The sequence below is a fragment of the Marmota monax genome, unplaced genomic scaffold (genome assembly GCF_021218885.2).
Source record: "Marmota monax isolate L192 unplaced genomic scaffold, Marmota_monax_Labrador192_F-V1.1 WCK01_AAM20220418_F8-fsc00009, whole genome shotgun sequence".
Taxonomy (NCBI): domain Eukaryota; kingdom Metazoa; phylum Chordata; class Mammalia; order Rodentia; family Sciuridae; genus Marmota; species Marmota monax.
This window is the reverse complement of record NW_026694710.1, coordinates 10,246,909-10,361,264: the sequence shown is the minus strand read 5'-3', so window position 1 is coordinate 10,361,264 and position 114,356 is coordinate 10,246,909. Positions and strand designations below refer to the sequence as shown.

Genomic DNA, 114,356 nt, shown 5'->3' with positions numbered 1-114,356 from the left:
AGTGCATTTTGACATATCATACATACATGGAGTACAGCTTCCCATTCTTGTGGTTGTACATGATGTGGGGTTTCACTGGTCGTGTATTCACATATGAACGGAGGAGAGTTATGTCCGATTCATTCTACTGTCTTTCCTATTCCCATCCCCTCCCTTTCCCTCCATTCCCCTTCATCTAATTCAGTGAACTTCTGTTCTTCCCTACCGACCCCTTATTGTGTGTTAGCATCTACATAGCAGAGAGAACATTCGGCCTTGGATTTTTTGAGACTGGCTTTTTTCACTTAGCATGATAGTCTCCAGTTCCATCCATTTACCAGCAAATGCCACAATATCATTTTTCTTTATGGCTGAGTAATATTCCATTGTGTATATGTACCACATTTTCTTTATCCATTCATTTGTTGAAGAGCACCTAGGATGGTTCCATAGCTTGGCTCTTGTGAATTGATACAGCTGCTTCGCTGTAGTGTGCTGATTTTAAGTACTTTGAGTATAAACTGAGGAGTGGGTCAAATGGTGGTTCCATTCCAAGTTTTCTGAGGGATCTCCATAATGCTTTCCAGAGTGGTGGCATCAATTTGCAGCCCACCAGCAATGAGTGAGTGTATCTTTCCCCCCACATCCTCACCAACATTTATTGTTATTTGTATTCTTTTTTTAATATTTATTTTTTAGTTATAGACGGACACAATATCTTTATTTTACATTTATGTGGTGCTGAGGATCGAACCCAGTGCCTCGTGCATGCTAGGGTGAGCGCTCTACCACTAAGCTATAACCCCAGCCCCTGTTATTTGTATTATTGATAATCACCAAGAATGGTTGCTTCTTCAAATCCACCATTTACTCTTATTTTTTTGCAGTGGTGGTCGTTGAACCCAGGACCTTGTACATGCTAAGCAAGTGTTCTACCACTGAGATATGTCTCTAGATCTTTTTGTTTTATTTGAGGCAGAATCTCCCTAGATTGCCCGGGCTGGTCTCTGACTGCAATCCTCCTGCCTCAGTCCTCCAGGTTGCTGGGACTACAGGCCTGCTCCACTGCACCGATTTTAATGAGCCTGTTGCAGTCTCTCTGACTCAACTCTACTGTCCCACCCTGTCCCTATATTGGATTACCTCTGTGATTCCCAATCTTGGTGGGCTCAGGGCTCCTCTTCATAAAAACAATTATTATTGACAATCGTGAAATTCATAGTTAAAATTCACAGTTAATATAGTGTATTTATATACTCAATTTCAAATAAAATAAATATATTTAAAATAGAACAGTTACTTATAGTAAGATACCTATTTTATACGCAAACACTTAGGCATGACCTCGTGGGTAGATTGCACTGCGGTTGTCAGAGGCATGGACTTGCTATAATGAGAACATTTGGATATAACTTAAATAAGGCAAAGCGGAATTTTTTCTTTATAGATGACAGTTTGAAATCAGGGCTAGCTAAATTAGATCATTTCCGAAGAAGCACTGAGGTAGATTAGATATTTGTTCAAAACTATTCACTTTCGGCCTGGGAATGTGACGTAGCTCAGTGGTGGAGCAATTGCCTAGTGTGTGTGAGGCCTCGCGGTCCATCCCCAGCACATCAAAGAAAAAAAATCACTTTCTTCCATCTCCACCTCCTGCATGGGCCACGTGGGTAATGGCAAACAAGACTGAAGTGGGACTTGACATCCGCCGCGCAGTGGGACTTGCTCTCTTGTGCATTGGCCAAAAATCACAAGGAGAGCCTCTTCCAGGATTCTGCTGCCCCTTCAGCCTGGCCCCACAGGGACACACGGAGCAGCATGGGTGCAATCCAAGCAGAAGCCCTGCCTGGCTGACCAGGCCTGGAGCTGCCAAGCCTGGCCAACTGCAGTCACAGGAGAGACCGCTCCTGCTTTAATTTGGAATGACTTGCTCCATGATGGACACGGTGATCCCGAGGGGAGGAGCTACAGGTGCAGGTGGCACAGGAGGGTGGTCCTGGGCATTCAGATACCACCAGCCATGTTGCTGGTTTTGGTCATGTGGTTTTTTTCCACAATGGTGAAGGGGAAAAAAAAAAAACAAGCAACTTTTTCTGGCGCAGTGTATGTCCCCCAGATGTACATAATGGTTGTACCATGGAATATTCAGAGGCATTAAAACTGTACAAAAATACCTTGTGTAAATTAAAGTTAGATTTGAGTCTCAAGTGATTATAAACAGATTATTCATCTAAATAAATGTCTGTCTAGACTCTAGAAATGTGTGAGACTTTGTGTGGCACTGTTCTAGTCTTATCTGTCCTTTAGCACCCAGTGCCCCTCCAAATGCGGGAAGCGTCCCTCCATCATTGTGATAGCTTGAAACTCCGGCATGTGTTTCCAAAATGCCCCCTAGGAGGTGGCAGGGCCCAGTGTAGATTCATTAGAGGAGACAGCTCAGTGGTACCTTTCAGCTCATATGTTCTTGGATTTAAAAAATCTGATCAGCAAGGGGGTGATTCTGTGTACAGGGGTAACAGCACTGTGGGTGCAGTCAGGTGTCACAGCAGCACTGAGGAGGAGGGGGAGGAGGAGGGAGAGGAGGAAGGACAGGGAGGGGAAGGGAGGGGAGGAGGAGGAGGAGGACAAAGAGGGGGAGGGCGGAGGAGAAAGAGGGGGAGAAGGAGAAGGAGGAGGGGGGAAGGGAAGGAGGGGGAGGGGCAGCATGGGCTCCATCTGGGCAATGAGCAGGTATTAGCCAAGCGAACGGGTAAGGGGTGTGGGATGGAGGAGGAGCAGGCAGCCCGTCTGTCCCATAAAGAAAGGACAGTCCACTGAGACTGCAGGGGGAGGACTGTGGCAGGGACAGACCTCGGTTCAGATCCTAGCTCAGCTCTGATCCTGAGCCATCATGACAAGGGACAAGGACCATATGCACTGCTGGTCCAGGTACCTGAGGAGTGCCCACAGGGATTCCCCCTTCAAGGCTTCCTAACAGGACCTCAGAAGGGCAGGGACGATGGTCATCATCACGGTATGGAACAAGGAACTGAGAGGCCCAGAGTGTCAGGTCGGAGCCTGAACTAGGACGCATGGAGCTGGGATTCGAGCAAGGCAGCCTGACTCTGGGCTGACCTCCTCCTGCTCTGGAGCCTCTGATCCTGCTTCCTCGCCTGGAGGGTGAGGGCAACGAGGTCCCTGTGAACTGATACGTGCCTACATACGTGCATTCACTTAAAGCATCAGACACATTGGTAGGATTTTTTTAAACAAAATAATAGTTATTTTCCATTTTTTTTTTTTACATTTTTATAAGAGGAGCATCATAATCTGAAGAGTTTTTAGTTACAAACCACACATTTTTGGTCATAACTCCTCAGCCTACGTTGAAATCAGTTTGGCTCCATAGGACACAAGTGACTGGCTGTCGTGTGTCTGCCTTCCTCATGAGAAAGATACACCTGGGCTGCTCGGTGGTCTGCTGGTCCCACGAGGAAGACGAGGCACACGGAGCTGAGTTCACCGGCCAAGGTGAAGCTGGATCCGTCAGCCACTAGTGCCTCTGTTAGTCAGGGTTGGTTGCTGCGACCCTAATACCAGACAGGGACAACCCGGAGGAGGGGAAGTTTATGCTGGCTCACTGTTCCAGGGTTGAGCTGAACTTTCTAGGGTAGACTGACCTTTCTAGGGCACACCCCAGGGACCCACCTCCTCTAGCCACAACCCACCTGCCTACAGTTTCCAACCAGTTAGTCCATTCAAAGGACTGAAGAGGCTACAGCTCCTGCAATCCAGTCCTTTCACCTCTGAACACTCCTGCAACAGCACAGGATGCTCAGGGGACACCCTGTGTCCCAACCGTAACAATCATGGTGTAGTCTGGGCGGCGGACACTGCAGAGCCGCACCCCTCAGATGCGTCATGGATGTCCCTGAACTGATAGACCCTCGAGACATCACAGGTCTCTCTCTCTCTCTCTCTCTCAAAGCCATTTTAGCCCTGGCCCAGACCCAAGCAGTCCCGGTTGTTCTTGGTACCTCTCACACTACATGGGCTAGAATTGGGGTGGGCTGGCTTCCCAAAGGACAACTGTGGTCCTGGGGGTCCTGGTACGAGAAGACAGAGAAGATTGTCAGGCACCAACTAAAAATGCTCCTCTGGCTTCAACCGTTTTATCGGAGGAAGATTTGGGAGTTGGCAGTTTTCAAAACACACGACTCTATTCTCTTAATAAAGTCAAGGGGTGAGACTTCCTGACCTCCACTGGAAGTTCACCAGATGGTCCCCAGCCTCTGCTGGAGGAGCTGCTGGATCCCACACTGTGTGATGGGAGGGGTGGTTGGTGTACACGTGTGCTCAGACCTCAAGGGCCTATTTTCAGCTGTGCCTCTAGTTTCCTTCTGGAACCCTGCTGAGTCTCTGGTGTGTCTCTGCTCCCTGATTTTCCCCATATGAACTAAAACCACTATTTGGCAGCAAAAGGAAACATTTACAACTAATTGCTCATCTCTATGACCTCCTTAGCCAGTAGCCAACCTTGACTATTGACCACAGATAGTCAGCCACCCCCAAAGGACCTCTCCATCATCCATGGGCCACATACATGACAATGGTTCCCCAAATCTATATCCCTAGTGATGGCATGACTTTCCCAGTTTGTGGAAGTACCCTCTATGATGTTTGCACAACAAAATCACTGAAGGATGTGTTTCTTAGAACGTATCACTGTTTTTAAGCAATATGATGATGTATCTAAATATGATGTGAGGTTTTTTTTTTTTCTCTTCAAAGTTTTCCCTCAAAAAAGAGATAATTGCCTTATTTTTGTAAACTTTACTATCTCTGACTACTCTGTCATTTACTTGTATGGATTAACTTTGTGTGTGTGTGTGTGTGTCTGTGTCACACCGGGAATGGAAACCCAGGCCTTGCCCATACCAGGCAAGTGCTCCACCACTGAGCACCAGCCTCAGACCTGTTGGGATTTTTGCTTGGTAAGTTTACCACACTTGTTTCAACTGCTTACAGAGGCCACCTCACAGAATCAGCGTGATTTAAATAAGCAAATGAAATTTAGAAATTCAGAAACTAATTTTGTTGGTAGGATTTCATGAGTTCAATGGAAAATTTTGTAAACAAGTCTTTTGCATATCACAAAATGTATACATAAGACATTTAAAATAAATAATAATGTGACTGTGAATTTTATCTCTGAGATAAAATTCCCCCAAGTGGCATCATGCTTGGGACCAGAAAGTTCCTTATCTCTCAGATGTAGAAGTACAAATAACGATGTCTGGAAACTTGTGCTGATACCTCAGAAAAACGTTACATCACAGACACAGATGTTACTGGCGTATGTGCAGAGTGAGAATGACAAAGAGCAATAGTTTTAAAATAATATGTTATAGTAATGAGTCATGTTAAATTTGTATGTGTATCAATTCTTTAAATAATATAGGAGACATTTGACTATTTCATTTATAGTCACACATGTGCACACATGTGGTGTGTCTTCATTACAGCAGCTGTAAGCCTTGAAATTAGGTAGATTGATTCCTCCTGCTTTATTCTTTTGCAAAATTATTGTAGCTATTCTCTCGTCTTTCCATATAAATTTCAGCATAAAATTGTTTTTATTTGGCTGGAATTTTGAGAGAAATTGCACCAAACCTGCATGCCCTAAACCTAGGAAGAATAACATATTTATAATGTTGAGTCTTCCAAATAAAGAGCACAGTGTCTATCCCTCTACATTTATTTCTGTCATCCCTGATTTCTTCATCAGCATTTTGTAGTTTTCTGCTCATGACTTCTGTATATACTATGTTAGAGTCATACACATTTCCTTTATTTGAGCAATTGTAAATGATATTCTTAGTATATAGAACTACAATTGATGTTTATATGTTTGTCTCATATCCTGAAACCTTGCAAAACTCACTTTTAACTGGAAGTTGTAAAAACTGTACATTCTTTGGCATTTTCTAGGTAGACAATTTTATGTATCATTGGCACATGGGGACAGTTTCTTTCTTTCTGATGTGCCAATGTCAGTGTGCATGCAGTTATAATGGACATCTATAAATATCGTCTGAGACTGAGGAGACCACACAGTCACTTGGTAAAAACAGAAGTCTCCATCAAGTGCAGCTGCTGCAGCTGTTTCAGCTTTTGGTTAGCTGCTCTTGGTGGGGACGCTGCCTTTTGGGCCTACAATCTAAGCCAATCTTTGTTCCAAAGATTCATCTCACCTCCTGGCTATGTTCTTATGGAAGAAGGTGCTTAAGACAAGGCAGATAGAGGGGAGCTCTTGTCACAGGTCCAACAAGGAGCAGGCGGCTGGGGACCCCTTAGGGACAGCCCAGGGAGGGCGGGGACGGAGTGTCGGGGCGTGGCCTCCGCGCGGCGGCCCCCCAGCTCCTCCCAGACGCGCGGGGGCGCTGTGCGTAGCTGCGAGTCAGGGCGGCGCTCCTTCTCAGCCTCCTTGGTGCAGACTGAGGCTTTCGGGACGGCGGTGGGAAGATGGCGGCCCCCAGGAAGCGGTCCGTCGCCGTGGAGGCTGAGGCGGACGCCAGGCGGCAGGGGGACTCCGGAGTGGAGTTGGCGCTCCCTTCCGACACTGCCGCGGCTGCCCCGCTCTGCCCTCACGGTGGGTCGGCGTCCGGGCTCGGCCCCGCGGCCCGGCGCTGGGGTCGCGGGGCGGCTTGGACGTGCTGTGGGCTTTTAGCACTATTCTTTGGAAGAGATTTTGTCCTCTGCCATGTGTGATGCCGAGAAACGCCCTTTTTTCAGGACCTCGTGTTTGTCCACTTATTTGGGAAGCCCTCCCAAGTCCCCGCTGCAGTGGTTTTGGCTTCAGGGCTCCTAGGTCTTTGTAGGCAGTGAAGAGGGCCCAGGGTGGGCGGAGGGCTGCGTAGTATTGGGTGACTCCCGGGGACAAGTACTTGGTGGCATCTTTGTGGATTGCTGTCTTAAGAAGAAAGTTAGGGAGAAGGGCAGAATGAACCTGGAAACCAGTTTTCCTCTCACTCGTACAGAGAGGGTGTGTCCAACCTTAAAAGCTCAGTAAAGCTCTGGAGGTGGCAGGTTCTCGATCCTTGGGATTTTATTCTCAAGACCCGAAAGTTTGTAACGTTGACAACATAGGCAGCAGCTGTACAGGCCATGGCATGTTCTGTCTCGGAGAGACCACTTTTTAAAAATGATTTCTACTGAGTAGTCCGTGCCTGGAAAAAGAAAGTTTATTAAAGAGAGCAGACTACAACTAAAAAAATAAATATTAAAAAAAGAGCAGAGGACTTAGTTATGATAAATTGTGCATACAGCCTAAACAAGTTTTTATTTAAGGCAATGAAAACTAAGAACTTTGTAGATGACTGTCCTTTGACTTGTTTTTCCCTATTCTGGAATTAGGACCCACTCTTCTGTTTGTCAAGGTGAACCGAGGGAAGGAAGAAACCCGAAGGTTTTATGCCTGCTCAGCCTGTAGAGATAGAAAAGACTGTAATTTTTTTCAATGGGAAGATGAAAAGGTATGACAATTTTCTGAGTATAAACTTTTTAGTTTTAGTGAATGTCAGTTTTACTGAGAATGTCTAAACCAATGGAAATACAGTTTGAACATTTAGTGAGTTGAATCCCTCTCAACCCCCAGTACTAGGGGACTGAACCAGGGCCTCATGTGTGCTAGGCAAGCATCCTACCACTAAGATGTAGCCACCAGTCATTTTTATATATTTTATTTTGAGTAATGGTCTCTCTAAATTGCCCAGGCTGACCTCCAACTTGTGATCCCTCTGCCTCAGCCTGCCTAGAAGTGGGGATTATAGACATGCATCACCACACCTCAAGATTTGCTGAGGTGTTAGTATTGGGTGACTGATTCTCTGTGTCTTAGCTTGGGCTTCTGTAACAAGAATGCTATAGATGGTGTGTTTAAACAACAAATACTTCCTTCTCAGAGCTCTGGAGGCCAGGAAGTCCAAGATGAAGGCCTGGTAGATCCAGTGTCTGGTGAGGGCCCACTTCCTGGTGTGCAGATGACTGTCTTCTCATAGCAGAAAGGGTGGGAGATGGATGAATATGAATATGAGATCATGTGCATGCTAGAGTGAGCAAGCTGTCTTTCAAAGGGTACTACTCCAATCCATAAAGGCTCAGCTCTCATGACCTAATTACTTCCCCAAACCCCTGCTCTAGATATGTATTGAATATCCAAATTAGGGATGCTCAACCAGTACCTCATTGAGGGCTAGGCTTCAAAATGTGAATTTTGGGGGGCGCACAAATATTCAATTCCAAGCATTCCATTTGCAAATACTGTGTAGATTTCTCCCAGAAGACTCTAGGTTATCATTCCTAGAATTAGGAAAACATTTAAAAAAAAATTTTTTTTAATTTTTGCATTAAATATCCTTTATATCTACTAGGTGACTGAGGAAGGCACTTGGAGAAATAGTTATAAGCTTGGTATCCTCTTGGACTCAGTTCCCATTAAAGTTTCTGAAAGCTCTGACTAGAGAATTTTCAGCCTTTTTAGTTTTATGGCAAGATGCTCTCTTTACCACTCTTCTGGAGACCTGTTAAGATCACTTTGTAAGAACGAATTTCTCAGTGCTTTAATATATCGGGTGTTGCTTCAGACTGTCATAGAATCTTCCTAGTTTTATGTGATTTGTTTTCCCTCAAATGAATGCTGTTTATAACATTCTGCTGCTAAAATTTCTTGCTCCTGGATTGCAGAATGTGATACCAGTTTTTCTAGAGTGGTAACATGTTTGATAATTTGTTCAGTGGGTCTTATATTTGTCTTTCAGTTGTCAGGAGCTAGACTTGCTGCGCGAGAAGCTCATAACCAAAGATGTCAGCCTCCTCTATCCCGAACACAGTGTGTGGAAAGGTACTGCTATGGCATCATCTTTCTTTATTATTTTGGCTGTTTATGTATATCTTTTTTATTTTTTTCTCTTCTTTTAAATTACTTTCCTTTTTTTTACTGTGGAGATACACACACACATCATGGTAATATATATATATATATATATATATATATATATATATATAATCTCATAAATCTTATCATTTCAATGATGTTTAAGTGTACAGTTCAATGACATTAATTATATTCACAATGTTGTGCAACCATTACCACTATATATTTCCCAAACTTTTCCATCACTTCAAACAGAAACTTTTTCACATTAATCAGTAAGCAGTCTGCTTTTTGTTGCCATGACTGTGACGGTTCTAGGTGTCTCATGTAAGTGAATCATACAATGTTTTCTTTTGGCTTATTTCACGCAGCATAATGTGTTCAAGGCACATCCATGTTGTAGTGTATGATAGAACATCATTTCTTTTTATGGTTGAATAATATTTCATTATATGTATATACCACTTTTTTTTTTATCCATTCATCTGTTAACAAACACTGGGTTTGTTTCCACCTTTTGACAGTTGTGACATGCCGCAGTCTGGCTGGGCACAAATGCCGCAGTCTGGCTGGGCACACAGTCACGAGCCACCACACAGCTTGTAGATTCAAACAGCAACTCTTTATTCCCGAACTCACACCAGCCGTCTACAATCACGTTCTGGGGAAATCCACGTTCTCTGCCCAAATCCACGTTCTCTGCCCAAATCCACCTCCACTGGGCTTCTATCTCCAAAATATACTGTCTGAATCCCGTGAGAACTCAAGGGGAACTCAGGCAGCAGGATACGCCCTATTCCCAGCAGGAATAATCTTAAACCTTAAACCTGGAACCTAAACTGGGAACGCCCTAAACAAGATTATCTTAAAACCGGGAACACCCTAATCTGCCTTGGTCCTTGAGCAAGGTTAAGTACATTCAATGTCACTGCAACATGGGGTACGCTGGCAAGGAAATTGTCATACTTACTTGGCTAATGGCTCCCAGCATCTCCCCCCTTCTGATTAATTAAACAACAAGCAATGTGGCTTAAGGACCGTGCCTGGTAGGTTGTCCAATTCAACATATGGTTCTTACCCGTCATGGGAAAAACTGACCTTTAGGCGTCAGCCTCCTGTCTTAGGTTGATACCACTGCAATTGAATCATACCCGTCACTGACTACCGGTCCAGCATACAGCCATACTTGTGGATAGGTCTATGCACCAGTGGGGGGGTGAGGTTCTTTGCCTCACCTCTGTTGGCCCCCAAATTTGGCCTTGGTGCCAGTGGGGGAGTGAGGTTAATGTGGCTTATGGACCGTGCCTGGTAGGTTGTCCAATTCAACATATGGTTCTTACCCGTCATCGGAAAACTGACCTTTAGGCGTCAGCCTCCTGTCTTAGGTTGATACCACTGCAATTGGATCATACCCGTCACTGACTACCGGTCCAGCATAAGCCATTGGCCCCCAAATTTTAGACCATCACTAGCAGGAGGGAGGATACAGAAATGCCACGACACCAAGCCAATTGACGGCTCCTTGGGAAAAATTGCATCACTGGTGACACCATCAGCAAAGATATGCTAGCATTACCACAATTCGCTGCACCAAACGATAGTTACATAGTCCAGGCAAGTTCTGCAAGCAGTTCAAAGCAGAGGAATCTATCAATATGTCCATTTCCTCCCAAAATCCGTTTTCTCCCAAAGTAAGTTGACTCTTTGAGCATTACTTGTTGAGTTCTTCACCGGCACTAGGATGGAGATAGGAATTCTGGCAATGATGCTAAAGAGACATTATCCTGAAAAGAATTATTAAATATAATGAAAAGGAAAGGTGAAAGTAAACAAACAGATCTGTTAACCTACTTTAAAAACAATCCTTAACAGCCTTTTACCTAATTTAAACTAGTAAACAAACAGATCTGTTAACCACCTTTAAAAACAATCCTTAACAGCTGTTTACATAATTTAAATTAAACCATTTAAATCACGTGAATAAAAAAATAATAATAATTCGGATCCATTTTTTCATGAGCGCTCCTCATACAAGAAATATGGACATGCGCACATACAGACATACAACACAAAACACAAGAGTGTACACAAACGTACAACACATAAGAAAATAGTAAAGGCCTTGTAGCTTTACCTAGGTGAAATCTCCATTGCAATGTTTAAAAACTCCACAGTCAAAAAATAAAACTGATCAGAAAAACATTAACCTAGGTTTGTATGAGCTCAAAAAATAAAAATAGAACCTTATGATGTGGAAAAATGCAATAATAAAATAGCTATTGAAAAAAGCATCCTGGTTAATCACTGTCGCAGATGTAAGAATGGCCAAGCTGGAGTTCTGGATATCAGCTGTTATGGATTTGAGTCAAATCATCTTCTTTTCGATCTGTAGAAACTGTTTTAGTTAATCTCTCTGGAATCCAAATGGGCTGCTGCTCTCCCTGTGGAAAAACACAAACAGACCCCCGACTCCAGACAATCACTGGGTCAGGACCTTTCCATTGTCCTGTTAGAATATCTTTCCAAAGTACTTTAGGCTTATGTACATTTTTTGGATACATATGCCTTTCCGCAGCACTAAGTCCTGATGAATCCAAATTTAAAAAGTTTAGAGTAAAAAGCGTTATTTTAAGTTTATCTTTGGGGGATATATACCCCCTTCCAATTCCCTCTTTTTGCTTTAATAAGTATATGTCTGTATCTAATAGTTGTCTTAGCTTTTTGCATTTTCTATCTGTGTAATACCTTACTTGACATTTTCAACCATTTTCTATCTTATTTCTATCTTCTAGTTTTTTTTTCCTGAGGTTTGTATTTTTACCCTTAGTTGCTTATTTTCCTCCTAGTTTTTTTTCCCTATTTTGTGGGTATAAAATTCTTGTCTTCCTACATTTTTTTTATCTTTCTACATCTTCTTTATCTTTATTCTTTTTAACTTTCTATACTTCTGTCTTTAAAGTTTTTCACTTTAAATTTTTAATCTTCTTTATCTAAATATCTTTTATCCTATTATCTTCCCATTTTTTTAAAGTAATGCCTTTAAGATTAAGCTTCTTTCCTCCATCATGAAGGCATTTTAACCATCTTCAATTTAACCTTTTAAAGCCTTTTAATTATCATCTATACTGTACTTTTAAATGTACTTTTTCACCACCTACAGCTTCACTCTTTGAAACGAGGCTTAGATTTTGTTTAAATCGCTTCAATGTTAGTTTACATGGCTGCCCTTCAACCAAAGGCTTTTTTTTTTAACTCCATTGAGAAGCTTTGTCTCAATCTGCCATGTACAAATACTTTTTTTTTTCTTTCTTCCTTTCAAGCTTTTAAAGTAAGTCTAGTTTCCTCAAAATATTTTTAAACGGCATTTTACAACTTTTTACTTTACCACACAGAGATTATCTCATCTAGATAACATTTCTTTTTCCTTTAACCTTTTATATTAAAATATATTTCCACATCTTGAATCTTTTTCTCTCTTTTTTAACCGTTAACCCTTTTTATAAATTCACATTTTGAAACAACTCTTATAAAATTTCTGATTTAGACAAATTACTCCACTTTAATAAGATGAAAGACTTTCATGTTTTTTATGATACTATAATACTATAATTGAAACCCAACTGAAAATTTTTCTACTCTTTGTATATAAATTACACATGATAGAATCTTAACACTTAGTAACCTTGTTTTAGCAAAGACACAGACACAAAGCAATATTAAACATTTTTCCATTTACCAATTTATGAAAACACACATAATGTTTAAATATATTACCTTATGGACTTAATAAGTAAAGAGTACTTGATTTCACATTTAGTGGTTGATATTTTAACACTTCAGCTTTGTAAATTCATTAGATGTCTGTAAAAACCAAGATCTTAGACAAATGTAGTAAACAGAACTAGTCATCTCTTTCTTGAAGAAAAATCCTTCTACAGGATACCATGATGGTCCCATTGATATACTTAATAACTTGTCTTTAAAAAGCCATTGGCTACATTTTTGTATTGTATCAACATATGCCCTAATTGTTCTTGGTCTCACTGGGGTGCCTCCTTCCTCTAACAATTTCTCTTGCTCGGAGGCGAACAAATTCAAACCTTGAGTCACCCATTTTCCCCAGTTTGCCTGAGAAAGTTCTAGGAACAGGCAACTTGAAATAAAAACAAAATAAATCAAAACAATAACACATTGTTTTTTGAAATGTTCACCCATTCTTTCTCTCTTCCTCAGGGGTGAGAAATTTCACTTACCTCTAAGCTTCAGAAGTTCCCCGTACGGGCCACCAAATGCCGCAGTCTGGCTGGGCACACAATCACGAGCCACCACACAGCTTGTAGATTCAAACAGCAACTCTTTATTCCCGAACTCACACCAGCCGTCTACAATCACGTTCTGGGGAAATCCACGTTCTCTGCCCAAATCCACGTTCTCTGCCCAAATCCACCTCCACTGGGCTTCTATCTCCAAAATATACTGTCTGAATCCCGTGAGAACTCAAGGGGAACTCAGGCAGCAGGATACGCCCTATTCCCAGCAGGAATAATCTTAAACCTTAAACCTGGAACCTAAACTGGGAACGCCCTAAACAAGATTATCTTAAAACCGGGAACACCCTAATCTGCCTTGGTCCTTGAGCAAGGTTAAGTACATTCAATGTCACTGCAACATGGGGTACGCTGGCAAGGAAATTGTCATACTTACTTGGCTAATGGCTCCCAGCAGTGACAGTTGGCATACAAATGTCTATTTGAATCTGTTTTTTAATTCTCTTGATAGATAGATAGATACCTTAGGGCATTGCCTGGTTATGTGATAATTCTGTTTAGATTTTTGAGGACCTGACAAACATTTCCATAGTGGCTGCACCTTTTTAATATTCCTATAGCAATGTATGGGTATTTCTCCACATCCCTGCCAATGCTGGAAGTTTTTTTTTTTTGATGATAGCCATCCTATCATCCTAGTAGTTGTGAATTGGTATGTTATGATTTTGATTTTTTTCACTTTCTTTCTTTTTTTTTCCTTGTGGTATTGGGATTTGAACCTGGGGGCACTATACAACTGAGCTATATCCCTAACCCCTTTTGATTTCTATTTTGAGACAAAGCATTGCTTGGTTGCCTAGATTGGCCTCAAAATTATGATCTTTTTGCTTCAATCTCCCAAAAGCTGGGATTACAGAAGTTTTTTGATTTTAAAAATATTTCCCTAATTACTAATGTTCCTGATCATTTCATGTGTGCATTGTTCACTTTTATATCTTTTTTGGAAAAATGTATGTTCAAGTCCTTTGTCCATTTTTAACTGGATTGTGGTAACTTTTTTTAATTGAGTCACAGAAATTCTTCATATGTTTTGGATGTTATATCCTTATCAGACATGGGATTTGCAAATATTTTTGCCCATTTTGGAGGTTTCTTTTGATGCGTAAGAGATGTTAATTTTGATGAAGTTCAGTTTATTAATTTTTTTCTTTTGTTGCTTACACTTTTGATATCAGAGTTGTGAATCTATTGGCAAGGACTGGGGATACAGCTCAGTGGTACAGTACTTGCTCAACAGGTGCCAGGTCTGGCTTCAATCTCCAGTGCTGCAAAACAAACAAAAAACAAAGAGACCTGCCCTTTGCAAAGTCATTGCCAAATCCAGTATCATGAAGATTTACTGTAATGTTTCTTTCTTGAAATACTAAACCAAAATAATTTTTTAAAGTTATATATATCTGTTTTTAAGAATCTGCTTTGTTCAGATGTTTCACTGGGTGAATTAGAGTTGAGTCGTAGATTTAATTTCTTAGCAAATCTGTGAGTACAGTTCATTACTCTCCTGTGTCAAAGGCATGGTGTTCTATATGCTGAAAGAAGCTCCTTAAGAAGCCTGTGGTCTGAGCCAGGTTTGGTGGCATACACCTGTAATACCAGTGACTCGGGAGGCTGAGACTGGAGGATCCCAAGTTTGAGGCCAGCCTGGGCAACTTAGTGAGACCCTGTCTCAAAATAAAATAAGAAAGACTTGTGGTGTACTCAAAGGTGGAGCACTCCTGGGTTCAGTCCTCAGTACTGCAAATGATGATGATGATGATGATGATGATAAAAATAGATCTGGGTTGCTAATGACAAAAGATTTTGCAGTTTCATGACAGTTCCTCTTGCTACCCAGGCTGCTTATATTCAGGGTTGTGGGGTCTCATTCTGGCTAAGTGCAAAGGAGTACTGAGATCTGCTTGAAATAATTTTCCTGAGCTTCTTTTTCTTTTTTGTTGTTTCTTTTTTGCTGTATTTGTTTTTGATACTGGGGATTGAACCCAGAGGTATTTTACCTCTCAGCTACATCTCCATTCCATTTTCTAAAATTTTGAGACAATTTAAGTTGCTTAGGGCCTTGCTCAGTTGCTGAGGCTGTACTTGAATTTATGATCCTTCTGCCTCAGCCTCCCAAGTCCCTAGGATTACATGCATGTGCTACCATGCTAGCCTTGAGCTTCTTAGCTTTTAAAGCCCTCTTAAGGACAAAGCTTTTCTTAAGATAATGTGGTCGCCTCTTAACTGCTATACTTAATCAGAGATGTCTTCTTACTGCATGGGAATTCAGTCAACAACAAAAACTGTTGAGAAGGAAATTAATGTAAAGTGAGCATTCTTGTGAGGTTGGCCCTGTGCTTGATGTTTCATATAAGATGATATTTAATCCTGCCAAGGCAGTTTACTTAGATGAGAAAATTGAGACTTGCAGAAGTTAAATAACTTGAAGTTCACGCTGCAAGAATGACTGAGTTGTGACTCTGTGACTCTAAAGCATCATTTTAAAACATAAAAGCAGATAGTGATTAGTAAATGTTGTATAATGATTTCATGTTAGGAGATACAGAGAGATAAAAGATAAGGAGTGGTATAGTATTATACCATGATGAGATTATCATGAGAGAAAATAGAATATTGAAGATGTAGGAAAGAGGAAAAACACTGTGTACACCCCTGAACCTATTGCTTTGTTCATTTTGTAGAAATTCCGGCTGGCGAGTTTTGCTGTGCCAAGTTTTCTTTGTTTTACAAGGTTGTAGTCATAATGTAAACAGAGTCTTGTACTTTGCCCTTATCCCCTACTTTTATCTGATAAGCATGTTTTTCATGTTATTACAAAAGGATATTAGTGATTCAATTAAATTCAAAAAAATTTAGGTGTTCTTATTTCCCTATATGATAAAATTTTAGTCCAGAGCTAAACCACTGTTCTTATCTTTATCCTGTCAGAATGTGTTTTTTTGATAATAAAGATTTTTTTTTTTTTCCAGAGCTGGGGATCAAACCCAGCATGCTAGGCAAGTCTTCTATCAGTGAGCCATGTTCCCAGCTGTGATAATAAAGAATTTTTGAAATACATATATTAATTAAAACATAAATCACTTGCTAAATTATGAAGTTTTAGAGGATTTCCAAAAAATTATTTATTGGGGACCATAATTTAATGTATCTTGTGCTGATCCTTGAAAGCTTGTCTTAATAAAATTGTTTTCAACATCTTAAACCATTTTTTCTTTCATGGTGCTGGGGATTGAACCCAGGGTCTTGTACCTAGGGCCTTGTGCATGCAAAGCAGGGTACCTAGTGAGCTATATCCCCAGCCATGAAACCATTTGTGACCTTGGCTTTTGTTTCTAGAAGCTTCCATCCATCCATCCAATCATCTGTTCATCAGGTATTGTTGAAGTCTCAATAAAGAACTTAAAATGCTAGTAATGGGTTGAGACATATATACATATTATATGTACATATACATATATATATACACATATTTATATATATACACATATTCATATATATATATATATATATGTATAAAGATTATACAGAATGAGGAAGGTTATGTTAAACATCAACAGTATTCATAGAAAAGACTACATGCTCTGGAAATTGAGGAACTTGTAAATTAGTTGATCGATACAGCTTAAGGACACAGTACTCAAACAGGTGCTGGAAGATGAGTAGAAGTTGAAGGTTTTTGAAATGTGCTGTCATTGATTTCACTGCGACACTTTCTAAGTGATTCTTCTGGGCTTTCTTACATGCTTTATGTGGGGTACAAGTTTGAAATCAGTCATTCTGAAATTTTGTGGTGCTTTAAGATAAATCCTACTGAAAATTGGCTTTTTAAAGTCAAATCCTTAATTAATTACCTATTAAAAGTGTCTTCAGTTTGAGACTAGCAGTTTATTCTTGTATGTAAAAGGACCCAAGTATGATGTATTCCTACTTGAGATTATTTTCTAATGTGTATAATTTAATTTCATACAACTCATTTATAAATTTAGCTTATTCAAGAGCTACTATATTTGAAAGTTCTAAACTGCATTTAAACTTTGTACCTATTAATGTAACACAAACTTCATCTCTTTTTGGGCACTAACGAGCTTTTTATTGACTATTTTTGAAATTTTTAGAAAGGCACGATGGTAACTGACAAGATAAGTTGACTTTTGTTACTTTTTTTTTAAAATCATGGAATTTGCAGTGCTGCACAGGTTTCTAGTTTGCAGAATAGGATTTGATATTTATTTTTCTAATCTCAACTCCTTGAATCATGCTTTTTTTTTTTTTTTTTGCCAGTGGGCGGGGGTGGAACCCACAGCTTGGTCTATGCTAGGTAATCACTCTACCATTGAGCTATATCTCCAGCCCTCTTTTAACATTTTGAGACAGGGTCTTGCTAAGTTGCTGAGGCTAGCCTAAAACTTGGAATCCTCCTGCCTCTGCTTCTGGAATCACTGGGATTATAGACATGTGCCACCAGGCCCAGCTTCATGCTTTATGTTTTATAGGAGTTCAATTGACAGATGTAAATCTTCTGTCTGAGATTTGCTTTTCCTTTTTTTTTTTTTTTAAGCTTTTAAGCTGCCCGTTACGCTCTGAAATGTGTTAATATTCTATTATGTAGTATGTTTGCACCCTTATTGTGACCTATGAAGTCTTAGGAAAGACAAATTCGAATGCTAAAATCAGTGTTAATTTATGTGCATCCAGATAATTTTGTTTAGTTGATATTTCATTTGGTTATTTTTTTTCCAGAGCTCATTTAACTTAGATTTTCAAGGTTTGCTATTAGAGAAATGCCATAAACATAATTTGTGTACTCCAGGAAAGGCAAATGGAACATCAAATGGAGATCAATAAAAATGACATTTCAAAATGCTAGCCTGCAATTTGTGATCATGCTGAGCCATTCGCAGAATGAATTTCCTCTCCCCCCAGGGCATGTGCTGTAAATACGAATAAGATGGGGGTGAGCACTGAGTAATCCTTAGTGCTTAACAGTCTCATGTTTTTCTACCAAACTTCAAAAGCCTTGTGTCTGAATATTAAATTTAAAGTAGTATAGTTGAGTGATGATGCTGTGAATTTTGAAGGGAGATATATGCCCAAGATCCCAGTTTATTTTTTGTCAAGAAAAGTTTAATAAATTAGCAGTAAAGCTTTCCTAAGGGCAATTTGGAAGTAACTGAAGGAGGTATCAACAAGGTCCAAAGATGCATCATGTAAGTGGAGGTTCACTTAGCAGTGTTGCACTCTTCCTTCTTTTGAAAATAAACTTAGGTTCCTATGGTGGGTGAATCTTTCTACCTCGGGACTTTCTTTCCTCTTCTCCTAGTGTTTTTGCAGCTTCTGCCTTCATCTGGTGTTACAGTGTGTGCTGACTAGTCCTTTTGCCCATGTTCGAGTATCAGAATCTGATGTAACTTCATCTGTGTCACCTGTGGGTGGGATCTTCCTACTTTTCTCAGGTCCTGCAAAGCCTGGTAGCTCCAGCTCCAGGATGAGCACATACTTCTCCAGCCAGATGCAGGACCTGCTGCTCTGTCTGGATACTCAGAGCATGCGCAGTCATGTGTTTGGTACTGACAAGGTGGCCATGGCAGGCTTTGCAGGACCTGTGATTCTGGGGTTGCCCAGAGCTACCTGGAAACAGCGCAGTGTCAGGAGCCAGGACTAAGTTTGCATGTGGGCATACAGTCGAACTGCACCATCCCCTCTGCCTAGCTGATGGCAATTATCAACCATACCCAATATCATGCACATGAAAAAGTGAAAAAATACACATCTTAGAAGTGATGAAATTGGGTGGTTAAATCTTGCTTTGTGACCCAGTCTGACAGGCTTTAGTGGATGTGTAATCTTAGTTTTGCTACAATGCTTATGTTCTCTATTTGTTTCTTTTTGCTCAAGTTAACTATGTGATCTGTGTTTTCTTTTTTCATGAGGTTTCTTCTGTGTTTTCTAGTTTTGCCTTCCTAACTTTCTATACTATGTTTAATCCTTTTCTTTTTTGTCTCCGTTCCTCTAAAAACTGAGAAATGATGGATGTAGTACATCTCTGCTTCCTGTCTTCCCTTCTCCATAACTACTGCTGATTTTAATTATTTATTTTCAGAGTTAACTTTTATGTCTTCAAAATTGCTTTTAACTTTTTTTTTTTTTTTTAGAAAGAGAGACAGAGAGAGAGAGAATTTTTTTTTTAATATTTATTTTTTAGTTTTCGGCGGACACAACATCTTTGTTTGTATGTGGTGCTGAGGATCGAACCCAGGCCGCACGCATGCCATGCGAGCGCGCTACCGCTTGAGCCACATCCCTAGCCCTTAACTGTTTTTAACTTGATTTTCAGCTTTCAATTTTATGTTTTGGCCCATGACCCATTTTACAACATGAGAAAATCACTGTGCTTACACTGGCTCCTGCCTTCTCTTCTCCTTTCATCTGGATTTGTCTTATCCACATTTTGTATTGCAGCTGTAGCTCCCTCATTTGCCCAGTCTGAATCTGGCTAAGTGGATTCAGGGCCCACTGATGCCTTTTGGCTGTAGTGTCTTCATTCATCTTCTGTTTGGCTAAGATTCAAAGCAGTTTTTACTTTTTTTTTTTTAAATACATGTTCTTTTTTTTTTTTTTTTAGAGAGAGAGAGAATTTTTAATATTTATTTATTTATTTTAGTTCTCGGCCGACACAACATCTTTGTTTGTATGTGGTGCTGAGGATTGAACCCGGGCCGCACGCATGACAGGCGAGCGTGCTACTGCTTGAGCCACATCCCCAGCCCCGCAGTTTTTACTTTTTAAATAAAAAGTCTTTTTTTAATCCGAAAGTTCTAGATAAAAATCTATATGTGGCTACTGTGTAACTCAATTTATGTGAAACATCCAGAGTGAAAATGTGTAGAGACAGAAAGTGAATTAGTGCTGCTAAGGGCTGGGGTGGGGCAGTGGGAACAGCTACTGATGGGAGGAGGTTTCTTTTTGTGGTAATGAAGATGTTCTGGAATTAGACTGTGGTGACCCAGCACAACGTTTTGAGTGTGCTAAACACCACTGAGTTGTATAGTGTGTAAATTATGTCTCAATAAAAATCAGTCTGTTGCAGTTCTGCTGTGAGGCTGGATAAAGAGTAACCAAGATCTCTTGTCTCCACGCCTGCCTTTTCCCACCAGAGGCAGCTGTGGTCAGCTCTCTGGCTTAGGCTTTTAGAATTCACCATCTAATCTTTACTTCTTTTTATATAACATGAAAATCTCTAATTGTTCACATTTGTGACCTTTTTTCCCTTTTATTTATTTATTTTGATACGGGGGGACTGAACCTAAGGGCAACTTATCACTATGCTACATCCCCAGTTCTTTTAAAAAACTTTTATTTTGAGATATGGTCTTGCTAAGTTACTTAGAGCCTCACTAAGTTGCTGAGGATGCCTTCGAACTTGTGATCCTACTGCCTTAGCCTCCCGAGTTGCTGGGATTACAGATGGGCCACCACACTGGGCTGTTCTTTGTGTTACTGGGATTGATTGATCATGTGTTCAGATATCAGCCAACCTACACCAGCCATTATACAGTTCATCATCAGCCTTTCTCCTAGTGATTTTTGAGGTAATTGATGATCAGTGCCTAGAGACTTATGCATTATGAGCTGTAATTCTTTTTGTGGTGGGGTACCAGGGATTGAACTCAGAGCCACTCAACCACTGAGCTACATCCCCAGCCCTTTTTGGTATTTTATTTAGAAACAGGGTCTCACTGAGTTGCTTAACCCTTTACCTTTGAACTCTTGATCCTCCTGCCTCAGTCTCCTGAGCCACTAGGATTACAGGCATGTGCCATCATGCCTGGCTATAATTCTTTTATAAAGAAACCTTATCTCATGAATTCTTAGCTTTCCATGTTACAGGTTATGTGGGAAAATACAAAATAAATGTCTAATTTCTGTTCTTTTTGTTGTTATTTTGCAGTGCTGGGGATTAATCTCAGGGTCTTGTGCATGCCAAGCATATACTTGACCACTGAGCTATATCCCCAGTCCTTTTCTTGTTCTTTTTAACCAGTTCTCAGAATAATGATTTGGTATTTCATCCACTTCCCATCAGGGCTGTTGTTCTGAGAGAACATGTATTTAAAAAATTTGGTACATTTTAAGTTCATTGAAACATTCTTTTTGATATAGCACTTTTCAAATTTGACTGAACTTTCACAAGATGATGGGGGTCCTATGCAGGATGACTGTATAATTTTAATCCAAATCTGGACTCTTTGAAAGTGAAAGGGGCACTAACCAGATAGAACTCCAGGATGGCAGATGTAAGCTGGAAATGACCTGGAAAAGCAGGGATTTCTGGTCACTAGTGATTTGTGGGTTGTTAGGGCTTTTTTCTACAAAAAGCCTTGTTGGGGTTGCGATTGAGACATCTTAATAATATTGAGTTTTCTGCATGGTTTATCTGTCTGATTACTATCTCATTTTTAATTTTCCTCCATAAATAACTTTTTATTTTTATCTCTTCAGCTTTTCTGGGGTATAATAATTTGTGTAAAATAAATTTCATATATTTAAATGTACAATTTGATGAATTTTGACATATGCATTTACTTGTGACACCATCACCATGGCCAGGATAGTGAACATAACCATTATATCCCCAATTTCTTCCTGCTCTATTGTCCCTTATCCCTTCACCTTCAGGGTTTCCATCAACTACTGATTTACATGTTGTCATTACAGAATAGTTTGCATTTTCTTGAAATTTATATAAGTGAGATTGTAACAGTTTGTACCATTTTTTTTTAATGGGGGTTGTGTTCCTTAACTTAGAATCATTTTTTTCTTTTTAAGTTTCTCTATGTTGATGTATTTGTCAATTGTTTATTCCTTTTATTCCCCAGTAAGATTTTATTGTATAGACATGTCTGTTTACCTGTTGAAGACATTTAATTTTCTTCCAGTGATTGATTTCTACATATAAAGCTCTGGTGAACTTTCATTTATAAATCTTTGTATGGACTCACACTTTTCTTTCTCTTGAGTAAATAGCTGGGAGTTGCATAGCTGGATCATATGATGTTCAGCTTTTTACAAATGGCCAGACTTCCCATGTGGTTGCCATTTTACATTCCCAATAGCTGTGTATGAGGATTCCAGTTTTGGACGTCTACAACATGTATTATTACCTATTTTTAAAGTTGTAGCCATTGTGAAGTGATATAATTTTGTGGTTTTACTTTGTATTTATGATGTTGAGCATCTTTTCGTTGTATTTATTAACTGTTATTTTCTTTGGAGAAGTGTCTATTTAGTTCCTTGCTGTTTTTAATTGGACTAATTGTCTTTTTATTACTGAGTTTTGTTCTTTATATGTTGTAATGTCATTCTTTTACTCAATATATAATCTGCAAATATCTCTCCCATTTTTGAATTGCCTTTTCACTTTCTTTATGCTGTTCTTAGATGCACAAAAGTTTTAAATTTCAATTTATTTTTCCTTTGCTGCTTATGAGGTATGTGTATGTGTGTGTGTGTTTGTTTATTGTGCTTGGAATTGAACCCAGGGCTTCATGCATGCTAAGCATACACTATACCCAAAGCCCCATATATTATCTGTTGAAGAAGTTTAGGTCATTGATTCTTTTATACTTTGTGCCCAAGTCCTATTTAAGAAGTCTTTTCATGTTCACCTATGTAATCCCAGCAACTCAGGAAGCTAAGGGAGGAAGATTGCAAATTTAAGGCCGGCCTTGGCAAATTAGTGAGAGCATGTCTCAAAAAATAAGAAGGACTGGGGATTAGCTTAGTGGTAGAGCACCCAGGTTTAATTCTCAGTACCATAAAAACAAAAACAAAAACAAACCAAACAACAAAAAACCCTGCCAAATCTAAGTCATTGTTATTTTCTCCTAGAAAGTTTGTGGTTTTAGGTTTTAGTCTTGGGTCTGTGACTTAATCATATATACAAAGTCCCTTTTGTCATATAAGATATTTGTAAGTTCTCTGTGAGGATGTAGACATCTTTAATGGGCGGTGAGGGATGAGCATGATTGAGCTGGTTACAGTATCTTTGTAAAACACCAGTTGACTATATGTGTGTGGCTTTTTCTGGACGCTATTCTGTTCTTTTGACAAAAGTCAAAGATCGTATTTGATTGGGTGCTGGCAAGGTGAATTTTATCTTGTTGCACATTGGATATTTTTTTCTTTTTATGTGAAAAGTGTAAGTGTATGTTTTCACATAAATACCATATTGTTTTGATTACTGTGACTTCATCATAACCTTCTTGGATTCAGGTAGTTTAAATCTTCCTAACTGTCGTATGTTTACAGAGTAGTTTGGGCTATTCTAGTTCCTTTTCATTTTTATATTAATTTTAGAATGAATTTTTTGGTTTCTACAAAAAGCCTTGTTGGGATTGCGATTGAGACATCTTAAAATACTGAGTTTTCTCCATGGTTTATCTTTCTGTTTACTATCTCATCTTTAATTTTCCTCCATAATGTTTTTAAATTTTCATTGTGCTGGAGTTGTACATCTTTTGTCCGTTTTGTCCTTAATAAAAGGGCTACAATCATAGGCCTTTTTATTTTAATTTGAGACGGAGTCTCTTTGAGTAGCCCAGGCTGGCCTCAAATTTGCTATCCCTCTGCCTCCTATGTAGTAGAATTTTAGGTGTGTGCTACCACCCCTAGCCTTCATATATTTTAATGCTGTTTTAGATAGTATTCTTTTCAAATGTCAGTTTCTGATTGTCTGTTGCTGATCTGTAACAGTACAGTTGATTTTGTGTATCTTTTGTTCTGCAACCTTGCATATTAGTTTTAGCAGGTGTCTTGAAGATTTCCTTAGGACTTTCTACATGTCTGTGAATAAAGATGTTTTAATATTTCCTTTCCAATCTATGCTTTTTATTTTTTTATCTTGTTTCACTAGATGGTGAGAAACTCTACTGAGTGGGAGGTGAGAGCAGACCTTCATCAGTATGATGCTAGTTGTGAATTTTTCTTGGATGATCTTTATTAGACTGTAGAAGTTCTCTTTGATTCCTTTTTTTTTTTTTTAAGAATTCTTACAACTTTTATTGGGTAAAGGGGAGGGAAGGGAGGGGAGGGTGCACGGGGACAGGAAAGATGGTGGAATGTGTGACTACACATGGTGTGATGCTACATCGTGTACAACCACAGAAATGTAAAGTTGGCCTGCAGTTGTATACAGTAACAGCATTCTGCTGTCATATATACCTAATTAAAATAAATAAAAAATTCTCACTGTCATAGGATACTTGATTTTTCAAGGGCTATTTTCTGTATCTGGTGTATTGGTTTTTCTTTTTTTTAGACTGTTAATATGGTGACTCCATTGATTGAATTTATTCATTAAAGCAACCTTGCATTCCAACCTTAAATTCCTACCTTATGTTCTGAGATTAACTATATTTAGTCATGATTTATTACTTACTAGTACATTGCTGGTTTTGATCTGTAATATTTGTTAATTGTTGGGAGTTTGTGTTCATGAGGTATATTGGTCTATAGTTTCTTTTCTTTCTGGTTCTGGTGTTGGAATAATGGTGGCCTCATGGAATGCATTGGGAAGAGGCTCCTTCTCTTTAGGTTTCTGGGAGACTGTGTGTAGACTTGGTGTTTCTCCACTTCCCTTTGTTTGCATTGTTTTCAGTGGGGAACCTGATGTCATTCTTTGTTCCTCTGTACGTGAGGTATCTTCAAGATTTTTTGTTTATTGTTGAGTTTGAATAATTTTTTAATGTATATTGTAGTAGTTTCCTTTGTGTTTCTGTTGTGGTTGTCTGAGTTTGTTGGATCTTTTGAGAAGTTTTGAAAATTTTCATCCATAATATTTTCCAGAACTTCTGTTCTGCCCCATTTGGGGACTCCATTTATTCTTTTTTTTTTTTAATATTTTTTTGTAATTGTCAGTGCCTCACGCATGCTAGGCAAGCACTCTACCACTGAGCCACGACCCCAGCCCTCCATTTATTCTTATTGAGGCCCGTTGATGTTCTGTTTTGGATAGTTTTTGACAGCATTCCTTCACTACAGAGCTTTTCTTCTGTAGGCCCTAAATTTCTGTTTATTTTTATTTTATCTAGAGCTTATTTTTTTTTCCATTTCAGACAGTTAAAAAAATTTATAGGTTTGATATGGTCCTTTGCTATATTTCCGTGCATGTATTATTTTATTTACTTGTAATTTTTTTGGTGCTGTGGATGGCACCTGGGGCCTGGTGGGTGCTGAGCACTTGCTCTGCCACTGAGCTGCAGCCCCGCCTGTCACGGTCAGGCCCTTGCTTTCCTCTGCTTTCTTGAACACATGGAATGTAGTTACGGTAAGGGCCTCTGTTTCTGATTATATCGCCTGTCATTTATAGTTTGATTTGGATTGATTTATTTTTTCCCCATAGTCATAGTCATGTTTTCCTGTTTGCCTACCTGATAATATTTATTTATTTATTTGGCATAGAGGTTTATTTAGGAAGATAGATAACATTCAAGGGAGAATGCAGGCTCTCTTGAGAGTGAGAAGCAGCTTTACCTGGTCGTATTTGATTGGGTGCTGGCAAGGTGAATTTTACCTTGTTGCACATTGGATATTTTTTTCTTTATTTCTTTATTTCTTCCCTTTGTTTGCATTGTGGTGCTGGGGATTGAACTCAAGGCCTCAACCGTGCTAGGCAACTGCTTTATCACTGAGTCACACCCCCAGCTCTCCTTTACATATTTTTGACCTTTGTTTTGGAACACTGTTAAAATACTTTTTGGTAGTTCGATATTCTTGAATAGGATCTCCCGAACTTTGTACAGGGTCCAGAATAGTTTGTCCACTGTCAAGCCAAGGCTGTAGGCCAGCCCCAGCCAGGTCTATTCATTTGCATTTACTTTGTGGTTGCTTTGTGCTAAAACAACAAAATTTCTCTGTTTTGACAGAGAAAATATATGGCTTGTCAAGCTCAAAATATTTACTGTCATCCTTTACAGACAAAGTATGCTTTTATTTAATTAAACAAATATTTTAATTTTGGACACAATACTTTTATTTATTTTATTTTTATGTGGTGCTGAGGATTGAACCCAGTGCCTCACATGTGCAAGGCAAGTGCTCTACCATGGAGCTAGAACTGCCACTGGCCTGCTTTTGAAAATTTGTTTTTAAGCTTTTTAGGCAGGACAGAGCAGTTCCGGGACTGTTTTTTTTTTTTTTTTTTCCTTTTCTGTGCAGTACTGGATATTAAACCTAGTAGTGCTCTACCACTGAGCTCTATCCCCAGCCCTTTTAATTATTAATTTTGAGACTGGGTCTCACTAAATTGCCTGGGCTGGCCTTGAACTTGTGACCTGACTACCTCAGCTTCTCAGGTTACTGGGATCACAGGGGTGCACCAGGGTACCTGCGGGGATGTTTTTCCACATCACTGAGGCAGGACCTGTCTGAGCACTTGACCCACTGCTTGTGCATTTTGAGGGTTTTGCACTCTGGCTTTTTGGTGGACAAACTATTTTGGGCCCGGTGTGAGTGTTCTGGCAGTTTTTTCACTTGCTCCTTTCCAGTGGTTCTCTCCTTAGCCTTGGGTATTTCTCCACTTGCATGTGTGGAGGGCATCATCAGCAAACCTGGGAGTGTGCTCCCTTTTCCTGCACCCCATCCTGTTCCTCTCTGGTGTGCAGCTTTCTGCTCTCACATACTCTGTGAGGAGTGCTCTGCACTTGAGTTCTGGCTGTCTTAGGCTGCCCAAATTCTCTACTCTGTCACATCAGTTCATTGAGCATTACTTTGGGCTATCAGTTGTCCAATATTTTAAAACGGTTGTTTCATATATTTTGTCTGCTTAAAAATTTTTTGAAAATGAAAAAAAAAATTTTTTTTGAGGGCTAGGATGGTAAATCTAGCCTTAGCTACTCTGTCAAGGCTGAATGTGGAAATCTTCAATAGGTACCATTTAGTGTTGAAGGGGAGTACCAGTAAATGAAGTGTGTTTGTTGTTGAGGAGGGGCTTCTGATGCTTTCCATTTGCATTTCATGTCTTGGGGGCCCTTTCCTACTGACATTCTTACTTTGAATTACTAAGAAGTTTCTTTTAATATCCATCTCTTTTTCTTTCTAGTCATGGATAAATCTGTCAAAAGAACACTTATCATAGAAATCGAAACATTTAAATTGCTGGCACGGTAGCTGATTTCTCGCTGTAGCCATTCAGAATATCTATTTATCACTGCCGTGGGTGCTTTGAAATGAAATTGCTTGGGTGGAAAAAGTTTTAATACTCACTCAATTCCTTATTAAGTTTACAGGTTCTACATTATAGTCCCCAAATTTAGTTCCATTCAAACTGTTGTACTCTTGTGAAACTGTAGAATCCTTTAGTGCACTATTTAAAAACATGCCTAAATTTAGATATTTCTCATCCTCTGTAGTCACCAATAATCTTATTTATATTCCTTTTGTGTTTTTATTCTGTTTTCACAGCTGGTATCAGATATGCAAAATCAGCATTTTTTAAAATATATTTTTTTTTAGTTGTAGATGGACATAATATCTTTATTTATTTATTTTTTATGTAGTGCTGAGGATCAAACCCAGTGCCTCATACATGTGAGACAGGCAGTCTACCACTGAGCTACAGTCCCAGCCCCCCAAATCAGCAGTTTTTAAAACATTCTGACTTTGATTATCATTTTCTCTCTTAGGTGGTCTCTAATAAAATGAAGGGAAAAATAAAAAAAGAAATGGTAACTTTGAAATCAAGTATCAGAGTGACTTTTGAGAAAACACGTGGGACATCAGTCAGGTTCTTTTTAAGGCTTTACATATTGTCTTGCTGTTAGGGTTTGTGCTTGCTTCAGCCTCCATCAGTACTGCTGAGAGCAGAAGAGAACATCTTTTCTTTTAGGAGGTAATTTTTCTTGCTAAGTATGCTGTAAGAACTTGAAGAATGATCTTAATTTCTCATTTTAAAATGACTGTCAACTTGAGCCAGACTGTTTAACACTTCAAAGTTAGAACACATGGATTTGTCAATAAATTTAAACATGATAGTAGTTGCCATTACTACTAAGTTGTTTGAGTAATATATTATATTCACATTTTAAATGGATATTGATCTTCATTCAGTGACTAAATTGGAGCATCTCAATTCTTATGAAATTGCTGATTCGTTTCCACTTTGTAGCTATATAGCTAGACATAAATTCTAGCCATCATTCTACAGATTTTTCTTACCTTTGCTTCTTTATGCAGTATTCTTTAGGATAAAAATAAGAATACTTTTATTGTCTTTATAGCAACAAACCTAAAATATACTACTCTGTGTTTCATTGTGTCTTGAAGGTATTTGAGGTTTATTGAGTTGCCCTTGAGTCAGAGAAAGTTCTGTCGGAGCTGTCAGCAGTTGCTATTACCAGATGACTGGGGGGATCATTGTGAGCATCAGATGGTGGGTGATGTCTCTGTCACCCAGTTAAGAAGGCCCAGTCAACTCCTTTATCCGTTGGAAAACAAGAAGACGAATGCCCAGTACCTGTTTGCTGATCGGACTTGTCAATTCCTAGTAGACCTCCTTTCTGCCCTGGGATTCAGAAGAGTACTGTGTGTTGGAACACCAAGGTATGTTCTGTGATTGTTAAAAACTTTTTTCTATCACTATTATTTAAACTGTAGGGAGATGCATGGAGTTGTTATTTGCCTGTGTAGGGTAGGGCATGAAGCTTTTGAGTATTCAAGGAGGTGGAAAACAGGGTCCCTCTCTTTGAGTTTGCCACCTGTATTCCATTTGAGAGAAATCTTTGTAAATTTCTTTTTGATATACTTGATAGGAGACACTTCCTTATAAATAACACATACTCCTATAGGAGACGCTTTCTGATTTGAGATTAAAATTGTTTAAAACATGAAATTATGAAACATCTCTGTTTCAAAAGAGTTCAGCCCTTTTAAAAGTATTTGCAAAACTAAAACCTTGGTTATGCCTGCCAGATTCTCCTTGGAGTTTCATTGAAATATCAGAGAGATGAGAGAAAGTTGATGGATTTTGTTGTTTGTTTGCTTATTAACTATGACATTTGTAATTTCTTACTGAATTTGCTTTTGCTAATTGCTTTAGGTTGCATGAGCTGATCAGGTTGACAGAACCAGGTGATAAGAAACCTCATATTAAAAGCCTTTTATTGGACATTGATTTTCGGTAGGTTTACAAAATGTAATATTTATTCTCCTTTATTGTCTCCTGTTTCTTTTTATGTTTTTCTCCTCTTAATTGTTATAATCTGACACAAGTCTTTTTTTTTTTTTTTTTTTTTTTTTCTGTTTTATTTTCAGCACTGGGATTGAACCCAGGGTACCCTACCACTGAGCTACATCCCTGGTCCTTTTTAATTTTTACTTTTGAAACAAGGATCTTGCTATGTTGCTGAAACTGGTCTCAAACTTGCAATCCTTCTGCTGGGATTACAGGTGTATGCCACCACACTTGGCCTGACACAACTTTTAATTAACAATTAAAAGTAGTAGTTGGTTATGAAGAACGTTTTTAATCATGTAAGCTCAACATGTGATCTTCCATATTTCAGTAGGGAAGCAGTTGATTTCTCTCTTTGCTAGTGTACTTCCTAGATATTTTTCTATGAATGTGTTTAGTTGTGACATAGAGGTGAATTTCCTTTTTTTTTTTTTTTTTTTTTAAATATTTATCTTGTAGTTTTAGGTGGACACAACATCTTTTTATTTATGTGGTGCTGAGGATCGAACCCAGTGCCTCATGCATGCTAGGTGAAGGCTCTGCCACTGAGCCACAACTCCAGCCCCTAGAGGTGAATTTCTGTTGAAGGAAGTTTCTTCTCATGTACTTAAGGTCAAAGATAAACTGAACTTCCTCATTTAATCACATTTCTAGGATTTTGCTGAGTATGGTGGTGTACACCTGTAATCCCAGTGATTTGGAAGGCTGAGGCAGGAGGATTATAAATTCCAGGCCAGCCTCAGTAATTTACAGAGACCTTATATAATTTAGTGAGACCCTGTCTCAAAATTAAGATAAACAGTGGCTGGAGTTGTGGTTCAGTGGTAAGGGTGCTGACTTGGCATGTGTGAGGCCCTGGGTTCGATCCTCATCACCACATATAAATAAATGAAAAAAGATTCATTGACAACTAAAAAATAATTTAAAAAAAATTAAGGTGAACAGGACAAATAACCAATAAATAAAGATTTCTAGTACTTTGTTTCATCAGCAGATCTTTGAAGTGGGGTCAGACATTTTAAAATATATTTTACCAGATAATGTCATACTGGCTCACTGGCTACTCCTGATGTGAAGGGAATGGACAGGTCCCAAGGCAGAGGACTGGCTAGCATCTGAATCCTGTGGAAGAATGTGAGAATTAAGTCGCCTCTGATGTGTTGGGTCATACACGATGAGGCAGAGCGAGAAACATGCCAAGGTGCCCTGCTGGTGGGTGTTTCCAGGAAGCCGATCTTTGGTTGCTAACACACGGTACCTGTGTCCACCTCCTGTTCCTGTGTTCTGCAGAACTGAACATACTCCTCCTGGTTTCTATAATTGTTTGAATCCCAGGAGTTCATGGTGGCTATATATACACACTGTGCTCTTAGCGTCTTATAATCTTTCACAAGATTCGAGAACAAGAACATGTTCTTAATGCATTATCACACATGGTATATCTTTTTATTTAGATCCAATTGGAGCATATTTGGCCAATATTCTAGTATTTGTTGGCGAGAATCTATGAAATCAGATATCCTTTCTCTCCCTAAAAACAGGGCAGGCAGATTTTTAAAGTGTAAAATGTTACATTAAACAGTATAACTTTTGTAATTTATTTTTCTTTAGCTTTCTAAGTCATTGTTTTCTGCTTCTTTCTTCCCTCCCCCCCTTCCTTCCTTCCTTCCTTCCTTCCATCTTTCCTTTTTTTTTGGGGTGGGGGAGTCCATACATGCTAGGAAAGTACTCTACCATTGAACTACATCCCCAGTCCCTAAATCAATTTTATGTTGCTTGAAATAAGCAACTGCATTTTTTAGACCTTACCTATACTTTCTCATTCCTTATTAACAGAGTTTACCTGTTATCTATTGATTTCTTGTTAACAGGACTAGCACAGTTAGCTAAAGTCTGCTCAACACAAGTGATCCTTGGCAAAATGATAATACAGATTTCTTTGTAAAGACAACTTAGTTTTTTTAAGTTGAAATAGGATTCATATCATGTTCTCCATTTTTAAGTGGGTTTTGTGTGTATTCACTGTATGTGGAATCATTATCACTCTCTACTTCCAGAATATTTCCGTCACACTGGAAATAAACCCTGTCTTCACTTACCTTGGTAACCACTTTTGTCTCCATGGCTTGTCCGTTATGGACATTTGGTATGGAATCACTCATTAGTGACCTTTGTGTCTGACTTCTTTCAATACTCATATGTATCTTAGTGCATAACAACCTCATTACTTTTATAGCTGTAAAATATTCCACCCTATGGGTATATCAATTTTTCTAAAAATTCTATATTTGTTTCCTAAGGTTACTATAAATGCATTGTTTTAAAGGTAGAAGTTTGACTACTGGGTTCTTATCATGTCGGTATTAATGATAGCTGGTATTTTCTAAATTGCGTGTCCCACGCGTCAGGCCTATTCTAACTCATTCCTCATAATGTATAAGATGGAGGCTGTTATCATCTTTGCTTTCCAGATGAGTAAACCGAGGTACAAAGAAGTAAAATAAACAAAGTCACAGTTTGTAAATGGCTAAGCCAGGATTCAAACCCAGGTAGTCTGGCTCTAAAAATTAGGTTATCCTCTGGGGATAACTTTACTTTTGAACTTGTATATAAGCCTCTCTTATGTAGTCCATCATCTCTGTCTCGTGATCCCTCTCTCTTTTTCTCCCTTTGCCCTCCCCTCTTGTGCCACAAAGGTTTTCAGATAAATTGAAAACTGTTTCCAGGTTATTTATATATTTAGAATAAGGTATTCATACAAGTTGGAAATCTTTGGTTGGTTCCAGAAATCTAATCATGTGCAGGAACTATTGGTTTTCATTCCTGGGGTCTAGGCCCAGCAGGCCTCAGTCCAGGTGAGAGCCCGAGCCTCACATTGTGTCGTTAGTGCTCTTTCTCTCCTGTTCTTTTTCTGTGTAGACAGTTTTCCTTTGTATGCTGGCACTTTGTTGACAACACTGTTAAACGTGTATAGTCTCAGCTTGCCAGTGTGATGGTGGAAAGAAGCCGTTTTTCCCAGGGTCTGCAGCAGCAGAACTCAGGGAGTGCAGTCAGCTTGCCTGGGTCACAGCCATCACTGTGACCGGGTCAGCCCTGGACCAGCCACATAGAGTAGGTTTTCCATAGGTAAGAGGTGCTTGACTGATAGAGGAGAGATTCAATTGCTAGAGAGAAGAAAAAAATAAATAAAACAAACCAGATGTCCATAATCAAATAATTCAGGACAAAATATACAGTTTTCAAGAACACTCTCCTACCTTTGGCACCTTCAGTGAAAAGCATACAGTGTTCTTTCTAATAGTATATAGTTCTTTGAGTTACATTAAAAGTCATGTAATGATTTTGATTTCTGTAAAGGCAAGATTTCTTCAAGAGAGTTGTGATGGATTTGGGCATTATGCTACAGGCCTGTAATCACAGTACTCTGGAGGCCAAGGCAGGAGAATTGAAAGTTCAAGCCCAGCCAGGGCAACTCAGAAAGACAAAGTTTAAAAAATAAGGAAAAAAAAAAAAAAAAAAAAGGCTGGAGAGCACCCCAAGGTGCAATTTCTAGTATCCCCCACCTACCACAAAATAGTTGTAGTGGAATGATTTATGCAGAAAGAAACTAAGAAAAATGCCTGACATGTGTCAAACCCTGGGTTCAATCCCCCATACCATACCTGTCCCCCCCCCCAAATGTATATATGTGTGTGTTTGTTTATATTTACATATGTAAGTATATAACATATATATGTAAATTTATTCTCTACACACACACAGACAGAGTCAAGGAAATTGTTCAAATTGCAGGACTGTCTGGTTTATATTATCTTAGTTTTTAAAGGAGAACGATCTTTAATTCACCCAAAACATTCTGGATTTGGGTTTTTACATTTTTTTAAGCATATAAACATTTTAAAAAGTAGATTCATATAGTATTTTTTTCCACTTGCTATATTTTAGGCATATTTCTTCTTTTTTTTTAATATATTTATTTTCTAGTTTTCGGCGGACATAACGTCTTTGTTTGTATGTGGTGCTGAGGATCGAACCCGGGCTGCATGCATGCCAGGCGAGCGTGCTACCGCTTGAGCCACATCCCCAGCCTGGGCATATTTCTTTATTTTTTAAAAATGCAGATGTATTTCAACACTGACAAAACAGTAGTTTTCAGTATCTCGACAAGGTTGTAGAACCATCATCACTAATTCCAGAATATTTTTATCACCTTTGAAAGAAATGCTCTCCCAGTGATCAGTCTCTTCCCATCCCTCAACCCCTAGCCTTGGGTAGCTGTGGTCTAATTTCTGTCTTTACAGATTTGCCTCTTCTGAGTATTTCATATGAGTAGAATCATACAGTAGATGATTTTTTGAGTTTGGCTTCTTTCACTTAGCATAATATTTTCAAGGTTCATCCATGTATCAGTACTACATTTTTCTTTTATGGGTAAATAATATTCCACTGTATGGATATAGGGAATTTTGTTTACCCGTTGCTGTGGTTAGGGTGTTAAACATATCCAGAGGTCCATATGTTAAAGGCTTAGGCTCCAGGGTGGTGCTAGGGGAAGTTGGAGGAGTGGCCTTGTGGGAGTCCTTGGTCAGGGTTTGCCCTTGGAAGGCAGGTTTTGTGAGACTCCTTGGCAGTTCTCACAGAGGATTGTTATAAAAGCCTGAATTTGCCTTCCCACCCCCGCTTCTGTTTTGATATAGTCAAATTGCTACATTGCTCTGCACATGCAACCACCGTTTCCATCTCTTTTAGGACATGATGTAACTAAGAGATGGCCACCAAATTACTTTCATCCTGCAAAACTATGAGTTAAATAAACCTTTTCTCAGTGTAAAGTTAGCTACCTAGGTATTTCATTGTAGTGACACAAAGCTGACTAATCATCCATTCATTAGTTGATGGATATTTTGGTTGCTTCTACTTTTTGACATAGTAATACTACTATGAACATTTGTATGAGTTTTATATTTGTATAAAATAGACATGTTGTCTGATCTCTTGTGTATTGTATTAGTTTGTAAGAGCTGCCAAAACAAAATACCACAGTCTGTGGCTTCAGCAACAGACATTTGTTCTCTCGAAGTTCTGGATGCTGGGAGTCCATGAGGAAGGTGTCAGCACATTTGGTTTCTCTCAATCCCCTCTCCTTGGCTTGCCTTACCACCATCTCCTCACGTGGTCTTTAGTGCACACTCATCTCTGGTGTCTTTGTGTCCAAATTTTTTCTAAAGGCCTCATTTAACCTTAATCATCTTTCAAAGGTTCTGTCACCCATAGTCAGATTTCAAAGTATTGGTGATTAGAACTTAACATAAGAATTTTGAGAAGACACAAACCAGCCCATTACAGGCATACGTAGAGGTAAAATTGCCTGGGGTCATATGGTAACTTAACTCTATTGAACCTTTTTTTTTTTTTTTTTTTTTGTGATACTCGAGGTTGAACCCATAGATGAAATTTGAAATTTAACTACTGAGCTATACCCATAGCCCTTTTAATTTTATTTTGAGACAGGGTCTTGCTAAGTTGCCCAGGCTGGCCTCAAACTTGGAATCCTCATGTCTCTGGGATTGTAAGTGGGTGCCAATGTGCCAGGCTAGGTTTAACTTCTGCCAAACTGTTTCCCAAGGTGGCCATGCTACATTCTGTTCCCACCAGGATGTATGAGGGTTCTAATTTCTCATGTCCTTGTCAATGCTTACTATTCATCTTTTTGAATTACAGCTCTTTATGGTTTTGATTAGCAATCACTGATGACTGGTGATGTTGAGCGTATCTCCTCATTGCCATTTGTTTACCTGTTGGAGAAATATTTATTCAATTCTACCCATTTTTAAGTGTTTACCTTTTTATTGTTGAATTCAGAGAGTTCGTAATATATTCTGGATATTAGACCTTTATCAGATTTACGATTTGCAGGTATGTTCTTCCTTTTTTGTGGGTTGTCTTTTCACTTTGGTGAAGTCCAGATTTCCTCCTTGTGTTTTAGGTGTCATGTGTAAGACATGATTCCTAAATCCAGCCATAATATTTATATCTATGTTTAATCCTAAGGGTTTTACAATTTTTGCTCTTATGTTTAGGTCTTAGATCTGTTTTTAGCCAGTTTTTATTCGTGTTTTGAGGTAGGAGTTCATCTTCTTTCTTTTGCATGTGACTCCTCATTGTTCTTTTCCCATTGAATTGTTGTGACACCCTACTAAAAACTAAGTGACCAGGCTGAGGAGTGTAGCTCAGTGGTAGAACACTTGCCTGGTATGTGCAAGACTGTGGGTTCAATCCCCAGCACCACAAACAAACAGAAAATAACTGAATGAATGAATGAATAAAATGACCTACATATCTTAAGCAAAACTAATGATCATAAGTATATGGATTTATTTTTGGACTCTATTCCACTAATCTGTTTCTATTTTTATGCCAGTCTGACATAGTTTTTATTTATATATTTTGCTTTTAGTAGATTTTGAAATTGGAAAATGTGAGTCTTTCAACTTTGTTTTTTTCAAGGTAGTTTTAATTATTCTGGGTTTTTTGCATTTCCATGTGGATTTTAGGATCAGCCTGTCAATATCTATAATTTTTTTTTTTTTTTTTTTTTTTGTGGTACTAGGGATTGAACCCAGGGGTGCTCAACCATTGAGCTATGGCCCCAACCCTTTTTATATTTTATTTTGAAGAGGGGGCTGGAGATACAGCTCAGTTGGTAGAGTGCTTGACTTGCATGCACAAGGCCCTGGGTTTGATCCCCAGCACCACACACACACACACAAAATGAATAAAACCAGGGTCTTGCTAAGCTTTGCAGAGGCTGGCCTCAAACTTGTGATCCTTCTATCTTAGCCTCCCAAGTTAACTGGAATTACAAGCAAGTGCTACTGTGGCCACCCTACTGAGATTTTTTTGCATGTGGTTTAAGATTAATTTGGAGATTATTGCCATTTTAATATTGTCTTCCAGCTAGGTGTGGTGGCACATGCCTTTAATTCCAGTGACGTAGGAGTCTGAGGCAGGAGAATTGCAAGTTAGTGGCCAGCCTGGGCAACTTTGTGTTTCAAAATAAAAAAAAAAAGGCTTGGTGGAAGGGAGGGGATGTGGTTCTGTGGTAGAGTATTATCAGGTTCAATTCCCTGTACTGCACCCCTCAAAAAAAAAAAAAAAAAAGAAAGAAAGAAAGAAAAAGGTCTTTTAGTCCTTGAACATGAGATATTCCCACTTACTAGGTCTTTTATAATATCTGGGGGCATGGAGTGTACCCCGTGTGTGGTCTGTGTTTACAGTATGATGGAGCTGTGGTTGGTTCAGATTTCTCTCAAAGACCACACACAGTTAAATCAGGAAAAGAATCTGGTGAGTATGAGTGGCAATGAATAATCACTTTGGATACTTTGGTTCTGGTTTCTCCTTGCCTGATGTAAAGACGGTCTGTCCCAGGCTGCAGGACTGCCTCAATTCCAGCCTTCTCCATGTGGACTATAAATAGCCTTTTCAGGGGTTGTTAGATAAGAAGTTAACATTTGCTAAGATGGATTTCTATGTGCTCTAATTTTAGCATGAAAGATGTGAAACTCTATTTGGCAAACTATTATCCAAATAAAGTTATATCAAAAAATGAATTTCTTAGGTTCATTTTATGAACTAATTTTAGTCAGCTCTTGATTACATTTCCTGTGGGTAGAGCATGTTTCACACTTGGTAACTGACTCTCATTTAAAGAGAATGAATGGCCAAATTAAATGAATGTCCTTTTGAGCTGTTTCAAGTGCATGCTTTTCTGATTGGTTTTGTTTGCTTTATTCAGTGGAGAGAGTAATTCTTTGTGACCAATTTCATTGTAAGAGGGCAATGTTGAGTGATTTTTTTTTTTATAATTTAAAATATGAATAATTATGCTCCCTCATTTGTGCTTGATGGAAACTGAGAACTGAAGTCTCTTGGCTTTTTTTTTTTCCTCTTTCTGGCTCTGCACACTGCTGCCCAGAATGTTTTGGACAGGTGTGCTGTACTGAATTTTAGGCAAATCAAATTTTCTCTTTTAATTTTCAAAAACAACTCTTGTATCTCTGTCAAGAAATGAAAAAAATGAGATTAAATTAGAAGGGGATTGTATTTTCCTTTGCTCTTACTCCCAAGGCAGTGTAAGAAACAAGAACATCCTTGAATAATAGTTGACCCAAAGCTGTGCTAGTATTGAAGTACTTTTTAAAAAAATCGGTATTTAAAATTTAGTTAAATAGGAAGATATATTTGTTTACTGGTGATTATTAACATTGCTTTACATATTCTGGAATGTTTATTAGGTTACACTATGTGGTTTAAATATTTTTCAGTTATCCAAGCCTTTTGTTTATTCAGTGCAAATTAATGTTTTATGAAATTAGCAGATGTGCTTACAGTATCATAAATGACATTACAGTATATTTTACAGAGAATAGTGAACAGCTGTTACTCTATCTCTGCAAATTAGGAAGAAAAAAAAGTTTAGGTTATATTTTGTTGAACATAAACGTAATTCTCTAACACAAGATACATTAAGACATAAATCTTCATGGCTGATATTTACTAAAAAAATACTATTTAGCATTTTAGTATATGCTATGTAGCCAGTATGAAACACTTTACATACATTATCTCATTTATTCTGTGAAGTCCTCTGAGGTAAAAACTTATTTTCCCCATGTTTCAGATGAAGAAGCTTGAGCTCACAGAGGTTCACTAACTTCTTGTGGTTGCCCAATGTGTAAGGGAACTGCTCAGAGATTGAAACCAGGGGTCTGACTGTAGAACCTGTGCTCTTGACCTCAGTGGAACAGGAAGGGGATAAGCCTGGGCTGTCTGTCCTAAGTGTTCATGGTGGACACTCAGTTGGTAATGGGCGGGGCAGGTGACTGAGAGTAACCGTACAAGCAGAGAAATGCCACTCTCATGGTTTGGAAGGAAGTCAAATGAAAAAGAATGTGGCTCTGATTTTTTCATTCTTTCCAATGGTTTATGAATTCCCAAGGAAGATGGTGTGATTCATCTATGAATTACTTAAAACAGACAACATTCAAAATTCTTTTATGATAACAAAGTTTTCTATATTGTATGAAAAACTTGGAAATCAGCACAAAAGACCATAAGACCTGTCTGCATAAATGGGGAAAACAGTACAGATATAACTAAGAGATATAGAAAACTCAGCTTTGTAAGTAATCAGATAAGTGCAAATTTAAACCATAATTGGTAAGAGTTTAAGCCCGGTAAATTAGCAAAAATTTATAAAATGTTAATCCCCAAAGCTGTTATTCTCATTCATTGATGATGGCATTTTAAAGTAGTACATTAGAAAAATAAAATAGTTCATTCAGTAAATAAATGTCCCTCTTTTCTGGTACTAATTCAATAAACATGAATGCCCATACTTCTTTTTCTCTGATATTGAGAAGCATATTTTATTAAACTAATCTGCATTAACAAGAAAAACTGCATTATTTCTTTTTTTTTTTATTAACCACAGAAGAAAATAATTAACAGCTGGAACACAGAAATGTTGATTTAGTGTTTTCCTTAAAATTATTAACCATGAGAGATATATTTTAATTGCCAACCAACTGAAAGTTTAAATTGTATTATAATCTGTCAGTAATCCAGTTGCTTATATATAGTCTCCAGGTCCACAGGAACATGTGTGTTTCATGTATGAGGAGTCTATACTTTTGTCACTGGTTTATTAAACTTGGGAAAATAATTTCTGTTCATTATTCATTGTTAAGAGTCCCTGAAACTTTTAGAAAGTGTTATTTATTTCAACAAACTAAAAATCATGAAGTTCATTTTATGAAAGTGATTTGTAGTTTAAAAGTGTAGTTTAGGTGGAATTGCAAGTTGGTGCAACCAATATGGAAAACAGTATGGAGATTCCTTGGAAAACTTGGAATGGAACCACCATTTGACCCAGCTATCCCATTCCTCAGTTTATACCCAAAGGACTTAAAAACGTCATACTATAGGGATGCAGCCACAGCAATGTTTATAGCAGCTCAGTTCACAGTAGCTAAACTGTGGAACCAATCTAGATGCCCTTCAGTAGATGAATGGATAAAGAAGCTGTGGTATTATACACAATGGAATATTACTTGGCATTAAAAGAGAATAAAATCATGGCATTTGCAGGTAAATGGATGGAAACGGAGTATATTATGCTAAATAAGCCAATCCCAAAAAACCAAAGGCTGAATGTTTTCTCTGATATGTGGATGCTGATCTATAGTGGGGATGGCAGGGAGCATGGGGGGAATGGAGAAAATTTAGATAGGGCAAAGGGGAGTGAGGGGAAGGGAGGGGGAATGTGGGTAGGAAAGGTGGTGGAATGAGATGGACATCATTACCTTCCAAGTACATGTATGAAAACACGATATGTTGTGACTCTACTTTGTATACAACCATGAAAAATTGTGCTCTGTATGTGTACTATGAATTGAAATTCATTCTGCTGTCATATATAACAAATTAGGATAAATAAATTAATTAAATAAAAAATGTAGTTTAGTTAATATTTACTTACTGTGTGGCTGTGGCTGGACAAGTAATTCCAATAATAAATTATTTTACAGGTATTCACAGTTTTATATGGAAGATAGCTTTTGCTATTATAACATGTTTAACCATCATTTCTTTGATGGAAAGGTAAGGATTATTACCCTTGTTTCTTGCTTTTCTTATTTCAGAAAAACAAATTCAGGAGTATCTCCTTTATTATCTTTCTATCAAGGCCCTAGGTTCAATGAAAACAAAAACTATATTATTGGTTGGGATTGAAAAATGAGTCTCCTGATTTAATAAATACAGCACTCTTTTCATTTGAAACAATTTAGCTTTGGGACACATTATTTTTCAGCCACGATAGCCATTAAAATAAAGTATTGAAATAAATAACATTTAGAATTAGATGTGTTTCATTGTTTCCCAGAGTTTATGTGGTTGGTGATAACTGGGATTTGAGAACTGATCAGATGAGTGTGAAGGAGGGTGGGGAGTTTAAAATTGCTTGACCTTGTACCACAAGGGACTCCTCAGCAAGGGCTGTGGCAGTGGGAAAGGGGGGACAAGGAGGGCACTGTGCAGGCATTGCCCCAGTGGAAACAGGACTTGCTTCAAGGACCGAGAGGGAGGAGCTAAAGCTGCCTTATGCACGGCCTGCAGTTATTTCTATCCCATCCTCCAAAACAGAGCAGGGAGGCTTGGAAGGGATGTCTGGAAACGTGGCTGTTGTGGAGCTGGTGGGATATTGCTGTGGGGGAGTCCAGATGGCCATTTTCAAACTGCAGCCAGGAGGACAGGTCATGACAGTGATGGGAAAGTAGGCAGAGTGGTTTAGGGTGTTTCGTTATTTGTTTTTGATACCAAACTATGATTTTCCTTTTTATTTTGAATAATAAATACAAATAAGGGTAAAATTACATTTAAAAAACTGTTGGCTAGAAATTTCACATATTTTCAAAAAGTATCATGTTAGCCTTTTTCTAGGAAACTCTGCAACTTACTATTGAAAATTTATAGAATTACCTTGTAATAAATTTTTGAAATAATGAGTTGGATAAACTGCTATGGCTGAGCCCCACTTTATCTTTGCTCAAAGAATATAGTGGCCCACCTCATCTTTCCTTACTCTGTATTTTAGCAGCAGCCTCTAGCTAGCCCTGCGACTGTAGAGATTGATCTACAGAAGACTGTTCATCAGTCTTTTCCTGCCTATGCAGGAAAAGTTTCTCCATGGAGATTTGCCATCCCTTGGCAAAATAACTGCCTGTCCACCAGCATCTCTGTGGCTCACAGGGGACTCAGGCTCTGTACCTCAGCACTTTTTGGTCCAGTTGCTTAAAAAGCAGGAGTTCCCCTCACAGGGATTTATCATAGCAACCCAGTGTAAAAGATGTTATATGCCTTAATGTAAGGGGGCTTCAAGGCTGCCAAACTAATTAAGATGCCAGGCATGCCCTGTAGTAACTGAGGTGAAGGGAAGAGCCCAGTTGCTGTGGACCTTAGCTTAAGCAACTTCTGTCTCCTAGAGGTAGCCAACACTAGAACTCTCAGAACTCATGAAGGCCATGATTCTTGATTCTTACCTACAAAAAAAATATTTTTTTATGTTTTCTAATAAGCTAGGAGTTTAGGCATTGCTAGCTTGTGTGTTAGTTAACTGTTTTGTCAGCCTAAGAACTGACAAGAACAATTAGAGGTGGAAGTTTATTTAGAGCTCACAGTTTCAGAGGGCTCCGTCCATAGACTGTCAGCTCCGTTGCTCTGGATCTAACATGACGCAGAACATCATGGCAGAAAGGTATGGAGGAGGAGGCAGCTCAGGACCTTGTCACCCGGAAGTGGAGACTCTCACTCAGCATGGACAATGTATAAACCCAAGGGCATGCGCCCAGGTACCCACCTCCTCCAGCCACACCCCACCTACTTTCAGTCCCCACTCAGTTAATCCCTTCAGGATTGATGTGCTGGTTTGGTTAGGGTTCTTGTAACCCAGTCATTTCCCCTTTAAACCTTGCATCGTCTCACACATGAGCTTTTGTGGGGGTACCTCACATCCAAAATAAAACAGCTTGTTTTATTTTCTTTCCTTCTATTTTTAACTCTAAGGAATTTAGAGGGTTTCAATTTCATCTGTGTCTTATGTCCTTGCTCATGTTAGTGAGGAAGTAAGTGCTGGGCAGTGGCTGAAAATGGCTATCCTTTGACGTGCGTCCTCTGCTTTAGGAGTTCTACCAGGAGGTCATCCTTGTCCCTTGAATCAGTTGGATCTTCTTTTGATTTAGTAGTAGAACAATATATATTTTATTAGAACGTACATGTAGTCATTGAAGTTTAAAATGCCATTATACTTTAAAGTCCTGTGCCAATTTACTTCTGTAAACGAGTACTTGAAAAGGGCTTCCAAGTGGACTGGAGATGATATGATAGGTGTAGCTCTTATTAACTGCACCCAGAGCAAAAGATGATAAAAATCCTAGCTAATGTTGGCTTTGCATTTACGGAACACTTACATCATCCTGTTGGGAAGGTGCATTTCCAGCCTGACTTTGTGTTGAGAACTTGTTTGTTTACTTACTGTGCATGTTCAAATAAGCCTGTCATTTACCTGATTCTCAAAAACATTTTTGACTGGTAATTTGTGGCTGTTATTGAACTGAACTCATGGTGGTGGACAAGTCAGATAGGAGAAAAACTTGTCTTATTCTTCTTTGTGTCCCCAGGGTTTAGCACTGTCCCTGCTCCTGTTTGTTGAATTGAATTGAACATTTTAGATAGTTTTCATGGGTAATGAGTTTCTCTCTTTTAGGTTACTAAATTTAGTTTTTTAATTTAACCATTTGAAATGTGTAGTTGTCTGATAGTGATGGTATTTGAATTTGCAATTTAAAAACCTGCTTATCAAGGAACCCAAAGATAAAATCTGAAAGGTGGGGGGGGGGGCAGGCTAAGACAGGCTTTGGCAGGGTGACTTGCTTAAGTTTCCAGGACTAAGAGTGAGACTGAGTCTAATGCATTCTCCTCCAAATAGGATAAAGTGCCTCTCTCCAGTCCTAATTTAGAAATGAATTTTTATTTTATTTGTTGCAGGCTGCCCTTGAAGTATGCAGAGCATTTTTACAGGAAGATAAAGGTGAAGGAGTCATTCTGGTGACAGACCCTCCTTTTGGTGGCTTGGTTGAACCTCTGGCTAATACATTCAAGAAGTTAATTGCTATGTGGAAAGAAGGTCAAAGCCAAGGTGTGTAATTTTTTACTGACTACAAAATAAACAAGTATCTACTTTCTGTCAAATTTTAGCCAAGCTCAGTGAATCAGAGCACTGATAGAAAATGCATGTCTCGGGCTATTCTCTTTTTAAAAACACACTTGCTTGATGATGGGGCAGACTTCATTATCGTAGTACACTTTGTATTATCCTAATCATATGTTTTTAAAATGGCTTTTAGGTAAAATACCTTTGGAAGAACATCAGTGGCTTGTCATTTGTTCAATAAATATTTACTGAGTGGCTGTTGTGTGCCAGATACTGTTTAGGTATTAGAAATACATAAGTGAATAAAGTAGACATATGTCTGCCCTACAGGCCTTACATTCCCTGTTCCTAAAGTCTTGCCCAGAGCTCTTGAGAGGCCACCCAATCTCAGGCCCAGATCTCTGAACTTTGTCAAGAGATGTGTGGAAATAGGACATTCAGTAGGCTAGTAGTAGTGGTTATTGAGGACACATAGATTCTTGCCCTAGAGATGGGTTAATGAATGGGGACAATTATTCAGTTTAGAGTGGATTAGGACTTCAAAATGCTTTGAAGTATTATCTAATTAGGTAGTACATTCATATTTTTAAGATACAGCTTCTAGCTTGTGAAATGATAAATGTGAGAAAGTCAGGAGTTGTGTGATCAATCTTCTACATTAATTGTGCTACACAACTATTGTGTTTTGGGGACACAGTACAAGCAAAATCTGAAACACTGTCAGACAACTACACATTTCAATATTTGCTGTTCCTAAGACCATTAATCAGAGTGGATAAAGTCAGTGTTTTGTTTTAGATATAAAAGAATATTTCCATTAACCTTTGGGAAAGGTTAAGTTATAAATGGCATAGTAGTAAACATTCTCTTTTATGTATGAGAGAGAAATGTGTTGCATGATTGAAATTTCTACCAATACCAAAAGTTTTTCAATTAAAGTTGTTGGTTTTGTTTTTTCTTTAATATTGCTATCTTCTTTTCTTTTTCTTTTTTGTGATCCATTAGATGAGAGTCACAAAGAGCTGCCCATTTTCTGGATTTTCCCTTACTTTTTTGAGTCCCGAATTTGTCAGTTTTTTCCCAGCTTTTGCATGCTGGATTACCAGGTATAGTAAATATTTTGTCTTCTGGAACGGTTGGGGAATGGATATTCTGCTTAAATAAATATCCTGACAAAGACTGTCCATGATTTTAGTAATTTAAAATATTTTGAGCTGTGTCATACATTAAAATTATTGCCATGTATAACTTGTCCTGTGGTTCCTAATGTCTATAATCCCTAGGTGCTTGTTAAAAATACAGATTTTAATAATTTTAGATTATTTCATTAACAGGCTGTGTTATCATTCCATTTTTTTGGACTACAGGTTGCTTCTCTACCTTTAAGGTGCTATAAATAACACTGCTGTAAATAATTTTAATGCATATAATTTTTTCTAGTTTTTATATAACTTCCTTGAAATAGATTTCTAAAACCGAGATTACTTTCTCAAATTTAATAGGCATTTTTTATAGCTATTGAGCCATTCATATTAACAGGTTTCTTTCCAAAAATGCATAGCATAAGCCATTTTAACCTTGACTTTTTGAGTTCTGCTTCAGGCAAAAACCACATCATAATTCCTCTCAAAGCTGCTTACTCTCCTTTTTAGGGCATCCAGTTTTCTGTTTCTTGTCTTATTTTCTGTTTCTAGAGTTGACATTTGTGATACAAAGATAGCTGATGTATCCTGGAGATGTTAACTAAGTAACTCCTTCCAGCTTCCAGTAGCACCTGCTGCCTCTGGCAGTAAGTCACCATCTAGTGCAATGCTTGGCACTTGGTAGGTGCCCCATGTATGTCAGATGGATAATTAAATGGAAAAAAGCATGAACTGTGGATTTGAAGAGATCTGGGTTTTAATCCTGGACCGACTACTTGACTTCTCTCAAGCTCATCATACCTGTTAAATGAGTACACTGATAACAAATATCTGCTTCAGAGAGGATGCATGAAAAGCCTGAACCCCGTCCTCAACACTTGCAAGTGTAGAGTAGAGGCTGTTGCTGTCAGCAGTGTTGTCATTTAGTTAGTCCCATGATGAGGCAAATCTCTTCTTCTGGCCCTGTTTTTACATGACATCTGAGACGTAAATTTAGCTGAGCTGGGTGCGGTGGCACACGCCTATAATCCCAGTGGCTTGGGAGGCTGAGGCAGGAGGATTGAGAGTTCAAACCCAGCTTCAGCAAAAGCAAGGTGCTAAGCAACTGAGTGAGACCCTGTCTCTAAATAACATACAAAAAAAAAAAAAATAGGGCTGGGAATATGGCTGTCGTTGAGTGCCCTGAGTTCCATTCCCCAGTACCATCACCCCCCCCCCAAAAAAAAAAATTGGCTAAGACAAGGTCCCTCAGATAATGGTTGCATTTATACTTAGATAAGTGTTTTCATGATAGACAAGAGTTTGAAATGGTAACAGGGGCAAGAAAAGGAGCTCTTTAAAGCAGTGGCTGAGAGAGTTTCATATGGCATAACCTCCTGTGCTGCTTGCTCGGGCAACCTGTGTTACCAAGAACTTGAGGAAATATCCAGGGATAGTTTGATGAATAGTTGCAAGGCCCAAGTTTATTAGAAATAACTGTAGGGGCTGGGGATGTGGCTCAAGCGGTAGTGTGCTTGCCTGGCATGCGTGCGGCCCGGGTTCGATCCTCAGCACCACATACAAACAAAGATGTTGTGTCTGCCGAAAACTAAAAAGTAAGTATTAAAAAATTCTCTCTCTCTCTCTCTCTCTCTCTCTCTCTCTCTCTCTTTAAAAAAAAAAAAAAAAGAAAGAAAGAAATAACTATAAACAATTCAGTGTATTGAAGAAAAATGGTTCTGGTCAGCCGGGCACAGTGGCACATGCATATAATCCCAGTGGCTTGGGAGGCTGAGGCAGGAGGATCAAAAGTTCTAGGCTCCTCTGGGCAACTTAGAAAGACCTTCCCTCAAAAAGAAAAAAGTGTGATGTAGCTCAGTGATAGAGTGCCCCTGGGTTCAAACCTAGTGAGTGTGCACATGTGTGCGCACACATATACACACACAGGTTCTTGTTAGATCATATGTGTCTGACAGGGTGAAAAGTCTTTTTTTTTTTTTTTTTTTTTGTAAAGAGCCAACTTTTGGAAAGACGAGTGAGAATAAAATCTATAAAACCTAAGTTTTTTCATGAATCCTACTAAGAGTAAGAATAGTTCTGCTCATTATGTGTTCATGTTGGAGAAACTGATTTCACTACTGTTTCTTGTTTACTGTTTCTCCCTTTGTGATTTTTGCATTTCTTTTTTATTTTTGAAAATGTCTCTGGACCTATTGTTGTTATTTCATTTCTGAGCCTTTTGCTTTCTTCTTTTGTTACTTTAACTTCATTTTCTGGTACTTTTTTTCTTTAATATTAGCCTTTATCAAATGAAAAATTTGAAAGTCTTCTCTCCTTCTTCACAGATCTTTCTCCATAGATCTTGATTAGGCATGTTTTCTGACATTGCTGAAAATGATTGTAAGCCCTGAAGCCACAGTGCAATAAAAAAACCAAAATCATTAAATCTCTTTTTTAGGAATACTTTTCAGATAAATGGAAGGAATAAATGCTACAAATATTCATAAAATATAAATTATGTAGGCTTGCGATAAAGCACTTGATAAGTGCAGAATAAAATAGTTATCAAAGACCTACAAAACCAGGAGTTATTATTAAGGACAGATTATAAAGGAAGGATGTAATAATGAAAAGAAATTTTGATTTAAAGTCAGTGTCATTTAGAGGCTATTTAATCTTGGGGGAAGTCACTTGATCTTTCCAGATTCCTGTTTCCCTACCTGTAAAGTAAAATGATTGAGCTAAGGATAGTGGCACTACTTCGGAGGCTGAGGCAGGAGAATCACAAGTTTGAGGTCAGCCTCCGCAATTTAGCAAGACTTCGTCTCAAAATAAAAATAAAAAAATAAGAAGAGCTGAGAATGTACCTTGCAGTTATAAAGTCTCTGGGTTAAATCCCCAGTACTGGAGTGGAGGGGAGAGGAGTTGTGTCTGGGAAAAAGAAAGATTTAACCAGAAAAGGGATGGTAAATAAGTTTCACTTTTAGTGCTAAATCTGATAAATGGAAGTGACTTTCTGGATTTGTTGAGGCTATCAGCCTCAAGCAGCAGAGTAACATGATTGAATAGTGATGTCTGCCATCTGCTCAGAGTCAGGGAGTGGCGGTGTTCATGTCCTACAGTTACCACTTGTGAATTCGGTGATCTCAGGTCTCTTCCTCATTGAACATTCTCTTTTCTCTTGTTTCTGTTTAACCTGGGACACTTACCTGGAGTGTGGAAGGTACAGCTGTTTGCTTTTGTCAAAGCTACTCTTTTGTGAAGTGAGCCTGCGTAGAAAAGTTTCAACATTAGCTTCATGGTCAGAAAAGAAATTCTTTTGACAGAAATTTCTGGGAAATTATTGCACATTAAAAGATGTCAACTAAAACCTTGAAACTCAGTGTATAATAAACATTTATGAAAGGGGGGTAAGAGACACATGGGAATTTTAACTAAGGGCTACCTAAGATATGGGGAATATGACTGATTTACTAGAAGCTGGTGGGTGTGTGGAATGCATTTGGGACCTTTGGTGTCTGTTGAAGTTCAAAGAACAGTCCTCAGGGCGTCGTGGGAGTACTTGTATTCCATCTTTAATCTTTGTACCTGACATAATGCCTGGAGCACAGTAGGTGCAAAACAAATATTTGTTGACCTGAATGTCTTGGTTCTCCGTGTAACTAGTTTCACCCTCATATTACAGAGGATATTTGCGTATAGATCAAATTAAAAGCTAGGAATTGCAGAGATTTTGTGCTTTCCCTCATTTCTATACAGTACTTCATCACATTAATCAGTTTCGTGGGAGAAATTTTCTATTTGAAAATGCCTCTCATCATCATTGTGAGTGAAATGTCAGGGATAATGATGGGAAGATGGTGTATCAGCTCTACCACTAGTGATGTGCAATTTGCAAAATTGTGTTTGCTTTACAGCACTTCCACAGGAGGTTTATTTGTGTGGATGAAGCTATGAAATATGGATGTATGTTAGAGGTACATTAATTTGCCCTAGCAGCATGCATTTTACATACCATATGTTTATAGTTAATTAGCACAACAAACCCGCATTTAAAAATAATAATAATCTCAATTAGGTTATGCAAAATCAAGCAATCAGCCACCTTCCTGACACGTACATTCTCTGACTCCTTGGGTACCCATAAAGAAATTGTTCTTTTTTTCTCTGTCTTACATCTGCTATCTGTTGCATTGCATAGGATGGCCAAGTACCAGAAACCTTTCCACAGTATTATTTTCCAACATTGGAAAATGTTCTTAAGATTCTCTTAGAATTTTTTTCTTATGACATTCATAAATTTATGTTCAAATGTCTTTATTGAATTTAAATAAGGAACTGTATATTCAAATCCACAGTGGTACATTAGGGAAAAGTTGTGAATTTAAATCATTAAAACGATTTCAAAGTACTTATGGTACTTTTTAAAGGTGATTGTGAAGTAGAATCTATTTTCGTATCTTAGTCTGTAATAGGTAACATGTATTCACAGAAGTTTGAAAGATGGAAAGAAACAGAGGTAACCTGGGCTGACTTCCCAATGTAATGATCCTCTCTGCTGAATGCATGACGAGCAGTCATCTAGCTTCACTCGAGTGCTTTCACCAGCGGAGTCCTATAGCCTTACAAGGCAACTCAATTTATTTAATAGCCCTAATCGTTAGAAAATTTTCTCATATTGAGATAAAATATGCTTTCCATTAACTTCTAACCATTGGTCCTAGTTGTATTCTCTGAGGCAGTAAAGGATAAGTCTAATTTCTATTCCATATGACGCCCCTTCAGTTGTAATATAGCTGTCCGTCCTCCCAGTCTTCTCTTTTCGGAATAAACACCCCCAATTTGTTAACTGTAAATCTGATTCATTCCCATTGTTTTCAGTAGAAATGAGCCAGTTTTATCAATGTGTCTCTTAAAGTGTAATGACTGAACGCTGGGCTGCAAATGCCGTCCCACCTGTTACTTCCCTTGTTAGGATACTACACTCTACAGTTAGGCGGGACTGAGGGCTCACAGTGCTGGCAGTCAGCCAGAAACCCCTGGGGGTTTTGCATCATCCCTTGGGGCTCCTCGCATCATCCCTTGGGGCTCCTCATTTTCTACCTAGCTTCTTCCACTACTGAAGCTTGTTGATGGGCCTTCCTAAATGTGTTCATCTGTAATTTGATGGGTATTGGCATTAAACTTGCAAGGCCCTAGAGAGAGAGCCTAGGCATCTACCTTCAAAGATCTCCTTTTTCATTGTCAGTTCCTTATATTTTTGTGATTTATTAAATAGCCAATCTGCAGACCAGGTCTCTTGTACATTCTTAAGTGTTCAGAATCAAAACAATTCGTTATACCTTATTTGAAAGTTAGAACACACCTGTATTGGGCCGGGCGCAGTGGCGCACACCTGTAATCCCTGCGGTTTGAGAGGGTGAGACAAGAGAATCTCAAGTTCAAAGCCATCCTCATCAAACGCTAGGTGCTAAGCAACTCAGACCCTGTCTCTAAATAAAAAATACTAATAGGGTTGGGGATATGGCTGAAGTGGCCGAGTGCTCCTGAGTTCAGTTCCTAGTACCCCCCCTCCAAAAAAAAAAAATACACCTGTATTGGGCTCCTAAAAATGGTATTCTCACAGTCTTCTTGTGAATAATCTAAAGCATTGGTTCTCCAATTTGAGTTTGCTGGGGAGATGTGCTGAAACCGACTACTCAGCTCCACTCCCTAAGTTTCTAATTTGCTAGGTCCTAGGTGGGGTGAGAATTTGCATTTCTAATAAGATCCCAGGAATGCTAATCTTACTGATCCATTTTGAGAATAACTGATCTAAAGAAAGATGGATTGAGGAGCCAAGTGGATTTGTAAACAAGATTGAGAAGTGTGTGGATAATAGACTCGAGGATAGAATAAGCTGAAGAAATCATGCTTGTTAGCTTCAGTTTACCTTTTTTTTTGGTGCTGGGGATTGAACCCAGGGCCTTGTGCATGTAAGGCAAGCACTCTGCCAACTAGCTATATCCCCAGCCCAGTTTCAGTTTACTTTTAAGATAATCTGAAACTGCCAGTTGAGTTAGGGATCTTGCGGGGAGAGGTACATGTTTAAAATAGTCTTTGTGGGGAGAACACCTGTTAGTTGTGGATCCTTCCCTTCATCTCTGCCTTTCTACCTTGTGCCCCCACAGGATTAAGTGTTTACATACATAATCCCACTTAACCTTCACAGTAACCTTAAGGCAGGAACCAAAACCCTCCTTTTACTGATAGAAAATATGTAAACTTTCCTAAGGTCACATAACAGGTAACTGGGAAAGCCACTGTCTGACTCCTGAGTCTGTGCTCTGCCTGAATGCTAGAGGGCCTGTGGTGAGTGGAGGTCACAGTGAGGCCGCCCTGAGACCTGGTGGACTGAAAGCTGACATCTAGCCAACTTCACATGCAAGAACTCAGTCCCCAAAAAGTTAGCATATATCTTTGAAGGCATAGTCTTTTAAGGCCAAAAGCTAAATTCTTCTTTCTAATAAAGTCTGTTGTGTTAGGTAAAAGATTAGTATTGTACCTTTAGTATTAGATAACATGAGTTTGTCATGAAAGATTTTACCTTTTTATGATGAAATTGTACTGCCATAGAGGACTCTGTGGGCTGTTAATTATTAAGTAAGAAGCTCTTCCTTTTTTTTTTTTTTTTTTGTGGGGCTGGGGATTGAACCTGGGGCCTTGTGCATGCAAGGCAAGCACTCTACCATCTGAGCCATATCCCCAGCCCGAGAACTGTTACTTTTTAGAATTTCTTATTAAGTACATTGATTTAACCTGCATCTTTGCATTAGCTTGTTTATTGGACTGAAAAGCTTTGTAAATGTTGGCTCATTTGAGTAAATTTTCTTACCTTAATTTTTTTCAAATTTCTAGGTAGATTATGACAATCATGCACTTTATAAACATGGAAAGAAGGGTCGAAAACAGTCTCCTGTGCGTATTTTTACCAACATTCCACCCAACAAAATAATCCTTCCTACTGAAGAAGGGTACAGGTAAGATCACAATAGGACTTTGAAATTCACGTCACTGAAAATATGGTTATGTGTAACTAAAACAGTGAAGTGCTTTCAATATTGAGTCATTTCATTTTTGTGTTGTTGTTGAGTTTGGTCCATAATTTCATATTGAATTGACTTCTGATTACCTCCAATTCCTGGAACAAGTGCTTTGTAAACTTTTATCTACTCTGTGAATCTCAATAAATATATGCAGTTGTTTCATATCTCTTTAGATTTTGCCCTCTGTGTCAACGATATGTTTCTCTTGAGAATCAACACTGTGAGCACTGTGATTCTTGCACATCCAAGGTACAATTTGGTTATATAATGTATTTCTTCTTAATTCTTTTTCTTTTAAATTTTTTAGTTATACATAATACCTTTATTTTGTTTATTTATTTTTATGTGGTGCTGAGGGTCGAACCCAGGGCCTTGCACGTGCTAGGCAAGCGCTCTACTGCTGAGCCACAACCCCAGCCCAAAGCCACAACTCCAGCCTTTAATTCTTAGTCTGTAAAAAGACTCCTTTTTAAATTTTGTTTTTAATTGATACATTGTAATTATACATAGTAGATTGATGTCATATTTGTCCATGCACATAGTTTGCTTGTTCTCCTTCCCCAATACCTTCCCTTTCCCTTCTGTCCTCCCTCCCCATTCACTTGTTCTACCAATCTTTCTTCTATTATTATTATTTTATTTAGTACATTGTCATTATACATATAAGTAGAATTCCTTGTGGTATATTTGTACCTAGATATAACATACTTTGGTAGATTTCATTCCTCAATACTTCCCATTCTGTCTCACTGGATTCCCTTCCTCTCTTCTATGGGTCTCCCTTCTATTTTTGTAAGAATATCCCCACCCCTTTATTTCTTTCTCTTCTTTGTATGAGAGAAAACATTTGACCCTTGACTATCTGAATCTGACTTATTTTAGTTGGCATGATGTCTCCGGTTCTATCCATTTACCAACAGATGACATAATGTTATTCTTTGTAACTGAGTAAAACTTCATTTTGTATATATACAACATTTTCTTCATCTATTTGTCTGTTGATGGTACCTAGACACATTCCGTAAGTTGGCTGTTGTAAATTGTGCTGCTGTGAACATTGGTATACATGTATCACTATTGTATGCTGGTTTTAGTTCTTTTGGATAAATACCAAGGAGTGGGATGGCTGGATCATATGGTGGTTCCATTCCCAGTCTTTTGAGTAATCTCTATACTGCTTTCCAGAGTAGTTGTACTAATTTGCAGTCCAATAAGCAATGTCCTTGAGTGTATATCCCCCCCAATCCTTGCCAGCTAAGTATATTTTAATACAATAGTACTTTATTTCTAGTTATAGAGTACAACAGGCTTTTAAAAGTACTTAATAGCCTTCATCATCGTCAACAGTTACTTGAATTCATTTTCATATGATAGTGTGTAACTGATAAAATTAGGAGTGTTTTAAAATAAGTCACTAAGTGAGTACTAGATTTGTAGTACTAGGTTTGTATGTCTGTTGAGGGAAAAATTATTATGTTTCAAATAAGGCATTGAACTATGGATATCATCACTGTTATTAATTGTAGTAATAATTAATAACATGTGTGGTGCACTTTTTACATGTCAGGCCCTTGCCTAAGAGCTTTGGGTTTGCAAGGATTAATGCATTTAATCCTCACAACAGCTTTATGAGGTAGGTACAGTTACTCTTCACTTTTTACAGATAAGGAAAGACTATAAGGGTCATGTCTCCTATTTATTATTTTGTCTTAATAAACTTTATTTTTTAAAATAGCTTTAAGTTCACAGCAAAATTGAACAGTGGGTACAGCGATTTCCCATGTTCTTTCTACCCAACTTCCCAAGCATAGGCCCCACTGTCAGTAGATGCACGCACCCATCAACACTTCATGACACCATGAGTCATGACTTACATGAAGGTTCACTCTTGGTGTGGCACATTCTTTGGATTTGGATGACTGTATAATGACTGTATCCACCAGATAGATACCTACCGAAGGACATCTTCTTGGTTGCTTCCAAGTTTGGGCATTATGGATAAACCTCCTATTTCATTTTTAGGAAGATAGAATGCCCCTTCAGTTTTGTTTATTTCCACTAAGTCCATTTAGAAAAAGGATGCTAGTTTTTTTTTTTTTTTTGGAGGGGGGTACTATTAAACACAAATTATTCTCCCAAGAAAAGGCTGTATTTATATAAATATTAGAAAAATTATTATTGATCATGCTTGTTTTTTCCCCCACTTTTTTTGTGGGTGCATTATAGTTGTACTCTACTTGTTTTTAACTATAGAAATACTTTTGATTATATATTTTCACTTAGTTTAGAAATGATCTGTATTTACGCCCAGATTGTGTAGAGTTTAAAATGGAGGAATACAAAACATTATTATTTAGAGATGCACATATAAATGGCAAACGTAAAAAGAGCAGGGAAATGACCATCTCAAAGACCAGAATAGTATTTGTTGTTCTTGGGGAAAGAGGGACACTGACGGGAAGGGGCACCTGGGGTGGGTCTGGGTGCTGGTGATATCTGCTTCTTGACCTGGTGGGTTTCCTTAGTATTGCTTTAAAATATGCCTTAAATTAGACATGTGTATTATGTACTTTTCTTGATATATTTTACTTCACGTTTTATATTACTCAAATAGTAATCCATAATCTATCTTTGTAAGTTACTTAAAGCTCTCAAATATGAATGTCATTAAGGATTATATAGTATAGACACATAAAATTATGAATCATTAATTCTCTTGAAATTTTCATTATGAATCCTTCTTTGTACAGATTAGGTTGCTTGAACTGGAGTGGATTTTAAAGATCATTTAGATAAATCTCCTAATTTCACAGTTAAGGAAATTGAGGCCCATCAAGGAGGCATTTGAATTGAGTAGAGAAATGCATAAATTAAAATCAGAGTATTTAATTGTGAAGCCCAGGAAAGAGAGAAATAAGGAATGAATAATTTACATAGATTTTAATAAGGCATTTTAATTTTTAATTGTGGAACTTGATTTTTAATAACAAATATAATTTAAAAATTTTTTTGTAGGATGGCAGGAAATGGAACCATTGCTTTCTCTGCAAAAAGTGTGTAAAGCCTTGTAAGTATTGAGACTGGTGTTTGAGCTCTCTGTAAACATTTTTGAGTTCTTCCTTTATCTAAGTAGTATTTTTATTTCATTGCATTTAAAAAGAAAAAGTAATTAATGTAGAGACCTGATAGAACTTATTTGCTTTTTAATCTTTATAATTACCAACCTGTATGTTTTGTTTTCCATGGGGAGAGATGACTGCTAACCTGTTTCACTGTGGCATTTGGCTTGACTAATTGTTTTATTATTATTATTATTATTTTGGCTTGACTGATTTAAATAGGGCACTATGCTACTCAGTCAGCTACCACTGTGACTGGCTCTCAGCTCATGACTTTTGAGGAAGGGCTGAATTTGTTGCCTTGTAAATCAGAGAAGTTACCTGGTTTAAGTGGGATTCTACCCTCTTTGGTTTCTTTAGCCAAATTAAACTAGCTGTGCAAACCAGCCACAACATTTAAAATAAATGCTATTCCGCATTCTACCTTAAAAGTCAATAAAATTAAAAGTTATATCGAGTGAACTTCTAAAACTTCAATTTTTATTTTACAGCCTGGATCCACTGTAGCATTTGCAATCACTGTGCTGTTCCAGATCATTCTTGTGAGGGCACGAAAGATGGCTGCTTTATTTGTGGTGAATTAGATCACAAACGCAGTACTTGTCCTAACATTGGCACCTCTAAGAAAGCTAACAAGTTAGTTGAATTTTTTAATTACTAGAAAAAATTTTCTTTGTGTACTTTGTATGGAACAATCTACAAAGTACAGGGCATCCAGAGGATTCAAAAGTGCCGACTTGTTATTGTTGACATGACATTGTTCACAGAGATGGGGGAGGGAGAATGCCCAGAGGTCTGAAAGGGTGCTTTCAGGGAGCTCCCAGCTTTACAGGTGAAACACAGAAATAACCAAACATGAGGTGGAAGGTGATTTCACATCTGTGGTTCATATAGAATCATAATTTTGAAATTAGAGTTCAGGCATTATGGAAGGACAAGATATTTAGGTCAGGCCTTGAGGCACAGATCAGATACAGACATACAACTGTGGAAAGGATAGAGAAGGCATTTCAGGAGGCATTTCATTTGATTCCACGCAGTGGGAAATGAAGTTATTTCTTTAAATTACATCCAGTTTCATCGAAAATATTGAGACATGTTTAATACTTAAATATTTAAATTTCTATTATTATTTTTCCTGTGATTATTTTCACTATTCCCACCATTATTTCTTACTGATTGTAACTCAGAGCAAAAGTTATACCAGTGACAGACAGTTCCTTACTTAGAAAAACTACTGTTATTGCAATGGGGTGAATTTGAATGATTATACTTAAAAAAAAAAAAAAAAAAACTAAAAGAGGTTCTAGGGATTAAGTTGTCTTGTTTTATCGATTTTTTTTTTTAAAGCAAAAACAACAAAAACTTACTTAATATCACTGTTATTAGTTGCAGGTTACCAGGTAGCCAGATTTAACATTTATGTAAAAATCAAAATTAGGATAAAAATATGGAACTGTATCATATGATTTGTGATGAAAATCCATTAGATTAGTTAGATTAGTATTACAAATATCTGATGCTTTAGTAAGTTTTTATGATTATGATTATTTTCTACTTGTTTATTTATTTATTTTTCCCCCCAGTAGAAATTGGTATTTTTTGTGGTACTGAGGATGAAATCCACAGGCTCTCTACCACTGAGCTATATGCCCATTTCTTAGGGTTTTTTTTTTTTTGTATTGTACCTTTATTTTATTTATTTATTTTCATGTGGTGCTGAGGATAGGCGGGCCTCAGACGTGCGAGGCTCGTGCTCTACCACTGAGCCACAATCCCAGCCCCTCCTTAGCTTTTTTTTTATGAAACTAAGTTTCTGAGGCTGAGTTTGAACTTGCAGTCCTCTTAATTCAGCTTCCCTAGTATCTGGGATTACCGGTGTATGTCACCTCACCAGACTGAAAATTTTTTTCCATTAAAGTCCAGCCACTTGAATTCTGCCTGCTATTTAAACTGCCTCTTTTCAAATTTAATTATTTTCACTAGGTAGACCAAGATAGAGTAGAATCTAAAAAACAATAATTAAATGAATCTTTTGTTTTTCCCTAGAAACCTCTGACTTTTAGTCTGGAATTATTGCATAATTTATGGTGTAATTTTGGGTGGAAACAGGAGTGACAGGTTCAGCCTTTAATTCTGAGAACTTAGTATACATAGAAACTGAGTTGGCATTTTGGTAACTGTAGGCTCTTTGTTGCTTCTTAAATGACTAGTGTATTTGATACTAATGTTGTTTTCATTGGGGGAAATCATCTAGTATATTTCAATGTTAGATTATAACAATTTTAATTCTAAGAGCAAATCCCTTGAAATGTGGTTTTCCTGATAATTCTTAAATAGTATTATTACTTTCTTCTCTAAGAAGAGGACTCCTAAACTTGTTATTTCTTTTAAAAAATGTTCATAATGAAATTGGCAAGGCAAAATTATTTTTTCATCATAATAGTATTTTATTTATTATTTCATCAAAATAGTTTTAATAGCCTTTTATCGCATGTGTTGTAAAAGGTCTCCCAAACTTACGCTCTTTACAACTGTCTCATTCTTTGTTTTTTCAAAGTGGTAATTTTCCTTTAGGTGTGAACTGGAATGGTGCTGGCTCCCTCTTGTGGTTAAAACTCATTTTATCAGTTACATAAATCCTTGCAATTAGAGGACAGATACTAGGTCAATTTAATTTTAAGGTAGAATAAAACAGTTAAGTTATTATACTCAATCAGTTCATCACAGTTAAAAGACTTTATCTCTGGAAGGTTTATTTATTTACATTACAAATGAATATTTGTAAATATTTTCCTTCTGGTTTTGTTTACTATATTCCCAAGTGAGATCTGGTTCATTTTTAGTCTTACTTATGGGTAGATGAACTGAAGAGAAATTTAAATTTTGTATATAGAAACACATGGTTCATTGACTTTGCTAATAGTGAAAACACTTTACTTCATTAAATTTGCTAAATCATTACTTATCTGGAAATTATCCTCTTTAAAAAAGAAGGATGGGGAGAGAAGAGATTTATAAGGATTTTTTGTTATGAACTGATGAGATATCCGAGTCCATAGTGCAGAATCTAAATGTGGAAAAAAGTAATGTTGTCAAGCAAAATTCCACATAATGATTATGTGAAACTACTAATAATAGCCAATATTTATTGAGTGACTACTATCTGGTTAGCATTTTACTTCAGTAATTTAGAGTATATGTATCAAGGTGATTAAAAGCACAGGGTCTAAATCAGCTGGTCCTGTTGTTTCCTCTTTGGATGATATAGGACTTCAAAGCCTCAATTTCTTCACCTAAAAGTAGTTGGGGGAAGGGTGACATCTGCCTTGCTTAGTTTCCTTCCTAGCTCCTTAAAGATGATGTCCATTCAATTTTGTGTTCCTCACACCTAACAAACACCATGCTGATTGAACAAAAAGTGAGGCTTAAGTTTGATTCATTAAGGATTATGTGCTATTAATGAAGTTCTTCTCCCAGGTTTTGTCCTGGGACGACCAAGAAGGGCAGAGTTTGCTGTGGCTTATGAGAGGTAGACTCTAATGATTGATATTCCTGGGCAGCCAGGGAAGTTTCCATGTGTGCCAGTGGCTATTAGTGTCAGCCCATTCCTTGGTTCTTGATGTTATAAACAGCATGATTTTGCTACCCTGGAGACGTTGAATGAATGCACCATAATCTTTCCAAGACACAGATTGCATGTAACTTAGTTCAGAGAACACCAGAAACAAAAAGATCTGTTTTTTTTTAAATATTTAATCTTAAATTTTAGGTGGACACAATATCTTTATTTTACATTTATGTGGTGCTGAGGATCGAACCCAGTGCCTCGTGCATGCTAGGCGAGCACTCTACCACTGAGCCACAACCCAAGCCCAGAGATCTGTTTTTGTTTTGTTTTGTTTATACCAGACATTAAACGTAGGGGTGCTTAACCATTGAGCCACATCCCCAGCCCTTTTTCCTTTTAAATATTTTCTGTTTAGAAACAGAGTCTAAGTTGCTTAGGCCTCGATAAATTGCTGAGGCTGGCTTTGAACTTGTGTTCGTCCTGTCTCAGCCTCCCGAGCCACTGGGAATACAGGCGTGAGCCACTGCACCCTGCAGAAGGGATCTGTTTTGTCTGATGTAGTGTAGTGTTTTGAGAGGGTGAAGTGAGTTCCAGCCTGTTCATTTTGAAACTAGTCTTCAAGAAGATAGGGACCACAAAAGGCGGACCTCCTGTGTGGCACTTGTCAGGATTTCTATACCTGCAGAGGGAAGGAAAATTAGCTGCAGGGTTTATAAAAATAGGCCTTTTCAAGTGTCAGTTTTTCCAATATGCTCTTTCATTTTCCTACCTGTGCTAATGCCATATGTATTAATCCCTGTTCTAAAAAGTATAATTCAGGGATTTGGAGATTGAAGTGCTGAGTTGAACAGTGTAGATACACCAAAAAAAGCAAAAGCCAAAAACGAACTCACTCGTTGGTGTGGTTATTTACCTTCGTGGTTTGTTTGTCCCAAATAGCTTGTTCTAAATCTGTAGTAGTCATCTTTTAAAGAAATGTCTTTTCTCAAGCATTTTGCTCGGTCAGGCCTCTGTTTCTTTGTTGTTATGGTTGGGATATTGAGGATTTATGCTTACGATACAGCAAATTGTTTCCCTTCTATTCTCCTATTTGGTTAGCTAGTTAATTAAACTTCACCATAATTACATAATTCACTGTGCTCATTCTATAAAATAATTTAGCACCTTGTTTTTCAGAGCTGTCAGAAAGCAGAAGCAAAGAAAAAGTAATAAGATGAAAATGGAGACCACAGAAGGACGATCCATGAATCACACATCTGTTACAGGGAGAAAGAAGAGGAGGGAGAGAGCCCATCAATATCTTTGCTCTTAAATGTCCAGTGACTTGAGAATAAGAAAGATTTATAGTCCAACCTTTGATGCCATTTTCTGCAAGTGCTACACTGGACTTAAATTCAGTCGCTTTAAACGAATGCACCTTTCTAAGCTCAATAACAGGCAGGTGGCATTTGCTGGCTTCTCCTTCCCCTTCTGCCTCTCTGGAGACCTGGGGAGCTGTTCCATCCTGAGCTGGGTTTACTGTTGCACTCTGCATGCCTTTTCTCTTCTAAATCTCTCCCAGTCTTATTATTTTAACCTCCTTTGCCTGAAAAGTGGGCATACAGCATTCTTTTGCAGATGATTTCAGAAGAAAGTGAAAGTAAAAAGCTGTAAAATTTTGTTTATATTGAACATAAAAGTGTGTTTAGATATGAAAATATTCTTTTAAATAGTAATCAGTGGCTTAACTCCTCTTGCAAAGAAAAGTACAATTTACAGTTATTTTTCAGTTGAATCTGATGATGGAAAGAATTTTTTGCAAAGGCACTCTACATACATAAAGGTCACAATGATATTATTATTAAATGTTTATTTTTCCAGTACTTCTTGTAGTTGTCCTTGATGGTATAGACTCACTTAAATATTGGGTGAATTATATGTTTAGAACCATGACTTGCTGTCACTTCAATGCTGTAAGTTTATCTCTTTGGAATAGCGGTTGGTAGCAGAAGGGAGCATTGTAATTAAAATCCTCACTCTTGTCTTGATGAACACTTCCCGGCTGCATGGCCGTGGCCAATTTTACTCACTCTCTAAAAACTCCAGTTTCTTCATTCTTCTAGTGTGGAGCATAATAGCTATAACTCAGTATATATTAACTCAGGTTCGCTCCCCCAGTCACCACCGCCACCATACTAAAGATTGAACCCAGGGCACTCCACCACTGAGCTACATCCCCAGCCCTTTTTATTTTTTATTTTGAGACATGGTCTCACTAAGTTGCCAAGGTTGGCCTTGAACTTTCGATCTTCCTGCCTCATCCCTCTAAAGTTGCTGGGATTACAGGTGTGTGTTACTGCACCTGATTCATGTTTTTTTGTAATTACGTTAAATGAGATACATGTGCCTGGCTCTCAGTTTTCCTCTGTCATTGACAAGTTCTGTCAACAGATAAAGATTGCTCCTGGGACTTAATGGCATCTGCTGGTCCAATAGCCTAGCTCTGAAGGGAGTCATTTGAACTCCCAGAATAAACATTATCTGATATTATCTCCTTAAGACTGAATAGTTTTGAATGACTTATATTTGCTTAGTGACTTATTCCCAAACAACTGCTTTAAATTTGATTTGAAGGCATCTTTACTTTTGGTTATCTCAAGCCCTGTGAGTACTGCACCTCATCTGGTATTATAATTTTAGGTAAGTAAGATTGTTTAATGCATGATATGAAATACTCAAGCATGGCCCAGAGCAATAGGGTAGTGGTGTACATCAGGCAACCTCAAAATAGGAGTTAAAACTCTGGAACTTAATAAGTCAGAGAATTCTTCTTTGCACTCTCCACCCTTAGCAGTGCTGGGGATGAGCCCAGGACTCTGTGCATGCTTGATAAACATTCTACCACTGAGCTACACCGATAGCCCTGCCTTGTTCCCTTTGGTATGTGATTGCTGTGATGACAGGAAAGGCAGGTCTGGAGATGATTGGATGAGACATAAACTCTGTAAAATCATTGTGAGTTCCCCTCTCTGAATCAAGCCTGGATAGGGATATTGCCTGACTTTTATGGTGTTCACTGTATATTGGTAAAATACTTTGAATTCTCCTCTGAAAATCTCAGACATACCTGAGTGACTCTGACCACTAAACAATTGGGTCCTTATGGTCAATGGTTATTTTCATCTACATGTTCCTTAATTTTAAGATAACATCAATGTAAAGTCACCACTGAAGCCTGGTATGTATGGTTCTATCTAGTTACGTGGGAGACTGAGAAGGAGGACTGCTTGAGCCCAGGAGTTAGAGGCTAGTCTCCAACATAGCAAGACCCCTATCTCCAAAATTAAAAAAAAAAAAAATTATCATAGCTTTCCTGGGGAGAAAAATAGAAACATTATTCTATAAATTATACATATTAATTTTTTAGATTTTTCTGATTTTAGAAATATTGAAATGCAGAAAGAGTACAACTTTAGAATTGAGGAAATAGAGTATTAGTTCTAATGAGGAGTGATTTTTCTTAAAACTTTGTTATCTTAGAAAATTAGAATTAGGGAATTAGGTGAGTCTGTTCTTGTACTCAATACCTTTTTTTTTTTTTTTTTAGTTGTTGATAGACTTTTATTGTATTTATTTATGTGCGGTGCTGAGAATTGAGTCCAGTGTCTCACACATGCCTCACACACGCTACTGCTGAGCCCCAGCCCCACTCAATACCAATTTTTAGGACTTAATCTCTGAACATTAAGATACCTACTAAAACAGCAATGGGAAAAAAAAAATGTCTGAAATTTGACAGATAAAAATTTGTAAGCTTTTTAAAAGTTGACATTTTAAATAAATAATTACAGGTAAATTTCATTCTGTTTCTTACATTACCAAATTTAATGAATTACCACATCATATTTTTAGGCTCTCCATGAGACTTTGCAGTTTTTTCTTCATCAGTCTGATCCTTAGTCTGTAATATGCTGCCTTCTTTTCATACTATACTACTCTTCCTGCTTGGAATGTGGGCATCTGTTGAAAGTTTATGGAGTCTTCAGGTCCTGGCTTCTGAATCCATGAGTCTATATACTATCCAGTATCATCTTCTCTGAACCCCTCACTGTTCTACCATTTATTTTATTTTCCCCACAGAGTTGAGCTTTCAACGTTAGTACACATTTTATCTATGCTTATTTTTTTTAATTTTTATTTTTTAGGTGTAGATGGACACAACACAATGTCTTTATTTTTATATGGTGCTGAGGATTGAACCTGGGTCCCCCCTGTGCTAGGCGAGCACTCTACTGCTGAGCCACAATCCCAGCCCTTATCTATGCCTCTTAAATGCCTAGTAGGTACTCAATAAAAATCTGAGGAAAGAATAGAATTGTCCAGAGGCTTTGAGATGGTAGGCATGCCTAAGATGTGGAAAGGACTTGCTCCTGTCTGTTTATTCTAAAGACTGAAAAAAGGAAAACAGACCTAAATAATATTGGATGGGATTAGAAGTTGATATGTGGCCCATCTTCACATGAGGTTCTAAATGTGGGCATGTGCAGGAAGGAGGATTGGTAGCCTCATCTGGAAGCCTTTGAACTTAGACAATAATTCAGTTTGGGAGTAACTTGAAGAAAAACCCTTGAGTTGATATCTGGCCCCTTCAAAGCAATCTATAAAATACTCGGCATCTGAGAAAGATTTGCCTAATTCTGAAAAATAAAACCACAGCTTAAAAAGGGTCCAATGTGCTGCCACCTCTTTTGCAACATCCTTATTGGTCTCTTCAGGGGAGCAGTACATCTCTGTCCAGTGTGTTAAAGTGTGTGTTAGTGGGTTTTCATTTTATATTTCTTTTAAGGTCCTTAAATCCTGCCCTATAGTAGAACGACTTTATGGACTTGTTTACCGTATAGGTATTAGAAACTTGTTGATGGCAGGGACCTGTGGGTGTCATTGGGCCATTGGGCTTGTTCACTAGAGCTCCTAGAACTGTGCCCTGCACAAGGTGATATCAGAGATCTCCAACTGCATTGTATGTGATATCAGTTAGTGGGAAACAGTCAGCCAGATTAACACGTTTTCCTGGAATTAGTAGGTGTTCCCAAATACCAACTCACTAAGTGGAAATGCCATTATAGACTACTTTATGCCTCAGTATCCCGGCTGTGCTATTTAAGAAGCTAGTACACTTAGAGTGCCTAGGTAAGGAAAGCTTCCACAAATTCAAAGGACAATCTGATTTTACTTATTTAATGTGATTTTAGTTGGAACATTAAGACATGGGTTTAATTACTTGAGAGTCAGCTTAGAAGGTCATTGCAATAAAGTGAAGGTAAAATCTCTACTGTTTGATTTCAGTCGTTGTAGTATAAATGTTAACTCAGCAAGATTGAGGAATATAGCAACAAAAGTGAGCAAGAAGATCTCAGAGCTCAGAGAGGTGAGTTTAGCCCATTAGCCAGATGGTCCCAAGAGTCTCAAACTGTTGAGTTGCCTGGTACATTGCAGGCTAGCAGAGGGATAACAGCAGGTGAGCTCTAAGAAACCACGCCTGAGTAGACGGGCCAGTGTCTTTATCAGCAGATGGGGAGGCCAGGAATGGGAGAGAATGAGAGGAACTCTGCCTAGTCATTCTGTATGCTTTAATGAGGATTAATTTTTAAAATTAATTTAAATTATTTTTTATTAATTTTCCAGTTAATATATGAGCCATGAAACCAGAGGAAATTGAAAGCTCTGTACTCCCACAACCAGGGATAACCACCATTAGAATTTCCCTCTTTTTCCGAATATAGTTCTTATATGTAGTTGTACAGACTCAGCTGAAAGTACCCCCAAAACTTGAATTGTAAATATATACTGTTTGCAACCCAGACTTTTTCACAGACATGTTGCAAATACCAATTTATGTTTATAAAGATAGTATTATTCTTCAGGGTAGTTTTATTGTATCCACCAGTAGTTAGTTCTGGCTAGGCTTGTGATAGGGGTGAGTTCAAGGTCACAATGAAGCTCAGGACTTTTGTTTCCTGGTTGAGGAAGTGTTCATTCTCTCTCCAGTGGGGGAGCCAGCCTTGAGGTGCTGCTGCTGCTGCTTGCAGCCTGTCTTCAAGTCTTTGCTACTGCTGGACTTTTAGTTTACACGAGGCAACACATACTACTTGTGCCAGGATTTTTTGGGGGGTACTAGAACCCAGGGCTTTGCACACACTAGGCAAGAGATCTACCCCTGAGCTACACTCCTAGCCCTACTTTTGTCATTTTGAATCAGTTGTCCCCCTACCCATGAATGTAACTATGGTAGAGCAGAGAGCTTCCAGCATCAACTATTACATTTATTTTTCCAGCAAATTCACAATTTGTTTATTTTGTGTGTTCCACCCATTTCATGACTTCAGAATAGCCTTTCACATGGCTTGCATTGGTCACCTCCCATACAACTCCATCTTCCATCTCTGGATGTGGGAATCCCAAATCTTTGTTCAGACCCTGACTTTCCCCCATCATGTGCCTCTCGAGTTGCCTAGGGCATCACAGATAGATTTCCATGCTACATCTCTGCCTTAACACAGTCCTCACTGAACTTCTTTTCTCTGCTCTACTCTCTCCCTCCCGTGCTCCACTATCCCCGCTCCTGGAGTCAGTAACAGCCAGCCCTCTGCTCCCTGAGCCTGTGCACTCACATACTCCAGCCTGCCTCTCAACTATTCCCTTCCTTTTCATTCCTCCAACATGATGAATAATCAATTCTGCTTCAGGAATGTTTTTGGAAGCTGCCTCACCATCCCCTTAACTAGGCTTCCTGTGTCTTTATACTTCTAGTCCTTTCCATTCTAATTCTCTGCCCTTGTCCTAAGAATTAAGGCCTTAACTAATCAGATTCTGTCACACTCTCCCTTCCCTCCCAATTTCTTTTGCAGCTACCTAGCTAGCCCTTCAAAATCCATTCCTGTACTATCATGGTATGAAATATAGCACTGGCATGAGCTAGCCCAAGAAAAATAATTATTTCTAGAAAGGTAGTTCTTGCACCCCCCTCCCAACACTTAGAGGAGAATATAAAGAGTATGGAATTACAGAGTCCATTTTTCCTTCTATTCTCCTCCCCCGTCTGCAGATATTTCTACTCTCCTGCCCTGGTTTCCTTAAAAAGCACCACCTGAGTCTTGGGTTTCCTTTTTTCTTGATTCTGTGCCACAAAGGTGCAAATGAGCAAGTTTGACAAAGCACTCTTTCCTCCTGATGGGAAAGACAAATAAACAGAGTAAAACCAAAATCAATCTTTTTTTTTTTGGTACCAGGGATTGAACACAGGGGCCCTTAACCACTGAGCCACATCCCCAGCCCCTTTTTGTATTTTATTAGAGATAGGGTCTCACTGAGTTGCTCAGGGCCCTGCTAAGTTGCTGAGGCTGGGTTTGAAATCTTGATCCTCCTGCCTCAGCCTCCCGAGTTGCTGGGATTACAGGCATGTGCTGCTGTGCCCAGGAAACTGAAATCTCTTTTATGGGGTCAGAGGAAAAAGAAAAGGCTAGAAAACACTGTATTAACAGTTCTTGTCCTACTGGGAGCATTTCCAGTAACCAGGTGATTCTCCTATAAGGCTATTCATTGTTTCCTGTGTTGAAAGGCCTTTTTGGAAATTCATACTCTTCCTTGAAGGTTGGTATTCTCTTCTGTCCTTTGATACCTCTTGGAATGGTCACTTTTATGTGTTGTATGGGGGTTCATGTTGAGGTTAAATTCCAGAAAAATGGCCGTTCAGTTTCCATAAGAACATTAAGTGGAGTATATTGGACCCCCACTGTACTAGTAATATTTGTATAAATAATATAATTATCCATTTTTGCTGCCCCAAATCATTAATGAAAACAACACATGAAAATGTATTTCATGAATAACAAAGGCAAGTCCATTTTTACCTTGGATAGGTTGAATCTAGAAAAATTGGGGAGACATGTTAAGGTATTTGCAGCAAAGGCAAGGGTAGGAAAGCCTGTGTCTGAAAGGGAGCAGGGAAGGCATTGAGTCAGAGATAAGGACAGTGCCTGGCACTGGCACATGTAACAGCTACTTGCATATTTGTTGCTAGAAGAATCTAATGCCTGCTCCTCAAGGGCCAGATTCAGAAAAGGGCAGGAATATTGGACTTACTGAAAGATGGCTGGCTTTCTCCCATAGATGTCAATTCAGGAGTCCCAGTGGTGTTCTCTTAGGTAGGATCATCCCGTGAGAACTGGGATGTTGACTCTTATTTTTATTTATTTGTTTGTTTGTTTATTTAAAGGAGCACCTGCCAGGCTAGGAGCCTTCTGGGTTGAGTCCCTGTATCCATGTATTTTTACATAATAAAACCTTAGCTGAAGGATCAACCTGTGAGAGCCCACAGCCCTCATTTATTATAGTGGGCTGCTACCACCAATAACGTGAGGTGCATATTTAAAGAGGACGAAGAATCAAAGTATTATTTGCACATGTGAAGGAGTTTAAGCAGGCTCTCCCCCAACCTTAGCTGCAAACTGGAGTCATTTAAAGGTTTTAATAAACATTGGTTCCCGGGGTTGGGATTGTGGCTCAGCGGGAGAGCGCTCACCTCGCATTTGCGAGAGCCTGGGTTCGATCCTCAACAACACATTAAAATAAATAAATAAATAAGTGAGGTAAAGGTATTACGTCCAACTATAACTAAAAAATAAATATTTTTTTAAAGAATAAATACTGGGTCCCATTCGGTATTAATCCCTTTAATTGATCTAGGAGGGGGGAGGCGAGCTTTTTAAAATTCTGCTGAGCAACCAGGACTGAGAACTAAGACCTGTTAAAGGACTCCCGGCTGATAAGGACCTAAAGTTCACAGCGTCTCTAAGGCCTTGCTCCCAAATCCTGGACGATCTTTTTCCCTACTGCAATGAATTACTCTGAAGACTGCGAAGACCTGAAAGCACACCCACACACAACTGGCGGGTGGCCCGAGAGACACGTCCGTATCAACCCTGGGGCCAGCCCCCGTACTAGCTCCGCCCCGAGCCCGCCCTCGCCCCGCCCTTGCCCAGGCCCCGCCCAGCTCCTCCCCCCGGGCACACCCGTCAACACGCCGACCGCCCCAAGCCCTCCCGCCTGCTCGCCACCTCTTTCCTCTCGCGAGGACTCCCTGGCGCCGGAAGTTCCCGGAGCGAGCGGCGGGGCGGGGTGGAGAGGGAAGGGTTGGTGGGCCGCGTTGGCCAAGCAGGGTGGCTCTCCCAGGGACCCGGGGAGTCTGGCTTTTCGCCCAAGGCCGGTGCCGAGGGCTCCGCCGCCCTCTGACTGGGGTGTGGTTGCAGGGCCGCCCCTATGTTGCGTTTTCCGACCTGTTTCCCATCCTTCCGGGTGGTGGGAGAGAAGCAGCTGCCCCAGGAGATAATTTTCCTGGTCTGGTCGCCTAAGCGGGATCTCATTGCTTTGGCCAACACCGCGGGCGAGGTAAGTGAGCCGGCTGGGTCCACTGGCATTGGGTCGAGAACCCCAGCCCAGCCCGGCTCCCGTGGGCCAGACTGCTCGAGTGTCATCCGTTTCCTGCGCTTGGCGGCCCACCTGCGTGCCCCGCCCCTGCTCCAAGGCGGCAGTCAACTTTTAAGTAGTGGAAGTGTGAAGGACTGTATCTGCCAAAGACGGTTTATTTATATGCCAGTTTCCTGTATTTTTGGGTCATGAGAAATTTTCACTACAACTACACAGCCCTGCATCCTCAAGTCGCCCCCATTCGTTGATTTGTTTCTTGAAAAGCCCATGCATGATGTGCCACTCTGGAGCAAGGAGGTGGTAGATTCTTGAACCCTGCCCTGAGTCTTTTTTTCAGTTTAATAGCAGAATAAACATAAATTGTTCTCAAGCCTTATTGCAAATGTGCATGGTGTAGCTACCAATAGGGGAGGTTTTAAGGCTCTATGTCCTGTTGTCCAACTTTTTACACCTGGGTTGGATGGCCACTTTCCACTTGAAGGTACCTTTAAATTGAAAAAGAATGGTGTGTCACTGGATTCCTGACAATATGTGTGAACGCTGTCAGCGTTTCTAGTCATTTATATTATGCTTTATCATGTATAACCAGTTTGTAGACAATTTTCTACTAAAGGGTAGTAGTATTTGGCAGCCATTTTGTAAGGAAACCTTCACTTATGCATCTTTCCTCCTTGGGCAGGTAAAGTTGTGTTATGTGTAGCCAAAATTTGAAAACTAGGTGGTAAGGCAATCCTAGCAGCCGCGGAAACTTAGTAGCCTGTAAAACTGCATTACTATTGCCTTGACTCATGTATCAGTATGTTGTCTAGTTTCTTAAGGCTCTCCATGAGTCTTTAGTCTCTCTTCTGCCAGGGTGCTTTGGAATTCTATCATGATTCTAGAGAGCTTTACAGGTAATACAGTCGTGGTAGTAGGAAGGAAGGTAGATATTGGGGCATCAAGAGAATTCAGATCAGTATGTGATAGTGGGCACTGTTGTTTCCATTTTCTCTAAGAAGCAGCAAAGGGCATTGTCTGAGTGAATATCGAGAAGTAAATTTGGAGGAGAGCGAAGAGGTGTGAAAAAGGTGATAAGACAGGAGGGTTTGGGAAATGTAATAGGATTGCTTGTCAATATTAAGGACTAAGGAAGGTTAGTGGTCTAGTAATTTGAGAAAACAGTGAGTATGGTTGTACTTGTTTCTTCATTCTGTTTGGCTCTATGGATGCAGACATGATTGGGCTTAAGCAAGATTGTTGTTTCACAAGTGTGGCAAAGAGATGCAAAGGAGTTGAAGTTACATGCAGAAGCAATGACTATAGTGATGAATCTTGGATTCTAACCTGATCAAGGAGGTAAGTGAGGGTATGTTCAGGGTGAAGGACATTGAATAGGTAGTAGAATCAAAGGATTGTATACCCTGATGAGGTTGAGGAATTAGAGTTGGATCTTGTAGAGATCAGCTGGAAAGTGGGAATGGAAGTTTGAAACAGATTTTGGCAGCATTGTGAACTGTTGGTAGTGACTAGGCCCTGGGCGTGCACCTAGGAGTGGCTGTGGTGAAGTAGGGAAATATGATCATTGGAGAGAGATAGCTGAGCACGGTCACCAAATGTAATAATGAGTAGTTTTGGAAAATGTGAGTGAGCAAGGAGACCACCTCTTTAGGGAATGAGAGGAATGGCCCAGGGGTCTGTCATATGTTTGGAGATTTTAAAGAAGTCATCCAGAAATGGTATTGAGAATCGAGGAGGATACCTACTTCATCTCCTAGCCCAGTAGAAAGACTGCACAGGACTTGGGATACAAAACGGCCACCAGCTGCAATGTTACAGGGAAGCAGTAGCCTCAGGTGAGAGGTGCATTTCAGAGAAAAGGATGAAGATAGTGTTTTGAAGATGACCGATTGATCATGAATTGCAAAGGACGTGGAGGGAGAGTGTCAGAAGTAAGAAATAGTGTAGGTAATTCCAGACAAGAGGATCAAATCTAGGGTGTGAGCGATTCCTTGGGAGTCCTAGGTTCCCAATGGTGACTGATATTATCAGGAATGAAGGGCATTCTGACCTGTGAGGGAAGGCAGGAGACTAGTGAGGCTTCATGTGTGGGGACTAAGGAGATGAGGAGTGGTTCTTTCATGAACACGTGCAGTCCTGAGACTTTTCTTCTTTTTTTCCAATGGTTGGTTATATATAGAGGCTAGAGTAAGGACAGGTTTAGTTTTGAGGCTCCAAGGGGCCCCGGAGCATCATAGTGACCTTACAAGGTGGGCATTTATTGGTGCAGAAACACAAATGTAGACTGGGGTAAGTGACTTATTCAAGATCCATGGCTAGAATACAGCTGAAATTAGATGCCAAATTGTCTGATCCAAAGTTTAGTTATTTTACTATTTACAGCTACTTTTTAAGTGCTATTTATGTTCTTTGTTTCTTTTTTGTTGTTGTTGTCTTTTTCTTGGACAGTCTTTTTATTCCTTTCTAAAAGGTAAATCTGTTGATATAAAAGAAAAATGTACAAGTACGGGGTTAAATTGAAATACTTTTTTTGTTGTTTTCTTTCAAAATGCCTTATATTCATTCAGCTACTTGTCTTCTGTTCCTCTGATAGTTAAATATTTTACTCAGTAGATGTTAAGTATTTAAAGTCTTATGATGGAGGTGGGGGTCTAGCTTTATTTTGTTTTTTGAAATAGATTTTTAATTCTGACATTTTATCTGTTTTATCTTAGGTTTTACTTCATCGACTTGCAAGTTTTCATCGAGTTTGGAGTTTTCCACCAAATGAAAATACAGGAAAGGAAGTAACCTGTCTGGCTTGGAGACCAGATGGCAAACGTAATAATAATATTATAAAAAATAACTTTCTTATTTTCATAAAGAGTGTTCTGTATAAAAGCTTATTTCAGAAAGAATTAATTGTGTACATTAAAATTTGGGGATTTTAATTTTTTAGAATGCTTTAACAGTTTTTTATAGAACTCAGATGAATTTTACCATCTTCCTTCTTTGGCAGATATCTCTGGCAAAGATAACTTTGAAGTGAGATCTAATGGACTATACAAAATGTTTTGGTTTGATTTTTTTCCTTTTTGTGCTTGTGCTGCACCATTTGATCCAAGTACCACTTGTCATTTACCAGTCAGTTCAGTGCCACCTTGGCCTTTTTCTCCCAAGAGTATATTTTAGCACTAACTAAGAGGCTCATAAACATTCTCTGTGTGTCTATTTACTGCATCTAAACGACTGTTAGCTCTGACTCCATTTCTTGCAGTTCTGTGCTATCTTTTTCCTCTTGGTACCTTTTCTGTTGTTGTTTGGGTATGGCTTTGATTACTGAACTCTTCTTCCATGTGTTATTTTATAGTGACAGTCCTTATAGGAACTGTTGTACACATGTAGACTGTACAGTAAAATGCTATAAATCCTAAAGCCTAAAGTTCATTTGTATTGTTGGTGTTTTAGGAAGAAAGTATATTGTTTTTCTGAAGTAAATGATATGTGCTCCTCACTGTTTGTTTTTTGTTTTTTTCTAAATAAACATAAGTACTAGAAATTCCCTGAAAGCCTATCACTTAGCAATTGGTGAACACTTTTCTGACATTTTCTGATAAAATATGTACATATAGAAATCTGTATGTAGGGTTTTAGCAAAAGAAGTTATTTGATGCATGCGGTTTTACTGTGTGATTTTTTTTCTTTTTTTGTCTCAGCATGAATAAATTTAACACATTAATGTTAAATGACAGCATGCTAATTTATTATATATTGTAATTTACTAAATATATCCCTCTTGATGTACCTGTATATTATTTCCAGTTGTTGGCTTTTATAAAGCAGTGCTGTATAAACATTCTGAACACTGACTGGGAAGAACTTGGTATGATTTTGTAAAATGCTTCCAAAACACTATACTCATTCTATAGTCATTTTGCCCAGAATGCGTATAGAATATGTGTAAAATTAGGGGACTTTTGTTGTGGTGGTTTGTTATTTATTTATTTATTTTTGGCCATAATGGGGATCAAACTCAGGGTCTTGCACATGTTAGTGAAGCACCACACCTCTGCCCTTACACCCAGAGCCTTAAAATTTGAGGACCTCAAGGTCTTCAAGATGTTACTATCATCATAAAACCAGGATCTCAAAGGTGGAAAGCCAGTGTGTAGAAATGTGCTTAAGTAGATTAGTTTATCATTTTCTTAAAGTACATTTCATGTTTTTGGACAGTAAAATGTGTTTTTTGTTATAGAAAGATCATTTCAAGATACTTTTACATTGTTTTTTAAAACAGGAGGCTCAGATTGCCCCATATCCAGCAGAGTTATGTGTAGCGGTGTGCAGTGAAACTTCATTGCTCTCTGTTTAGAAATTCTTAAATTGGATATGTTAGGAAGATAGTAGTGACTTATGTAGAGAAACTATAGTAGATAATTATTCAGCCACAGTCAAAGGAGGAAGACTCATCAGTATTCGGGGGTGGTGTTTACTATTCTGGGTTAGACACATAAATAGACTTTTCAAGAACACAGCAGATGGAATCACTTCCTATCTTTTGGACATGTTTATAGGACCCATATGTCTTGATGATAAGTTAATTCTTAATCTATTAAGACCCATTTTGTATTTTCTGCTTGACAGTAAGATTGCAGTCCAGAGTTTTTGATGTTTAAGATGTTAAGGACAATATGTGAGAAAGTAGATTGCTTATGAAATTTGAGCACTTGAAAATAAACTTGGATAATAATGTATATATGTGCAAAGATATCTTTAGTGTTTAATTTCTATGATTAGGATGTGCTTAAAATAGTCCAACTGGGCATTAAGTGAAATACCCATTTATTTTTTTGCAAAGGTTACATAATCTTTTTTTGATTTTTTTTTTTTCCCCTTGTTTAGTTTTGGCCTTTGCTCTTGCTGACACCAAGAAAATTATTTTGTGTGATGTAGAAAAGCCTGAAAGCTTGCATTCTTTTTCTGTGGAGGCTCCGGTTTCTTGTATGCATTGGATGGAAGTGACTGTAGAAAGCAGGTACAGTAATCAGAAAAGAACACTACCAGCAGTAACAATAGCATACCCAGGAAATTTTCATGTTTTGAAATGGGGAAACACTTGTCTTGAGTGTTCAGTGTACATTGCATTTAAATTTTGGTTTACGCCAAGTATGGTGGTATATGCCTGTAATCCATGTGACTCAGGAGGTCGAGGCAGGAGGATCATAAGTTTGAGGCTGGCATTTCTTAAAAAGGAGTGAATTAATCCCTAGTACCTAAGTAAATAAATAAAATTAAGTAAATAAAATAAATTGGTTTTAAGGTTATCAAGATAAAATGCTTTAATATTGTGCTGGGTATTTTTTCTTCTAAAATAGTCTATTATTGGAGCAGCAGTGCCTGAATAGTCACGATTTTTCTCTTCAATCATGTTTAGTAGTTTATATCAATGATTTTATACTTTCAAGTAACATTAATTAAAATTGAGATTCTGTTTTCTGTTTCACTTTTTTTTTTTTTTTTTGGTCTGGAGTTATGTCTTTTGTGTCTTAGTTGAGCATTCTGTTGTGACACTGAACAGGTTCCTTCCATGCCCATGGTTTTCATAGTTTCCTTTGTTTGGTGAAAGTATTTTGCCTTAGTGTGTGTAGTGAAGCAATGCACCAGGCTTGCAGTGAAGGTGGACTGAAGGGTCACTGAGTTATGACTAATGTTAAAAAGAAGAAAGGAAGAAAACTGTTTTTCTTTTGAGGGAAATTAGCTTTCTTTTCGTTAGCTTTTCCTTTTTAATTAAGTTTCACTAGGTTAATATCAAATGAGTTATAAGTCCTAACTGTTAAGAATTACAAATGAGATGGTGTGAGGGGGGAAAAAAAAGGAAAAAAAGAAAAAGAAAATGCTAAAGTCTAATCCAAAAAAAAAAAAAAAAGAATTACAAATGGTTATGTGACTTTCTAGAAGTGGGAGGAGCAGAGCATGCCTTGCAGTTCACGTCCCAGCCCAGTTACCTGCAGAGTGTATTCCTAACACGGTATCTGCTAACAGCTTAGAAATGTTATGTGGAGATTCTGGGATCTCTCATCTACAATGTGTCGAAGTGGGAAAAAATACTTCGCAAGTCACCCCAAGTCACTCGTTTCACTTTTTCACTCATTTGTTTCCAACCTCATTTGGAGGTAGACTTGGGAAAGAAAAGTAGTACGTAAGACTATTTCAAAATTCATGGTATTTTCTCACACCTGCTGGGTTATCCACCCCCCCGGGTGTATGTAAGCCATAAACCAATAATCAAATGATAGAATGATTGAAATGTTCCTTAAAATTACCCTTTACACTTGTACATTTAGTGTGGTTTCTTATGTGAGAGTTAAGATGTCATAAATCCTCAGTTGGTGTCTGAATACTGAAAGTAATATAAAAGCATATTATATTTGTGGAGAAATTGCTTACTATTATTCATTTCTATAAATGTGAAATGTATAGGATGATTTATTTTACAAAAATAACAAATTCCTAGTTTTGCATTTCTCATTTGTGATATTAGAACGATTGTTTGATGATGATAAGATATTGTGGCATCTTTTTACTTGATAAGTTTTATAAAACGGAGTCTTTTTGGGCTGGGATTGTGGCTCAGTGGTAGAGCACTTGCCTCACATGTGAGGCACTCGGTTCGATCCTCAGCACCACATAAAAATAAATAAAGATATTGTATCCATCTATAGCTAAAAATATTTTTAAAAAACTGAGAGTCTTTTAAAAGAAATGTACATTTTTAGCGAAAAAAGAATTAAAATCTTTGATATTTTTATAATGCTTGGTTTTTCCTCCTTTTTAGTGTATTAACATCTTTTTATAATGCTGAGGATGAATCAAATCTTCTCTTACCTAAGCTGCCCACCTTGCCAAAAAAGTAAGTATCATAGTTTTGTTTCTTTGGAATTAATCTTCCACATTTCTCTGTCCTCTATTTTTAATACTGTGGCAATTTTCTTATGCATTAAAATATATATATATATATATATATATATATATATATATATATATATATATATATATTTCTTTTAAGAGTATTTTTTATCTTTATCTGTTTTCCCCCAGTTATAGCAGCACCTCAAAAATATTTAGGTAAGATAAACCTTTTTCATTTTCAAGTAAGGTAATATTTTATTATTTGAAGATATAGTTGAAAGATGACCAAATTTATTTTTGTATTTTAGTGAAGAAAATTCTGATGAAATTATAAAGCTCTTGGGAGATGTCAGGTAAATCTTGCAGATACCTTAAATAAATCTGATTTCTTTAAGTTGATATTTCATATTTGAGTCAGTTTTCAGAAGTTTCAAGCAAGTCCTTTGTCATGTTATTTCATTGTTGATATTAATACCACTAAACAACATAGTGATGTTAATGTCTGTTGTTTTTAATAGAGTCTATCAATGATAAAACTGATGACAATTTAAATAAGCCAGAAAAAGGATTGTTTTGTTATTGATTGCATATAAATATGATTTTTAATGTTATTTTACTATAAACTGGTTTTTCTTTAGGCTGCACAGAAAATTTATATTGTTCTTTTGGGGAAAGAAAAGAAATAGCCTGGATGCAATAAATCTTGAGTGGTAGTAGATTTGTCTGGTTTTTGTTCCCTGTGCGGGGCATAGTTAGCATGTGGGTTATGTGGGAACAGTAGCCATGTTTTCTGGTTTAAGAACTGAATCGTCTCTGTTGTTGGTTGGTCCTCAGCTTTTTGCATTATTTTTAATTAGGCTGAATATTCTTGTCCTTGGAGGAAGCTCTGGATTTATTGAGCTCTATGCTTATGGAATGTTCAAAATTGCTCGAGTCACAGGGGTAAGTTTTTCTTTAAAAATGTTCTGTATTGTTTATCATAGAATATATAGCAGTTTACTTATGGAATGAGAATAAAACCAGGATTTTTCAGTTCTTAAATAGAGGATACAGTGGATAGTGGGATAGTTTCTTCTTTTTTTAAAATTTATTTATTTTAATTAAGCTTATATGACAACAGAATGCATTTTGATTCATTGTACACAATTGTAGCACAACTTTTTATTTCTCTGATTCTACATGATGTAGTGTCACACCGTATGTGAAGTCATGTGTGTATCTAGGTTAATGATGTCCATCTCATTCCACCATCTTTCCTGCATTCATACCCCCCTTCCCATCCCTCCCTCCCCCTTGCCCAATCAAAGTTCCTTCATTTTCCCCATTCCCCCCCCCCCGCCCTCCCATTATGGATCAGCATCCATGTATTGGAGAGAACATTTGGCCTTTGGTTTTTTGGGATTGGCTTATTTTGCTAAGCATGATATTCTCCAACTCCATCCATTTACCTGCAAATGCCATAATTTTATTTTCTTTTAATGCTGAATAATATTCCATTGTGTGTGTGTGTGTGTATGTATGTACGTGTGTATATATATATATATATCACAGTTTCTTTATCCATTCATTTATTGAAGGGCATCTAGGTTGGTTCCACAATTCAGCTCTTGTGAATTGAGCTGCTAAAACATTGATGTGGCTGCGTTACTGTAGTATGCTGATTTTAAGTTCTTTGGGTATAGACCAAGGAGTGGGATAGCTAGGTCAAATGGTGGTTCCATTCCAAGTTTTCTAAGGAATCTCCATACTGCTTTCCAAAGTGGTTATACCAATTTGTTTTCTTTCTTTCCTTTTTTTTTTGGTGGTACGGGGGATTTAACCAAGGAGTGCTTTACCACTGAGCTATATCCCAATCCCTTAATCCCTTTTTATTTTTTACTTTGAGACAGGGTGGTTTTTGAGGCTGACCTTCAACTTGCAATCCTTCTGACTCAGCCTCCCAGGTTGCAGGTATTATAGGCATGCACCACCATTCCCAGAAGATTCAGAGGATAATTTTCTTATTAAGATTAAATAGTAGCAAAATATTGTGTATAGACATCAGGAGCTATTGGTGGAACTAGTCAAGTTTTTATCTTTAACCAAAAGATCATACTCATCTACTTGATTATGATTTTTTTCTAGCTTGCAGAGGATAGGAGTTAGAATTTGTGATTGGAATATAATGAAAGTCATCAGAAGTAATTTTAAGCTTAATACCAAATCTACCACTATTACTAAATCTTGTTGTATTAGTGTTCTCTAGAGGAACATAATCAATGGGAAATATAATTATAAAAAGAGATTGGCTTAGGTTGGCTTATATGACCAGAAGCTGGATAGTCCACGGTGGCCATCTGTAGGTTGGAGAGCTGGAAGAACCAGTAACTGTGCGGTGCAAGAGGCTGAAAGCCTCAGAATAAGAGGGACCAATGGTTCTACACTGGCTCATCAAATGCTTCTGAAAATTCCCTGGAGAATTGCTGGCAGAGTCCGATTTGGAAAGAGTGTGAAGAGGCAAGAGTATGATATCCTCAGATAATCACAGCTGCAATCAAGAACCATTCACGGACTGGGATTGTGGCTCAGTGGTAGAGCTCTTGCCTAGTATGTGTGAGGCACTGGGTTCAATCCTCAGTACCACATATAAATAAAGGTATTGTGTCCATCTACGGCTTAAAAAAAAAAAAGAACCTGCCGCAGTCCGGCTACAGCACCCTCCGGTAACGAAAAGTATTCAGTAATTGCCTTTTGCTGCAACTTTTTTCCTGATAATCCTTCTTCTTCTGAACTTTCTTTTTCTTTCTAACTAGAGTTCCTGGGCTTTTATCAACACATGCCCTAACTGCTCTTGGTTCCACTGGGGTGCCTCCTTCCCTTAGTAATTTACTTAACACCCCTTCCATATTTTCGTCACAAAGACAATACAACATTTCAAGAAGAAACAAGACACAAACATACTGTATCAATCTTCTCCATTTTCTCAAAATGGCCATTTTTCCTCTCGCCCTATCTGCCTAGGGACTAGCAGATTTGCTCCTGTCCTATCTAGGGACGGGCAGCTTTTTCTCGTCAACTTACCCCTGAGTGTCCCGGGGCTCCCGGTACGGGCCACCATCTGCCGCAGTCCGGCTGCAGCAAAATAACCAGGGGGTGACGAGCAACTTGTATACATTGATACAGCAGGAGTGGGAGCCGTTTATTGTAGGACAGGAGGGGTATATATACATTCCACACAGCTTATCTTAATTAACATAAACTAGATACAGCAGTCAACCAATAAGGAATCTCCACACTTAATGGCTCGCTGGCGTTACTTCACAAACCACTCCCTCTGGCAAAATGCCAGGCGCCATCTTGACTTGTTTACAGACCCTAACAAGAACCATTTAAGAAGAATCGAGCTTGTATCTGCTTATGCTTCCTTATTCGCCCAATTTTTATTCCATCCAAGCCATCTTCCTATTGGAAGGTGCTGCCCATGTTTAGGGAAGGTCTCCATTTCAGTGTGCTATGCCACATGCCAATTTCTAAACACACTCTCATTGACACACTTAGAAGCCTCTTAATCATTGGCATGTCTTAATCCAGTCTAGTTGACAGTTCAAATTAGCCATTTCACTTGTTCTTCATAGTTTTTTTAAATCTTACTATTTTTTTAAATCTTACTATTCCCTAAAGGGGTAGAAAATACAGGCACTTTGGAATAGTTGGTTCTTTTAACACTTGGTATGAGGAGGAGCAGGAATCAGGGTATTTGTTTGTTCTTTCAACTGGGAATGCCCATGCAGGCAGACACCAACCTTCACCTGCTACCTGTGTCCTGTCTATGGCAGGGACCAGGAGTGTGTGTTTTTAATTGTTCAGAACTCTAAATGTTTGTTTTCAGTATTATAAGCAGATGAGACCTAGTGGTAATACCCCGTGTACTCAGGGTGGCTGATAACTATTTTACAGATTGCTGGTACTTGTCTTGCATTATGTTTATCAAGTGATTTGAAGTCGCTATCGGTGGTCACAGAGGTTTCTACCAGCGGTGCTTCAGAAGTTTCATACTTTCAGGTGAGTATTGAAATTTGATACAGTAGAGAGCATTTATATATTTCTTAGGCCTTATAGGGGCTTTTTTGTTGTTTTGGGGGCGAATTTTTCTCCTTCCTTCCTTTCTTTTTCTTTTTCTTTTCTTTTTTCTTTTTTGTGTGTGTGTGTGTGTGGTGAGCATTGAACCCAGAGCTTTGCACATGCTAAACATGCTTTCTACCACTGAGATACACCCCCAGCCTTTATAGGTTTTTTATTACCTATATCTCAGTATACTTTAATAGTCACCAAAGCAAAATTTTAAAAATACTTGGAATTTCTGAATTTTACAAATTGACTGCTCTTACATTAAATAGTATATTTTCCCTAAGTACTTCAATATCATTTTCATCAAAACAGTGTTTCAATGGTCTGTTAATGACCATATTAATTGCTTTCTATACCAGTGTAACTTTGGTCCAAGTGCTTTCTTAAGATTCTGTCCTAGATAGTTCTAAAGGCTAATCATCACTGATCATTTGACATGTGCTATGACTGAGTGCTTCAAACACAGCACTCTAATGGGTAAGTACTGTGATTATCCCTGTTTTATAGATAAGTACATGATCACTCAGAGAAACTAGAACTTACTCCATGTCACAGAATTAGAAGGTGATGCTAAGCAGTCTAGTTCTAGCATCTGTGCTCTTAGCCAGCATATAACCTCTTGGGCAAAGTGAACATTTAATATTGGGGAAAACCCATTTTTTATTGTTTGCTATTCATATTGTAGATGAGAAAATTTTGAAGGGTCTTCCATAGGATACTTGCATTATAGCTTTGCCTGCCAAGAAATCTTCCCCAAATTTTCATCTTAAATATCTTTTCCACTTAACCTAAGTACAGGTGAACTCTCAAAAAATAGAAAAGATGCAACATGTGGTATGTGTGGTGCGTTCCAGCAGTCTCTGTTGCATCCAGCAGGTCAGAGGACCTACCACTGCAATGGCTGTTTGTGTTTGCTCCTCATCATGAGCCTGAGAAGCTATGATCACCATGATTTCACTTGGACTATGATAAAAATGATCACTTTCTATGAGTTTTGTAATAGATACCTTTTTTAAAAATATTTTTTTAGTTGTAGAAGGACACAATATCTTTATTTATTTTTATGTGGTGTTGAGGATCGAACCTAGTGCCTCATGCTTATGAGGCAAGTGCTCTATCACTGAGTTACAGCCCCAGCCCCATAATAGATATCTTTTAATGACAACTTCATTGAGAGATAACTCACATATCATTGATATTTTCTGCATATTTATCAGTAGCCTTTAATTTTTTTACTTCCATTTAATTTTGACATACTTTTTTGATTATTTTTAATTTCTTCATAATTCTGTTACAAAATAGATTATCATATTTATAGTTACCTAAAAGGGATTGATGACCAGAGAGTGATCTGGGCACCATCACACATAGGAATCCTGAGGTTGTATTCTGGTAGTCTCACTGTGTTATGCTCAAAGCAGGCGGAATTCTGATATGGTCTTTATAATAGTTAGGTCTAGACTCTCTTTAATTACAGAATTATTTTTAGCTGGGCAAGAAAAGGTTTGTCTTTTAAAGAAGCAAATGCATCTGATTGTGATGTACTTTATTTCTTTTTATTTTATAGCTTGAAACCAATCTCTTGTACTCCTTCTTACCTGAAGTAACTCGAATGGCCAGAAAGTTTACTCACATTTCAGCTCTTTTACAGGTATTTATAGTTACTTTTTGTATTTACTATACGCTTTTAAAGTTTCATAGAGAGAAAACTTAAAAATTCTATTTTGTAAAGCTATCTACAGTAGGGGATGTCTACCAATCCTCTCATAATGTTCATGAATTCAAGAAAATGAAATTTAATTGAGAATTTATTTCCACCCAACCCTATTTACCACTTCCAAAAGAAAAGGAAAAAGAATGGTTTTAATCTTTTTAAATGTTCCATAAATAAAATTTCATTAGCACTTTATTACAAATAAAGTATTGTGGAAACATAGTCTCCAAACTAGTTAGCTTCTGCTTATAGTAAACCCATCCTGGAGTAGTTCACAGTTCTGGAGATTAGCAATTTGGATGGGCTCAGCCAGCAGATTCTGGTGATCTGGGCCTGGTGCAGCTTCTCTCATCCAGGTTGGTCATGCAAGCCAATCTGTGGCCTAGGCTAGAATGGCTGTGTTCTGTTTCATGTCTCTCATTCTCCAACGAGCCAGCCTAGCCTTGTTCACCTTGTGGTAGTAGCAGGGGTGGTATCAAGAGTACAGTTTTACATATTGTCTGCTCTTACATTAAATAAAATATTCTTAAAGCTTTTTTGGGGAGGTGGGGGTGGTACATGCCTGTAATCCCATCTCCCCGGAGGCTGAGGCAGGAGGACCTTGAGTTTGAAGCCAGCCCAGGCAACTTAGCAAAGCCCTGTCTCAAAAATGACATGACATGACATGATGTGACACAACAAGTCATGTCACAGGCTGAGAGTGTAGCTCAGAGGTGGAGTGCCCCTGGGTTCAATCCCCAGTACTGAAAGAAAAGAGTGCAAGTGGAAGGGCAAAGACTCGAGTCTTTGTACCCAACAGTGTTTTTTCTGCAGTGTTTTGTTAGAGTGAGATGCAGGTTAGGCTAGATTCAGGGCTGTATGGAGGAGCCACAGAGAACTGTGGACATGGATTTTGTTCTGTTATGATCCTTAATTTACTTGGCATCAGAGGTTTCTAGAGATCAATGCTTTTTTAAAAAGTCCTGTTTAATAGTTGAATAGCAGAACAAATCAGCATTTTTACACTATGCATTAAACATATAAAAAGCTTGAGGATATTTGTTTTACCAGATACAAACTTAAGAATGAGCCAGGTGTGATGGTGCACGATTATAATCCCAGCTGCTTGGGAGGCGGAGGCAGGAGGATTGCAATTTCAAAGCCAGCCTTAGCAAATTAACAAGGTCCTAAGCAACTTAGCAAGACCCTGTCTCTAAATAAAATATAAAAAAGTGCTCCTGGGTTCAATCAATGGATACTCACCCCCACTTCCCCAAAAAAGCTTTAAGAATATTTTATTATAAAGTTCAAATTAAATGTTTTATAGTTAAGGGATTACCAAAGATTAGCTCTGATTTCCTCTTTTTCTGGCTTAACTGAGATAAAAAAGTGATTGAAAGTAAATACTGGATTTCTTTGTGACTCTTTACATAAGAAGCACATATTATTTAAGTATTTTTTACTGTTTTAATATTTTTTTTTTTTTTTGCTAATAGTATATAAATTTGTCACTAACATGTATGTGTGAAGCATGGGAAGAAATACTGATGCAGATGGATTCTCGTCTCACTAAGTTTGTACAGGTAATGTAATTGTAGTTTCCCATGGAGTTAGAGTGACTACTATCTACATATACTCTATATATCAGGGACATAAGAAAAATCAGTCTGATTTATAAAAGGCTAAAAATCATTTGTTTCAGGTAGCTTAGTCTAATCTCATATGTTATTTTCTCAGATTTGTGAAAAGGACTATGTATTAGTTTTCTGTTGCTATAACAGCTCCCAGTTTTGGATGCTGAAAGTCCAAGGCTGTGCATCCCCACATGTTCTTCCTCTCATGAGGAGAGTCTCATGGCAGCAACATGTATATGAATAAGAGGAATCACACAGCAAGACAGGAAGCCAAAGACTGGGGAGGGATCAGTCTTACCTTTTAGGATAACTTACTCTTGCAAAAACTAGCCAGAGTTCCAAGAGAACTACCTTAAATTAATGTCTTTCCAGGGCAGTATCTGTAATGACCTAACCAACTCCCACTACACCCTATCTCTTAACAGTTCTACCACTTCCGCATCACCACACTGAGGACCAAGCCTCAATACATGAGCCCACACGGGACAAGTCACATCCAAACCATAGCAAACTCTCTTCCCATTGGTACTACTTAAGTGGGGATAGGATTGTGAAGTGGAGCAGGTGGGGCTTGAGGAATAGCAGATGTTGAAATAGGGTTGTGTTCCCTATGATTTTGAATAAACATGCTTATAATTTATAAAGTATATATCATAATTGTTTTTGTTCAGGAAAAAAACACTACCACATCTGTGCAGGATGAATTCATGCATTTGTTGTTGTGGGGGAAAGCAAGGTAATAAAAGCAGGATAAGTGCTCCTGCTCCCACCCCCTCACCCCCCTACCCCCCGCCTTTGTTTTCCTTTTCTTAACAGTAATTATTTCAAAAATAACCTGATTCCTTTTAAAAAGTAGAAAATTGCAATACATAAGATCCCCTCAGGTGTATATCTTTTGGGGCTTTTTCATGTATTTTTTTATGTAAATGTGGTTGTGTATATGCATGTGTATTTATTAAATGGATAAACATTTTGAAATTTTTATGTAGCCAAACTAATCTTTCTGGTACCTTAAAAAGATTTATCTTAAAAAATTCAATTATTGATCTGTATCTTTATCTAGAGTTTTTTTTATGGCGTGTGGGTGTTTTTCCTTTATGTGTTTTAAATGTGGTTTACTGGTTGTATGCTGTGAAAGGTTAGCCTCTTTCTTTCTATAAGTGATTAGATCATTGTCCATGTGATTATTGAGTATTCGCCTTCCCTTCCTGATTTGAGGTGCTGGTTTGGCATACGGTGTATTCTCTTACATTTTCAGTTAGCTTCTGGGCTGTATCGTTTTTGTCCCTTTGTGAATATACCAAAGCCCTCATTTTTGTTGGGCTAGTTCCTTCTGTTTACTTTGTTTCAAAATCTTGTTTCTATTTTGAAATTTAAGTTTTAAACAATGGATTCTAGTTTTGAATGGAAAAATGACTAAAAATACTTTCTTTTTCATTGTAGTGCTGAACTTCAGACCCTCTTGATGAACCAGTTAACAGTAAAGGTGCTGTTGAAGTATTTATGTATTATGAATACCTTCTTCAGTTTCTTCTTTTTTGGAATGGCATATAGTGTCCTAGTTGTATGCTAAATATATTTTCTTCTCTTAATTAGGGCTTAAAAAAGCTTGGCCAGTCTATAGAGTCATCATATTCCAGTATACAAAAATTGGTTATAAGTCACTTACAGAGGTATGAAGGTGATGTAGAATTTTTTGGTATTTTATCCATGTGTACATGTCATTAGTCTCTCTGCAGCCTTTCTCAATTTGGCATTTTTGTTTTTGAGCCTTTCTAGCTAAAATTGTTCCATTGCCATTTGAGGGGAATATTGGCATACCCCAAGATTTAGAGAGTCAACAATGATAGGTCTGCTTTGTCAGATAATTTTCTAATATGTTTCTACCAGCCTGAATCTTGTCTGGGCCTTTTTCCAGTTAAGCATGAGATATATTTTAAAATAGGTCATACACCCTTTTTTGAGCAATGAAATTAAGTAAATGCATAGTGTGTGTTTTTTCTTTTAACACCTTGGCAGTTTGTTCTGGTTATCCTCATTTTACACAGGAAGAAACTGAAGTTCAGAATTGGTGTTACAGCTGGCTGGTAGTTAAAGTCATAGATAAAACTTGCTCCCGGATCTTCTAGGTCTCATGCTATTTCTGTCCACAGCTACTTTAGTGAAGCAGTCAGCAAGTGGATGCTGAATATTCAAGTTAGTTTTGTGAACTGTGCTGAGTACCTAACTCCAGTCCTCTTGTAGCCCCATGACACTTTTTGCACTGGTCTCTTCAAGCCCACACTTTATCCCTTGAATGTGTTTTCCCCAGTGGATCTAATGACGTTTTGAGAACTTTGCCAACTTTTTTGAGAACTTCCCTTTGCTCTTAGAGCCAAGACCTTTGCATGGCCATTAGCATACTACTTATCTGCTTTGCCCACACTAGTGGCCTTTTAGTTTCCTACCCAGGGCCTTCTTAATGCCCTTCTCATTTTCCAGAACACTCTCACCCTGCTCTCAGCTTGCGGTCATCTGTTCTCCGGGTACACTCCTTCAGAGAAGCTTTTCCTGGACCTCCAAATTAGATCATGTTCTTCGGTTATGCCTTCACCCACTGCCTTTCCTTCAAGGCAATCATAATAGTTGGGACCTGTCAGTGCCAAGGGGACACCATTGTTCATTTTGTCCTCAGCATCTAGCACAGTGCCTAACATCAAGTCAGAGCTTAAGAAATATTTGTTGAATGTTGGATAGTCAGGTGAACAAGATAGCCAAATGGTTGTGATAAAAGTACCAGGTAGGACTGGAGCTGGAGATGTAGTTCAGTGGAAGAGTGCTTGCTCAGCATGTGTGAAGCCCTGGGTTCAATCCTAGCACTACCCCCCCCCCACCCTGTACTCCAGAAATGACTGGGTTAAACTGTGGAACATAATCTGATCATCTAACAAAATCTAATCTTGTGGTTGTGTATATTATCTCAGTCATGACTGGATGTTTCTGCTATGGTTTTGTTTTGTTTTGTTTTGTTTTGATACTAGAGGTTGAACCATGGGCACTTGACAATTTTGCTATATCCCCAGTATTTTTATTTTTTATTTTGAGATGGGACTTGCTAAGTTATTGAGGCTGACCGCAAACCTGTGATGAGAATTTGAGAATTCTTTTTTTTTAAGATTTTTAAAATATTTATTTTTTAATTGTAGTTGGACACAATATCTTTATTTTGTTTATTTTTATGTGGTGCTGAGGATCGAACCCAGGGCCATGCATGTGCTAGGCAAGTGCTGTATCGCTGAGCCGCAACCCCAGCCTGAGAATTATTTCCTGTAGAAAGAAAACTAAAGTTCCCTTCAGTTTTTTTTGTTTGTTTGTTTCTGAAAACTTAGACATATTCAGATAAAGTAGTTGCTCCCTACCACTTTGATGATAGTAATGATATTTATTTTTGCTGTTTTACTAGTGGCTCAGAGTCCTTATTGTACCATTTGAGTGAATTGAAAGGAATGGCTTCATGGAAGCAAAAATATGAGCCTCTTGGACTAGATGCTACAGGAATTGAAGGTGATGATTTAATTTCTCAGTAGAATGCATTAAACATAGCTGACTTATTCAATAAGTGATACTTATTTATTTCTCTTTAGATGCTATTACTGCTGTGGGTTCTTTCATACTCAAGGCAAATGAACTTCTTCAGTAAGTAATGGGGTTATCTAGGATCATTGATCTGAGAACACTCACTTTTCACTTAAATAAGAATCTAGTCTTTAATTCTCTGAAAGTGAGGTTTTAAATTTTCATCAAAATTATGCTTATAAGTAATTAAAACATACATAAATAGCACAGAGATCTTACAAATTAAAACTGTGTTTTCCTGTCCATCCAGCCTCACCCCTGAGGGAATTAATCCATGAAGTCTGATATCTGTCCAAATAGATTTGCAGAACAAAAATCTAGTTAAAAAGACTGGGAGGAGAGTAAATTATCAAAATAATAATACAATAGAGTTCAATGTAAAATAACTCTTATTTTCAATACAATGAATGAAAAGACCCACATCTTACAGATGTGTTGTAAAATTCCAAGATACTAAGATAAAGACTAAACCTCTTAGAGTGATCTTTGAGATAAGAAACAAAAAACAGCCCTTCTAAGAAGTGAGAAATCAGGAAGCAAGAAATCCTCCATCACCAACAGGAAATCTACTTTAATGGAGCAGTGCTTCCAAAGTTACATGAGAACATATTTCCCCTTTAGAATTTTAAATCCAGCTAAGATCTTGAATTAAGAGTGAGGGTCAGAGAAATAACCACAAAAAAGTTTATCTTCCACATCTACTTTCTGAGTGAAGTTATTGAAGGATGCGTTTCAGGAAAATGATTAAGGAAAGAACCAGGTGATCCTGAAAGCCCTGAGCTAACCCATGCAAGCAGTAAAGTAGGTACGGTGTGGCAGCTGCACAGGAACAGGAGTGCAGTGCGCAGACAAGGATGCAGGCTACAGGAGGCCTCTGGGCAGAGGGGTTTCCAGGGGTGCAGTATTGCCCTTCAGACAGGGAAAGAATGGAAGGATGTAGCAAAGACAGCTGATGGAAGAAAATAAGAAGGGCTTACAGAGTCCAGGGAAATCAAAACAGGTAAAAATAGGTACATGCATTAGCTGTGATTCAGAAACACAGAAGCAACCTATAAAAGAAGTAAAAACAGACTCATAAGGGTTAAAATGATAGTACTTTTCCCTGTATTTTGAAGTATTCTTTGGTTTACCACATTTACTGAAAGCAAATATATTGGTTTTTTTGTGTGTGATCACCTTTCAATGTGAATGAAAAGTACCTTAATTTCTTGTTACTTTCAGGTAAGTAGGATGTAGCATTTTTATTATAGGTTACAAGTAGAGAAATAAATCAGCAGTGATAATTTTGATTGTTAGCTTGGTTGCTTGGGAAGGGGATGAGGGTATTGTTTGGGAAAGAGAGGCTTGTAAGAGAGGCTTGTTTTTGTTGTCTCATAACATAGGAGATGTTGTGGTATTTTTTATTTCAAGTAATTTATCTTAATCAGAAGAGTGTATAATACTGACCCCACCTCTCCAGTTATGTTATGAAACTTCATGTTTGGAAAGAGTCCTGAGACAGGAGTGAAAAGTGGAGGTATAATTTGTTTGGAGTAATTATCTTATAGATGTGAGCTTAAAGAGATTTTTAAAAATAATGCCAATCTTTGCTTTCAGAAATAGTTACATCAAAATGAAAATGACTTTTATTTATAACTTAATTTTGGTTCATTTGTATAAAGCCCATGAACATTCAATTTTTGAGATATTATTGTCGGATTGGAAAATCAACTCAAGAAAATAATATTTGTTGATATCAAAAGTATTAATGTACTACAAACTTATAATAATGATTTTCTTGTTGGAGTTAATATTTTTCTAACTGACCAATAGTATTTGATTTAAACTGAGAATGATGCTGAAAACTCTTTTTTTCCTGATTTCTTTTATTTGCAAAGTTACAAAAGGATTTCATACTTTTCTGAATGTCAGGAAAGACTATTACACAGTTTATAGCCAGGAAGTTAGAACCAGTTAGAATGTGAGTTATTGGTTTTGTTTTTAAAAAGAATCAGGATTTGCTTTTTTTGACATTTTATTTTTAGGGATGTGTTTGATTTGTAAAATCTGCTGTTCCAAAGATTTAAATGTCATCCAGATAGAAAAAAATAGAACAGTAAGGATTTTTATATTCCCTGACAAATTGAGCAATGATACATGAAACCCACATAATAATCCTATTTCTGATTTATTTTTATCTTCTTAGAGTTATAGATAGCAGTATGAAAAACTTCAAAGCATTTTTTCGGTGGCTCTATGTAGGTAAGTTATGTTCTTGTTATTTTAACATTTTAAAAAAATGTGCGAGTATCATCTTAGACTGTTTCAGTTACTCCAGTGAAGTTTCAAATAAACCCCTTTGTCCCCTTCTGCCACCTTCAGTAGTTACTAACATATGACCAGCCCTACCTCCCCACAGAAGGAATAGAGCTAACTTGCAACATCTTTTGCCCCTGTCACTCATTGATGACCCATCCTTTTTCTTTTTTTTTTTTTAAACCTTCGAATGCTTTGTGGGTTGAAATAACATTTTCAGACCCTATTATATATTGGGCACTTGTTTTTTTTTTGTTTGTTTGTTTTTTTAATATTTTTTAGTTGTTGTGGCATGCTCGGCCACTGAGCCACAACCCCAGCTCCCAGCACTTGTTTTTTTTTTTTTAAAGCTCTTGAGTAGCTCCTGTTTTATACTTTGTTCTTCTGTCTCTAGATCAGTGCTGCCCTTGGCGGTAGCCACCAGCCACAAGTGGCTTTTAAATTGATAGAAATTGTCTAAAATTACTTAGTTTCATAGTCTGTCTGACTGCACTCAGCTCTTAGGAGACGTGGTCATTGGCAGCACAGAACTGAACATTTCCATGGGTGCTACCCTTGGGCAGTGAGGCCCCAGCTTGATAGCTTGCAGACCACAGTGGTCCTTGCATCTCCATGCTGCCTTTGTATTTATGTTGCCAGTTTAGTTAACTTACTGATTTGATAGCAAATGTGTAGATATTTACTCTGCAGTATATATACATCTTATTTAGTTTCATTTATACTGCTATTTTTGTGAACTCTTAGTATCCTTGAAATAACACTCTATACATATCCCTCAGCATATGCAAGATTTAGCTACAAATGGAATTTATCCCATATTTGTTCAAATTCTAAAGAGTGAAATAGCTGCTAAATTACTTGTAATATGCTGGTGTCCTTTAAATAGATGTCCTTATCTTCAGTTCTGTTATTACAAAAAAAGATTTGATGTTTGTCATCCTAATAAAATTGCTTTTGTTTAAAGATTGAATGTGATCTTGATGCTTGAAATTCTTAGATTTTCCTAAAAATTGTATAAGCACTAGTCAGAATGGGGAATCAGAATGTGATCCCGGTTGTCAGAATGAATTACATTGTTAAAACTGAGATGTTAGGAGTTTTTGTTTAACAAAAGTAATAGTTTGGTTTGAAAAGTTATAGTTATTGGAGGTAATTTACTTAGTTTCTATAATTGCTTGTCCTGATGGCAGTAGGAATCAGAATTAGAAGAGAAATGGATTACTGTTCAGTCCTTCTCATGAGACGATAACACTGGGGAAGCACACTGGATTGCAGAACTGGACACCTAATTGTAATACTGCTTCTGCCACCAACAGTAGCTGTTAAACCTTGGTGGTCTGTTTTGTAAACTGTAATCTCCACGAAGGCAGAGCCTAAAATCTGTATTTGCAGAAGTCCCTCTGACATGCTTGTTACTCACCAAACAGGGAAGAAGGGGATTTAAGCAGATAGGACCCTGGGTAGTGCACCTGCTTAGTCTTCATGTAGGTGGACACACACCAAGTACAGTGCTGAATGGGGACAGCCCCATGAAAGGACAGTCAGCTGCTGCATGTACTGAATTAAAGAGAAGTATATAAATATGTGTGTGTTTTATAACTCTTGTTGCAAATGTCTTTGTGTAAGTAAAAAGGCCAAGGGAAATAAGCACATTTCTTTGGTATCATAAGACTTTGGAGGAAAGAATTCCTCGATCTGAAGACAGAAAACATAACAGGCAAAAAGAGGAATCCTTGCACACAGTGTTAACACAAGACAGCAGGTAGACTTGTGTGGAATGGCAGCAGGTTGAGTTGAAGGAGAAAAAGAAAAATAATAGTTTAGAATGGTTAGACTGGTTTTGACCCTGGAAATATGAATCAGACTTAAGTTCTTCATGCTTTTAGCAGAAAAATAATGTTTTTCTTAGTAAAAGAAACTGTTGAAAATAGGAGATTTAGTCCAGGGAAACACATTTCTATCTTTGAAATGTGTCTATAATTGAAATTATGTACCTAGTTTTCCTTTAAAGGTAGCTTTTAACTTTGTTTCCAGCAATGTTGAGAATGACAGAAGACCATGTGCTTCCTGAGCTGAATAAGGTAATGTACAGACTCACAGTGGGCCCTGCCTATCCTCTAGTTAGTGGGTTCAACCACCTGCAGATTGAAAGTATTCTGCATAAATATCACATCTGTGCTGAACATTTGCATACCCTTTTTCTTGTCATTTCCCCCTATACAATATGTAACATCTTTATATAGGCTTTACATTGTATTGGGTGTTCTAAATAACCTAGATATAATTTAAAGTATATAGGAGAATGTATATGTTATTGGGTTTATACCATTTCATATATGGTACTTGAGCATCTCTAGATGTTGGTATCCAAAGAGGCCTGAGGAGGACCCTGTGGGTACAAAGGGACAACTATATTTTTCTAATGTATTGGTAATGTCCTGGTTGAGCTTAGTTTTGCTGGTCATCTGGTGACCAGCAAAACAGTTACTGGTTAGCAAGATGTCAGGCTGTAGACATCAGATAGATCCATTAAGACTTTTTAAAAAGAAATATGTATATTCTTTCATCTTACAGAATACCTTTTAATTATGGCTGTCTAAATTTATAATTTTCATACGGTTTTATAATCCATATAGTATATTTGTATTCTTTATGTATTTTGTATTCTTTGGCTCCCTTGAAACGTGTGTGTGTGTGTGTGTGTGTGTGTGTGTGTATAAGTAACAGGACTGAATCCAGTGGTACTCTGCTTATGTCTCCAACCCTTTTTATTTTGAGATGGGGTGGGGGACAAGTTGCCCAAACTGACCTCAACCTTCTGAGAAGCTAGGATTATAAGCATGCGCCACCACACCTGACTGGTTCCTCTTATTTATTGCTCTTTAAAGTTTTTCCTATTCAGTCAAAAGCTAAAGACACTTAAAACAAAATTTATATTGCTGTTAACTTTATTTTGAGAGATAAAACATGTAATCGTTTGGAGGCATCTTAATGTGCAAGTTTTTGAGTGCTAGAAGAACAAGGGTGGGGTAAAGGTCAGATCGCTGCCAGCAGCCAAGGCCCACAGTGTCACATGCATGACTGTGGACTTGCAGTCCTTCACCAAGGTTGAGGTGACTTGTCAGGGTGGAAGGGTTTATGATCTCCTTTCCCAAAGGAGGGCCCCCAGCACAAGGAGTTTTTTGCACAAGGCCTAAAATGACAGCCTTAGGTCACAAAGAGTTCTGTAGGTGTTGAATTAGCTGATTGAGAAATAGAATTAAAATGTTTAATTACATTATCAGAATTTTAGGAGTTTGTATTTTCACAGCTGCATAATCTATTTCTTTGAAGGAACTGATTCCCCTCATGCCTTTTAGTAGATAGTAAAAAAGTCACATTTATTATTATATAATATTCCTTTTATTGGGAGGCTTTCTTTACAGAGACAGTAACCATTTTTAAAATTTATTTTTTAGCTGATACATAAAAACACAAAAATTGTACAAACTGAGTACCAAGTAATGTTTGATACATGAATACATTGCATAATATTAAATCAGATAAAACATACTCAGTGCCTCAAATTTTTATCATTTCTTTATGGAGAAAATGTTCAGAATCCTTCCAGCCTTTCAGACTCTTGAGTACATTATTGGTACCTACAATCACCCTCCTGTGCAGTAGTGCACCAGAGCTGCTTGCTCCTAACTGTAATTTAATATGGGAAGCTTCCTTTTATCTTGATTTGTTTTCTTTTTGTCGTTGATAGATGACTCAAAAAGATATCACGTTTGTTGCTGAATTTCTTACTGAACATTTTAATGAGGTAGGAATTTGGTGTTACTGTAATGCTGCTTTTTTGAAAATAATTGCAATAAACCTGGCAATGATAAGAAATAATCAAATTTAACTCAATTAAAGTCTCTAACAACTCATTTTTTAGACTATTAAACTAATCAATGGTAGTACTTATTTATTGAACACAGTATATAATATGAACTTCTATTTGTGTATATGTTTTTTAATCCATGAAAGAAAAGAGTAACTGCTACTTACAGCTCCTTCTAAAGTTTTTGTCTTAAACTTTAGTTTTTTTCTTTTCTTTTGAGCTTACTTAAGAATTAAACTGTGTGTTCTTTCTAGGCTCCAGACCTTTATAATCGAAAAGGAAAATATTTCAATGTTGAAAAAGTTGGTCAGGTATGGATTTTGGATTAACTGAGATTGATTTTTAGAAACTGACTTTTAATCTTCATTAATGTACTATACTGTCCAAAGTTTACACCAAGTTATATAGTGGTTTTGCCCTGATAGCTTAATAACTGCTGCTCTTTGGTTATTTTACTGTTTGGTTTCAGAACTCTCTTACATTCTTAATAATTATTGAGGATCCCAAAGAGCTTTTGTTTATGTGGGTTGTTGTCTGTAAATGGTAGATATTATTAGGAATTAACAGAACATAAAAATTATCAAATTTTTAATTCATTAAAAATAAGAGCTCCATTTATAATTATATGTTAATATAAATATTTTTAATGAAATAATTACAAAAATGTCAGTCAAGAATGGTGTTTTGTATTTTTGCAAGCCTCTGAAGTTCAGCTTAACAGGAGACAGCTAGAACTCCATTTTTAAAAAAGTGCCTGGCTTAATAACTAAAATGGTTTCATTAAGTGCTCTTCCTCAAGATAATTTTCTTGCTTTGGAATGAAACAAAAGTGCTTTGTGTATACCTCCAAATTCTATCCCATAGAATAATAAAGGTTTGTAGTCAAGTGTTGAGATTTGATAAAATTAACAATTTAATAGTTTCATAAAACATAAATGAAACAATGTATGATGTGGCAAAAAAGGGTACAGTGGCTGCTGGTATGATTTGGGGCCACTACCCATACTCAACAAAGGCACTGGAAGTTTTTCCCATCAGTGCAAACACCAACACAGTGAAAAGGTGAGTGGCTTCTTGGCATTATTATAACACTGGTGTTGACTTCATGATCCCTGAAAGCATCATGGGATCTGTGTCTACACCTTGAAATCAGCCGCCACAGATCATATTGATAGTTGGTACTTGTAAACTAATTTATAACTTATACATGTAAAATTAAAATAAGCTCATGAAAATGAAACACAAACTTTTAAGCTCAATTTATGCATTCTGTAACTATCACATTCTAATATTTTAATGATATTTTAGTGTTGTGCAGTCTGTTTAAATGTTTGACATGTAGCAAATTTTGGTCACCTCCTATTCTCAGGAAATGGTGGTAAACTTTCAGAGTTCTTGGCAGTAAAACAGGTTAACTGATTACACAGAAAAATATCAAATATTTTGGAAGGTCTTATTGTTTTCTTTATTAAGTTTAAATTTTTATCTCTTGTAGTATTTGAAAGATGAAGATGATGATCTTGTGTCACCCCCTAACACGGAAGGAAACCAGTGGTATGACTTTCTCCAGAACAGCAGCCATCTTAAAGGTACTTCATGAACTAGGTAGTCTTTGACTATGTTTATATTTAATTAAGACAGGCTAAAAGTTTGTAATACTTACCTAAGTTATTCAGACCTATTCTTTGTGTTCATTTTATTTAAAGAAACAGAAAATAACAAATAAGGCATAACCCATTACTGTGATAGATAGAAAACACTCTATTTACTGCTGACACTGAAATATTTTTTTCCCTCCTGAAACCAACTGAATGTCCTGTAGTTCACTTCAAGTCTTACACTGACTACCTGGAGTTCACACAGACTCCACAGAGTTGAGGGCTCAGTCTCACCAGACAACCTGCCCTCACTTCAGGTGGCAATCACAAGTGCCAGGTCCCTTGGTTACCCACATCTCTGATGTGGCTACAGGGGACTCTCATATTCCCCTTCCCTTTCAGGTTAAATAATCTGCAAGGGTGGCTCAAAAAAATCGGAAACACTGTGGTTTCTCACTGTGTTTATTATAAAGAATACAACTCAGGAAGGGCCAGCTAGAAGGAGACGCACAGGGTAGGTACGGAGGGAGAAGCTTCCATGCCCATCCAGCACTCGGTGTCTGCAGTGTCAGCAGGAAGTTCTCTGAACCTCATTGTTTGGGGGTTTCATGGAGGCCTCATCACATGAACGTCATTGATTAAAACACTGGCCATTGGTAGTTGAACTTGATCTCCAGCCCTTTACTTCTCAGAGTTTGGGGGATAGAGCTGAAAATTCCAAGCGTTGGTCATAGCTTGGTCTTCTTAACAACCAGCCCACAGCCAAAGTCTGTCTAAGAGACTCCAGAATTGCCTCATTGAAACAGAAGACCTCCTATCACAGCAGGAAATTCCATAGGTTTTAGGAGCTTTGTTTCAAGACCTGAGGACAAAGACCACATGTCTTTCTGTGTGCCACAGCATTGTCAATGGCTGGGGACTTAAAATGCTAACATGATGAAAATGCATCTTGGCCAGCTCAGCTGGGACATGGGATGCTGTATCAGGTGACCTACAGAGCACCGAGGAAGACACTGGGCTGCAGAGTCGGAATGGGTAGATTTGAAGATCTAGACACTTCTTCCACATCAGGCAGTTGCCTAAACCTGCCCAGCCCCTTTGTTTTTTTCGTCTGTAATTTGGAGATGATGATGTGTACTTCATATGGCTGTTGTAAGCAGCAGAAATAACTATATCTAACTTTCTACTGATAAAGTAGCCTTTTTAAAAGTGAGGAGATTGTTTACACACAGCTGGTTTCTTTTCTCCTTTTTGGTTTAGGACCATACTCTTCCAAAACAGCACTGCACTGCCTTTATCTTTCTCTCATGGCCAAGATAGAAAGAAGGAGCTTATGGTTGCCAAGTCATTCCTTTCCTCTTATGGCCAACAAAACCTACTGTTGGATTTTGGTGGGGCCAAGCTTGCACTAGTGTGGTTGCTTTTAGTACCTGGGGGAAGGGGGTGAAGGGTGGAAGGTGACGGGAGGCAGAAGGCCATGGTCATTTTTAATGAGGTGTGTGAAAATATAGTGAGAATTCCACCACGAGATGGGCAGACCTGCTGTAAGAGTAGATCACTTTCTCCTACTCATTGGTTTGCTGTACCTTTGGTTTTGTTTCTGTTTTTGTTTGAAACCAGAAAGTCCTTTGCTGTTTCCTTATTATCCTCGAAAATCGTTGCATTTCGTGAAAAGGCGGATGGAGAACATTATTGATCAGTGTTTGCAAAAGCCAGCAGTAAGTTTGAAAGAATGCATGTCTTTGTATAGGAGCAAGAATATCTGCACAACCTGACTCACTGTGTAAAGGACCACAATTACTCCAGTGAACAATATGAAAATGCTGACGTTTGGCTGGTTTTGGCTATCAAAAATGGCAGTTTCATGTGGTTCAGTCTTACCCATCTTGTGGTTTTCTTATGTAAATTAAAAATATATATATTAAAGTGTTGGCATGTGTAGTATTTTATTCTCCCAGAACAAACTCAGTATAAAGTCTTAGTTACAGAGCTGATGTGACTCATATTTACTACCAAATAAACAAACCACTGATGCTCTGAGACTAGAGGGAGGTGGTCCTTCACTTGCCATGTGCTTGGCTCCACGGTCCTTTTCAGCCTAAAACTGCCTTTCTTTTTTTCTTACTGTTGTAATTGTCATTAAGATTTCTTATGTGCAAGGTTTGGTGACATGGATCATTTTTCTTTTTTTACTACCCTTGAACAGTGATGTTTAGTTACACTTTTCTGTAGAATATCTCTGTGCATGTAAGTGCTCTTAAGTATATTTTTATTTCATTGCAGTGCTGAGGATCAGACTCAGGGCCTCACACATGCTAGGCAAGTGCTTTCCCAGTGAGCTACCTACTTAGACCCTCTAATCATGTTTTTAAATCTTATTTTATATAGGATGTAATTGGAAAATCAATGAATCAAGCAATCTGCATTCCCTTATACAGAGATGCAAGAAGGTAATTCTGTTGTCCTGTTGGTAGTATAATTTAGCAGCCCATTTAAATTTTTCTTACCTTTTTTCCCTTTTTGTTTTAGTGAGGACTCTACACGTAGATTGTTGAAATTTCCTTTTCTGTAAGTTTGTGTTTCTCCCCTAGCTTGTGTGAACAGTACAATTTTGTTCCAAGCTTAGATAACTAAATACTGTATTATAATGTTAACTTTTTTTCTTTAGGTGGAATAATAAAACTTCAAATCTACATTATCTTCTTTTTACTATTTTAGAAGATTCACTTTATAAAATGTGCATTTTAAGGAGACATACTGATATTTCTCAGTAAGTATTAACTTGAAGTTGTGTCAAAGAGATGGGATTTTATTATAATAAAACATAGACAGCTTTCCTTTCAGAATTTCCATAGTTAGCCTATCTCACGCATTTAGGTTTGTCATTTAACTGTTCTCAGTCACATTTTTCACAGTAACATTAAGATCATAACACTGAATTAGGAGGCTATATGATTCCTTTTTGTTCTAGGTTACTTAATTTTACATTGGCATCTTACCATTGTATGTGGTATTTCCCCCGGGTTAGGAAAAATATGACAGCAGAATCAGGAGGATATCTCATGCACTTCTAGAAGTTCACAACTGAATTAGTGAAAGAATTTTTACCTCAGGTTAAGTGTGCCTTTCATTGGACAGAGGCCTTTGCTCACGGAGACTTGTTTTGAGAACCCAAAGTGAAAGTTCTAAAGGTTAAATCATGTTCAGAATGCCATTAATACTTTAAATAGTTTTAAATCTCAATTTAAAGAAAAATTTTTGAGACCAAGATGTAGCCAAAGAAAAACAATTTGGCCATTCCAGAGGTCCTTAGTTAAGGAATCTAGCTACTTTGGGAACTATAGGATTTTAACCAAGTTGGTTTGACTATCTAGGTGTTTAAATTAGTTACCAGTATTCTGGAGTGAGAACAGTGCTGTTTTGCTGTGAGATTTAGGTTTTAGGTAAGTGTGCTAACACTGCCAATCAAGTGTACTAACACTGCTAAGCATTTAGATTATTGGCTTTATCCATTTGTTCCACAAAGTTTTTTCCCTTTTCTTTCTTCAAGATCTGTAAGTAATGGACTAATTGGTATTAAATTTGGGAGCTTCACATATGCCACAACTGAGAAAGTCAGGAGGAGGTAAGCCTTGACCTTGTGTGGATGATGTGTACAGATACTGGTGAGGTGGGCTTGTATGTGTCTGTTTAGTGTAATGCAGTCACAGAAGAGTGTGGACAGACTTTTGTACAGAGATGATATGGGAAGAAGGGCTCTTACTTTCTACAGAGGGGCTAGGTTCTTTACATATTTATATGCAGAAAATAATTCGACTTTTACTATCCTGCAAGAATTTATGTGGTGTGTTTTCATAGGAAGAATTCATTCTTTTGAGTTTCCTGTCTACTAAGAAAGTAATGTTGGTTCCAAGGGCCAGATGGCCTGCAGGGCTCAGGTTCATGTTGCCAACAGAAAAAGTGAAGTGATAGTCTCACTGAGCTGGGATTTTTTTTTTAGGATACAAAAGGTTAACAGTACCAAAGCCATCCCTGAGGGTTTCCAGGGTAAAGAGCTGACACAGTCGCAGGCTGGTCTTTTTCTCACTCTTTTCTTCCTTACACACAAGGTTTTTTTTTATAATAAGGTCTTTGGAGTTACTATACCTTTTTCATGTGTGAAATCCTATTTTTACTTTTAAGTCTGGTTTTACTCTGGTTTTCTATTTACTTAAGGTGTACATAAGGCATCACTGGGGGAATTTTCACAGGCTTAAGGCTTAGCCGTTGATGTGGGGAGTTTTTTAGTATTGTAATTAGAACCCACAGTTGCCACTGGTGCCACCCCTTGTGATGCAGGGAGAGAAGATCCTTTTGATTCCTGATTTTTTTTATTACCTATTTGTAAGGCCTAGTTATATTTATGAAAATTAGTACAAAAGGTTTTATTACAAACTGATGATATGTTTTAATTGTCCACTATAAAGAATATCCCTTAATTCTTTACCTTTTTTCTGCTTGGTACAAGTATAATGTTATGCATACAGTATTTTCAGTAGTCCTGATCATTTTTGATATAACAAAACTGATTTCACTTCTAGCACCTACAGTTGTTTAGATGCACAGTTCTATGATGATGAAACTGTAACGGTGGTTCTTAAAGACACTATAGGACGTGAAGGAAGAGACAGGCTCTTGGTCCAGTTGCCATTGTCTTTAGTATACAACAGTGAAGATTCTGCAGAATATCAGTTCACTGGGACGTACTCTACAAGGTAACTAGCTCTTTAGTAAGACTGTCTACTTGATACAAAAATTCACTATTTTTTGATATATACCAAAGATTGCAGGTTTTTACAGATATGGTAGATAATGGTTTTCTAGTTCCTAGGGGTAACCTTAGAGGCAGCTGAGGGGGATACTCCCACTTTTTTTTTTTTTTTAATATATGTTTTTTAATTGTAGATGAACACAGTACCTTTATTTTATTTGTTTATTTTTATATGGTGCTGGGGATTGACCTCCGTGCCTCACACATACTATGTAAGTGCTGTACCACTGAGCCATAGCCCCGGCCCGATACTCCTCCTGTTTATTCAAAAATGCTGACTTTGATTTAGCTCTCCTTGTCCCTTTGCTTTAATAATAAATCCAGAGTATTTGCTGAGATAGTATGGGAAATTCCTTGAAGTAGAGGATGAATGGGACTTCTCTTTAGTTTTATTTTCAAGGGTAATATTAACCTAGTTTGGAATTAATTATTTTAGGTGTGCCTTTAGTACTTTCTAGTACTAAATGTACCCATGCAGAGAATACACAGCTAATTCTGAGATAACTTTAGTTGACTGAGATTTTTAAGTAACTAGAGCCCTTCTCTAATTTAAAAATGTTTCCAGCCTGGTGCCATGATGCACTCCTATAATCCTAGGGGCTCAGGAGGCTGAGATAGGAGCATCGTGAGTTCAAAGCTAGCCTCAGCAATGGTAAAGCGCTAAGCAACTCAGTGAGACCCTGTCTCTAAATAAAATGCAAAAAATACGGCTGGGAATGTGGCTCAGTGGTTGAGTGCCCCTGAGTTCAGTCCTCAGTACCTCCACCCAAAAGTTGCCATTTGTTTTCCTTGAAAAGGAATCAAAATCTTACTAAGATGATACAGTGCCTGTTTGGAATTACAGTATTTTTATAGAATCATATACCAACCGCCCCCTTTTCAATACATTGGAAATGAGAGTATGGGTACAATTAGAACCCACAGTTGCCCCTGGTGCCACCCCTTGTGATCCAGGGAAAGAGGATACCCTTTTGATTCCTGGGTTGGTTTTCCCCTCCAGGCTAGATGAACAATGTAGTGTCATTCCCACACGTACCATGCATTTCGAGAAGCACTGGAGGTTACTGGAAAGTATGAAAGCACAGTATGTTGCTGGGAATGGTTTTCGAAAAGTGTCCTGTGTGGTAAGTATTTGCAACTTGTTCACTAAGAGTTCCAGCAGGAGGGACCTTGCTTCTGTGGAAACTTCTTCAGATTCAGATACATGATAAAAAGCCTTTCTGTTGAAACATTGTGTGATTTACAGTTTAATTGATGATGAGCTTGTGGTGGCCTTAGCTATTTAATTCTCTTGTTGTAAAAAAACTTAAAATGTAGTTAGGATAATAATCTGCTTCAGTTGCCCCTGTTGTATGTTTTATATAAAATGAAGACTGAGTTTAGTAGTTTTATAGTAAATTGGTAGGAATATAACTTTCTGTAAAACCATTCTTCAAGTTTCTGATTTCTGATTCCTTTTTTATGTAATGTATTTGTTAAGTCATTAATTTAAAAATTCTTCATATTGCCTTTTCCTCTTTAGTTAAGTTCAAACCTCCGTCACGTGAGAGTTTTTGAAATGGACATTGATGACGAATGGGAGCTGGACGAGTCTTCGGATGAGGAGGAGGAGGCCGGCAGTGAGCCCGTGAAGATCAAGGAGGAGACGCTGTCCGAACCGGAGGTGGGGACCCAGAACACGGCCGCTTCTGCTCTGGCCCCCGAGATCGTCATCAAAGTGGAAAAACTTGACCCTGAGCTGGATTCGTGATCCAGCTTGCCAGTGGTGATCTGGAGCAGTTTCACAAGACATGGACTGAGATGTCTTGGACCATTTTTCTTTGTGTAACAAAGAAATAAACAGTAAATTTAATTTCTTTGATATTCTGTTTCCTCTTCTCTTAGTGGTGTGGTCACTATGATAGACAGTTTTTTTGCTAAGGTTTCTTTTTAATACTGTGTGTGGGGCTAGAGTTTAAAGAAAACACAAATTGAATGTGAATAAAAAAGGCAAATTTTCTGTCAAAAAGATGTCCAGAATTATTCTTACATGAGGAAGAATTGAAATAGTCATTTATTACTGGAAATTTTAATGAATTAATATTTTTTAAAAACTTATTTCCATTTTACCCTTATAGTTCATTCTAGAATACATTCAAATTTGTTTTAAAATAAATTATACCAATTTACTCTTAAGTCCATGATGAATCTTACCTTTTATGACTTAGATAGCAAAAACATTGCTTGATACCTGCAGGGTTAGCTTTTCTCCTTACGTTCCTTTGTGCTCGATTCTCTGAATCAGCAATGTTTAGATGTGTCTCTTTCCTATGACTTGGTAGCTCCCTGTTTGGTGATTACCTGGGAACATGAATAATATGGATCCATAATCTAGCATCAGTGCAGAGCCAGTGTTGACTTCCTAATGCTGATTCCAGTAGAGTAGTATTCTTTTTTTTTTTTTTGTACCAAGGATTGAACCCAGGGCCACTTAATCACTGAGCCACATCCCAGCCCTTTTATTTTTTATTTTGAGACAAGGTCTCACTAAGTTGCTGAGGCTGGCTTTTTTTTTTTTTTTAAAGAGAGAGAGAATTTTTTTAATATTTATTTTTTAGTATTCGGTGGACATAACATCTTTGTATGTGGTGCTGAGGATTGAACCCGGGCCGCATGCATGCCAGGCAAGCGCGCTACCACTTGAGCCACATCTCCAGCCTCCTGAGGCTGGCTTTGAACTCGAGATCTTCCTGCTTCAGCCTCCTGGTTTGCTGGGATAACAGGTATCTGCCACTGCAAATGGCTCAGAAATATAGTATTCTTATGTGACCTTCAAAGGGTATTCCATTTTATATATGATTTATTATTATTTTTAAACAGGCAAAGTACAGATTAATTGAAGATGAGAGTAGCACTCTATAAGGTAGAGCAGAGTGAGCCAAGCAAGAGAGAGAGGCTCAAGGCCTGTGTATGAATTCTTATACCAACTCACTGATAAATGAAAGAATCACTTGTTAAATCTTTAAATATGTCTAGCTTCTTTCCTGATTATATGCTGTGTAGTTTGTCATTTGAATAGTAGGTAGGCAGCTTACACTTGAGTTTTAGGTACTGTTAAAAAAAAAAAAAATTACAGGAGGCCATTGTTTTGGACTAGGCTCCTGTACTGGCCCCAACAGACTGCCCGTATTGAAGTTCCTTGTCATCAGACTGAAACCAATTTGTTATCTGATGTAGAGAAATCAGAAGAGCCTGAGGTAATAGCCAAAATTTCCAAACAGGCTGGTTTCCATTCTCATGGCATCTGGGATTCTCTCTGCCTCGATCCTTAACAAAAAGTAACCTGATACTATTTTTCTGTCTCCCTGTCACTTTGAAATGATCAGTCTGCTTTTTGTTCTTTGCTTCTATTTTTTTTTTTTTTCAGCCCTTCTTAGGCTTTATAATCAACTTCTTCTGCTCAGTGGAGTGGAGCTTCACTGTGCTATTTTATGGGATGAAGTGGTGCCCAATTCTAGAATTATAAAATAACACCTTTTAAGATCTTAAACTAAAGTTGTACTTTCATCCTTTGATGGGACTACAGGGCACCTCCACTGGGGTTTGAGGGGAACCCTGAATGGAAGCCACTGCGGTGTGTGGTGTGCAGGTGCAAGGCCGACATCTTCAGGAGACCAAGCATATTGAACACATTATAGGCGTTAAACTTGATCAATATGTAAGGTACATAAATGTCTTGATTCATAGTCGGTGTTCATAGTATAGCACAGAATATCTGAAATGAGCTTTTGCAAACAAGATAACGGTCAGACAATGTTGAGAAATGATAGGCTGCAGAGCATTTTAGAATTAATGCATTGCACAAATTTACCACATAATTGTGAAGATTAGGGACAAAAAATTATAGCTTGTCCTTAGAATGAAATACAATTTCACAATAAGAAGTGAGTTATTACTATCTGTCCCATATGACTTCTACATTCAATAGATTTTTTTAATATATGCACATTTGCTTCTTGTGGTTTTGGCATTGGCATAAGTTGAAACCTAAACTCACAGACTTCTCTTTTGAGCCAGGGATGGGCATTGAGGGCGACTCTCTCGTAATGTCAAATTGAAGTGGATCATTCCTATTGTGACAGAGTGGGTTTTCATTACTGCTTTTAATATATGTAACAAATATTTAGGAACTGGATTTGTATTAAATCCAAGTAAAGTTTAAATTGATAACCAAAGCTCTTTTAAGTTTTAATAAGACGTATAGATAGAGTTAATTTTCTGTTTATCGTTGTATGTTTAGATGTATTCTATATTTTTTATACCACTAGGCACTGCTTTAATATTTAGAATCAATTTGATCATTTTAGACGTCACTTTAGTATATGTAGCCACAAGTACTGCATTTGAATTTTGAATTTAGTGAACAAGCAGATGAACTGTGGAGACATGGAGGAACCTGAGAAGTGGAGCTTCACTGTAGGACTCTCAGCACCTGGCCTCGTGCATTGGGCCATCGAATGCCTGTCTCAGGATGTGAGGACTGAACAAGGGGCACTTGTAGAGCAAGGTGGTTGATGACTTGGTACCTGATCAACACTGGCACTTCTGGCCTGGGTATGTAGCTCAGTTGCTAGAGTGCTTGCCTCGAATGCATAAGGCCCAATCCCCAGCACCACCAGGAAAAAAAAGACTGGCACTTCATACTTATAGTGTTCTGTGTTGTTCTTTTCCAGAATAAATTGTGTTGATTTAAATAAAATTGTTATTTTGGCCAGACTTAACTGTGATAAGTCTTTTCAATTCTCTGGCTTTGTAGCTTTTTGGTGTTTCTTTTTTTTCCCCCCTATTGTGTTCTTGATTTTCCTCCAAAATAAAAATCTAACATTCAGCAAAATTCTGAAACATTCTATCTTCTTAATTCAGAACATTTTAATATAAATGTGACTATGGCATAGCCTTGAGTTTAACAACATGACTAGGGGAGTTATATGCATCTAATCCAATTTTTTTCATACTTTTTAGGGAATTCCAGCAAGCAGATGTGGTAAATCCTTATTTCTAAAAGATGCTGTGAGCCAGGCACACGCCTGTATCCCAACAGCTTGGGAGGCTAAGGCAAAGGCAAGAGGGGATCACAGGTTCAAGGTCGACTTCAGCAATTTAGCAAAACTCTATCTCAAAAAGTTAAAAAGAGTGAGGGGAAGATGGCAGCGAAGGGAGAGCATTACTCCCGTGTACCGCGTCACTGTGCGGGAGAATGACGAGTTAGAATGGCTAAAAGCTATCTTGTTAGGAATTTCCAGCAAAATTGGGGTGCTCCAAAACCTAGAGGAAGGATTTCCATCGCACAAGGATCAGCTACGGGGGCTCAAACGTGAGAGATTTGTCCGCACGGAGGGTCACACTGCTTATTCAGCAAATCGCCCTGCGGCTAGAGTCTGCGGCGCGCACTGGGAAACGAGGAGATAGCAACGCAAAGATACAGTGCTGCAGTTTCTGCGGGCTTCTGCCAGCTGTGCAATCACCGTACTCAGTGCTGAATTCTGGGTTTGAGACGGGGGAAGGAAGCGGTCCAATTCGGTTCTCCACACCAGTCAGACCACAGAGGAAGCCAGCGGCCACCATCTTGGAGAGTTGACGTCACCATCCCTGTTCTCCACTGATCGCAGCTCATTCAGCCATAGAACACGTAATTTCAGGCTGCCATTCGCCTGTGGCTCACAGACAAATTACTCAGGCTCAGTGCTAAATAACCCGCGGAAACTGCTTCTTGGAGCCTGCTCCTATCAGAACATACACCGAGCACGGAGCAGCCGAATTCCGGCTCCCGGAAATGCTCTGGCCCAGGGATAAAGAACCCGCGGAAACTGCTTCTCGGTCCGGGTCCTGCTGAATACTGTGGAGGTAAATACCAACCGAGCCTTCATAAGGCAGTGGCAATAGGACTGAGACGGGGCTTGTGAAGGCCGGTCAGGACTCACCCGTTGCTTTGGTCACCCGGCAAAGGGAACGAAATGCTGCCATTCGCATGGGATACCAACATGGCAGAGATCTGATGTCATCAGAAAGCGGCGGAGGAGAGAACTTCATCGATACCAGCAGCGACAGAAGCAGTTGGTCTCCTGGTAAAGAAAGTGAGTCACAAACACCCGAGTCTCTCTCACTTTGTCATCAAGCCAGAGGGGCAGAGCAGAGCCGCCGCCCGTGCCCGGAACAGGCCCAGCGGCCCGCCGGCGTGGTAGTCACGTAACCCCAATTGGAGTAGGGGCAGAGCAGAGCCGCCACCCTCGCCCGCAAGGTAGGCAGACCTGCGACCGACTGGTGGAACAGGCCCAGCGGCCGGCCGGGGTGGTAGGCACGTCACCCCAATTGGAGTAGGAGCAGAGCAGAGCCTTCGCCCCGCCCGGAACAGGCCCAGAGGTCCGCGGGTGTGGTAGACAGGTCACACCAATTGGAGGAGGGGCAGAGCAGAGCCGCTGCCCACGCCTGCAAAGTAGGCAGACCTGCGACCAACCGGCAGAACAGGCCCAGGGGTCCGTGGGCATGGTAGACACGTCACACCAATTGGAGGAGGGACAGAGCAGAGCCACTGCCCGCGCCTGCAAGGTAGGCAGACTGCCGCCCGACCCTGCAAGAGAGACTTTTCAACTATACAAGAGCAATATAAATATATAGGGGGGAAAATTTTTCAAAAACACAACAGTTTCACCAAGCAGAAAGAAACGCAAGCAGTATGAAAAGACAAGGAAAGAAAGGACCACAAGCAATGCAGGTCAACTCAACTTTAGAAGAGGTAACAGCTGCAGCAGATGGAATGTCAGATAAAGAATTCAGGATATACATGCTTCAGATGATCTGGAGTCTCAAGGAAGACATTAGACAGCAAAATCAGACAATGAAAGGTCACTTCAACAATGAATTACACAAACAAATCCAGGAAGCAAAAGATCAACTATACAGGGAGATAGAGGTTATAAAAAACAAACAAACAGAAATCCTAGAAATGCAGGAAGCAATAAACCAACTCAAAAACTCAATGGAGAATACTACCAGCAGAGTAGAACACTTAGAAGATAGAACGTCAGACAATGAAGACAAAGTATTTCAACTTGAAAAGAACATAGACAGCTCAGCAAGACTGTTAAGAAACCATGAGCAGAACATCCAATAAATATGGGATAACATAAAGAGACCAAACTTAAGAGTCATTGGGATACAAGAAGGTATAGAGGTTCAAACCAAAGGAATGAGCAATCTATTCAATGAAATAATACGAGAAAACTTCCCAGACTTGAAGAATGAGACAGAATCCCAAATCCTAGAAGCCTACAGGATGCCGAATGTGCAAAATCATAAGAGATCCACACCTAGACACATTATAATGAAGATGCCCAACATACAGAATAAGGAGGGAATTTTAAAAGCTACAAGAAAAAGGAAGCAGATTACATTTAGGGGTAAGCCAATTAGGATAACAGCTGATCTTTCAACACAGACTCTGAAAGCTAGAAGATCCTGGAATAACATATTTCAAACACTGAAAGAAAATGGGTTCCAACCAAGAATTGTGTATCCAGCGAAATTAAGCTTCAGGATGGAAGATGAAATTAAAACCTTCCACGATAAACAAAAGTTAAAAGAATTTGCAGCTAGAAAACCATCTTTTCAAAACATCCTCGGCAAAACATTACAGGAAGAGGAAATGGAAAATAACAATGAAAACCAACAGTGGGAGGTAGGACAGTAAAGGGGGGGAAATAATCAAAGAGGAAAACAAACCATTTTTAGTAACATAAATAAACAAATATGGCTGGAAGAACAACCCATATCTCAATAATAACCCTAAATGTTAATGGCTTAAACTCACCAATTAAGAGACACAGGCTAGTAGAATGGATCAAAGAACAAGACCCAACAATATGCTGCCTACAGGAGACGCATTTGATAGGAAAAGACATACATAGGCTAAAGGTGAAAGGTTGGGAAAAATCATATCACTCATATGAACTTCGGAAACAAGCAGGAGTGTCCATACTCATATCAAATAAAATAGATTTCAAGCCAAAGTTAATCAAAAGGGATAAAGAGGGACACTACATACTGCTCAAGGGAACCATACACCAACAAGACATAACAATCATAAATATATATGTCCCAAACAATGGTGCAGCTATGTTCATCAAACAAACTCTTCTCAAGTTCAAGAGTCTAATAGACCACCATACAATAATCATGGGAGACTTCAACACACCTCTCTCACCACTGGACAGATCTTCCAAACAAAAGTTGAATAAGGAAACTATAGAACTCAATAACACAATTAATAACCTAGACTTAATTGACATATATAGAATATACCACCCAACATCAAGCAGTTACACTTTTTTCTCAGCAGCACATGGATCCTTCTCAAAAAATAGATCATATATTATGTCACAGGGCAACTCTTAGACAATATAAAGGAGTAGAGATAATACCATGCATCTTATCTGATCATAATGGAATGAAACTGAAAATCAACGATAAAAGAAGGAAGGAAAAATCATGCATCACTTGGAGAATGACAATAAGTTACTGAATGATCAATGGGTTATAGAAGACATCAAGGAGGAAATTAAAAAATTCTTAGAGATAAATGAAAACAGACAGAACATATCAGAATCTATGGGACACATTGAAAGCAGTTCTAAGAGGAAAATTCATTGCTTGGAGTTCATTCCTTAAAAAAAGAAAAAACCAACAAATAAATGATCTCATACTTCATCTCAAAATCCTAGAAAAGGAAGAGCAAAACAACAGCAAAAGAAGTAGAAGGCAAGAAATAATTAAAATCAGAGCTGAAATTAATGAAATCGAAACAAAAGAAACAATTGAAAAAATTGACAAAAGTGGCTGGGGCTGGGGCTCAACCGTACAGCGCTCGCCTAGCACCAGGGAGGCCCTGGGTTCAAGCCTCAGCACCACATAAAAATAAGTAAATAAAAATTGACAAAACTAAAAGTTGGTTCTTTGAAAAAATAAATAAAATCGACAGACCCTTAGCGATGCTAACGAAGAGAAGAAGAGAGAGAACTCAAATTACTAGCATACGGGATGAAAAAGGCAATATCACAACAGACACTTCAGAAATACAGAAGATATTCAAATTATTTTGAATCCTTATACTCCAATAAATTAGAAGATAGTGAAGGCATCAATAAATTTCATATGATCTGCCCAGATTGAGTCAGGAGGATATAGACAACCTAAACAGACCAATATCAATTGAGGAAATAGAAGAAACCATCAAAAGACTACCAACTAAGAAAAGCCCAGGACCGGATGGGTATACAGCAGAGTTTTACAAAACCTTTAAAGAGGAACTAATACCAATACTTTTCAAGCTACTTCAGGAAATAGAAAAAGAGGGAGAACTTCCAAATTCATTCTACGAGGCCAACATCACCCTGATTCCTAAACCAGACAAAGACACTTCAAAGAAAGAAAACTACAGACCAATGTCTCTAATGAACCTAGATGCAAAAATCCTCAATAAAATTCTAGCGAATCGGATACAAAAACATATCAAAAAAATTGTGCACCATGATCAAGTAGGATTCATCCCTGGGATGCAAGGCTGGTTCAATATACGGAAATCAATAAATGTTATTCACCACATCAATAGACTTAAAAATAAGAACCATATGATCATCTCGATAGATGCGGAAAAAGCATTCGACAAAGTACAGCATCCCTTTATGTTCAAAACTCTAGAAAAACTAGGGATAACAGGAACATACCTCAATATTGTAAAAGCAATCTATGCTAAGCCTCAGGCTAACATCATTCTGAATGAAGAAAAACTGAAGGCATTCCCTCTAAAATCTGGAACAAGACAGGGATGCCCTCTCTCACCACTTCTGTTCAACATAGTTCTCGAAACACTGGCCAGAGCAATTAGACAGACGAAAGAAATTAAAGGCATCAAAATAGGAAAAGAAGAACTTAAATTATCACTATTTGCAGATGACATGATTATATACCTAGCAGACCCAAAAGGGTCTACAAAGAAACTATTAGAGCTAATAAATGAATTCAGCAAAGTGGCAGGATATAAAATCAACACTCATAAATCAAAGGCATTCCTGTATATCAGCGACAAATCCTCTGAAATGGAAATGAGGACAACCACTCCATTCACAATATCCTCAAAAAAAAATAAAATACTTGGGAATCAACCTAACAAAAGAGGTGAAAGACTTATACAATGAAAACTACAGAACCCTAAAGAGAGAAATAGAAGAAGATCTTAGAAGATGGAAAAATGTACCCTGTTCATGGATAGGCAGAACTAACATCATCAAAATGGCGATATTACCAAAAGTTCTCTATAGGTTTAATGCAATGCCAATCAAAATCCTAACGGCATTTCTTGTAGAAATAGAGAAAGTAATCATGAAACTCATATGGAAAAATAAAAGACCCAGAATAGCAAAACCAATGCTAAGCAGGAAGTGTGAATCAGGCGGTATAGCAATACCAGATTTCAAACTATACTACAGAGCAATAGTAACAAAAACAGCATGGTACTGGTACCAAAACAGGCGGGTGGACCAATGGTACAGAATAGAGGACACAGAAACCAATCCACAAAACTACAACTATCTTATATTTGATAAAGGGGCTAAAAGCATGCAATGGAGGAAGGATAGCATCTTCAACAAATGGTGCTGGGAAAACTGGAAATCCATATGCAACAAAATGAAACTGAATCCCTTTCTCTCACCATGCACAAAAGTTAATTCAAAATGGATCAAGGAGCTTGATATCAAATCAGAGACACGCCGTCTGATAGAAGAAAAAGTTGGCTACGATCTACATACTGTGGGGTTGGGCTCCAAATTCCTCAATAGGACACCCATAGCACAAAAGTTAATAACTAGAATCAACAAATGGGACTTACTCAAACTAAAAAGTTTTTTCTCAGCAAAAGAAACAATAAGGTAAATAGGGAGCCTACATCCTGGGAACAAATCTTTACTCCTCACGCTTCAGATAGAGCCCTAATATCCAGAGTATACAAAGAACTCAAAAAATTAGACAATAAGATAACAACCCAACCAACAAATGGAGCCAAGGACCTGAACAGACACTTCTCAGAGGAGGACATACAATCAATCAACAAGTACATGAAAAAATGCTCGCCATCTCTAGCAGTCAGAGAAATGCAAATCAAAACCACCCTAAGATACCATCTCACTCCAGTTAGATTGGCAGCCATTATGAAGTCAAACAACAACAAGTGCTGGCGAGGATGTGGGGAAAAGGGTACACTTGTACATTGCTGGTGGGACTGCAAATTGGTGCAGCCAATTTGGAAAGCAGTATGGAGATTTCTTGGAAAGCTGGGAATGGAACCACCATTTGACCCAGCTATTCCCCTTCTCGGTCTATTCCCTAAAGACCTAAAAAGAGCATGCTACAGGGACACTGCTACATCGATGTTCATAGCAGCACAATTCACAATAGCAAGACTGTGGAACCAAACTAGAGGCCCTTCAATAGACGAATGGATAAAAAAAATGTGGCATTTATACACAATGGAGTATTACTCTGCATTAAAAAATGACAAAATCATAGAATTTGCAGGGAAATGGATGGCATTAGAGCAGATTATGCTAAGTGAAGCTAGCCAATCCCTAAAAAACAAATGCCAAATGTCTTCTTTGATATAAGGAGAGTAACTAAGAACAGAGTAGGGACGAAGAGCATGAGAAGAAGGTTAACATTAAACTGGGATGTGAAGTGGGAGGGAAAGGGAGAGAGAAGGGAAATTGCATGAAAATGGAAGGAGACCCTCAGGGTTATGCAAAATTTCATACAAGAGGAAGTGAGGGGAAAGGGGAAAATAATACAAGGGGGAGAAATGAATGACAGTAGAGGGGGTAGAGAGAGAAGAGGGGAGGGGAGAGGAGGGGAGGGGGGATAGTAGAGGATAGGAAAGGCAGCAGAATACAACAGACAATAGTATGGCGACATGTAAATCAATGGATGTGTAACTGATGTGATTCTGCAATTTGTATACAGGGTAAAAATGGGAGTTCATAACCCACTTGAATCAAAGTGTGAAATATGATATATCAAGAAGTATGTAATGTTTTGAACAACCAACAATAAAAAAATTTAAAAAAAAAAGTTAAAAAGACAACCCCCTACCAGGTCCCCATTGCCTTGCAGAAGTTCTGTTCCCATTTCCACTTTAATAAATTCTACTTTTAGACTCAAAAATAAAAAAAGGACTGGGGATATAGCTCAGTGGTAAAGTGCCCCTAGATTCAATCCCTAGTGTAAAAAAAACCAAGTAAATAAAGGGTGCTATAACTGAGATTGCCTTCCATGATTGCACTGGAGCTAACCAGTTTCTCTGATAGCTTTTGAAGTTGTGACAATTATCTATCTCTGTAGACTTCACATTTACAGCGTCTGCTTTTGACCCTCCATCTTAATTTTACTTCTCATGGAGCACAGGGAGCTAGTACTTAGGATCACACTGTCAAGATAATAAAAATAAGGTGAAAGTAAGGAATATATTAGAGCAGAAATGATCTCTTAGGAATTGTCTATTCTTGGGGCTAGTGTTAGAGCTGAGTGGTAAATTACTTGCCTAGTAGTTGTGAGGCCATGAGCTCAATTACCAGCACCGAAAAAAATTAAAAACTTCAGAAGCTTGTGTTTATTGGCTCTAGGAAATGAGTTGTTAATATGGTAGGTAATTAGTGTTTACCTTCTAATTTTTTTTCTTCTTTCTTAGCAAACTAGAACTTCTAGAAACAAAACATTTCTATATCAAAATTGCCCAGACAAATGAATAAAAATGCAAATTCATGGATTCCACTTCAAGCTCATGCAGAGCATGAGGGTCAGGCCAAGGACTACATTTTTTTTAAAGAATAAAATACAATTTATTAAAGGAATATTGGTTACATACACATGGGGCATCTTAAGTAAATCAACACTATAGCAATCCTAAATTCTATTTGATTTCTGCTTGTATAAGAAGTTTGGTGATAGATGCATGCTTTATCAGTTTTGTTGGGTATGGCTATAGGTGGCATCCGACACCCTACACCTCATCCTGTGGAATACACACATCTTAAGTTCATTCACACAGTCCATTTCTCTTAAGCTGCCACTGAAATTTAAGTGATTGCTCAATTTAAAACAGTGAAGAAAATGAGTTTCTGAGGAACCTAAATGATAATTTGTTCTTTTAGAACTAACTTTCCACTTAACAAGTGTTTTCGGTATATTTCTCACCCACATTAAGCCCTTTGCTAAAGGAACCACCTACTTTAGATAGCCTAAAAATAAACTACTAGATTCTAGAGTATTTTTCAAATGTTTTAAAAGATTTGTCATTTATGATAAAAACATATACGAACATCGTGGAAGCATCCACACACAAACATCATGGAAGCGTAGACAGGTTCTGCATCACACATTCCTCTCAGCAGGGTAATTTTTTAAAAATCATTTTTTATTGTTTATTTTTTAATTTATATTTTAATTATATTGGTGGTGGGGATTGAACTCAGGGCCTTATGCATGCTAGGCAGGTGCTTTACCACTGAGCTATCTCCCCAGCCCCCGTAGGATAATTTCTAGAGTGTATATAACCCTGGTATTAGATGTTGATGGAAATAATTTGTCTTTAAATACCTACACATTTAAAAAGGAAAGAAGCTAAGCTGGATGCCAGTTTTCCATAAGAATGAATTTGTGCAACATTGCTTTCTACTCTGCAAATACATAGCCTGGCCTTAGCTGACTGCACATTATAGATAGCACTGTACAGCATTTAAAAAATGAAGAGAAGCCGGGAGTGGTGGCACACAACTGTAATCCCAGCAGCTGGGGAGGCTGGGGCAGGAGGATCGTGGGTTCAAAGCCAGCCTCAGCAAAAGCGAGGCACTGAGCAACTCAGTAAGACTCTGTCTCTAAATAAAATAAAGAGAAAAACCTAGCTTGTTCCGTTAGATCAAATAACCTGCTGATACTTAAACATGGTGACATTTTTATGAAAGTTGTACCCAGATGTAGGGCATGATGTAATGTGGGACATGTTGCATCAGAAAAGAGGAAACCTAACTTGCTGGCTGCTACCGGCTTCCCAGTCTTGGGGCTACATGTGGCTAAGAGAGCACCTAGCGATTAGCCAGAAGGCATTGCTGTGGGTTGTGATGAAGAATCAGACCACCTCTAGGATAGGCTCAGAACCCTTCTGCCCCCACGGACAGCTCATGTCTCTCATTACTGCCTGTAGGATGGGTGTACGCGTGAACTCTCCCCACCCTGCTGATGTTTACCCTGATTGGCTCCTGTACATTATATTAGCTGTGTGTGTTTTCTCAATAAATGAGATCCTGCTTTGACTGTTCTCCCTGGCTCATCTGATTGTCCTCTGGCGAGGAAGGGCTGGGTGTGGGCGGCCAGTCGACCTTTACCTTTCTTGGCCCGTCCTGGTCCCGGCATGCTCCCACAATCTCTCCTGCAGGTCAGGAGAGAAGGGGGGTGGGGCGCTAAAAACCCTGGCACCCAGAAATCCTCTCAATGTCCAGGGCTGCATTTTGAACCATTTTAAAATGGTTTAATCACCTGATCATTTTTGTGCCCACTAAGGTCTATAATTTTTTTTAATGTAAGCTGCTTTTTTAGAAATTAGATGTTTGTGATTACTTCGTTGTAAGATCATAAGTTGCTCTCCAGATTGCATTGAAAATTGGTGTATGTTTTTCTTTAGAAATGAGCCTAACTGGTAATTAATCACACAGGCAAGATGCCCATATCTGTACAAATCTGTGTAGATGAGGGAGGGTGTGATTGTGCCCCAACTCTTTATGTATTGCGGCATGTAGAAATGAATCCTTTAGGGCCACATTCCAGCCCTAACAAGATTATGTTCAGCTGAGTAGTGGATGCTGAGTTGGTATTTAGGGGCCATTCTGGTAACAAGTCATTACAGTCCATGAATGTCAACTTTCCTCTGGTGTATGCGGGCTGAACTCCGCGCTCCAAGACAAGTGTGATGTGGAGTTATCACTGTATGGATGATGAATCTGTCCTGTGACAGGACTAGGAATGAAACTGGTACTTACTCACTTGCTGTATTTTAAACATTAAAAGGAGGACACCAGTTTGTTCCTGTCTCCTGCCATAGTTGACACTGTTCTCACATTCTCCGATAAGACCCAAGACTTTTGTTGTTCTTTTCTGCCTTCCTGATTCCTGTTACAGGGTAGATGTTATTGTTATTTTAAATTGTGTTTGTCCTGCAGTTTGGGTAGTAAAACTGGGTGTTTAGGAGCCCCGATCAGATGCACAGCCAGCTGCTGAACCACACTCACGACTGCCACACTTTAGTTGATTCTGCAGAATGTCTAACGTTGGAACCACGGCCCTGCCCTTTCTCATTCACACTGCTGTCTGCCCAGTTGTTGCACAAAGAGGTCTAAAGGGTAAAGTATAGATAAGAAATGGTCTCTAGCCGGGCGTGGTGGTGCACGCCTATCATCCCAGCGGCTCGGGAGGTTGAGGCAGGAGGATCCTGAGTTCAAAGCCAGCCTCAGCAACAGCGAGGCGCTAAGCAACTAAGTGAGACCCTGTCTCTAAATAAAATATAAAATAGGGCTGGGGGTGTGGCTCAGTGACCGAGTGCCCCTGAGTTCAATCGTGGGTACCACCCTCCACCAGCCAAAAAAAAAAAAAAAAAGATAAGAAATGGTCTCTTCTCATGGGATGTGAATTCAGATCTACGGTCAGTGTGGATGGTGAAGGCGCTGACGCCATTGTTCTGTGGCCCTACGAGGTGCAGGCCCTGTTTTCTGCCGTGCTAGAGCAGGAGCTCTCAGATGGCTTGGGTGGCAGAGGAGACCCAGGTGACTGGTCATCACTGGAGTTCCATCAGCCTGGAGCAGTCTGGCTTATCAAATGCCGCCAGGAAGTGGAGAAAGGGTGACAGAATTGGCTTTGATCTCTGAAAAGCTGTAAGTGAATGGTGACCCTGCAGACACTTCCCAGGAGGTGGAGGGCAGGAGCCTTCTTGGAATGTCTGTGAGCTGGACCTGGGTGAGGGGTGGAGACCAATGCTGTGAGGGGGCGAGAAATGGAGTGGCCGGAGATGGACGATACGGTGCATGTTTAAACCTCAGTTGAAGGAATTCACTGAAGTGGGGGAGAAATTGACCATTCTAGAGAAAAGGGGGGACACGTGAGACAAAATCTTTTTTTCTTTAATTTTTTAAATTTATTC

General features: G+C 38.4%; 2 protein-coding genes across 7 annotated transcripts; both read left to right on the top strand.

Moving 5' to 3' along the window:
• Positions 1–6,456: 6,456 nt before the first annotated feature.
• Zcchc4 (zinc finger CCHC-type containing 4) lies at positions 6,457–59,978 on the top strand. Of its 5 annotated transcripts, none has more exons than XM_046423822.2 (13): positions 6,457–6,610; positions 7,375–7,493; positions 8,778–8,860; positions 28,540–28,815; positions 29,312–29,392; positions 40,039–40,111; positions 43,055–43,205; positions 44,226–44,326; positions 51,239–51,360; positions 51,600–51,675; positions 54,442–54,493; positions 55,037–55,181; positions 59,293–59,978. In XM_046423822.2, exons 1-13 carry the CDS (start codon positions 6,484–6,486, stop codon positions 59,426–59,428), a joined length of 1,542 nt encoding a protein of 513 aa, XP_046279778.1. In that variant the 5' UTR covers positions 6,457–6,483; the 3' UTR covers positions 59,429–59,978. The 5 variants fall into 5 exon arrangements, with proteins under 5 accessions (XP_046279778.1, XP_046279777.1, XP_046279779.1 ...); XM_046423821.2 differs by having other exon boundaries at positions 59,278–59,978; XM_046423823.2 differs by lacking the exon at positions 55,037–55,181 and having other exon boundaries at positions 59,293–59,413.
• A 7,274-nt stretch (positions 59,979–67,252) lies between these two features.
• On the top strand, positions 67,253–99,950 carry Anapc4 (anaphase promoting complex subunit 4). 2 transcript variants are annotated; one of them, XM_046423678.1, is made up of 28 exons: positions 67,258–67,542; positions 70,293–70,398; positions 72,460–72,592; positions 74,393–74,467; positions 74,656–74,682; positions 74,775–74,819; positions 75,324–75,408; positions 78,403–78,507; positions 80,141–80,224; positions 81,763–81,849; positions 82,572–82,636; positions 83,344–83,386; positions 83,497–83,573; positions 85,343–85,443; positions 85,524–85,575; positions 87,701–87,756; positions 89,845–89,891; positions 91,562–91,618; positions 91,936–91,992; positions 93,177–93,270; positions 94,900–94,997; positions 95,668–95,729; positions 95,809–95,847; positions 95,948–96,049; positions 96,830–96,904; positions 97,860–98,033; positions 99,090–99,213; positions 99,612–99,950. In XM_046423678.1, the coding sequence occupies exons 1-28, from the start codon at positions 67,414–67,416 to the stop codon at positions 99,837–99,839; spliced, it is 2,427 nt and encodes an 808-aa protein (XP_046279634.1). In that variant the 5' UTR covers positions 67,258–67,413; the 3' UTR covers positions 99,840–99,950. The 2 variants fall into 2 exon arrangements, with proteins under 2 accessions (XP_058428365.1, XP_046279634.1); XM_058572382.1 differs by lacking the exon at positions 99,090–99,213 and having other exon boundaries at positions 67,253–67,542; positions 99,612–99,737.
• Positions 99,951–114,356: the final 14,406 nt, after the last annotated feature.

Bases quoted from the DNA above. Each gene is read 5' to 3' on its own strand.
- Zcchc4 (XM_046423821.2), top strand. From the start codon at position 6,484: ATGGCGGCCCCCAGGAAGCGGTCCGTCGCCGTGGAGGCTGAGGCGGAC. The intron at 44,327-51,238 runs GTATAGTAAATA...TCAAATTTCTAG, and splicing joins TTTGCATGCTGGATTACCAG to GTAGATTATGACAATCATGC. The intron at 55,182-59,277 runs GTTAGTTGAATT...AAAATAATTTAG, and splicing joins ACCTCTAAGAAAGCTAACAA to CACCTTGTTTTTCAGAGCTG.
- Anapc4 (XM_046423678.1), top strand. From the start codon at position 67,414: ATGTTGCGTTTTCCGACCTGTTTCCCATCCTTCCGGGTGGTGGGAGAG. The intron at 80,225-81,762 runs GTATTTATAGTT...TTTTGCTAATAG, and splicing joins ACATTTCAGCTCTTTTACAG to TATATAAATTTGTCACTAAC. The intron at 82,637-83,343 runs GTAATAAAAGCA...TTTTCATTGTAG, and splicing joins TTGTTGTGGGGGAAAGCAAG to TGCTGAACTTCAGACCCTCT.